Source organism: Pituophis catenifer, unplaced genomic scaffold (genome assembly GCF_029215685.1).
Source record: "Pituophis catenifer annectens isolate HBS135680 unplaced genomic scaffold, rPitCat1.0.hap2 SCAF_2, whole genome shotgun sequence".
Classification (NCBI taxonomy): Eukaryota; Metazoa; Chordata; class Lepidosauria; order Squamata; family Colubridae; genus Pituophis; species Pituophis catenifer.
Window position 1 is genome coordinate 82,791,427 of NW_027256882.1, and position 105,990 is coordinate 82,897,416.

Genomic DNA, 105,990 nt, shown 5'->3' on the forward strand with positions numbered 1-105,990 from the left:
AAATGTCATTGCATGACTGACATTCCATGACTTGCCAATTCAGCAAGACCTGAAGAAGAAAAAGTTTTCTTCAATGTACCTTAAAAGCTTGTCAGCTGTGCACTTAGAATTGTACAGGTAGGATTTACAGGTGGTGCCCCACCTGATTTCTAACAATGGGTTAAATGGGAAAAGCGTCTTCCCCAAGAGGCACATTCTCTTAATTCCAAATCAAACAAGTCTGGGGACTTCTGCCTTAAAGGATAACTCATTTTTGAACGTCATGTCACAAATTCCATCCATGAAAAGAAGAGATATCTCTGCCCCTTCTTGTTTCTCATCTGGCCTGTTAATTTCTCTGCCAAAGGATTCTGGGCCTAATGCCAGATTCTTCCAGCAAACTTCTACAACTTAAGTGAGCTGGCACATGCAATATTAAGAGCACAAGTCCAGAGCAGGAAATCTCCTGAGGACTTTGCTAAGCTCTGTGTTCACTGAATGGCCTGATCTGATGCTAAGCTGTTCTTTCCGCTTTAGCCTCCCATTTGGAGAATGAAAACAGTCATCAAGCCAGCTGCTTACAAAGGTGCAACATAAGAAAAAAACGGAAAGATTGGCTAATTATATTGTTAGGAAAAATACAGTACAGTAGGGCATTTTTGATATGAAGTATATACAATACCAGTGGGGCAAAAAAAAAAAAAATCAACTAGGAACTAGGTAACTGCTAGACACATTAAGTTCAAGATGCTGCTAATGAATGTCAGGTCTGCCTGTAACAAAGCTAACTTGTCCAATCAGGGATAAGAGGACAGACTTTGCATTATTACTGATCTTAGCTTGGAGGAAGAAAGGGTGATCCCTCTCATGGAGATCTTCCCAGTTGGGTTTCATGTTTTGCTCTCCATTGGGGGAGGTGGGGTTAGGGGAGATGGTGTGGCAATTGCATATCAAGAGACCAGTGGTGAAATCCAATTTTTTTTACTACCGGTTCTGTAGACATGGCTTGGTGGGAATGGTGTGGCTTGGTGGCGTGGCTTCGTGGGCGTGGCTTCGTGAGTGTGGCAGGGGAAGGATATTCCAAAATCTCCATTCCCACCCCACTCTGGGGCCAGCCAGAGATGGTATTTGCCAGTTCTCTGAACTGCTCAAAATTTCCGCTACCAGTTCTCCAGAACCTGTCAGAACCTGCTGGATTTCACCCCTGCAAGAGACTTTAGTTGCAAGGATCATTGATTCACAGATAGCCAGATGTGGAATCTTGGTTAGTTATGTGCATGTAAGTACTGCTGTTATCCCATCTTCCCAGCTGCACAGCAGCATTCCTCACTGAGCTCTTGATCTTGTTATAAAGGTGCTTGTAGATTTGTCCAGGTTCTTAGTACTGGGTGTTCAACCACCTTTCCCTGGGATCAGGGAACCTAAGAGGTCCTGTCTACCATGACAACCATGCATTTGTCCCAGGTAATCACTGACCTGACTCACATCGCTGGCCATATTTTAAATCTGGTATTCACCTCAGAGCATATGTATGATGATCTGGTTCTGGAGGGTTTTCCTTTGGTCCATTGTCATGGACTGATTACTTCCTTGAGACAATGGAGACACTAAACTCTGCAAAATGTCACACCGATATCTAATGGATCCAGCAAGTTTCTCAACTGATTTGAGTTTGGAAAATTTCTAAATAGACTGGAAGGTTCTCTTCAGTTCCTTGTTGACCCCTGGAACAGAGAAACAATTAATAGGATCTCCCCTGAACAGTCTTTCTTTGCCCTTCAAATCCTGTGAAGGTCTTTTTGTCAGAGTTTGTTGCAAAATTTAATCCAGGAATAAATGTACAATACCAACAGCAGATTCTTCCAATGTGGTAGCAGTTACAGGCGAAACACAAGCAGAGTACAGCAGACTAGTTTCAGTTTCAATTGTAAGCAGACAGACTCAGAAGTTAAGCCACGCCCAGACTCCAAACTGTTTCAACTCCCATTGGCTGATCTGTTGCTATGCCTATTCATTGGTTGACCTTGTTACCATGCCTCTATTTCAGTTCATGAATATTCTGACACTTTTGTGTACCAAGGAACTTGGGGATATAAAAAGTGAACAGTTTCTGGTGAAAATTTATTATTTTATGTTTCTGGTGAAAAATGTAAATGCAACCAGAATGAGTAAAATCCAAGGGACGAACAATAAAGGCAATAAAGGGTGGCAAAGCTCAATTACCTCTCCACCTTTTACTGTATCTAAAGAATACTGGCCACTGCCCTTTAGGAAGAGGTGAGTCAGTAGATTAATATAATTTGTGTTTCCCTAGCTGAGTTGGACTTCTAACTTTGAGTTGGAAACCAGATGAACAAATCTACTGTACAGATAATAGATAGTCTTATGGTGCTATCTTTGAAGCTTTTGAATCTATAGAAACCAAGGGAGTGGATAATGACCTCTTTGATCTTATGTCTGCCCCTTAGAAATTGCACCCCTGCCTTACATTGCTAATTAAAATGGCCAGGAGAGGATTGAGAGTTGGATCTAAGCTGTAGTCAACAACAGTTTGAGGCAGGAAAGATGCCAGGGGTTCTTAAAAAGGCACAGGTGTAGCAATTTATTGGATGCATCAAAACTACACAGATCAGCTTACTATGATATTGAAAGAACGAGGGGACACAGACTATTATATATCTTGGAGTCAATGGTATAATTGGATGTCAAACCGAGCTGCAAACTGATGTATATGATAAACATGTCACTTGGTATACGTAATAGATTTTTCTTGGCTATCCTATATATGTAATGGGACAATTTTACTTCCTTCTCACGCTGTGATGTAGACTGCTATAGATTTAATGTTTGTTTGATGTATAAGACAAAAAAAAACCCCAAAACTACACAGTTATCAACCTATCTTTAAGATGTTTTTTTTATAATGGTTATTAAGAAAGTGGAGCTAAATTTGTACAGGGCTCTGGAGGATATAAACTATCTGGACCCTTGGATTCAGATTTGGGCATGAGATACAAACCACATTAGTTGCTCCCATGGATGACCTACGGTATGTATCTAGAGGTTCAGTTGTCCTTTTTTGCTTTTTGTGTTTATTTTGTTAGTTATTTATATTGGTGTTTCTGTTCACTACCCAGAGTCACCTTAGTAAAATAAATAGCCATTTAAATGGAATTAAATAAAAATATTTCAGCAGATTTCAATAATGTCAACCACATTGTCCTTCTGGTGTGAGTTGGAAGCATAATCTTATGTTGGTTTTACTTCTATCTAAACAGGTAGATCCAGTGAGAAGAGGTGAGGTTGGAGACATGGACATTTTTATTACAGAATGTTTTCTTTCCCCTATTCAGTCTATGTCAAATTGCTAGGAGAGGATGTCTGCTGGTCTGGTCTGAAGTTATCATTATGAAGATGGTACCTAGTAATAATCTGAATTCTGTACCTATTGCGAAACGGATTAGAAGTCATTATCCAGTTCTGGTAGTTATCAGGATATGAATGGTGGGGAGTGGGGAAGACACAGACATAGACCAAGCAAAGTGGAGTGGCTGTTGATTCAGGATAACTGATTCCGTAACTACCATCTATGGCTCTTGATGGGGATTTTCTCCTCTGGAAAGAACAGTTTCACAGTCTGAGACCCTCTTAAATGTACTGTATGGTTCCCATTTGAAGAACAGAAGAGAGAATGTCCAGTAGGGCTTTTGCAGAGTGTTGGATGGTGTGATTGCCATGTCCTGGCCTGGAACAGGATGTACTGAAGATGTTCCCTCATATCCTTGATGTAGCTGAATCAGATTACTGTAATTGATGTTATAGGGGAAACTGCCCCAAAGTTTCATCTGACCTATTATGCAGTGGCATGTGTATGAAGTGTTTGTAATAGCATTGCCATGTTACACCTGTGTAGGCTTCCAAGTGCAATTTCAGGTGCAATTATTACCTGTAAAGTCCTATATGTTCAGGGCTAAGGTATCCTATGTACCTCCTTTCCCTAATAGTTTCTGCCTATCCTATCCAGACAATGAGGGATCATTTGCTGAAGTCCCTCATTGGCCTAATGGTGGGTATTCTCAGTAGCAACTCTATTCCTCTAGAATGGCTTGTTGCCCAAAATGTGGATGGCCTTAATATTTATGGCCTCCAGAAAGCAGATGACTTTTCCAGTAGGAAAAGTCCAGTAGCACCATTTCCTACAATGTAGCCTGTTAGTCCAATTGCTATTTTAAGTAATTTTATTTCAGTTTTGTACTCTATTCTATCATGTAAATACTATAGGCCACCTGAAGCCTGGCTGATTTTGGGTGGTACACAAATTTCATAAACAAATAATAAGAAAATAATAAAACCAGAAGGCAAATCTTAAGTTATTTTTTCATAGCATCTCTTGAATGCATTGCTGTGTCTATGTCTAGAAGTACTGTACTCTAGAAGTTGAACTGCATCATCTGAGCCTCAGGAATTAGTATAATTTTGAAGTTGATAGAAATCAACGTTTTTGAATTACCATTTTCTTTCTAAATAGTTGAATGGAGAGGAGAATAATGGATGTCTTTCAGCAGTACACATTTGTCCATCTGACTTTCTTTCATACATTGGTCATACTTCCCTTCACTCAGTATCACTCCCCTAAAGTTACCTTTGAGCTGCATTTAATGCCTGGACTTGTCTGTGTACCTTCCTAAGGTATTGAATTTACACGGAGAACTGCTGAAAAGCTGTTGGGCATTTTTTCCCCAGTTGAGTCACAGGAAGAAGGACATAATATCACTTCTGTAATCAGCCACTGTTTATATCATCATAACTCAATATGTCTAAACCTATCAGATGTAATGAGGTTTCATTAAGAAATGATCTCATGCTAAATTGTCTAGGCTCGGAAAGAACTGTCCCGAGTATTAAGTCTAAGTACTTTTTTCTATCAACCACCAGGTGTGCATCTCCATTGTTACCCCATGTAAATGATGAATTTAGAGCTCAAAAAATTCCACAGTTTTTCTGTCTCACCTTGTTTAACTTCTCAGTCTCCTTAAAGAGATTGATTAGTATTAGATCCATTATTCATAGTTTAGATTCTAAATATTGTAAAAGCAAGAGAAACAGATCTTCCTATTTGTCCTCTCTATTATAAAATATGAGAAATTGTTTTTTTATAGTATGCCTTCATTTCCTTTCCTGTTCATTCTGCTGCTTTTTCTGATCTTCCTGTTAAATTTATGATCCCTTAGTCATCTTCCAGTTTCCATCATTCCTAATTGTTCTTTTTCTTCTGCTGCAACATTTTTTTCCTTTCTCCTTTCAGTGCTTCCCCCATTTCACCCAACAGCATTCAAAACCCTTGGAAGAGAATGCAATTGGTGCCACTGTTTTTTACTGGTTGAGGGCTGCATGAATGAGTATATCCAACAGTGAGACCAATGTAAGGTTGATCTAAAAAAATTGTCCAGATGGGATGACAAAAAACCTCCAGAGCCCTGGGCTCTTGTCCCAACCTCAATCCAGCTGTTTAAGTATAAGGTGACTAAAGAAACACCTGGATCCCCAGCTTCAAACTACTTCCCCTGGGATGTAAGCAAAGAGTGAATCCAGTAGAAGGCCCTCTCTGGTGAAGGCAGAACTTATCCCCAGAGTTTGCCACCCAAGAAGGAGGCTGGGGTATTTTTCAAAGTTTCAATCTAAAGTTTTGCATTTCTTTTTGTCTTGCAATAACCAGGATCGTTTGTGAATTGTAAGACTAATCTTGCCTTTATGGAATGCTACAATTTTCCAGCTCCCTAATGTACTTTTTGAAGATCAGGTTCTGATAAAATCTACTATTTTCTTTTCTTTTACTATTATCTTAGTGGATGTATGTAATTGTTCCCCTTTGGGCTGATTGATTTAAGTAGTGTTTTTAAACAAAATCAACATATCAGCTATGCCCTACTATTGGTGCTTATGGTTTGGGTTGTTTTTACTTGTACAGTAGTAAATCCAGTACATCCAGACTGACTAGATAGCTAATTTATAAAGGATATATATCAGGTTAACACAGCAAACACATGCAGGGGGGAAAAATTCATGGACCAGCTTCTAAATCCATCCTGTTTGTTGTTCTTTGCAAGAACCCTAGCTGTAAGTACATTTCCACTTGAAATGTATCTAGGTATTCATTCATGTTGATTTAAACAATGCCCAACTCTAGAGGACTCTGGCACTTTATATAATAAAAAGCTAGAATAGAGAAACATGTGTGCGGAAAACATGGATGGCTGAATAGATTCACGGATGACTTGCTGCTGTATGAGGATATATTTCTTACATGGCTGGTTGAGGGGGGGGTCGCTCTGAAACCTTAAAGGACTGAACCATCAAATGGACAGATGCTTTTTTTTTTTTAAACAAAGCTACTGCTAGATTTAGGGGAGAATGCAAACAAACAGGTGGTTAGCATCTCTTGTCTAATTTATTAGAGATTCCAGCTGTCACTAAAGTGTGTGTGGACTTAATAGTTGGTGGAAACTCAGCCAAAGACTTTGGTACTGTTAACAACTACAGCATGCATTATGACTACTTTTTTTTTTTTTAAGAGAGGGCTAGACATCAATGGATAATGCATTTGGCTGAGAAATCTTCTATCTCCAGGGGAACAGTGCGCTCAACAGAAGTCACCAATGATCGAGGACTGCAATCGCTGAATGTCTGCTCTGTGACCTATGCAGAGTGAGGTTAATGTGATTGCTCAGTTCCTGGTGGAATTGGCTCAAACAAATAAGGAAAGAGGAGCTTGTGATGTCAGGGTAGGAATGGAAAGCAGCATCCAGATTTCTTCACAGTTTTCTACCAGGGACGGTAGCCCCTGGGGGTTTTGGATTCAGAACTTTGTCTCCATATTCTTTCAGAGGCAATGAATACTAAATATAAACACATGGAATTTCTTTTTTAAAAATTCCAAATGGATTGGAATCTCAACAGAGAAAAGACCAATGAGAAAATGACACAACCACAGCAGCAAAGTGAAACACCCCCTCCCCGCCACTTCATAAATAGCATAGGAAGCAGTTCTGAATATTTTCTAACCAGCATTAGCTCCCCCCCCACCCCTTTCTCCATTCACTGATATTACAGTACAGATTAAATTAGCTTGGGGAAAATCTCCGGCAGCAGCCGCAATTAGCAAACAGGCAGACTCCTTCTTGTGCTGCTTTACATGGAAAGAAAAAGAAGGCTTTCAGGGCACTCTCATTCATTGTCATGCCCTTGTCTCCAAGCCCCTTAAGCAACCCCAGGGTGTTCCTGACCCCTGACCCCGCCTCCGACCCAGGGAGGGAGCTTTATGGTACTTTTTATAGCACCCTGCTGGAGGATTGAGGGGCTCTGGGCTGCTCTCAAGTCCAATAAAAGGATGGCTTGCTGGAAAGGTCTATAGTCAAAATGTTGAGTGCTTCTGATGACCCTGGAGTCTTCAGTGTCTGTCAGGAAAACCAGTTTGCAATGGGCGAATCGCCATTCGAGAGCAGGGAGGTTTATTTTAGAAGGAGTGATGGCTGATAATCGATCAGTACAATGCTGATGCCTTATTGACAGTGTCTTCTGTCCTCTTGCAGGATTGCACACCACTCAAGAACGTCACGGTCATCCGGGGTGCTAAAATGGGCTTCAACACAATTGAGGCTCTACCACTCTCTGGGTCATCAAACCTTCTTGTTGCTGCTGCTCCTCTTCCCAGATGGGCCGGCTGCCCTTCCTCTTGCTGCTCATAACTTGAAACCAGCCCTGCCTCCAATTGTAAAAGACAAACCTTTCCTAGTGACTTGGAATGCACCAACGGCTCGCTGTGCTGCTGCCTACGATGTCCCTCTCCCCTTGGACTCCTACGGCATCCTGGTTAATTCCCAGGAAGCCTTTGTGGGTGGGAACATTACCATCTTCTACTATGATCAACTAGGCTTATATCCTTATTACGTGAACACAACGGTGCCACCCACTGCGGTTCACGGTGGCTGCCCTCAGAACGTCAGCTTGAAAGACCACCTGGAGAAGATGACAAGGGACATTGCTGTGGCCATGCCCTCACACTCTTTTGCAGGTCTCGCTGTGATTGACTGGGAGAACTGGAGGCCTCAGTGGATTCGGAACTGGGACAAAAAAAATATCTACCGGGACATGTCCCTCCTCTTGGTCAAGCAAAGAAACCCCCATTTATCTGATTATGAAGCTGAGCTGGAGGCCAAATGGGAGTTTGAGACAGCTGCCCAGAATTTTATGACAGATACTCTCCGCTTAGCCCAATCTCTGCGCCCCAGTGGCTGGTGGGGCTACTACCTCTTTCCCGACTGTTATAACTATGATTACTTGGATGACTTTGAGGGTTTCACGGGGCACTGTCCCCCGGTGGAAGTGCAACGCAACAATGACCTCTCTTGGCTTTGGGAGCACAGCAGGGCCCTCTACCCGTCCATCTACATGGAAGAGATGCTGAGAACTTCCCCACAAGGGAAGAAGTTTGTGAGGGCCAAAGTGGGTGAAGCCTTGAGAGTGGCTGAGTTGCCCTCTGCCCAACACTCCCTCCCTGTTTTTATGTATGCCAGGCCATTCTACACCTACACTCTGAAGGAGCTGAGCCAGGTGAGATTCTTTCACTGTTTTTCCTTTGCTTCCCCATGGACTTTTGTTCTGAGTCCAGCAGAGTTCTTGGGCATCAAGAAATCTGTGCCTGTTTTTTGGGAACTGTGTGATAACTAAACTTGACCTGTGGATGGAATCTTGTAGGACAAAAAGAAATGAATTTGATTCCCAAGTTTCAGGCTTCATTTGGGAATGGGAGAAGAGCTGTCCCATAGGTTTCTCAGCTAGAGATGCCAAACGGCATCCAAATGAGAATCACTTGAGAGATGAAAAGGGTGATGTGAGTGAGCCATTTCACTTGGATTAAAACATACTCTGTACTTAAAAATGGAGGTATTTTAAAAATAATTGTGTAACACTCTTCCTCTTGAATGGGCAGGATACACATAATTGCTTCCAGCCCTCCTTTAAAAAAAATATTATTTTCCCCCCATCTAGTTGTAAGATCACTATTTAACCTAGGCTTTAAATCCTGAGCAACCTGGGGCTAATGCAGAGCCTGTAATACCCGCACTCCACATTTTACATCATGGTATCAGCCATGCTTACCATTTTAAAAACCTTCTTCTGCTGATACAGAAAATTTTCAATTATCTCGGGAACAGTTCTGTATTTGTTCATTGTACAGCATTATTATGTATCACATTGCCTTTCGTAGCAGTGTGCAGTTCATTCAGCCTTTGGAAGGGGGTTGCATTTGTGCAGGGCTGAAGGATGACTGTTGGTAGCTGTTGGCCTTTACTCCCGGGTGGTGGCGTTGCAGTCCCCTTCCCAAAGAGCAGCAACACCCCTTCCTGGCTGGTGGAGCTTTTCCTTCCCTTCAAGCTGAACTGGGGCAAGGTGCTATTTCTAAGTGAAAGCAGCTTTGCTCTTCTCATCTGGCTTCTTTGATGCCTCTCCGTCTCTTTGGTAGTTTTTGAGTCAAGGCACCACATTGTATCAAATTGCTCCTTTGATCTAACTTAAGGGAGCTCTGTAAAGCCAAAAAGGGCTTTGTTCCTGGCTCTACTTTAAAAAAAAAAATTAACAGAAGAGGAACATTTTTTAAAAAGTGGATGTATATTTTAACTCAAGTGGGATGGCAGTCCAATTATGGAGGCTATAACCCCGATGATAGGTAGATGAGTGGATAGATAGAGGAGAAGCACTTAAAGAATGTCACAGTCCTATGTGCGCCAAGGATCGAAGCAGGAAACTTGTGTAAACAGGGAGATCAGCACGCTGGAAATGATCCATGGGGGCCTCTTGTTGAAAGTAGACCAGGAAGAGCTGGCAGAGAAGGTGAACCTCCAGTTATTGGGGAGGAATGGAGCAAAAGAAAGGGTCCTTTGTGATCCACCACCCACCCCCACCAAGATGGATTGACAGAAGAGGAAATGCCTTGCATAGGATTATTGTCATAGATTCATGTGGAAAAAAAACTAGAGGAGGATGATCTCACTGTGCTAGGAATAACCCTTTTTCCCAACCCTTGCTTCAACATGGCAAACCCACACAAGTTTTGTTTTCGTGCATACCTTGATTGAGAGAATGGTGTAGGGCAGGGGTGTAAAACTCACGTCATCACGGCGGCATCACGTGGTGTATTGTGACATTCCCCCCCCTTGGCTAAACCACGTGTGGGCGTGGCCAGCACATGGCGCATCCAGCCCGCGGGCCACAAGTTTGACAACCCTGGTTTAGAGAATCATGCAATTGGGAGGGGCTATTTAGGCCAAGTTCAGTGCAGGAGTCAAACTTAAAGCATCCTTGACAGATAAGTACCCAGTCTCTGACTGAATATATCCCATAAAGTGATAATTGACTTTATTACTTGTAGGGTTAGGAAATTTCCCCCAAGCATCTATTGAAGCAGAACATGCTTTCTGACAACTCGCATCCATTTTTTTGTGTTCTGTACACTGGAGCAAGAATTTTAACGGAGAGATTTTATTTCTCATGGAAGAGGTTACCGTAAGTGTCCTAAGGATTCAGAAATAAGATTAGTTTAAAAAAAAAAAACCCAGACAGAAAAATAGGAATTTTTAAAACTTCCAGTATCATGGAATCATCAGCATCAAGTATTGTGATTTGTTACATTTTTTAAAGAAATCTGATCACATCACTAGGGAACAATTCTAGAAGCAAGTTTTCACAAAGTAAATGGCAAGAGGTTGTAGGAAGCCCCCCCTCCCCCAGAAGAACGAAATATTTTGGGAAATATTAAAAAGGCAGGATAAAATAAAGGAGGAGAAATAAAAGAAAATCTTAAGGAGGGCAAAAACCAGCCCCAGTTTCCCTGCCCCAAGCAGAAACTGAGGAGGCCAGTGTTTAGAAATGCAGATTTGGTAATCCATTCAGAAAGATTGGGTCAAGACAGAAACAAAAGGTTGACAAAATTAGCTCAGACAAACACCTAGAATTTGCATTTTCTCTTTTGCCTATAGAGCCAGCTATGACCCCTACATAACCTCTACATGACCCACATAGGAATCCAGAAGGTATAAAAACTTACCCACTCTAAACTCCATTTTGTAAGCTGTCCCTGAATCGCATGTGGTTGGTGGTTCTGCTTCATCAATAAAGGGAACCTTTCTTTCCAATCAGCCTCCAGCCTCCATTTTATTTCCAGTGCCTTTCTCCCGGCTTGGAATTGGACCTGGATATTTCTTCCAACAAGGTTCACCAGAAAAGTCTCGACCTCTTCCTTGTTTATTAAATACCGTATTTTTCAGAGTATAAGATGTACCTTTTTCCCCCAAAAAAGAGGGTGAAAATCTAAGTGCGTCTTATACTCCGAATGTAGCCCCACACAGCTTCTCAAAGGGAGGTTTCAGAGGCTGAAAAAAGCATCAGAAATGAAGCTTCAGAAAAGAAGCGTCCAAACAGAGCTTCAGAGGCTTTTTTTCTGAAGTTCTGTTTCGGAAGCTTTCAGAGGCAGAAAAAAAAGCAAAAAAAAGCAAGGCACAGAGCTCATAACCAACGAACCTGTTGCTAAAATTCACCACTGGGAACAGCTGATTGGGGGTATTCCGGGAGGCCGATCCACCTGCCAATCAACTTTTTTCTTATTTTCCTCCCCAAAAACTAAGGTGCGTCTTATACTCCGATGCGTCTTATACTCCGAAAAATATGGGTATTTATTTTTTTCACATTTTTGAACTGTTCCTTCTTCCTCAGAGAGGGACTCTGGACAGTAGACAATAAAATGTTAAAATATAGAAACAGCATGCAAAAATCTAAAATTTAGAAGGGGGCAAGGAGGATTAAATCCTGTTGCTGCTAATTTCTTTGTGATGGTTTCTCTTGCTGTTCTAGACAGACCTGGAGTACACCATAGGGCAGGCTGCAGCCATGGGTGCTCATGGCCTTGTGCTCTGGGGAGACGCAGAATATTCTCGGAACCGGGTAACGTAGTTCCATAACTCTCCATCCTCTTGTCTTATTCTTTCTTTTTCAATTCAATTTTGCTCATTACTTGCCACAGAGTTGAGGGTAGATCTGAGGCTGTCTGTATCTCTTATTATCTGGTAATTTTTAGATCAGCTTGCATACAGTGCAATTTATTTCTGTAATAAATAAAGGGGTCATCAGAGATTTAAAATCCAGTGTTAATGAGAAATTGGGGGAAAAAAAATCAATATTTTTGACCTGGTCTAGAGATAGGCAAGGTGTCACATTTCAGATGTGGCTGAATTACATCTTCCAGCAGCCCCTATCAGGCTGGCTAATGGTGAAGGAATCTGGTAATTGTAGTTCAGCAACATTTGGTTATGCACCTTTGGACTTATCCTTCGCTTTGAAGTGACATCCTGCATCTGGGTTATACTATTTCAAGCGTTCGTGGCAAGTCTTGCATCGTTAGTAGCTATTCTGTAACAAATTAAACATCCATCATAGATAGAAAGATACTGCGAGGAATAATTATGGTCTGTCTGTTCTTCGGTTTCTTGACAAAGAAATATGGAAGAGCTGTTTTATTTAGAGAGGTATTCCATTATGTGAGTTCTGACAACTGTTTCAAATGGTACAGCCAAGACCCATTATTCCCCTTGGTGAGAATGCCGCATGGGGCAGGCTTGCCTTGAATTTGGCCTTTAAAGAAAGATTGAAGTGTTAGGCTGACCATCTCTTATTACAGGTTCCATACTGTATTAGTGCAGTTTAGTGCATTAATGCATGAATAAAACACACAAGAGAAACAATATCCTTTCTGAGATTTCTCATTGGTATAACAAGGGAAGTGTTCTAAGACTGGCAATTTCTCTAAACGGCTCAGAGTCATTTTTGGGCAGTGCAGAAATGTAATAAATAAAAAAATATGTTTCCAAATAGTCTGTCAGTGGATCGTGATCTCAATTTGGACTTTCTAAAACTGTTATCCTATGGATTTCCTCAATCTGTAGCCCCCCAAGAAAGGTATTCTAGGGATCACATCATTTTTTTAGATTTCTTACCCCAAAATTAGAGAACTAGCGCTACTTCAGAGAGAAAAAAATCAGATACTGAAAACACTTTCTCCTTAGGCACTTGGTAGAATGCTGTACGTCTAAAATGGATTCAGCCTTAGCCAGGCAGATTTTTCTCCGGATTTATATCAATTATGGTAATTGCTGTGTTTCTTAATGTATATCTTCCCCTCTCTTACAGACCAATTGCTTAAAGGTTCACAAGTATCTGACAAGCACTTTAGGCCCATATATTGTCAACGTGACCAGGGCAACTGAGCTCTGCAGCCGTCATATCTGCAATAACCATGGCCGCTGCATTCGCCGGAGAATGGACTCTGACGCTTATTTACACCTTGGTCCTAATCCTATGGAGGGCATCTCCACTCTTGAGTTGGCAAACAGGACTTTAAGCCAACAGCAGAAGGTCAAGATGGAACAGGAGTTCGCCTGTCATTGCTACAAGGGATGGAGTGGCAAAAGATGCCTTTTCAAGGGGCACAGCGTGCGATTGTGGGCAGACAGTTGGTGCATTTACAGCACAGTTTTGTCTGTACTTTGGATAAGGTATTTATGAGCCATTTGGACTAGTTGCTATAAATATGAATATTGTGAAGCCAATACTGTAAAGTGAATCCTATATCTTTCCATGTGAGAAAGGTACAGGCATGGTGTTGGGTAATAAGAGGCATTGTCAAGTTGCTGTAACTCTCCCTGACTTCCCAGGATGTCCTTCTCTTGTGGTGTTTCACTGGGAAAGTTGGCACGTGTGGATTAGTCCTATCTATGCAGGACTTCCCATACACCAAGGATGGGCTGCTTGGGCTCTCCAGAGGTTGCTCGCATATATCTCTCAGTCATCGATGAAGGATTGTTGGAGCTGAAGCTTAGCCCTTGGGGAAGAACACAGATTTTCTACCCAGAAGTTTTTTGGGGGGATTTCAAAAAAGTCGAGAAGGTGGTTGCAACTGCATGATCACAACAACTATTTGGATTTGTTTTTTGTTTTTGCTTTTTTTTACTTCTCCAGCAGAACTTCATTCCTACCCCAGCAATACACAACAAATAACATACTTTTTAGTCTCTAAACCTCTCACCAGCATACAAGCATCCTTAATATTTGAGGTGCACGTTTTCCTAAACTGTGACAAAGACCGTAATTTCCTCTTTCTTTTGGTTGAATCAAAACTGATCTAAGCACATTATTTATATACAGAGCAAACCTTTCCTACTTGAACCAACTAGGTGTCCTCCAAAATGTGATTGGTGCTGTTTTAATTGAAATATGTATGTAGGTAAATATGTGTACTTGTCAGGCTACCTCTCTTATCAAGGAATGGGGGAGAGAAAACTTAATTTTTTTAAATTAAATATTTTTCATGTGACCCTCAGTGCCTTGGTGCTTCATTCTTTTATAATGCTATGTACTAGAAGCCAGAAATATATTTCATCTTGATTAGCCATGAACATTTTTTATTTATATGAGTTGGCTCTCATGGCTGTTTGTCTCCTGAAAACTCTCAAATCTTTAATGTCTTCCTCCTCTCTTTGTACTGTATACTGATGCTGTTGCTACATCCAGGGCCATTGCTCTAAAAGCATTGGAATACTTTAGACCAGGGCTGGATGTGTCATGCACTGGCCAGGGCCATGCTCGGTTTAGCGAAGGGGAAAAAAGTCACGATACATCATGTGATGCTGCCGTGACGATGCGAGTTTGACACCCCTGCTTTAGACACTCCTTCAGCTCAACCTACCTCACAGAGTAAGTTTAAAATTTGAAATTGGAGGGAGTGGGTTGACATACTACATCTAGAGGAAAAGCAGGCTAGAAAACTCTAGGTTGAAGTCTAGCAGGTGCAGCCTTCACCTTTAACAGCATCCCTGCCCAAGGAAAAACTGGCCTTGTTTCCAATCAGCTTGACACATATGTGGGTCCTCAAGGAAAAGATTGCTGCTTTAAAAGCAACCCATTGTTGCTCTAAGGAGCCACATTCAGACAATACAGACAAATGCTGGTAGAGTGGCTTTGCAGGGTGATGAGAAATTCAATGCGCATTCAGACTGCAAGAGTTTGGATCATGCCGGAGCCCTGCAATGTGCAATGCATTATGCAGTTACTCTGTACCAATGGATGAGTCATAGAATGATTTCACCAACGTCCTAGCACAACTTACAGAGGGGAGGGCTGTTCACTCTCCGATGCTGCTCCGTATGATCAGGGCAGTATTTGTTTGCAAAGCCCTTATGCAAAGGAGGCTTTTGCAAGTAGAATAAGGCCCTCCGCTGCATGCCAGCCAATTTCTGCAACTCGGTAGAACCCAACCACACCTCTCTTTGTCTCCTGTAAAGGTGATGGGATTAATGCTTACACGTTCCTGCTAAAATGGGAATCATGAAGGCAGCATTTAACTTTGGTTGCCAACCATTTCTTTTTTCTGGGGGTGGTGCTTGTTTCTTTGGTCTGACTTCCTTCTCACACATTCCTGATGGAAAAGGTGTATTTGTGTTAGCAAGCTGGTTATGGCCGCTTCAAGAGAGTAGTTATGTCAACACAATGACCTTTACCTAGACGTTTTGTTGGTGTTGATTCAGATTTCATATATCCTATATCAGGGGTGTCAAACTCATGATGTCACGTGACATTTTTCTCCTTTGCTAAACCAGGCGTGACTAGCGCCTGACGCATCCGGCTCCTGGGCCAGGAGTTTGACAGCCCTGTCCTATATCAAAGGCCCCTAATCTTTTGGGCACCAGGGATCTGTTCTGTGGAGAGAAGTTTTTCTGCAGACCAGGCGTAATTTCGTGTGCTGCCTTCATCCCGTGTATGGGGCTTCGCTTGTTTGCATGCGGTTTCTGGCATGCGAGAGAACAGTGCTGGTCCATGGACTGTGGGTTGGGGAACCCTGTCCTATATAACTGCTGTCATACATATCAGCATTTGCGATCTAAACATCATAAAGTGTATTGGTGGTTGTTTGTTCTCTGAGCTTGCTATTTGGCTTCCAAATATTTTGTCACTAGGCTAGGTAACATCATCAGCAGAACTTTGGTTGAAGCATCTTGATTTAACAGCAAGCTCAGAGAACAAACCAGCAACAACATCTGCCACCCGAGCTACAAATATTTTCCCTCATCTCTAAAGTGTAGTGGATTGCTAACCCACATACCCATGGCTTGGGACAATTGTAACCCTCCTACTATACGACCATTCTGTGCTTTAAGAGACCTGGAGGCAGATGCTGTGACAAACATTACTAAAGTATAAAATGTAAGTTGAAATAACAAGGAAATGAAAAAGTGTGCAGAAAAGCATATCCATAGGGTGGAGAACAGGAATGCTGTTTTTATCAGAGACAGATTCGGGGGGACGGGTATTGTTATGTATCCATGGAAGAAAACAAGCCACTGGCTGAAAATTCTTGGTTATCAGATGCACACGTGCTCATGTGCTGGGATGTCTATAACAGCCTGAACAGCCCTTGTGTGCAATGCTACAGCAATGGAAATTAGCTTAATGCTAATCTGGTGTCCACAGAACATGAACTGAACTGCAATATTAGCAAAGAAGTAGAGTTGCAGTTGTGTCATGGGAGCACAATGCTACTTATTGCACACTCCCCAAACTGTAAATTTAATCCAGGTCTAGGTTCATTTAGTGCCCGTTCAAAGTTATATCACTGAAAAAAAAAAGTGACTTATGACCATTTTTCAATTATAACCTTTGTAGCATCCCCATGATCATGTGATCAAAATTCAGATGCTTGATAACTAGTTCATACTTATGACCGTTGCTTTGTCCCAAAGTCATGTGATCCCCTTTTGCAACCTTTTGACAAAGTCAATGAGGAAGCCAGATTCACTTAACAACCATGTTGCTAACTTAACAACCGGAGTGAGTCACTTAACACCTGTGGCAAGAAAGGTTGTAAAATAGGGCAACACTCACTGAACAAATGTCTCATTTAACAACGGGAATTCTGGGCTCCAATGTGGTCATAGGTTGAGGACTACTTGTACCACCTTTTCCTTATTTATTTATTTATTTATTTATTTATTTATTTATTTGATTGATTGATTGATTGATTGATTGATTGATTGATTGATTGATTTATATGCCGCCCTTCTCTGGAGACTCAGGGTGGCTTACAATGCATTAAGCAATAGCCTTCATACTTTTGTATATAACTGCTTAGTAGGGCTTTTTGCCCCCCCCCAAGCGGTGTTCTATTTTATACAAAGTCAGCTTATTGCCCCCACAAACCGGGTCCTCATTTTACCTATCTCGAAAGGATGGAAGGCTGAATCAACCTTGAGCCTGGTGAGAATTGAACTCACAGTAATTGCAGGCAGCTGGCAGCTAAGTCTACTTTAACAGCAGTTTAGTCCGCTGCGCCACCAAGGCGCGTAGATAGCTGTGGTCCACGTAGATTTATGCCTAAAATAAGAAAGCCCTACCTAATTAATTGGCTGTTTTTGCTCAGAGCAGGAATTCTGAAATGGACAGCTTGTACACGAACTAGAATTGATTCCAGCCTCTTCTCTTGGAGAATGACAGCTCTTGGCTTACTATTAAACCTGGATGTTAAATAAAGATGGATTGTTTATAGCAGATCATGTTTATCTAGGCTCATCATCTGATGGCAGAGATGCCTACTGAGTAAGCTGCTTACTTGCACCTCTTTGTGTGAGGATCTATCCGATGTATTAAGTACTTAACTTCAATCCTGGGCAAGGGAATTATGCCACGTGGCCTACTAATTTGGAGGCATAATACTCAGTTTTAGCTATGGCACAATGACATTCCTTTGCTTTTAAATTACAAATTGACCAGCTTATTATGAAATGCATGGTGCCTACCCACCACACAGAAGTTCTAGCTTTAATATATCCCAGACAGAAAATTCAGGCTATGTTCACCAAGTACATTCTCTAGAATATTTTTTCCTGTCCATTACTAAGTATGTAAAAATCTAACTTCTCTCAAATGTCTCTCGCCTAATAATGCCCCCAAATGCACTGAGCATCTGTGCCAAAAACCAGCTCATGAATACAGTTCTCACAGGGTATTTTTGTGATTCTTTTGGGGAGTTATAGCTGAGGTTCTTCTTGCACCAAAACGTGTGAGCTGTGAACACTGAATTGAATCAATAATGGAATTTTTTTTTTAATTTGATTTATATGCTGCCCTTCTCTGGAGACTCAGGGCGGCTTACAATGCGCTAAGCAATAGCCTTCATCCTTTTGTATATTTTATACAAAGTCAGCTTATTGCCCCCACAAACTGGGTCCTCAATTTACCTACCTTAGAAAGGATGGAAGGCTGAGTCAACCTTGAGCCTTGGCGAGATTCGAACCTGCAGTAATTGCAGGCATCTGGTCTTAATAACCAGCTTAATAACAGGGTGCCTTAGACCACTGTACTACCAAGGCTCTGTGATGGCATTGTGATGGCATTTGATACACAGAAAGAAGAAACGAATGGATCTCAATGCTTCTTTGGTATTTAGGACCAGATAGTGCCATGCTTTAAAAGGGCAACCTACAAAGCTTTGGAATTCAGCATAAATATACCATGTTTTCTTCGCTATGCTTCAGCTGCAGTTTAGACATCTTTCTTGGCACACAAGACATTTTTAAACCTGTACTTGAAATGTAATTGTCAGTAAGTCATAATCAAATGAAATTAACTGAACATGTTATTAACACCTCAAAGGGATAGTATCAAGATCATGAGAAGTGTTACTATCGCTTTGTACTGTCTTGGTAAGATCACATTTGGAATACTGTATCCAGCTTTGGTCACAATACAAAAAAATATTTGCAATCTAGAAAAAGTGCGGAGAAGAACAACTATTATAATTAGAGGAGTAGAGGCTAAAACATGATGAACGATTGCGGGAACTAGGTATAGCTGGAATACCAAAGAGAAGGACTAAGGGTATCATGATAGCAGTCTTCCAATATTTGTCACAGAGAATTCAGCATCAATCTATTCTCCAAGCACCTGAGGGAAACACCACAAGAAGCAAACTATCAAGTAGAGATCCAACAAAGAATGAAGAAGAAAATTCCTGACAATGAAAACAATTAAGTCAGTGAAATGGTTTGCCTCCAAAAATTGTGGGTGCTCCCTCACTGTAAGTTTTTAAGAAGAGAGCCATTTATCCAGAATGGTATAGGCCAGGGGCTCCTGCTTAAGCAGGGGGTTGGACTAGCAAACATCCAAGGTCCCTTCCAAGTCTGTTATTCTGTATAAGTTTTGCCTTTAAACTGTGTAGGCTAAGAATGCCAGCAATAAAGCTCTCCCTGCTGGATATTTAAGAATCAACATTATGTTTACAGATTTGATTTCAGTATTTTGGCAAAAACAAAGGAACAATGTTGGAGGGGCTCCTCTATCAACACCTGGAGAATAAAACTGATCTTGGTATCCTTAATAACCAAACCAAGATAGGGCCTTGAATAGATGTGAACACACCAACGCAGGTTATATATATGTAGTGTACAAAATGGGGTGGCGGGGGGAATCCATGGTTTATTGCAGATCTGCAAACATGATCTCTTTTGCAATTACATGATGAACATCACACCATCCGGCCTCACAAGGTAAATTCAACCACCTTGTAGCACTAGTTTCCATGAATTCCTGAGACATAAAATTTACCATAGCTGTTTATTAAGGGAATGGCCAATTGTATCAACAGATATATCAGTCTACTAAATAAATATTCAAAACAGGTTGCTTTAAAAATACTTTAATTTTTAGAAAATACAGCATTCAAAACAGTATGCCCTGCCTTCCCCATAATTTCCAAATTTACATCATCGTATAGCCCAGTCAGGAATGTGCATCTCCCAAACTCCAAACCTTGATTCTTATGGAAGATTTGATAAATTACTAGCATGGATAAAGAAACAATCACTCCTAGATTGCTTTTCATCTGCAGCGAGTTAAGCGCAATGGCCAATGAAAACTACTTACAGTGTTAACCATGTAGTCAATTAGACATTCTTTTAGTGTGCTAGAGATGTCAGTGTAAAACTACTATCATTTCAATTGTGCACACAGGAAGGAATATAGTTGTTAAGAGTATTAGCAAGGTCTTACTGTAAACATATAATTCTTGAAAAATTATTTTGGGACTCCTACAAAACTTTATTTCTATAATGAGATGTATGTTCTTGCAATCACTCAACGTTTTGTAGTATTGGTCAGATCTAATAAATGTTTTGATTAAGTGTTCATCCTGGATATAAATAGCAAGATACATTCTGATCCAAGCTAACTGGTTCAGAGACTATTCCAGGATGGGGAGTCCTTTCTACATTTTTGTGGAACTTTTTTGCTACTTGGCAATTGTGTTGATGGTAAGTTTGTAAGATCACATAACTGCAAGGAAAACAGAGTTCTGGAGTCTAGCTGACTCCAAATAGTCTCCATTTGTTAGCTTGGATCAGAAAACAGGGTGAGGGTAGGGATGAAGAGTCGGTTTTGATAGAGTAGACATATCACTATGATTTGCACACTGCACCGCTGATTTTATTGGTCTTCCTGTCAACAAATAAGAAAAGGGATTCACCAGCCACGAACACAATATGAATATGCATAATGTGGCAGCAGCTACTAAGATCAGATAGACAGCTGAGAAGCAGCTCTTTGCAAGGCTGAGTGGCTCTTCGTGTTTCATTGTGAAGGGGAAAGGGTGGGTTGTGGAGGGTCAGCTTGAGAAGCAGGCTGTTTGCCTTTTTCCCTTCATTGAAGTTCTGATCGGTCCTCATTTACCACTCGGCATGCATTTGAGAGTACTGATTGATCTACCATCATTGCATGGTGATATTTGGCAATAATACCACAAAGGAATCGTTTCAGACTAATTTGGTGGAGTAAGATATGAAACAAAGGCAATGCTTGCTTACTTGCTTTTCTGCCCCATTTGTTGGAATCACGTGGATTAATTAATGCAATTAGTGAAAACAAGGAAAATGCCAACAGTAGTCATCCAAGTATGCTTAATATCTCATCGTGAACCCAAGGAAATGTGAGTTCAGGATCAGAGTAATAGCTGTTATCAGTTTTGGAATGGCAAATATTTGTTCTTCTGCATCAAAATATAATAGGGACCAATATAATTTTTGCCTAGGGGGAAAAGGACAAAACAATAAATCATATTATTACAAGAGTGTAGCGCTCTCAACAAAAACATAGAATGAAAGTAACAAAGCTATCTCTGCATATATGATGCAGAAAATGCAGAGGTCCAAATCCAAATATTATTGAATAATATCATAATCTCTAGATTTAGCTGAACTGATTGAGATTTGGTCACAGTAAAAATAAAGTAGTTAAAGAAATCATTGTGCCAAAGATCAGCAATGTAGAGCCTTCAAAATGTCCAAAGAACCACCTATTTAAAAAAAACAAAAAATAAAATTGAAACGTTGTGCATTGACCAGTGTTATGCTGAAATTTTGTATTTCAGTTGCTGATCCCTGCATTATGCCTATTTAAAGCAGAATTTTGCTGTCTGAACATGTTTTAAGACAAACTTTGAATTTAATTATTGTCTTAGAATTATATGCTGGATGCAAGATCTGTTTATTTCTAAACACTACAGAGACCTCAATTATAAAGATATCTGTCCCAAGGACTCCCAATAAACCTAAGGTGCAAAAGATGAACAGTTAAAAACAAAATCAAGAAAAATTAACATTTACACTTTTCCCCATCCATGAAATGATGGTGCATATCAAGACTTCCATCCCAGACATTCTCATCTGGATTCTTGTAGTGAGTAGGGGATTGGATCTGAATGTCTAAATTTTGTCCTATTTTGAGAATCTGTGATTCTATTGGGGTTATTTTTAGAATTGTGATTCTATATTTTTCCCCCCATACAGAATACTTGGAATTTGGCAAAGCCTACTGTTTTTTTTCTTAAATTGCAGATCAGCCCTACGGGGGAAAGAGTGAGCTAGAGCACATCCAGCCTTGCTCTTATACAAACACCACTCCACTCAAGGCCACCATACATTGTAATACCATACAACTGGCTCTGTAAAAAAAAAAAGGCTTTTAATTTCATACGGAATTGTTTGCTTGAATGAGATATAAAAGCAGACCAATAAATTGCTCCTTGGGGACATAGGAGTTTTCATTATGTATAACAAATTTACCTGCTCTAATGATTTTTCAGGAGCTCCCAATCCCAAAGTCACAATTGTGGCTTTTTGTGATTAGGTCATGGTCTGCTTCTCCTTTAGACTTTCAAAGCTGATCATCAAGACTCTTCCCAAACTCCTTGACAGTTAAAAAGCCTGTCCATCATGTACATGGGTAACAATTTCATGCCATGGGCTATCCTTTCCTTCCACCTGGTTTTCATGGATCTAAAACAATTAGTCTTGGCAGACAGTATCTAACACATGGCATGAACAGTCCTCTGGGCAAAGTACATTCTGTGAAAAACAGAGCCCATCAGCATTCTGCGACCAATGAAAATGCTAATGTTCCTTTGGCCTGGCAAAGCTCTTATCACATAACTAAAGATCTATGACGAGGGGATGCATTGGTTGGGTGTCATGATCTAGGATGAGGACAAACAATTGAGTAAATATAAGATGACCAAGGACCAAGCGACTTTACCTTAGATGCCCAGTGTGGATGGGCAAAAACACAGATCAGGAAGGAATCTACTTTCTCAGTTAAGTCAGAAGATAATCTCAGTTAAATCAATGCTGCGTTAGGCTGCAAGCTAGCACATGTGGAAAGTGTGACCTGGGAAAGCATATGAGAGCTACCCGTGAGGTGATTCTTGCCATCTTGATGTAGTTAAGTGGAAATGATGCCAATAAGGGCAGGATAACAATTATGCTCCCAGTTCCTAACCATCTATGTGTCTATCCTAGGCTGTAACATCACACAATGAGCCATCAAGACATAAGGCAGGGAAGAAAGAAAGGCAGTGTAAATAGCTTTCTGCAAATCAGAAAGGAAGCAGAAGATCTTTTAAGAGAAATCCAACCCATCCCTGGATTTGTGATGGATATTTCCCCCCACAAACATTAAGGCCTAGAAGGGAATTATCAGGACTCTTGAACAAAATGAGAGTTTTACTTCTTCAGTAGCTTGGGAAACAAACAGTTTCTTAAAACCCAAATGACGCACCTCTATTTTGGAGGAAATCTGACTGGTCTTTTTAGCACTACCCTCATCCCCTCAACTCCACCCTACCTCAAAAACAATCCGTGGGACCTACTGCTCTTTGCCTTAACCAATAGGCAACTGACCACTGCATCAAATACTAAGGACACAGACTCCCTTGATAAGGGAATGGTGTTGACAGGATGGAGTGCCACTAAGTTATTGTTACCATACAAACGGTGCCTCTCTTTGATGGGGGTCACAGCACCCAAGGTAGAAGTTTAGAACTCTCTCAGATGAGAGGCAAACAAAACTCTTTGAGTGGTGCAGATTCCAAGTAAAACAGGCCACAAGATGAAGCAATAACAGGAGCATCTATTGTAAGAAATATTTAAAAAAAACAAAGGACAAAAAGCTCTAGGGAACCCCTTCTCCCTAGATTTATATCACCATAGAGCAAAAGGAAAGAAAAAAAGAGCATGCCGTCTTCTTCCTCTTCCTCTCTGTCCCCCGATTCCACCCCTCCCACCCTATTAATGAAACCGATGGACATGACTCTGAGAAAAGAAGTAGGGAAAAGGCTCTGGAGTTCAGTGGACAGGCTCAAATGCAGAGAAGTGGATTTCCTTGGAGCTGCAATGCTGGAGGCTGACCCTTCCTCTGGGTTTAACTGTCTTCTCCATTCTCGCCTGGTCCTTTGATAAGTCGCTTCTGTCCCCTTTTGCCCACAGGACCCTTTGGCTTGGCAAAAGCCTGCTTGAAGGCATGCTGCTTGGGGTGGACCTCATCATACAGGAACTCGGCCGTCAGCTCAGCTCCATCATCGATTTCAATCTGATACAAAAGAGAAAGGAAGAGTAGTCTTAGATCTGGCCACTGAGAACCTGAAACCCAACTGAGATTGGGAATTTCTTCTCAGTAATGGTATTCCACAAAATCACAAATGAGGTGATAAGCCGCCTGGGAAAGCGAAGGGAAATCATCAAAGCCATTAAAAAGCGAAAGTTAGAATATTTCGGGCATGTGATGCAACACCCAGAAAAATATGGCATCCTTAATCCTCCAGGGAAAGATTGAAGGCAAACAAGGTCCACGCAGAAGAACATCATGGCTTCAAAACCTAAGAGGGACTGGTTTGAACAAAACTCAGCAGCACTTTTTCATGTGGCTGTTGACAAAAACAGGATTTCCAACATGATTGCCAATGTCCGATGACAGATATGGCACAAGAAGAAGAAGAATGGTATTTCATTATATTTTTCTTCCCCCATAGCTTTCCAGCTTCCACTCCGCTCCTACTTCACAGGGCCATTTTAAACTTGTTTTGGTTTTATTTTCAGGACTTGAACATCTCTTCTTCTCATTAGAGATGAGTTCACTAAAGTCTTATCTTACTTTTCATGTTGTCCATGCTGTTAGGACACCTGTTTCTAGCATGTCCTTCCAACAACCTCTGGTTGTTTCAATCTTCAGATCCCCACATCAGCCTCTTCTATACTGGTTAAAACTCTAAAAGCCTAGTTAGAATGGAAGAGAATTTGTCTTTCTTCCAGATGCTTATGAACTTACCTTCTTTGCAATTTCTAGGCAGAAATCTTGCTCTATGGAGTCAAGCAATCGGCTCTTGCAGCTAGAATACAGCATACGCTCTTTGATGCTACATTTGTAACCAGGCATGGAGTAGATAAACACTAGGAGAAAGAAAAAAGCAGATCAGGCATTCTTAGGTCCCCATAAAATTAATTCCACTAATCTATGTTGAAATAATGGCCATTGCATGCCATAATAGCATGTGACAAAACAAATAAATACAGTTGTATTTGTATACTGTTTATATATTGCACAGATGAAATGATACCAATTCTTATTATATCTGAAATCTATCGCACACGAATTGGGCATTGATTTTAGAAACAAATTAAAACTTTCCCCATATGCTGGGCTGTGAATTCAAGTCTCTCTTTTTTTGTTTTAGGACTGGCATGAAGTTGTTTAAATATCTATGGAGATTCTCAGTCATCCAAGTTATGGTTGTCTCAAAGGTGGGTTTTTTTTTCAGAAGACAACTGGACTATATGTTTTTTTCCTAGACTTTGAAACCTCTTCTTCCTCAAGGAAAAAACCTCATAGTCCACTTGTCTTTTGAAAAGAGCACCTTTGAGATGAAGTTGTTTAGTTTTGCACTGCATTTCTGGGCTATGTGTAGGAATATTTTTACTCCTTCTTTAGAGTTTTTCAGCGCTAGGCAGAAGAGATCAGTTTTAGGTAGAGAGCAGTGGTGAAATCCAATTTTTTTTTGCTACCGGTTCTGTGGGTGTGGCTTGGTGGGCGTGGCAGGGGAAGGATACTGCAAAATCTCCATTCCCTCCCCACTCCTGGGCGAAGGATATTGCAAAATCTCCATTCCCACCCCACTCGGGCCAGCCAGAGGTGGTATTTGCCGGTTCTCCGAACGACTCAAAATTTCCGCTACTGGTTCTCCAGAACCTATCAGAACCTGCTGGATTTCACCCCTGGTAGAGAGGCAAAAGAACTTCCCAGCCAGCCGGACTAGGGATGCCGGGAGATTCACCTATTCTAATTACTGAGAGTGCTTGGATAAGGAATCCACCAGAGAGGTTTTAAACTCTCTCCCCAGATGGCAGCACCATTCTAGGGGGTAGCAAAAATACCCACTCCGTGTCCAAAGGGAGGAGTGAAACCTTTCCTCAGCTGTAGATTTGGTTACAGCTTACCTACTGACTCCAGATAATCTCCCTCATGAGAATGTTTATACAGAAAGAAGTGATAGCGAGCAGAATCCTGAGGAATTCTTCTAGGCAGATCAGCAATTTCTGTAGCCTTTGTGTGGACCAGTTCTATGGTCTCCTGCTCCAGGTTCAGCTTCTGTTGAAACAAAGGCAAGAGGAAACAAAAATAACAATGAGGTGGAAACTCCAACAGTGCAACTTGTGCAAGCAGAGCATGCATAGAAATGAGCAAAACCTGGGACAATTAAACTGAAAGCACCCCTACCCTCACTCCCACCCCTACCCAAGAATCCCTTACCAGCTGGATGTAATTTATTTTCTTCTGCTTTAGTAGCTGAATGGCTTGTTGTGCATCTGGCTGCAAAGGGAAGGCCAGGCCTTGGAGAGTCTGGTGTTTGCTTTCGACGCTGATTTCAGTTTTGATCTGGCAACAGGAGTGCAAAAAAAAAAAAACAGACTGAAGTGAAACCCTGCATGTATTTCCTTTTATATCGTTGCATTTATTTTACACTTTTGTCCATTGAAGGATGGACCAAAAAAAGTATAGAGGTACAAGAAAGATAGAGATGTAACAGGCAAATCATGCTACTAGCATCCAGAAGTGTAGGGATCCTTTCAGAAAGAGCCATTGTAATGCTCTGCCTTTCCTTCCCCTTCCCTGTAGGACTAGAGAGTTTAAACCAGGAGTCTCCAACCTTGACAACTTTAAGACTTGTGGACTTCAACTCCCAGAGTTCCTCAGCCAGGCTGAGTTGAAGTCCACAAGTCTTAAAGTTGTCAAGGTTGGAGACCCCTGGTTTAAAGGATGTCTCTCTCTTTCTCTCTCTGTGTTTGTGCGCGGATTACAAAAATCTGTAAAAGAGAGAGGTGGAATGGATTGAGGTGGACATTGAGAACTCTCCACTCAAGTCCGAATAGAACTAAGTTCATTGGGTTGAATGGGGTCCAGGGAAGTGCGTTTATGATTCCAGCCTTAGGAAGAAGGGAGAATACACAAAGGCAGCAAATGGCCAGAACAAATGAGGCTTGTGGCTGGATGCAAAAAGGAAGGTCTCTTGTGCTTTTATTAGTTGTGAAGAAAAAAAGAAATCCATCAAGTGTAGTTTGCATAACCTGCTGAAATTCCATTCTCTACTCAACTGTTAAAGCCACCCTGCCCTCTTTTGTCTTTGTCCAAGCAAGAATGAACAGAAAAGCTGGATAGGAGATGCACTATACACCAATAGGCATTTACACCAATGTAAATCCCAGAGTTAAATGGGGTTACATCCACATTTACATGCCTTTGATTGTATGGCGTACAGAATTTCTTGGGCAAGCGACTTATCCTTTGACCACCCACATCGTCCATGGAAGTTTCTCAGATTTCTAAAAAGGCAGCCCATGTCAGACTGCCCTTTCTAGGCCAATGCAATGTGATGCCTATAGAAGAAGAAGGCTTCATATTTTGGAAGCGAGCAGAAGAGTAGATCTCAGATATAACTGGCTTTATAAACAATCTGGAGATGATACTGACAAAAACAAGGTCTGGTGGGCACGACAAAGGGGAAAAATATCTTTTCCTTTTGAATGGCAGCTTGTAAGGAAAATAGGAAATGAATTTTTCATCATAAGCTACAGTAACAATTAACCAATTTTGTAAAGCTAAAGAGGTTAATACCGAGTATGACACATACTTTTTAAAAGCTACCTCTTTGGGTCACTTCTGGCAAAAATCGATTCGTTAGGTGAGAAAGAATGACATTTTAAAAGCAACATCAGCATAATTTTTTCTTCTTAAAATAATTAACAGTACAAAAGCAGCTTTATAGTTCCACACAGAATCAACAGAGGGAAAATCATTAGATTTTAGTTTCATGCTTCATAGAGGAGAAAAACTAGGTCACATGCTTCATTGAGTAGCAAACAAAATATCACTTGTAAAATAGAACTGGCTAGGTCTACTTTTCATCAAGTGCTGGAAGTGACACTTTCAGATATATGAAACATTTGCATTTTTTATTTCTAGGCTCTAGAATAGTCTAGTCTCTTACCTCTAATCTCAGTTATCACGTAATTTTTATTTTATTTACAGATTCTTACTCTCAAAAGTTCTAAAGCAGTTTAGACTGGGTTTTTCTGAAAACTTGTAGATAAATTTGTACCCAATTATAAATTTCTTTATTTTTTAAAGATGATGCCATATTCATACGGAGAGCCTTGGTGGTGCAGTGGTTAGAATGCAGAAATGCAGGCTACTTCTGGCTAACAGTCACGGTTGACTCAGCCTTCCATCCTTCCAAGGTGGGTAAAATGAGGAGCCAGATTATTGGAGGCAATAAACTGACTCTGTTACCAGCTTAGAGAGGGCTCTAGAGCACTGTGAAGCAGTATATAAGTCTAAGTGCTATTGCTATATATTATTGAGGAGTCCTTGATGCACTCTAAGCTTGTTTGTTTTCTTGCAGATATTTCATTACCCAAATTAGGTAACATAAAAAAATGCTAGAACCCTGAGTCACAAATATTCTCCTTTATTGGTATCCTATATTATTAAATATATAATTTGCACCTCTATAGAATAGCAAGTATTGCTCAGAAAGCATGGCATAGGTTCTACAAGTGAAAGCCCTGGGCGTCAAATTTTGAGCGCCTGTGCTTTCAACAACCATGATAGTCAGGTAACCTGGTAAATACCAATTATCCTGAGTTTATGAATCTTTGAAAAAAACCACCAACAGAAAACAAGAGGTAGGAGCTCTCAGAATGAAAGAAATGAAATTAAAACAACATATTACCAAAGGTTCTGTATTGATATAATGCTTTTTGACCATTTCAAGCACTATTTATAGTTCTGAAAGAGCGGTAAGTGATTAAACTGAAAGATGTCACTGAATAACCTCAGTTGCTACCTTTGACCAAAGGACAGGGAATACTTTTATGGGCATGGTCTGCAATAGGTGAATGATTGATGATCTCAGGTAGTAACGCTCAAATGAGTCACAATAGTTCTAGGGTGTTTCTAACCAAGATAACTAAGTTTTTCAACCAGGATGATGAAATTTAATGCAAGTAAGTATAAAGATCAGAATTCTGACCTTTTCATAGACAGAACACAGTGAAAGTTGAACTTTATGGAGGCATTATACATTATATGTTTAAAGGTCAATGGGTGGTTAGCCCTCTTTCCTTCTAAATTCACTGGGCTGAATTCCTGTCCATGCTGAGTCTTCCTCATAACAAATTGGGGGATGAGCTAGTTTAACACTTGGGGCTCTGGAGCAGAGTTTAATTGACATGGCCTAATCGATGTAATTTTCTTTAGTAACAACGTGAACGTGGGTTGACAATGCATTTTTCCAGGGTGTTTTTTTGTTTTTTTTTTAAACTTCACAGTCTAACCTTCAGACGGGGTCTGCCCTGGATCTCTCCCATTTAAGTACTAGTTAGGCATGACGTTGCTTAGTTTTGTTTGAAACTGTATTCCCACCTGAACCTTATGCTACAGAGATATTTCTCTTCCCGCTCTAAAAAAAACAAAACCTTGGATTGATCATAAAAAGAATGTAAATGTAAGAGAATTCTACAGACTATAATGCGGGAGGCATATGAAGCGACAGAAATCTGATCTTCATTTTTGTGTGGTATTTTTCTTCATTTTCTAAATAACACTAATAGGATCACAATGATGAGTGGGGTGGGTTGTACCTCAGGCTTTGCCCATGATACAATCATAATCAAAAATTCCCAGCACTCTGCTCTTCGTGTCAGAGCGAAGACCCCCTTTGTTTGCCAATACAAACTTCTAAGAACAGTATTTTCCTTGGGAGGGAAAAACATAATGTCAACCCTTCCTCTTTATATTTTGTGGTCTGAATCCTAATATTAAAGGAAAAAATAATCTGCCATTCTAATCTAGCATTGGCTCTAATTTCTAATCAGTGCAACCTTTTGACAGGTTTGTATCAAGCAGCCATAATCAGATGGAGGGGTGTAATAATACAAGTGGAAGCTAAAAGAGATGCAAATCCAGACTCACCTACTTGAACCAAAATTTAGAGAAATGGAGCCCTTCCTAGCGTCACGTACGGACATATTTACTACACAGTGTAATTAACCAGGAGCTCCCAAGAGGTTTACTAAACTTATCAGTGTGAGATAGAAATCAATATACGTTTTGATTCTTTGTTTGAATTTTGACAAATTCTCTAATATTCTTCAAATTAAAATACATTTGTTGAGATAAACTGAATTTTTAAAATTCTTGTAACAATCAAAAAATAAAAAGAAATGATAGTAAATTAACTAGTAATATATATTAGTATATAATATATATTTGGCAATATATAATACATATTTGGCAAACTAGTATGTAATATATATTTGGCAATATATATTTGCCAAATTTATCAACACAATAAAAGCAGTGGAATTGTTTGAAAGAAATTCAAGACCAAAAAAAAAAAAAAATCTCGATAATAGCACATTGCCAATCTTGTCTGAGTTTCAAACCTAAGCTGGGTCAGACAAGAATAGCACTTAGATGAGAGATCACAAAGGAATTCCAGGTCTCTAGACAATTGCAGGAAGTTAAAAAATATTAAATGAAGGTAAAGGCAAACCACTTGTATATTATTGCCAGGAAAATTTCATGGGTGTATCCACGAACTCACTTGACCACTTAAGGCTTAACATTGAGGTTCTCAAGGCTTCGTTTAGCTTTTACAAAATCAAGCTATGAAAAGTGTGTGTGGGGGGGGAGGGAGACGGAGACTATCACTGAATATTTTTAAAAACCAACCTATATGTGCAGTTTACTCTAAAAGAAATGCAGGGAATCCAATTTTTTTTTCCATTAGAAATTCATATTGTCCTTTAAGTAATTTATCTTTTATACCGTATTTCTCTCAAAGCAGTTTAGAGAAAAAAGTTTGCAAACATAAAACCATATAATAAAGTAAGCTCTCTCAGGAATTCTGGGAGTTGAAGTCCACAGGTTGTAAAAGGGCCACATTTGCCCACCCCTGGATTATGTTTAAGAACCCAGGATAGTAGTTAGGCTAGAAACTGGGAGATTGCAAATTGTAGTCCTGCCTTAGGCACAGAAGCAGCTGGATGACCTTGGGCCAGGTACTAGGGTGGAAGCAATGGCAAAATACTTCTGAAATCTTGCCAAGAAAGCTGCAGGGATTTGTCCAGGCAGACATCAGCAGTCCAGAAGGACTTGAGGGCACCCTGTCATCATCATCAGCAGCAGCAGCAGCAGCTGCTTATGGGGACATGAAGCCACATCAATTCTTTCAATAACAGAATACTGAAGAAACAAGAGTGGTCGTAAAGTTTCTCAGTACTTTATGGCTCCTGTATATTGGTATCTTTTCAGGAATGCTAGAAACACCTATAGTCTTTTCTTGGGATAAACGATTCAGATCCATTCATAATATTTAATAGCCATTAGATATACCATAAGAGCTCAACAAATTCAAGACTTAGATTTACATATACTTTATTTTGAATCCAGCCACCTGAGAAACGTATCTAAGAAGGCTCCTTAGATAATCTTTAGATGCACTGAGTCAGATGATTCCAGATCTAAAATGGGGAAGTTTGCGAACTTGATTAACAGAAAGTGAACGTGGAATATCGTGGAGCAAATATATAAAGGAGAATGTGATGAAACAAATAAGGGAAGGGAAAGAACTCTGCAAAACGTAACAGAAGACAGAATGCAGGCAACATGGCCTACCTCCTCAGGATGAGGGTATTCTACCACAAATGGGCAGCAGCAGCAGCCCAAAACCATCTGCCAGTAGGAAGTAAGAAAATGACATCATATTATAAGAGAAATAAAAGAAATGCTGCCCAACTTCCATCTATCCTGGAATGTACTAATAATACTCAACAACAATCTATGGAGATTCTCAGTCATCCAAGTCATAGTTGTCTCAAAGGTGCTTCCTGAGAGCTGAAGAAGCTTCTTGGATGAGAAGCAAAATGTCTTCCAAGAAAAACAAGAAAGCCCAGTTGCCTCTTGAAAAAGCACCTTTGGGACACTCAACAACAATCCTTAATAGAAGACAACTGGTCTGAAACCTTGGTTGTAGGTTATCATTCAATAAACCACACAGTCTGTTTAGCAGAGCATCCAACTGCCTGCGATGACTTCCAAACATTCAGCTTTACCTGGATTCAAATATGATGGCTTTTAATGCCTATGCTGCAACATGTACAACTAGAATTGGACCAAGCTGGACATGTAACTGCTGACAAAAATGTTTATATCTTGAAGCAGAGTTTTTCTTTATATAAACCAGCCTACTAGCCAAATGCTGGAAAAACAGTATCACTAAATACTTTTCATTTGGAAAAGTACCTTGAGACAGTGCTGCATGCCACTTTGATTATTATGTATGACTGTAGTACATAGATCTACATTTACAGGTTCTGCAAATGACCACTACTGAAATCTTTCTGCAATCCACACACACATTCTTACAGTGCTTCTGGCTCAGGGGAAGGTAGAAACAGATACCACAGGGCTGATATTCGGCTGATATCTGGCTGATATTGTTTAAAATGCAAGGAGGAAAACCAAAAAAAGATTTGTATTGATTGACTGAAAATATTTGTAGGCTGTTCTTACGGCCCAAGAGCTACTCAAGAAAACTTACGATATTAAAGTACCAAATGATAAAGCAGAACAATATAAGCACAATAAGAAAACATTGATAAAGGAATTTCATACCACCATTTATAACATTCTACATAGTAATAAAACCAGATATAGCTAAATTAATAGCCCACAACAGAGTAATAATATTGATTCAGGAGATACATGAAAAAAAAAATCAGATTTAAGAACTTTCATAAATATTAACAGTGATGGAATCTGAAGCAAGATATTTTTGACTTTAAATGTTCTGTTAGTGAAGTGGGCGGCCTCTAGGTTTGATAAATAAGCTAACAAACTTTCCTGGTACAAGTAAAAATAGTCCTTTACACTGTTATATTTTTCTTTCTTTCTTTGTTAGATATAAATGATAATATATCCCACTTATTGTTCAAAAGCTCATGAGAATCTCCCTTCATTTATTCTCGTGAAAGTAGCCTTTGCAAGATAGTTGGGCTAAGAGGGAGTGGCTGACACAAACTCTCAGCTTCTAGGGCTAAAGGTGGACTTGGACCTCATTATCCCTAGTACAAGTCCATTATCTTCACCATTACACCATATTGGTATTAGGAAAGAGACTTGGAAATGAACCCGTAACCAGTATTACTGTGAAAAACAGATGACTCAGGTTAGGTTCTACACACCTAATTATCTATCAATATAGGTAGTCCTCGACAATTGAGCCAAAAATTTTCATTGCTAAGTAAGACAGATGTTAAGTGAATTTTGTCCCATCTTATGATTTTTCTTGCCACATTTAAGTGAATCACTGCAGTTATTAAATTAATAACACGATTGTCAAGAGACTATGGCTTCCTCATTGACTTTGCTTGTCAGAAGATCGCAAAAGGCGATCACCCTGGGACACTGCAACCATCATAAATGAAGGTAGTTGTCAAGTGTCCAAATGTTTATCATGTGATCATGGGTTCCCCCCCACCCCCAGTGCCACTGTAATTTCCAATGATCAGTCAATGAATGGTTGTATAAGTTGAGGACTACCTGTGGTGAAATGCCCACTTTCTATACCAGCTGAAGTTTTTCAATGCCTCAGACAGAATATTTTATATTATGCCAGTCTAGACGTCTCTGGGGCATGAATAATTGAGCAAACATCTAGCTAATATGACCATATAATAGTGATAAAAGCCACTCTTGATCTCCATATCACTTGAACGTCTCCAATTAACCTTGAATCTAGTATGATTCCCAAAATATATCCTTAGAATTAAAAAACAAAAACAAAAACCAGGCACTTACAGTTAAGACCATTTATAATCTTATTATTAAGAATATTTGGTTTCCCCACGAATTCCGCCTGTATCTTATTTTGCTTATGTCTTAGTTTGGTCAATCTCACATATACCCAAGCAGCTCCTAAACATTGTTTCAGGAGCTCCCAAGTCTTTTTCTGGACGAGCTGAACCAATCCAGCAGTGGATTGGTTCAACAAATCAAGGGGTAATTAATCCTATTCTTTTAGATAAAACACTTGTTCCATATATATAGCTTACAAACTCATTCAACATATATTTCTTTGCAGAGGCATCTATAAATTGTTAGGGTTACAGCTTCACTGGTAGAGAAAGGAAGGAATTATTTCTTTTTAAAGCAAATGCTTCAAGGTTGGAGGGTAGAAGGTTTAGGATTAAAACATGCAAGAAAAGATAAGCTCCAAGGAAGAGCTATAATTCTGAGAAGAAATGCGTAACATCAAGCCTACCATCTCACTGTAGGACTCCTGGGAATCTGAATCCTGAGGGCAGGTGAAGAGAAGACACAAGAGTTCAAAACCCACCAAGAATGATTTAATAAAATAATTTCTCCTGATCAAGTGGCAGGCAATAGATCATGTTATGCATAAAAAAGCTAGCCACAGGGATTTAATACTTACTGTATATTAATATACTACACCACTTATTCCCCCCAAAATACATCCCAAGTAACTTGGGAGGAAGCCCCCTTCATCACTGCTGGAGAGCTGCGACTGAAAATCCTTGGAGTACACGCAAACAAATATAACCACAGACTTCCTCCAGAAGTACCCACAATATATAGAGAGCCAAAATCCTCTGATATACCACGGTGTGTGTGTGTGTGTGTGTGTGTGTGTGTCTGGGTGCCATAGTCACATGCAGCTCTTGAATTTTGTTTTTGTATTCCCAGAACCTTTCAGTTCTTTTTACTGAAACAAAACAGCAAAACTGCTAGAAACAAAGGGATAGTTTTCCACTACTTTTACATTAACAAACAGGTTAAAGGAGTTATGTCAAACCTATTACAGCTTAGCACATCTATTTCATTTTTTTAAAAAACCTCAGACACAAAACAATGACCAAATAGAAGGCCCCCACATTATGGAAAGCCTCCCACAATTCTTGACTACTCAAACAGACAAACAATGTAATTGAGCCATACAAAGGTTAACCAACCCAGTGAAAATAAAGACCTGGGATTTTGAGCTATCTAAATGGTTCAGAAAACTGTATTTCTGCCATAATTGTAACATAGTTTCTTGCTTTAGTTGTGGCCTTCTAAAAAAAAAAAAAATCATTTAATAACATGAAGATTAGGTGAGATTTGCATAAGTATTCAAGTGATTGCAATGCATTTTATTTTCCTTTCAAAGGCAAGTAGCCAGTGAACAGGGTTCCAGATGGGATGTTTTAAACTTGGATTAGCAAACTTCCATAGGAGTAAATTCCTCTTTGTTCCTTCTTTCACATGACTCAGAAATAAACGATGACATCTTTAACTTTCAAAAAACACGCTACAACTCTAGTCGTTTAAGAGGCTGACTTTTCCTAAGACAACAACTATAGTTTCCAGATCGGACAAAATGAAAAACCGTATGTTGGGAGAAATGTCCATCTGGGTTCAATTCCAAGTGGGAAGAAAGACACTGGAAACATGGAGACTGCTTGGAAAGATGGATTAATGGTGGAAGGACCACATGGTTTGAGGTCCTGGGCAAAAAGAGCACATGGGTGAGAGAGGGAGAGAGATTTATACCCTCTCTTGGGCTCTGCCTTGGAGCTTCCTGTTCCTATGTAAGGAATGTACTCTGATTGGTTGTCAGACTCCCAGGCCTGGTTGAATCTTGCTGGGTGATGATGTAATAAATGGGCTTTTGGGCAATTCCTATTATGGCTTAATGGCTTTGTCCTGGTTTGGATCTTGATTGAGGGCTAATCCTATCATGTCCTGAGGGCCATGTTTTTTGTGTTGTAGATAAGCTGGCCCAGCCTTTGTCGTGTAGATAGGTTGGCACCAAAATACCTGCCGGGGGAGAGGGGGGGCAGGGAGCTGAGGCTCTGAGTTTGTCTTTAGAAACATGTTTCTCCTTTAGGGAAAATATAATATTCTGTCTTTTTAATATTTCCTAGAATATTTCATTTTCCTAGGAGAGGGGTGGGTGCTAACTTCCTACACATAGATATAAGGCTTCAGTGCTATATCCAGGTGTGCTGTGAAAGGAGAAATAAAACATATAAAAGGTCATGTTTCATGACTGATTGCCCACCAGGATTGCTATAGCTGATTGAAGAGCAAAGATGATATAGGGCCAAAGGTATAAAATATTATTTCAATCAACACTCTACTGCCAAGGTGCTTATAAAACTAATAGCACTTTACCAAACCAATAAGAAATGAAGAACTCTATATGAAAATGAAGATTTCTATATCTAGTGCAATTCATTTTAATGTAATTCATTCGCATGCTTCTCTTCAGCAATGCTGTCAGAACAGTTTAAAGAACAAGATGCAATGCAACAAGATGCGAGCACACACACAGATACATAAATAACACAATTACAATATCGGATAATCTAAATGGAAAATGCCTCCTGCCCTTTTTGGAGCTGACTTAATGGCAACTCCAAGTGAGCAGCTCTGCTTTGAGAGCAGGAGTGGGCAACTTCTCCAGGATCGGTGCATTTGCAGCAGGGACCACATTCCTAAAGCAGACAGGATCAGGTCCTAATGATATTTCTTTTGTGGGCTGGAAATGCACTGCCAGATTTTAAAATTTTCTGATATAGCAGTAATTTATTATAAGTGTATATGCTCAAACTGTTTTCAAATATGTTGTTATTTGAAAATATTTATTCTGAGATGACCTATTGTGCACTTTATCCCTATTTCTAAAAAATGATCTAGAAAGATCATTCATTTAAAAAAAAAAAACTGTTCCGAGGAAGTGACAAAAACTATTGAAGCACAATATGGCATTTCAGGTTTTCATATAGGCAGCACACAATAACCACATGCAACTCAATCTTACACCAATTGATCATTTTCTGCAGTGGAGCCAATGGTATTTAGGCTGCAATCCTATACGTGTTTATCTGAGAAAAAAACCCACTGAACTAAGTACGCTGCTTGGAAAGAAAAGCAGGGCCTTTCATTCTTAACTTTGTCCTGGAAAATCTGCAGATGTGAACAAACAATATTGCAAACAAAACAAAAAACAAAAAACAACCTTCTCAGTTCTCTTTGGGTTGAAAGATGCTCTTTATAAAAGACCCACTCAAACAATCCTCCAATGTAATGCAGTTATCCCATTGACTTGCATGTATTTGAAACAAGCTCTCTTACAGAAATTCACAGTTTGATAAATGGATTTGGGATTAAGTTTGAGATTTTGTCTACAAAGCCCAATTTATTACCAACAGGTCAGGCTTCCAGGAAAAGTATGGTTCAAGGCTAGGAGATTATCATTTGCATCTGCTAATGTTCCTTATTTAAGTGTAAAAGTCAGGATATTTTACCTGATCAATCCAGCTGGCATTCCTAACATGCCAATGGAGTGCACACCAAGGGCCTCAGCCATTTATCTAAAGAACCCTTTAGATCAGCTCCTTGAATTTTCCAGGCAATTGTAAACATTCAATGGCCCAGCAATTCAGCTTCAAGGACTTCCTGAAATCTTCTGGGCATTTATTTGCATACCCAGAAAAAAAAAATTCTCCATCAGGGCTTCTGGCAAAGCAAATTCTATTGCCCAGATGCAATCTACAATTTAAGTAGAGGAAAGGAAGAGGAAAGGAAGAGATTAAACTGTGAAACAATGATATCCCATTCTCTGGTTACCAATGATAGTCCATAAGGGTATTGCAAGTGATCTGCGGGGAATGGGAAGAAATAATGTAGCCCTAGCTGAATCATTTTTCACATTAGGTAAATGTTCTCTCTTTCCCAAAGGCAACTTACTGCAGATAAATGAACTGTAATGAGTGCAATATGCTTACAGTTGAGAGTAATAAATCACTAGGATTTTATAAGGTTTATTCCCAATTTATGTGATTGTCTTGAAAAAGTTTTAAATTGATGGAATAGTCGCTATTTTAAAAAAAAGGTTAGAAACTGCTCCTTACATTGTTCTGTGAAATCAGAAAACCTGGCAAATTTTTTAAACGTAATGCTACCATGCCTGGACAGCTCAGCTAAGCCTGAGTTTAGCACTAGTATTTGAGGCTACCGTGTTTTCCCCGAAAATAAGACCCTGTCTTATATTTTTTTGAACCCCGAAATAAGAGCTTGGCCTTATTTTTGGGGAGGTCTTCTTATTTTGGGGTGCTTAGAGCAAGATGGGGCTCCTCTTGCCGTCTTACCTGATTTCCAGCTCTGTGTTTAAATATTTTCGGGGAGGACTTATTTTTGGGGGGAGGCTTATTTTAGTGCATGCGCTCAAAAGCCCAATTGGGCTTATTATCAGAGGATGTCTTATTTTTGGGGAAACGGTATAATAAACATGTGAATAAAAGATACCTAGAAGGTCTCTAGTGATTGAGATATATAAGATAGATAGATAGATAGATAGATAGATAGATAGATAGATAGATAGGTAGATAGATAGGTAGGTAGATAGGTGGAAGGAAGGAAGGAAGGAAGGAAGGAAGGAAGGAAGGAAGGAAGGAAGGAAGGAAGGAAGGAAGGAAGGAAGGAAACCTCTAAAGCCCTTGGAGAGGTTTGAAAGCCTGATGAAGCTAGCACCTATTAAATCAGTGGCAAAAGCGACACATTCCACAAGCATAACATAATTTAAACACTGTACTTCCCTCAAGGAAATAGAAGAGCAAGAAATGACAGAAAGCATACCATAGAAACACATAGAAACCCTGTTTTATCTCACAAGGCAGAGGCAGAAATCCATTTCAATCAAACCAAAATTAAAACAAGTTTCAGGTGATGAGTTTATCAGCAGAGTGGTCTCAAGTGAGTTTGGACCTTGCTTTTTGTCATACTGGAGGAGCAGCAGAAAGTTTCAAGAGGACCTGTCAGTTGAGATGGACCCACCACTCCCTCGTGCATACTCATTTTCCAGAAGCGGCAACATGTCCCTTGGGCTGGCTGAACAGCTGCTCTCTAAGCAACAATCCAAGGGGGTTCTCAGAGCAAGGCATCGTGGTTGGGAAAGCAAACAGCATAGCCATCTTACAGTTTGCCCCTTGAAAAATGCATCTAGAGTAACCAGCACAATGTAGTTGAGGCTCTGGGTGTAATCCTAACTGGCCATCTAATCTGGAGTGAGATTTATGAGAAATGGCTGCTCTGACCTGGTTAAAAGTAGGATTAGTCCAGAAAACAGAATGGAGCAAAGCAAGAGTTTCTGGTGCAAACTCTGGAACAGGGGTCTCCAACCTTGGCAACCTTAAGCCTGGAGGACTTCAACTCCCTGGCTGGGGAATTCTGGGAGTTGAAGTCCTCCAGGCTTAAGGTTGCCAAGATTGGAGACCCCTGCTCTAGAAGATTGGGCCTAGTTCTCAGGCTAGCAAAAAAATCTTTCCTGATGGCTTAAGAAACCTGCGGGCAGCACTAAGCTAAACTGCCAGAGCCTGTTTTAGGCAACCCTTAATTATTTCAGAGTAGCGCCCTAACAAGGAGAAATGGAAGTTGGCTGCCCCAAACTGGCCTTAACTATGACTTCTTCACATCCATAAGTATACAACGGTACTACACTACAGTCCATAGTTTACACCCAACCATGCCTGGGTCCACAGGCCCAAATCAGAGAAAGCAGATGATCACTTTAACGTGGTGTGTGAATTCATACTGATCTAATTGAGGCCAATTCCTACACATCAAAAGTGAGGACAGAATGCAAAAACTCGGGCTGTCTATTCAGGCTTCATGCAAGATAATCAATTTTCTGAGCATCCTCTAAAATAAAACGGATGTCTGTCTCATCTGCCGCCAGTGACACTGGATCACAAGCAGGGTGACCCAGAAATGGAGCCATAAACCGAAAGGGATTCTCTTCGCAACCTGTCAGAATCGCTCAGCCATGCAGAAGTGGCGGTGGGAAGCTAAGCTCCAGGCCTGTCATATTTAAAGAAAGCTGCAGAATGGGAGGGAGGGGAGGCAGGGCTGGAGTGCCGCACACTCAGTTGGGGGCCCAAATAGGCTATTTGGCTGCACCTGATGTGTGCAGGTCTGATGGAAGGCTGATCTCTCTATAAAGACGCTTTGTTCTCCCTCGCTAGTAATATTTAGGTTGACAGTTGGTACAGGCTAGTTCAACAGATTCAGATTACGGAAACACGTGAAAGAGATATGCTTTTAGGCCCAGTGCCCAAAAAGGATTTGCACCCCCCTCCCCAAAGAGAAGTAGGCACACTGCTCTCTAAGCTAGTATCTTTCCCAATGAATAACTCTTAGCTTTCCACCTGATCTCCAATGTGAATTCGTGCAAATATTCCGAGTTCAGGGTTTGGCAAGTAACCCACAAGGACGAGGCAAGAGTGAATTATTTGGGAGAATTCAGAAATAATAATGCCCACATCCATCCCTGGCCTACTCCAGCTCCAGTCGACGTGGCACCCCCAGAACTTTTAAGTCCTTTTCAGTCTTGTTACAGGTAGGACAAGACTTATGTTGCTTTCACTGCTATATCTCAATTTAAGAGATTTTGCTTTGGGTAATTTGGTCAATATGCTGTTTCTTGACTTGAAAGAAACAGTAATATTTCCTGATTAGAAACATTACTATTTTACCTCAGTCACTTTCAGTCTCTATCTTTTGTACTTCAGTCATCAAGCCTTTCTTCCATTTCCATATCCTTCACTTTCTCTCAAAGACAGCATAGCCATGGTGGCTTTAAAATCTTATTCCTATGGTTTGCATATGGGGGGACTCGTGTCTCACCTCTGTCCATATCCCTCAGTCAAAACCTTGAGTCTCCTGGCGGCTCACAGGCTCCGCCAATTTTATGGCAATATGATCAGCATCTCCTGGAAAGGGCTGGGTCACATATCACGTATAATGGAGGCAAGAATGCTACACCACAACGGGATCGTGGGGAAGAGGTGGGATATAAAGCTCATACATAACATCAGTCAATTGTTACCACAGTTATAAATTTACCGCACAAGCAACTGAGAGAAATTTCTTTCTGCTCGCTTTCAGGGTTCTTAATCATCCGCTTCGGTAGGAGATGAAAACCTCACAGAGAGCTTGGGCCAATAAATGCAAATGGAAACACACAAGCAGCAATCTCACCCCGGCTGCTAAATCATCTTCTGACTTGATAATCATGTGCCAGAGGGAGATGAAAGTCCTACAGTTAAGACCTGGCAGGTTAAACATTATTCAACTCAATGTACAAATCGCATTAAGGGAACAAATAAAACTCAATACTTCAAAAACTAATTCAGGAAATGACAGGAAAAAACACTATATGAGGTCTCCGATATTGTGCAATACTGGAAAAATGCTATCAGGTGTGCCTTGCAAATACAGAATCTTCAAATCTGTATGAACTACGGATAGTCCTTGGTTAACAATGGTAATTGAACCTGAACTTCCATCACTAAGTATGTGGTCGTAAAGCACAACATCATGTAACCGCAACACTAAGCAATGGCAATCCCCGCACTTGAGGTTGTTGTCGTTAAGTGAGGATTGCAGGCAGCTTGCAAGCGAACTGGAAGGCCAGGCACAGTGCGAGGTGCGATACAAGTGCAATGGGACTGGGTATGGCTGCTGCATGAACAGCCCATGAGGCATTGCATCATCCATTATCCCACAATCACATGATTCCCATTTGCAACCTTCCCTGCCAGCTTTCCAAAAACAAAGTCAATGGAGAAGTTGCAAGTTGCTCCAGTAAGTAAGTTACTCTCTACCAACCGGCACAAGTACAACGGGACAGGACAGGTTGCAAATGGCAATCATGTAACAGTGGAACAATGCCAGAATTGTAAGTGCGAATCAGGTGCCAGGCACCCATATTATGATCATGTGACAATGAGGATGCTGCGGTGGCTGGATGTTTGAGGACTGTTCGTAAGTATCACTCATTTGTTAACTCTAAACAGTCACTGAATGAATGGTCATTAAATGAGGACTAGCTGTAATACTGTGCTATCCTTTTACCATGAATGTTTTGGTTCAGATTTCATACAGCTGTATTAGCTGCAACTTTCTACTCTTAATGTGTGATTACAACCTCCAAACCAATTCAAAACTATTATATGATTAGGGCCAGATTTAAGTGAAGGCTTTAGGAATTAACTTGTGTTCTTGGAAGAAACGTGGCATTTAGATCTAACAAATAAATAACCACATAAACAGCTGAATGTTCAATAGCGTGCAACCTATGCCGCCCAACTAAAAACAGGAAATCGGTTTATGAGTATTGTCTCTCCTTTATGGTAGGCAGATCAAATATTATTCCTCCAGCCATTATTTCTGGAGGAAACCCGAGTTTCTCCAGGATTCAAGATAGTGGTACTTTGTAACTGGGAAGACAGGCGTTACCTACTCCTAACCACCAGAGTCATTTGAATTGGGCGATATACTTGAAACCAATCAATCAATGAAAGCATGATTATTAAGAAAAACATGGCTGCTGAAGTATTGCAGGTCACTTACAGGATAGCTACTGCCTTGGAAATGATAGCTGCAAGCCTTGGTATTTGCCCCCATACAACTATGCTCTGAATTGATCAAGGGTGGAAAAGCAAAGAAACAATTCCCCCCCCCCCCAAGAATCAATCAAACACCGAAGGAAAAGTGATGAGAAAAGAGATGGGCAGCATCAACCAGCATATTCCTCTACTTCAGAAGCCTTTCTCTCCCTTTTAAGCACCTTGAACTTCCCATTTTCCTAGCTGCAGCACAGCTCTTCCTTCCAAATGGAAAACGCGAACACTACTATGGCTATCTGACAGCTTCCAAAAACAAACTTTTATTCCTAATTGCACCTGAATAAAAATGCATGGCTTTTAAATGACACCGTAACAGTTTTACACACAAAGCATCAAGGGAAAATTGTAACATTGGAAAGAAAGAACTGTAGCATAATCAACAGCTCAGCAAACTTTCTTCTTACCTCATTGATGCGGATCTGCTGAAGCTCTTGTTCGGCTGCGGTCAGAGGAGCTGGAGCAGAGGAAGAAGACACATGCTTCTGGTAGCCACTGAGCGAGATGTCCTCCTATGGTCCAACAGAAAAGCAACCGCACAAAAAGCATGAAACTGGTTCAAAGTAGAACACAGGGTACATTCATAAAATGGCTGCCTTAATTGGTTGGGTTAGCCATAAAAGTGCGAACAATGCAAACTGACAAAGTTGTTCTTTACAACCTACTCTAGCCTTGCAAAATGTTGTCTATTACAGGAGTGTCAAACTCGCGTTGTCATGGCGGCATCACATGACGAATCGCGACTCCCTCCCCCCCTTTCGCTAATCCAGGCATAGGCATGGCCAGTGTGTGACGCATCCAGCCCGTGCGTTTGACATCCCTGGTCTATTATCTCAGCTTTTCTTTTTGTTTAAGGGGTGCAGGGAAGAGCTCCAAAAAAAAGGACTGAGCTGGAGCTCTATAATTTTTACTTTGTAAGAAAATACTTGGGAGCTCTATGAGGACCAGGAGGCCTTCTCTGAAGGACAAATTATGCTTGAGATTGGTGTTCTGTAACACATTAGTTTTCCCATTCATTTTTAAAAATTAAGATATTTTTAAATATTTTTAAAAAATCAGATGGAAGTAGGGAGGCTGGGGAATACTGAAGGAAAGCCATTGTAAGTCATGGGTACCACTTAGACTTGCATTATATAATGGTCAATGTGCCATGACACATTTCTCAATGGATCTTCTTAAATGAATCTCCACTTGCTGAGATCATCTGAGGTGATTGCCTACAGCTGCCTCAAGATTGCCTTTATCCACTCAGGGTTGGGCCTTGAAGCCGTCCAGACTAGAAGCTTTGGATGATCCAAAATTGGGAGGCCAAGTTGATTATGAGAAAAATGTGAAGAAATCATATCACAGTTGTGTTTATTGCACTGCACTGGTGTTAACTCGTTTCTGGACTAAATACAAATTGCTGGTCATTACTTTAAAATTCTCCATGGCAATAGAGATCTGAAAAAATACCACTTTCAAACTATTCCTCCATACTTCTTGAGACTACCTGAGGTTCGCCTTCAGCATCCAGGGACTTGACTGATGGTGACACTAACATTTTAATGATGAATTTTAAGGCCCTTCTCTATTGCTGCTCTACATCGTTAAAATGCATTCCCCTTGGAGTTGAGCAGTCCAACACATTTATTAGCTTTTCAAAAAATCCTCAAAATGCATCTTTATGTCTTTTAACTGTTGATTAAATGTTCAGTTTATTAATTTTACTGGTTTTAGTAGGCTTTGATTTTACATTTGTTTTACACAGTACTGTAAGCCACCAAGAGACTTCACTGATCAAGAGTAGGGGTCACAAACCTTTCGGACCTGAGGGACCACCAAATTCATAATTTCATAACCAATATGAATTTTTTAAAATGATAAATAGTATTTAGTGCAATATAAAAAAATGCAAATAATTTTTCTGTGGACCACCAAAATTTTCTCAAGGACCACCAGTGGTCTGAGGACCACCAGTTGGTGACTGCTGATCCAGAGGCCTATTAACTGTTGTAACATGCTCAGGAGCTAAGCGCAGGCATGAGAGAATCATGCTGTACCGCGTATGCAAAAAACTAGATAAAGGTTGCAACAACTCATAGATAAGGGCTGCAACAATTCACTAGAAGCTAGAATTGTAGATCTTCCCAAATTTGGGCATTGCTTCCATGTATTACTTGTACTTACGTATGCATTACATGAGACATGCTGTAATATATTATTGGCTTATGCTAACAAACCCCTCCTGCCTTTGTTTGTGTACAATAAAAGAGGCTCCCGGAGTCAGATCTGGGTCGTCTCATCCCGAGAAAACTCGTGTCCATGTCTTTTCTCAATATTGACCTCATGGGCGGCCCGCGGAAAACTCACATCTGGTGACCCCGACGTGATATCCGTGTCGCCCACCCATCTCACCCCCGGCTGGGAATAGCCTCGCATCCAGGGACGGCCGTTGGTGAACGGAGCACCCTCCCACATCGTGAGTATGGGATCGGGCTTCTCGAAGGAACAGGCAGTTCATCTCAATGAACTTCGAGATATCTGCAAATTATCTAGTGTAATTCCAGGCGGCGGGTAAGCCGCTTCCCATTCCCCCGAAAAAACATACTAAAATACATTTGGCAACATTATCCGGCTTATCCGGAAAAGGGCTCTTTAAAAGTGAAAGTGTGGAAGCATATAGGAACATGCCTCCACGAACCTCCCCGAGCCCTGGAAAAATTCTGGCACTCTGGAGATTGGCTATAGAGTGTTTAATTATGCATGAAAAAAAAAAGAGCCTTCAGGACACTGAAAATGGTTCCTTTTTAGATTAATGTCATCAAGGAATAGAAAATATAGCTCTGATGCCTTGGAAGAGCAACAATTAATTACAAGTCCTCCACCTGATTATAAAGTTAAAATTGTCACCTCAAAACCATCTTTAATTGAATCATAAGTTCCTTCTGAAGGAGCTGGTAACACCCCCACTAAGCAGAATTCAAAGAAACAGTTAGACAAAAAAAGGGGGGTGGAATATAGAAGAAATTCCTACCGGCTGCAACTTTGCAAGTTTCTTCTGAATGTGCTTATCAAACCTTCAGAAAAATGCCTGTTTTTGGCAAGCGTCAACAAGCCTTCTCTAACATAAGGAAAAAAGCTACAAAGAACGCCACTTCTGAATGCCTAGGAGCAATTGTTGGGCTGGGAAAAGATCTTGATTTGGCAGATATGGTTCAAGTGTGTCAGGATATAGAAACATTGTATAAAACCAATTTGTTAGCACTGCCTTATCATCAGGCAGCAAAACCTCAAGGAAAAGTGTAAAAATCCAAAAAGTGGGGGCATGTCTGTAACATCTTGCCCTCAAAATCCTGGTTATCATCGTATAGATGACATTTTAATTGGAGCACAAAAAATACAACCTAATTGGCTTTTTGAAATACAAAATGATTTGTGTAAATGAATTGCACATTGCCCCAGAAAAAATACAGCTGTACACTCCTTATCTGTATGTGCAATTTCTTTCTGTTCCGGCTTTCCCTTGTATAAAGTTACCAAAAGTTATTTCCTTAGTAAATTTGCAACAATTACTGGGTACTATTAATTCGGTCCGCTCATATTTCTCTTTACCTATGCATTTACCATTATTTGAGTTATTGACTAAAGGAAAAAAGCCAGGAGATTTAATTATAGTTCCATCTCTAGTTGTTTGCTACAGTTGAGAAAATTAATAACATCTTGAGTATTCAGTTTGTGGATTGGATCCCTCATAGAAATTGTCAGTTAATATTTCCTACTAGTAAGCTACCCACAGGAGTATTGGCTGCTTTAGAATAGCAAAAAGTATATTGCATTGAATGGCTTTATTTGTCTCATTACCATCTAAAAATGTTTTACCCTTTATTTAAGCTATTGCTGAAATTATAACCTTGGGGCGTAATCCAGACTGTCGAAGAAATGGAACTGATTTAATAAATATTGTTCTTTCTATCTCAAAATCTGACTTTCACTTCTGCAGCTATCTCAGCTTTCCACACCTTTTCTCAACAACCTTCCTCAACAATCTGATCTCTGACTCTCAGTATGTTTGTAAACTGTTTATTGTTCTTCCCACCCGGGGTTTAGCAGGTAATAAAATTAAAACCTGTCTAAATGGGAAGACTCAGATAATTTGAACTGATCAACTTGAAGTGATTTCTGTTAAAAATATTTTGTTGATGTGCATCTATAATGATAGTGTGTGGAATTGTATGTGGTTGAATTAATTATGATATGCTTGGCTGGCCAGCAAATTGACTGGGCTTGAACTTAAGGCTGTGGAAAAACAGGCAATGGTTATGGGCCCAATATCACCTTTTGTGATTAAAACTGCTGCCTGAAATTTTTTCCAGTTTTGGGAATAAGCTACTTCATTGAAATAATTTTAATGACTGATTTGCATGGAGGACGTATTATACAAAAGGTCTGATTGCAGTACAGATGTGAATGGGTGTGTATGTAGACATTTATTGGATTGCATGAAATGTAATTTTGTGTATAAGCATTTTTTTTTTCCTTTCTCTTCCTGTCCTCCCAGGAGGAGGGAGGCTTGTCCGTTTTAAAAAGTTTTTTCCTTTCTCTCACCCCCTCCTTTTTTTCCCTGGGAGGTGAGAGGCACAAGAGGGGGGCTATGAGTCTTTGTTCTCTTCACCATTTTTTTCTCTCAGAGAACCAGCTAGAGAAAGGCGGGAGTGAAAGGGTGATATCTGATACCTGCCTTTGCAGAGCACTGAACGGCTCAGAATGCAATTTTGATTTTTTTCCTTCTGAACATTTTTGACATTTTAAATACTTTCATACCCAATTCTATTTCAGAGCATTGACTCAAAATACTCCTTAATGTTTTTATGTCTACGTGCATTTTGCATACTTAACAGATGGCATGTTTGTTCTTTGTTTGTCTGTTGTTTGTTTATTTGTTTTTTTGTTTGTCAGCAGCAAAAACTGCTGCCATTTTTAGGAATTATCACAGAGATGAGTTAGAAATTACAATATGTAGACAGAGAGATAAAATACATAGGACATTTAATTAATGAAAGAAGATAACACCTGAAGAGTTGAGGAAATTTCTAGGATTGACTGGATATTGTAGGCTGTGAATAGATAATTGTGCTATTTGTATGAAGACTGGTATGCAAAGAACCCAGTGTTACAGGGAATGTAGGGGTATGGCTTTGAGGGTTTTAACCCAGAAGTGGGGAGGGAAGAGAGAGTTAGTGAAGGAAAACAGAAAGTTGACTTTTGGAAGTGCATGTAAGAAAAGACATTTAGGTAAGTTGGTTTGCACAGACTTGGGCTGGCTTGGAAGCCAGAATGGCAGTGGGAAAAGGATTTGAATGTATAGTGTTATAAGGAGATTTGTTTATTGGAAGGTTATAGATATTGTGGGTGGCGGAGACAGAGATTTCCATCAAAATAAAAAAGCATTAGCGAAGCAATTTGGTCTCACGGCAGCCGAAGCGACTGCCATCATACAACAATGTCCTACCTGTAGTCAACAAGCTCATTCTATCCCTATGGGTGTAAACCCTAGAGGTCTCAAAGCTTGTGAAATTTGGCAAATGGACGTCACAAGGTACGACTCCTTTAAACCATGGAACTACCTGCATGTGACCATTGATACCTATTCTGGATTTATCATGGCATCCCCACAAAGGGGAAAAGCAACCAAACATGTAATAAATCATTGTATTCGGACTTCTGCATCGATGGGACGCCCAATTGAACTTAAAACTGACAATGGACCTGCATACACCAGTACTGCCTTTGCAGACTTTTGTAACAAGTGATCCATCACACACAAATTTGGCTTATAAATTGAAAGAGGAAAAATGCCTCGGCCTCCCAGCCATGCAAAACAAACTCAATCCTTGCTTATATACTTTGAACTTTCTTAACCTGACTGGACAGCCTCCCACATCGGCTGCGACCCGTCATTTTTCTGCTTCTCCATCAGCTACCCCAAAACCGAAGGTCTCTTTCCGCCAACTACCTGATCCTGCATGGAGAGGGCCCGCTGACCTTATTACCTGGGGCCTGCTGTCCAGTACAAAGATCGCATCATTTGGATCCCCAGAAGACACGTAAGACCATTTCATTTACAACAAAAAGAAGGAGAAACCCCTCGTGCTGAGATTTAAGAAGAAAACACCTTGTTGAGTCCTACCGGCAACAGACTCTCAACGCACAGCGGAAGATTCATCAGGAGGAAACTACCTTCACATTGTAGATATACATTTTATTAGCTTTAATATAACACTTTCTTACACATACTAATGTTAGTAGAAGTTTGGGAGTGGGTATTGTGGGTAATTGTTTTTCTAATTTTGCTAGTAATTTTGTTTCATACGTATAAGTGACTATGATTTGTTTATGGCCTTGGACATTGTTAGCTTTGGGACTCTCAAGTGACCATGTAAGGAACATAAAATCCCCACATACATACACTTCAAGTCAAGTACGCTTCCGCCACAAACGCATTGTCTATGCACAAGGTCCTTACTTTCTACCTAAGTCTACTCCACCACCTAAGGTTCCCATATTGACATTTCCAGCTGAAGGGGGAGTGAATAAGGACAATGGGCCTCTGCAACAATTGCATAAAGGAGACTATATATCACGGATTCTGGAATTAAGTCACGATCTTGCATCTGTTGCCCCTACATCTCATGATCCTTCATGTCAGCAGCCTCTACATTCAATCATGATGGGACAGTAATAAAAGACATTCAAATAGCTGCTAATCGGACAAACTCCACTACTCCTATTTCCCAAACCACACCCACCGCTGACACCAGGTGGCTCATTAAAAACTCAGATATCCAGAGGCATCTTGCCCAATCTCGGGTGGCAATGAACTATCGGGATCTTCATTTATTAAATATCTGGACAGTACATACGTTCAACGAGACTATCAAGGTGCTGAAGCTGATGAACAAAGAACTGGCTGAAATCAGGGAGGTGGTCTTACAAAACCGATATGCCTTAGATATTATGCCTTAGCTAAAGGAGGCATTTGTGCCCTCATACACTCACATTGTTGTACCTATGTATCTGATTATCAGTATAACATCACTCACACCATAGAACATATGGAAAACTTGATCAAAAACAATCCCTTATCATCCAATTGATCTGGTGCCATTGACATCTGGGCTGCTCTTTGGTCATGGCTCCCGGATGGTTCTTGGTTGAAATCAATTATGCCAACTATTGTATCTATAATTGTACTGCTTGTTTTGCTTTGTTGCTGTATCCAGTGTCTCCCCTCCCTTCTGCAAATGTGCAAAGGTTTTATTCCCTCCAATAGGAAGGACGTCCTGATAAGTGAAACCACAGCCCTTCTGGAACTGGAGGAACAAATCAGGTGTGGTCAGAGAAGGTGCTTGGGACTTACAGGATAGGGCTTCCAGAATAACTCAGAGGTTACAAACTCCTGACGTGGTTTTCTTGGGTGCCTGGATCCGGATGGATTTACAATTTGTGCGAGCGATTTGTGGAAATGTATAACTGGAATACAACTCAGAAACTTGATGGCCTACCTCGCATGACATCTCCTGGCCACTTTTCCACTAACTTTGTTCACCGTAATAAAAGGATGGGTGAGCTACAAACATTTGCAGAAACCGGATGGCTGAAGAACATATTGTCTACTGTACTCATGATCATTGCTTTGCTTATTTCTGTATGTTGTAGTATCCAATGTATTCCTGCTTTGTTTGCTATGATGACAAACATATTTGCCAAACCAGAGAAAAACATATTAACATAGCCCAAACAGACATTAACGACATACTACAGCAAAAGGCATTGCTATCTGTCCTCTCTGATGAGGAAGATGATCGTGTTTAAAAAATTAAAACAAAAAGTAGGAGATGTTGTAACATGCTCAGGAGCTAAGCGCAGGCATGAGAGAATCATGCTGTACCGCGTATGCAAAAAACTAGATAAAGGTTGCAACAACTCATAGATAAGGGCTGCAACAATTCACTAGAAGCTAGAATTGTAGATCTTCCCAAATTTGGGCATTGCTTCCATGTATTACTTGTACTTACGTATGCATTACATGAGACATGCTGTAATATATTATTGGCTTATGCTAACAAACCCCTCCTGCCTTTGTTTGTGTACAATAAAAGAGGCTCCCGGAGTCAGATCTGGGTCGTCTCATCCCGAGAAAACTCGTGTCCATGTCTTTTCTCAATATTGACCTCATGGGCGGCCCGCGGAAAACTCACAATTAACTTCAGTAAATAGGCAATATAAAAAGAACTCTACTAGATGGTGGATCTAGGATAGCTGCTTGAGGATTTCACAAATCATATTGAATAACAGAGCTTTGCAGAGACATGAGAACATTTCACTGTATAATTTAATGTACTATCATTTGATGGACAACACTGCCCCCTTCTGGCACTTTCAAAAATGTTCCAGGTCTGTAAGCATTTTTGCTGGGTTTTCTGGACAATATGTAAAATGAGTTTAGCTAGTCAAATTTTATATTGGACAAAATACAAAGCATTTAGATAATCATTAACTCAATAGCCAGACTTGTGCCAATCCACAATATGAAACTCTCCCTTTCTTTTTATCATGTTATGACTGTATCATAACATGATACAGTCATAACATGTATCATACCTGACGAGGAGATGGGAGCAAGTCTTGAAGGCAACATCTGGGTTGACTTTGACCCTGTAACCATAGATGAAGTGGACAGGATTGTGAGTAGATTGGGGGCCTCCACATCTTTGTTGGACCCATGTCCCTCCTGGTTGTTGCAGCAACCAGAGAGGTGACCGGAGACTGGATCCAGGCGATTGTCAACGCTTCATTGAGGGATGGGGTCTTCCCCGCCGCACTTAAGGAGGCGGTGGTTCGACCCCCTTCTCAAGAAGCCTACCCTGGATCCAGCCACCCTGAATAACTTTTGTCCCGTCTCCAATCTTCGCTTTATAGCGAAGGTTGTTGAGTCTGTGGTGGCACACCAACTTCCACAATTCCTGGAGGAAACGGATTATCTAGACCCGTACCAATCGGGTTTCAGGCGTGGACACAGCACGGAAATGGCATTGGTCGCCCTGGTGAATGATCTCTGGCAGGCCCAGGATGAGGGTTATTCCTCTATCCTGGTCCTACTTGACCTCTCAGCGGCTTTTGATACCATCGACCATGGTATCCTACTGCGATGACTTGGGGGCCTGGGGGTGGGGGGCACTGTTCTACAGTAGTTCTCCTCCTACCTCTCGGGCCGTACGCAGTTTGTTTGGGCGGGGGGTCAGAGATCCTCCCCGAGGCCCCTCAGCTGTGGGGTGCCACAGGGATCGGTTCTCTCCCCCTTGCTCTTTAACATCTACATGAAGCCGCTGGGTAGATCATTCGCAGTTTCAGGGCGAGATATCATCAGTATGCTGATGATACCCAGCTCTACATCTCCACCCTGGATCAATCCAGGGATGCCCTTTCTGTGATGTCTAAGTGCCTGGAGGCGGTGCGGGTCTCGATGGGTAGGAACAGGCTCAGACTCAACCCAAGATTGAGTGGCTGTGGATACCGGCATCTCATGGTCTAGTACCCCCATCACTCCAGATGTGGGGGGGAATTGCTTACTCCCTCTGAAAAGGTTCGCAATCTTGGCGTCCTCCTAGATTCGCGGCTGTCCTTCATGGACCATCTGATGGCTGTGACAAGGGGGGCTTTTGCACAGGTTCGCCTGGTGCGCCAGTTGCGCCCTTTCCTAGACAGGGATGCCCTCCGTACAGTCACTCATGCTCTCGTTATCCTGCGTTTGGATTACTGCAATGCCCTCTACATGGGGCTGCCCTTGTGGTGCACCCTGAGGCTCCAGCTGGTCCAGAATGCGGCCGCGCGGGTTGTTACGGGGCTTCCCGCTACTCCCGTGTTACACCACTCCTGCGCAAGCTGCACTGGTTACCGGTGGTCCTTCAGATCCGCTTCAAGGTGCTGGTACTTACCTATAAAGCCCTCCATGGCACGGGCACGGGGTACTTGCAGGATCACCTCCTACTGGCCTCCCACCGCCCAGTGTGTTCACATAGGACTGCCCTCCTCCGGGTGCCTTCGGCCAGACAATGTCGGCTGATGGTGCCTAGGATGAGGGCATTCTCTGTGGGCGCACTGACCCTCTCGAATGGGTTACCCACAGGGCTCTGGATGGCCCCCGACCTCCACTCTTTCCGCGGTGACCTGAAGACATGGCTTTTCCAACAAATTGCCTGATCTGATGGGAGTCTTAGTTTTAACTTCTTGGGGATTTTAATTGGATTATTTTAGTATTAATTTTATTGTTCCGTTGTTTTATCTTTGTGAGCCGCCCCGAGTTCTTCGGGAGAAGGGCGGCATGTAAGTATGAATAAACTAAACTAAACTAAACTGTCTATGAATTTGGAGGAAAGAGACTAGAGCAGGGAAGGGCTTAATGCAATGCATGCATTCCAATTTCTACCTTCCAATTTAGTGAATTAGTATAGTCAGCAAAGCAGTCTAAACTACTTCAGGACCAGGCTTCCTCTGAACTGAATGTTATAAACAAACAAAATAACAGAAAGGACAAAAGAAAAGCAGGCGAGAGACAAGCAATCTTCCACAGGATATAAGTGCTCACCTCTGCTCTTATGGCACAAACAGATCATCTTGTGCACATCTTTATCTATTTTACGTCAATGTCTCATGTACTCTAGTCCCTGCACTCATTTTATCAGGGTTCAAACTCAGCATATTCTGCAACGGTAAATATGGCAAAACAGAAGACACAGCTCAAGTTCTTTTTTTTTTTTTTTTTTGCAGTCAGAATCCTTGCAATCTTAAAGCAAGCATTTCAAAATGAGTAGATGATAAATTCTAGTCTGGCTTTTAGAAGCAGGACTCCAAACTTCAACAGTTATGACTCTGATTGTTCTGATCTCAATGGATATGACCAACTGCCATACCTTTAGTGTCCCAAAGAGTTCATCCTTAATGTGTCCTCCTCCAAACTCTTTCTTTACCGTCGCTCGGGTTGCTGCGTAGAGCATCTTGAGTCTAACCTTGTTGCACAGAGAGAAAGAGAAGAGAATATGAACTATAGGAAGACATTCATGGCTGCTAACCATCAGAAATCCAGTTCACAGTAGCTAAAAAGAAAAGAGTTGCAGGATTATTTACGGTTCTGAAACCCATCAGAAAGGACCTTTCATATTTGGAATTAGAGAGACTTTTAAAACCAATATTTATATCAAAATGAATTTGTTAGCTCCATCTTCCCCAGAAGCACCTTCTGAATGCGTTGTGCAACTCCCAGAATTCCCCAAATAGCACGGCCATGCTGAAAATTCTAAGAGCTGAAATTCACACAACTAGGTCTTTTCCCCAAGACTGACAAAAGCTATAATCACAGATTGCTTAATTCATTATAACAAAACTAAACATTAACAACTCTTTGTGTCAAGGTTTGTCGTGCTCAATTTTGTCACATACATCTTTAAGACTCAATACTAATATAAATGGAAGGGAAGTATTTTTTCTTTCACTCTGGACTTCATTAAATAAATAGGCATTCAAGTCAGCTCCTGATGACTTCATGGAAGATCCATGTAGTTTTCTTGGCAGTTTAACTTGTAACCTTGGGATTTTCTGGTGATCTCTCTCCAAGTACTAATGAGGCCTGATCATCCTTGATTCAGAGATTAGAGAAACCTGATTACATGCTGCAACATACCTGGGCAAACTTCATTATTTCTTATATAGAAGTAATCCAATCTGTTGGATGGACGGCATCATATTGTAGGCTTGTGAAACATGGGGCTGCATCAGTGGTGGGTTGCCCCCGGTTCGCACCGGTTCTATAGAACCGGTAGTAAAACCGGCAGGAGGCTCCGCCCACCAATCCCAACGTCATCAAAATGCTTCTGCGCATGCGCAGAAGAGTGCGTGAGCGCGAGCGAAGCAAGCATGCGCGGCCCCATTGCGAACCGGTAGTAACCACTCAGAAATTACTGCTGATCCAGAATGTAGAATGACAATAATGGAAATATAGGACCCCTGCTATGTAAGCTGCACTGGTTACCAGCTGCCTTCAGATGCAATTCAAGCATAAAGCCTAGGTACCGATATTGAGGAAACAACTGTGTCCTGAAAAATTTGCTTTCCCTGTGCTCTCCAGTGGACTTGGCTTGCTTCAGGTCCCATCAATGTCACCTAGTGGGCCTTTTCTGTCACTGCACTTGCCTTTTGTAAAAATTATCTCCCGAAGATTTGCATGGCCTCCCACTTGCTCATCTTCAACTGTTCTCTAAAAACTGGCTCTTCTCCCAAGCCTTCAGTTAAGATGACTGCAATTGCCCCTTTACCCCAGATCTAGAAGAGTTGTTTGAAAAGTTATTGTTTTATGGATATTGTTTTTGTGGAGTTCTTTTAATTTTGTGGAGCCACCCATAGTTATTAGAAATTCGGTGCCCTTGAAATCTAATAAACAAATAATGTAGTCTTTACCAATTTAGTGACTTCTAGGTATTGTATGTTGGACTTTAATTTTCATAATCAGCTAGTAAGATTGGGTAAAACAGCTCACATTTGAATTGTTTCAAATTCAGAATGCCCTGTTTCAAAGTAGAAAACAGCCGTATCACATCAGAAACAATCTGCTTCAATCATCTGGGGGAAGTTCTGAGTTCCCAATGATCTGTTGAGCACCAAACTCTTCCATTTTGAAGGAGTCTGCATTGAATGAGAAATACCTGTTCCACATTTAAACCAAGCAGCTTTGCACACATGATTACCATGATCAAACTCTATGCTGAGTAGAGATTATGGGAATCATGGACATCTGGGAAGTTCCTGGCTGGCAGTGAAGGAGCCATAGATTAAACAGATATAAGGCACCTGCAACCACCAACCATTAGTGGTTTTGGAGTGGAAAAGGGAAGTAGAGCAACCTCAATGCTTTTGAAGAGCACTTTGCATACCTTTTATTCTTCAGTTTACCACCTAAATTAACTAGCAGGAACCGGATGTTATTAACCTGTATTCTGTGAATAGGAATAAGTTGAAAGCTTACAGGAGAGTTGTCAGGTGACCAGGAGATGAAAAGCCACTCATAGCCCTGTGCGTTTTGGGTATCCAGGCGATAAAGGATGTAGCATGGCTGCAGTTCATCTAGCAGAGGAAGCACAAAGGAATCGTAGTCCTTATCCCAGTGTCGAGATAGTTCCTTGGAGGCTCCAAGCACCAACTGCTCTGGAAGTCAAGATAGGGTGAGAGGAGAAAGAATGAGTAAGCATAGGAGACATTGCATTTGACATATCACTACCCTATTTCCTCTAAAATAAAACCAATCTGGTTTTTGAGCACATGGCAATAAGGCCAAGCGCTTATTTCAGTGTTTAAAAAAAATATAAGACAGGGTCTTATTTTTGGGGAAACACGGTATGCATCTGATCTTTATTTAGAATTAGGATGGGGAACCTAAAGCCATCCTCCCATCTGCCATAGACAATTTATTTAGTGGTGAAGGATGATGGGAGTCAACAATATTTATAGGGTAATAGATCTTCTCTCTTTATTCTGAGTAAAGGCTGGAGCACTACAGACCCCAAGACAATGGGGAATAGTTCTTGTTTCTTGTTAGGGCTGTGAAAATCTGGGGTTTCCTTCCTTGTAGTAGCCCCCCAAATTTTGAAACACGTTTCCAGTAGAGAAATGTTAAACCCACTTTTCCTGCATTTCACAAGATAACCAGACTGAGTATTTATCTTGTGTATGCATGGATCAAAACAATCCAATCTTTTATGATGATCATAGGCAGCACTGTGTATGTTATTTTTTTACTGTTAGTGTTCTGATTAAGTTTTGATTCTTGCTTTGATGTTATTGCTCAAAGGCTTGACTGGTTGGGAACAGAGCAGGGCTTGTTAGTCAAACTTACTGCCAGTTTTCTTGGCATGAAACTTTAATGTGCATGTTAATGAAAAAAGAACGAGGTCGGCCAAGAGTACACCAGTTCAATGTACTTAACGAGATAGACGTTAAGGGAATGAATATAAAACAATCTGTCACTGCTCTGCCAACAGCTTTAGCCCCAGAGTTCTGAGACTTCAATATTCAGATTGCGATCTCATGAAAATATGGACTTCTCCCTATAGCTGCTAAGTCAACATGATGATACAATGCGTGGCTTTTGCCTTAGAATAGATTCTGCCTCCGCTCTTGATAGAATCCAGCGGCTCTCCTTCTTAGTTGGTTCTTATATGTGTGATGAACAGTCTAAAAGACAAGAATGTCTATGGAGATTCTCAGTCATCCAGGTCTTGGGTTGTCCCAAAGGTGCTTTTTTTTTTTTTTTTCAAGAGGCAACTGGACTTTCTGGTTTTTTTCTTTGAAGACGTTTTGCTTCTCATCCAAGAAGCTTCTTCAGCTCAGAGCTGAAGAAGCTTCTTGAATGAGAAGCGAAACGTCTTCAAAGAAAAAATCAGAAAATCCAGTTGCCTCTTGAAAAAAAAAAAAACACCTTTGGGATAAAGGATTAGAACTTGTGTCCTCCTCCTTCCCCAAATTGTATGACTGGAAGACTTGAGGGTTTCAAAATAAAGCCAACCCCCACCTCATCATTGTTTTGCTTTTCGGAGAACACTTATGCTTATTAGAGTTGTAGTGCTTCAAGAAGTACTTTGGACCATTAAAAAAAAAAGATGCAGCTCCTTTACGAGCAGATTCTAAGGAGCAGAACCATCCTTGTTTTGCATGAAAGATCAAAAAAAAAAAACTATTTAAGGAAGAAAAAAATTGTCATAATCTGGTAATCCCAATAGGCTACAAAAAAGTTTATCATTCTGGGTCACATTTTAGCAAGAGAGCACACACAAAGGGATCACCACTAGAATGAACATTCATTTATTTATTTAATATGGCTACTCATCTCACAAAAGTTACTCTGTGTAGCATATATGAATTAAAACAATAGTTATAAACAATGACTCATGATGCCCAAGATAAAGAGTACATTTCAATCAGAAAAAAACTATATCAACAGCAGAGTTTGCCTGACCTTCTGGCTCAAAGAGCTACCATTAAAGCACAGAGCAGGGAGTTTCTGTGCTGGGACCTTGAAGGACCAGTTTTACCCAAGGATTGATTTTGTCCAGCAGAATTATTTAATATAAGTAGGTTTAATATTATGTTTGAAGGGAAGGAGGGTATACCTGTTTCTACATTTCTATAGGAAGTATAGATACACCCAGCTGGGGTGTCCCATGGGATTATTCTGAAATAAAAACACTAGCTCTTAGTTTGAATATTTTAGCCATAATTCTGCCAGGAACCACTTGGCAACCGTTTTATGTGACTGAACAATATTTGTCTGTTGCATCATCTGTTTACAGTATTGCAGAGTTTTCTAAGATGACAAGATTGAGCAACATGCTTTAGGAAGCACCGGATCTTATCATAACTCATTTTCCTATTTCTTCCTAATATACAGAAAATGAAAACAAAGTCCAGAAGGTCAAAGAGCTTTCCAGAATAACTCCAACAGCAGTTTTTTTTACTTGACTCGTGATGTATGGATGACTACTAGCCATTCTCAGGAATCTTGGTTCACCTTGGCCCTTTGACTCCTTTATTTATAGTAAAGCCTCTTGTTCCTTTTCTAAGCATTTCTAACCTCCCAGAGTTTCACAAAATGGAAAAATTGGGCATTACTGTGAGAACTTTTCCTCACTTTCATTTAACTGTGGTGCCAGTGGTGTGGTGGGTTGCTACCGGTTCGCACTGGATCGGGTGAACCTGTAGCGGCGGCAGGAAGCTCCACCCACCCACTACTACGCATGCGAACCGGTAGCGGCAGGATTTGGAACCTTCCCCTGGGTACCACCAGGACCTGATAACTTCATTTTCTGCCTCCCTCTGACTTCCAGTCCAAACCTGAGGTTGCTTTAAATCAGTGTTTCTCCAACTTGGCAACTTTAAGATGTACAGACCATTCATTTTAAAAGTTGTTTAAAGTTAAAACACATTTTAAAGCATCCTTAGCGTTAATATAGAGCAGGGCTGTGAAACAAACTCAAGGCCCGGGGGCTGGATTCGGCCCCCGGGGTGCTTAGATCGAGCCCACGGGGCCACCCTGGAAATAGCGAAGGACCGGCCCACGGTGCTTCTGCCAGTGAAAACAGATCTCAGGAGGGCCGGGTGCAGCTCGCCCGAGCTCCGTTTTCACTGGCAGAGGGTTGCAGGAGGCCATCCCAGCCAAAAATGGAGCTCGGGAGCCTGCTTTCGTTGGCAGAGCACTTGGGCCACCACAGCCCCCCCTGACATGAGTGACATCATGCTGGCCATGCCCACCCTGGCTCCCCAAGATCAAACACAACCCTGTTGCAGCCCTCAATGAAATCCAGTTTGACATCCCTGGTATAGAGCTTTCCCTGCCTATTCCATTTCTCCCTCGTGGATTCAGTCTGACATGCTCCACTGACCATTTTGCTGGGATGCTGACAGGTGAGCCCTGGCAGTGGGATCTTCAGAGGGACTAGTGGGGTGCTAGTGAAAGCATGCCCCCTCCGTGTTCCTGGGCACCTTCTTCCAGGGCCATTCTAGTTAGGCACTGGGGGAGATGCACTAGCTCAAACCAGGCTCTCTCTCTCTGTACCTGCTAGGTCAGGCTGAACAGCAGCTGAACAGCGGTGGCAACAACGTTTGCTCAACTCCATAAAGCTGTTCATTGCGTCACAGCGATCAAACATATATCCCTACAATATGAAAAGGATAAATCCAGGAAAGTTGCACCACATATCCAGAATGGAAAGGCTTGGTTTCAAGTCTCATCTGACAGTCACATTAGGAGCAACTTCATTGCGCTGTAGTGCAGGAATTCAAAAACAAATACCACCCTTGTTACTAAACAACCCAAAGAACGTAATGACCCGGGGCAAACAAAAACAAAGCCATGATAATTCTATCTGCATACTTCATTTTTTTTCTCTTCCAACTAAGGCTATGAAGAGTTCAACTGGCAGTAAAAGTGCTTTAATCGAAACAGGGGGGAAAAAACATGTTACACTTACAATGCTTCTAAAAACTATATTTAAGCTTTTCTCAAGGCTGCGTTAGAGATTTTTTCCCCTTCCATTTAAACATGTCCAATTGTTGGAGGGTGCCTGGACAAATCTCTCCAGTTTTCTTGGTAAGGTATTTTGGAAATGGTTTGCTGTTGCCAACTTTCTAGGTTGAGAGAAAGTGACTAGCCCAAGGCTACCCAGCTGGTTTTGTGCTTAAAGCAGAACTAGAATTCACTGTCTCCCAGTTTCTAGCCTGATGCCTTAAACACTACACCAAACTGGCTTTCTGTGGTAGAGAGATATAAACCTTTTTCGTGCACATCTGTGGAAATCAGTTTTCCACATGAATGTATTACCATGAATCTATAGCATATTGCTTCCCAGTCTAATTTCTGCCAATTCACCTAATTAGACCTCTGTGACCCTTTTTGTATAGAATAGAATAATAGAATAACAGAGTTGGAAGGTACCTTGCAGGTCATCTAGTCCAACCCCCTGCTCAAGCAGGAGACCCCATACCATTTCTGACAGATGGTTGTCCAGTGATGAAGCTCCCACAACTTCTGAAGGCAAGCTGTTCCATGGGTTGATTGTTCTCAGCGTTAGAAAATTTCTCCTTATTTCTAGTTTGAATGTCTCCTTGATCAGTTTCCATCCATTATTCCTTTTCTGATCTTCAGGTGATTTGGAAAATAGGTTGACCCACCTCCTCTGTGACAGCCCCCCAAATACTGGAACACTGCTATCATGTTACCTCTGGTCTTTTTCTTCATTAGACTAGCCATGCCCAGTTCCAGCAACCGTTCTTTATAAGTTTTAGCCTCCAGTCCCCTAATCAACTTCGTTGCACTTCTCTGCACTCTATTGTCTCAACATCTTTATAGATTCTAGATTCTATTTCCCACAAAGTATATTTCCAAATGTACAGATCTGGATCGGCATCAAACATTCAGAAAAATGCAAACAATAATTCAGCAAAAAGCAATTTCAGATATATAGTTTTCAAGTGAGGACTCGTCACCTAGGTTAATACATCATGTAAGACATCATTACTTTTACCCATGTTTAAAATAAGCCATAAAAATGTTAACTCCTAAATCATGACTTACAAAGTGTAATAACATCTCACTAAATCACCTAAGAAATTATTGATGGCTTGAAATCCTCTCATCCTGAAAAATAGCATTTGTTCTATAATGTTACTGTTTATTTGAGCTTATTAACTCCTTATTAGCCAATCCAATCAAGGTAGGATCTCTCCTTCCCTCCCTCCCCTCACACACACACACACACAGACACACCCCTCTTATACATATTGTATATAAGCCCTATATCAATACCTATACTACTTAGCTTGCACACCTACATTGGGTATGCCATGGGAGTTTGGGATGGAAATAGCTTTATTATAAAAACTGGGTTTCCTATTAAGTGAACAGTGAAGTGCTTAGTCATTTATTCACTTTCATTATGGATTCTTCTTCCTTCATTATCTGGCAGCAATATTCAATAATCCCTGGTGTAGCCTAACTTTAGCTCACCTCCTTAGCCTAGCAACTTGTTATATTCTTTACCTATGCCTTTTCTATCTTAGATGAGCAAGATAAAGATAAAACCACCTCTCTTTCCCTCTACTGCTTTTCTGTTATTTACGTCCATCTCCCAAACCTATTGTAACAACCTCTTTTGAAGGGATTCTTTGCCATCTTTTTCTTGGTAGTATCTTGGTAGCTGCTCCAGACATAATTCTCTCTATGATCTCTGCTGTTTTGGATCCCAGCTAAGAGCCTAATGGGAAAACTACTGTTTGATTGACACCCAACGGCAGTCATGGTTATTTTTACAATCTTTGCTTCTCCTATTATATTTGCTTTTTATTTGCTTCTTCTCTTGCCCTTTTCCTTCAGCCCCTCCTTTTCCTTTGTTCCTTTTTCTACCCAGCCATCCTTTGAATCTCAAGTGCTGACAAGTTTCTTCTTCAAGGTAGCCTCAGGTGCCTGCTTTAAAGGGTCTCTTCCCACACCTATATGCAAATCACGTCAGGTAATTTTTCTGTCTGAGGCCAGCTGGCCTCCCTTCCGGGAGTGGCAAAGACATGGAAGGAAGGAAGGAATAAATATGGAAAACACTAGGTGTACTGAACCACCCATATTAGAATATGAAGCAGGTGCCCTCTGAAGAGCCAGACATAGAACCCTAAGGGCATCTAGACTGCTTTACAATTGTGACATCTTGCTTTTCTGTTTTGCTAGCACACCTTTGGGGCAAATCCATAGATGTCATTATCCTACCTTTGATGTGCAACTATTAATTATTAGACCTGAAGGAAACTGAATAATCACAGGAAGGCATCTAGGTAAGCTGCACTTCTTAGGTCTGAGCCCAACTAAATTCTCAGGGAGCCAGATTCCCACATTCAGATTCTCTTATAATCTCTCTCCTTCGAGTCTTTCCAGCAAAGAGTTAGTTATGTGGTCACACAACTCACAGAAAGAGCACAATCTAAGGTGATCACAGAAATGTTTGAAACTATTCTTCACTAGAGTGCATTATTTACTGATGATACGTTAGCTGTCACTTATGCCAGTTTAGGACTGGAAATCAGCAAGTAACATGTATTCCCAAACAAATAAAAGAATTACACTGTAACACTGACAATGAAGTGTAAACTTTCTATGTAAGCTATTATGACTTTTTTTCCTAAGCAACTGAGTCTTAACTTTCTGGCCTATTTCCATTAGCATTAAAGTAACAGCGGAGTGAGTCAACAAAAGAAAACTATTTTATTTATCCAATTTCTACACCGCCTATCTTACTAAGTGACTCTGGGCAGTTTACAAATATGGAGAAATCTCAAAACGATCAGTAGAAGAACAACTGCGCTCCAACACTAAAGGTCTGCAAATATAAGGTTTGTGCTTCTAAATCCAAATAGTTGTTTTCCAATCTTGCTGCTCAATGCAGCAAAATTTCAGAATGCACATGCATAGCAAATGTGCAGGGAAGACGGTGTGTCAAGATGAGGCATTATGTGATATTGGATCCTTTGTGGTCTTCATCTCTTTTAGAAAAACCTGGTTTAAGAAATTGCAAAAATAAGATTTTCTCTTATTTTGTTATTTGCACATATTTATTCTACTCTACTTGATCAATTCTGTGCCTTTTTTAATAAATGCTGCATTTGAACAGAGTTCTAATAAATATGTATGTATGTATGTATGTATGTATGTATGTATGTATGTATGTATGTAGTCCCGAGAAAATAAATATAACTAAGAGGCAAAACCTTAAAACAACAATGCTCAACATACTGCAACTACCCTGTAAAAATGTTAAAGCAGGGGAAACGGCACATTCTTTGATAATCCACTGCCAATGTCAACATATGAAAAGAGTTTGTGGGAGAATAGCAGTTCAAATATCTTCTTAGTGAGTCAAGAGTTTGCAATTTTTTTGGCAACAATTCAATCAAAAAGTCATTTTGTCTCCATTTAGTCTTCTTTCTACTGGGATATTATAGCCACAGAAACAAAATAAACACCTAGGTTCCAGCCACTAATACTGTTCCTAATATAAGCTATCATTTATTAGCTTCTATTTATTGACCACTAATTGCTACTTGGTACCACTGTAAGCGCAGTTGGGTCTGTCCCAAGTCCTCCTCCTGACTTTATAGAACAGTCCATAAAGTTTCTTTGGCAGCTACATGGAAGTGGTTTGCCAGTGTCTTCCTTCCCCTTAAAGGTTTTCTTAGCTTATCCTGTAGGTCTGCAACTCCAAAGAGCTTCCCATCCAATCGGGCTCAACCTTGCTTAGCTTTCAATTTCAAAACTCAAATTGCTCTTATCATTATCAGTTGAGAGAGGTGGTTGAGACCTGTGAAAAGCAGCAGCACAGACAAAAAAGTACTATAATTTAACATTGTTGCTTGCCCTTTTGATTTTAGTGTTATAATATAGCTTGCATGTGGGGAGGAAGTATGCTGCATTTATAACTTGTAAATCAGTTCTATATACAAATGGTCCTTGTTTAGTGACTGCCTTGCTAAGCCACTGTTTGCAATTAGGAAAGGCATGGAAAAAATAATTTTGTAACCAGTCCTCACATTTGTAATTTCATAGGTTCCTAAAACAAAGGAAGCTGAAGTAAAATAATAAAATCAGGAAGTTTCATTTAGTGACTGCTTAACTTAATAACCAAGTTGCCAGTCTGAATTGTGTTTGCCAAACGAGGACTACCTGTAACTTAGTCTTGATTTAGCTCTACAAATGTTACCTTTTGGCATATGAATTAAGTAAATCCCCTGAAGAGGCATTGCCTGTGTTTCCTTACAGCTTCTCTCCAACTGACAAGGATGTGGTATGTTCAGCCCTCGTATCATTATATAAAATTTAAAAGAGATGCTCATTCCATCCAGGTAAATGTGACCCATCAGGGAATGACCTTAATCAGCAGAATGGTCTTATTTCCTATACATCAGAGAGACTTCTCAAATCACAGGACAGATACTAGACAAAATCTCTAGTTTGTACACAGACTGTCCTGGGCTAGTAAAGTTTCTTTGATGTACAGTTCAGCCACTGATGATGTACCTATATGGAACCTGTTTGTTCTTCCTGTTTCTGGGATGTATCTTTGATTTCTTCAACTTGTTTATAGCCTTTTCCCTAAAGGTCTATAATCCATTTATTAACAGGGGTGACCATGCTTAGCTTCCTTATGGGAACCAAGTAAAAGCAATTCATAAAGGCAAGAAAATCCTTCCCCTAAGGAATTTGCAGAGTCTCCTTCCTTACCTGGGAAGTCCTTCCTTATCCTCTGGAAGTCCACATCTAACTTGCGATTGTTCCAGCTCCAGAGCGATGTGCTAAACTAAGGTTTATTGTTAAATGTAAACTGAGTAAAGCGAGCCTATAGGGCAGATTTCAGAATCTCACAGGTCATATATAGAACTGTACAATGGAATACATTACTCTGACATATAACCAAACCAAAGCATTTATTCTCATTTTCAGATTTATCTGACCTCGCATTTTTGCTTTGGCCACACAACACAAGCTGTCACAGGTTCTTTAATGTATACCGAGGCACTGGTGAAATCCAATTTTTTTTACTACCGGTTCTTTGGGCGTGGCTTGGTGGGCATGGTGTGGCTTGGTGGGCATGGTTTGGTGGGCATGGCAGGGGAAGGATACTGCAAAATCTCCATTCCCACCCCATTCCAGGAGAAGGATACTGCAAAATTCCCATTCCCTCCCCACTCCTGGGGGAAGGATATTGCAAAATCTCCATTCCCACCCCACTCTGGGGCCAGCCAGAGGTGGTATTTGCTGGTTCTCTGAACTACTCAAAATTTCTGCTACTGGTTCTCCGAACTGCTCAAAATTTCCACTACTGGTTCTCCAAAACCTGTCAGAACCTGCTGGATTTCACCCCTGTACCCAGGTTAGTGGGCTTCAAAACCCCACAAAGACAACACAACCCTCCCTGGCTTCCAGGCAATACATCCACAAGTACTCAAAGGCTAGTATTCACTATTTACTATACCACTCTTTCCCAATTCTATTACAACTCCTGTTCCTCCACTCCTGTTCTCTACTGGAGAACAATATTTTTTCTATTTGCTTCAGGCTGTTCTAGTTTTCCACACAAACCACTTTCCCTCCCACACCAACACTCACAGCTACCTCTCTGCTCAACGTTTACAGCCACAGTTGTTGGGTTGGCTAGGGAGAAGTCTTAAAGGGTCAGGGCACCCTTAGTCCAGGTGTACTCTGTTCACAAAAGCCAAGAAATCAGCTGAAGCCATGTGTGTCACTAGTCAAGCATATCTGGTAGAATGCTGTCTTACATGAACAATGCTGTTCAGCCGCCATTTTTCCAAGAGGAAAAATACTTAGCTTTGAATGTAAATGAACTCTTCCTTCCTGCATAGAAGAGAGCATTCAAACCCTCTTCAAAATGAAAAAAAGAGAACTGTTCAGAAAGCCTCATGTGCTGAACTTATAGGCCAGTAAGAGGTTAAGTAAATGAAGGCTAGATCCAAACTTGCTCCCTTCAACCAGACCAGATGAACAACAATAGTTGAATTAAAAAGAATCAGGAAACAGGACTGTTCAGCTAGGGAAGAAGTTCTTTCCACAGAGTTTGGAGTCTCTCTTTTATTATCACTCTAGATAACTTCTAGGGTCCTTATCTAGAGGGATTATATTTGTTACATGGTTTTATAGCTCCTTTCAGAACCAGCACAACTCTCTCCTGACACTATTGTCACCACAAGATAGCCCTATAGCCCTAAGTACTGCCATTTCCCACTCCTTTCTCCTTTCAAACCCCTCCCCCCATTTCTCACCGTTCAAGCATTCTGAGGAATGGAGAGCAGCCAACTCCATCTAAGTCCTGAGCCAAGTCCTTGAAATCAATGATGACTCTGGTGACTCATTACAGGCTACAGATTACAGTTACTTCTTGCTTAATTTGGTAGAAGTCTTTGCAATCTTTTGAGCCATAGATAAACTTTGTTTCTGTACCCGTAGACACACCTTAACCTTGAGGCTTAGAGAAGAGGAAATATATTTTTTTTCAAAACAGAGGTAAAAAACTAATATTATTGAAATCATGGAGGGGAAAAAAAGAAACTTCAAACGATCCAATTATATATTGCAATGATGAAGGGACTCTGATATAACTGCCAACATCAGTTTTTCAAACTATATCACAGATATTCTATACCGGGATGCAAAATTAAGTCCAATTTCAGTAATGTGGTTCTTCTCCCTTCCAGTCAGCTCCACATACCCCCTCCCCCACCAAAAAGCTAAATGTTTTTCTAACACCTACACTACAATATACTGGCTATCAAGTGAACCAACAGAGTGGGATTAATTGTGGAACAAATGTCCAGAGGTTTTAGTTTATCTTACATTTTCTATCTGTGATGATGGTCAAGCATTAAGTAACTACAAATGAAATATCCATATTTCGGCTACTTATGGATTATTCTTAGAGATGTCCAGGCATTCATTATTTAGCTTCCCTGTAAGAACAAAATGGGACTCTATTAAGAAATAATAGAGCACCCACCTTCCACAAACATTAGATCTGGGACAACTATTCCTATAAAACCATTTAGCTTCTATGATTGTGAGAAAATGTTAGAGGCTGTATAAAGCTTTGGAAGAGAGTGCACTGGCCCTCAGGATAAACCTATCGTCTCCCTGCAGATTCCAGTTAATATGTCTCAACATTTAGAGAAAGCTTGTTTTATTGCTTGGCTGATCATGTCTGGGAACCCTGAAAATTTGCAAGCTCCCCCCTTTTCAACAAAGGCACCTACAGATGGTGCTCCTTGCAGGCAATATTATTTTAATCCCAATTATTTAGATGCATCTGATATTTGACCTTTTCCAATTTCTATGTTTTTTTTTAATTCAATTTTACTGTACTTTCCTTTTTAAAAATCTGAAAATTTTCTTCAGAAGCAAGTAATTATAACTTGAGGACAAGAATCTCTCTAAAACAAAAGAAAATACTTTGGACAAATGACAACTTTAATTAAACTTTAAAAAAATAAAAAAGGAAACCGTTTATGTAACATAGCTTTGTCTTGCCAATTTTTGCTCTTGTTTAGAAGAGATGCTTCTGAGGGCACGTTTACCCAATTAACAATCTGCTGTCAGAAGAAGATACATATAACCTGTTTCTTTACTCAGAACTCTGCAATATACTGTATGTCTTGTCTTATGGAATTCAGCGCAGAATAGGCTAGAATATGCATAGGCAGTTGAATGGGATACTCTGTTCTAGCTGGCAGAGTGCTGCAGGAGGCTGTCCAGTTCAAAAACAGAGTGCGGGGGGGCCACAAGCCCCCCTCCCCCCCCCCCCCCGTTTTGGCTACCAGATGCACTACTGGTTGATCCTTTGCTACTTCCAGGCCGGTCCCACGGGCCAGATTTAAGCACCTCACAGGCCAGATCTGGCCCACAGGCCTTGAGTTTGACATCCCTGATCTAGTGGATAAACAGTATACAAATGCTGTTAACCAAGGCACTTCAGCTCTTTACTTAGCATTTGGCACTTGGTGCTCACTGTATTTCTGTGGTAAAAGATAGCAATGAACTATAGCCCTATATCTCTGGAAGACTGTCAGAAAAAGATACTAACAGGAGAACCACTGCATTCTCACTGAATACAATCTCACTGAACTGTGATTGCATTTAACTTTTTTTCTGACAATTTCCCTTGCTGAAAATATTGTTTTGAAGATTCCTCTCACAATTGGTATTTCCTTGAGGAAATGGTATGTTATACATCATCAGATGCAATGAATGAAAGTGAACAAGTTAGCATATTTTTTTAAAAAAAACAAAGGGATAGACAGACTTTGAAGACAATACTGGAAGATCTACCTCTCTTATCAAGACAAGACATTTAAGGCAAGGGTTCTGTCTCTCCCTCTCTTCCTCACAAACACTGTTTTAAAAACCCAATTTAGCCAACTGGAAGCTGGGAAAATATTATAACCCAGCTACCCCTTAATAGCTACTAAAAGTACATTCCACAGAAATAATTTTCCTGGAGCAGTTCTCGTTACTGATACAATTGCCAGGAACTGCTGAAATGGCTCTGAATTCCTTGAACGCTCTCTGTGAGTCAAGGATAGGAAATCACTTTGAACCTGTTGCTGTGCTGTACAGGAGTCAGCTGTCCTATTTTTAATGCCCGTCAGATGGATTTTTGATGTTTCTCAGAGCCAGGAGTTGTTCTTTTCTGTAGAATTTTTTCTACCCAATCAAAAAAACAACCAAAGCAGAGACTGAGAAACATTTAAATTCTTAAGTGGCTTAGTGATGATTTGGAAATGGGTAGTAAACTGATGATGGCAAAGAGAAAGCTTCTGATATGTCATGGCTTTGATTAAAACAAAGGCAAAATTGAAAACTTTTCTATCCTTATAAGTATGCTATAAAAATAAATGCCCATTGGATGGGATGTACTGTAGCTTTGCACTAAAAGATGGCAGTTTTCATCAACAGCAAAGGATGAAAGAGTATCTCCCAAATATCAAAATTACACATAGGGAAGTGAAGGGGTGCTCTGGGTCAGGGATCTCCAACCTTGGTAACTTTAAGCCTGGAGGACTTCAACTCCCAGAATACTGGGAGTTGAAGTCCACCAGGCTTAAAGTTACCAAGGTTGGAGACCCCTGCTCTGGGTAATCCCTGCCTCTGTTACCAGGTTCTCCCCACAAGTGAGAGACCCCCCCCATCCTTTTATTTCAGTACATGCACGAACCCTCCTCTCACAGCAGCCAAACACACACAAGACATGGAATCATACGCACAAGTCACACTGATAGATCATCACACAATTAACTTGGAACCTACGTTCATTCCACATGGGAAAAGTTGTTTGAAACTCCTCTTCTCCTTTGAAAGTTAGCATGATGCAAAAAATCAGCCCCAGAGAACATGATAATTGCTGCATATATTTTCAAGGCAACTACAAAGTTAAGAGATACTTTTCTTAAAGCCATTAAAATAATTCATGTTAAAAGTAGCATTTGTCTTATAATAGCAACAGCAGATTCCTTAAACTATTCCCAGTCTGTTCAATTATAACAACCAGGCAACTTTCTTAAACAACTTTTTTAGTCACCTTCCTTCCATATTATTAAGAATCTCTAAAACAGAGTTCTTGATTTATGTGTCTGTCCTCTTTAAAAACGGTAAAGATCCCCCTCAAGTCAAAATTGACTTTTGGTGATATAAGTTTTCTTGGTATTGCCGTTTGACATTGCCTTCTTCTGGATTTTTTTCAACATCCTAATCTCACCTAAGGATTTCCAGGCAGTTGTTATATAAATTCTAACCCAGGTTAGCTTCTGAGGTCACCCTAAATTGGCTATGGCTAGGACTTCCTGAGGCCTGTCCTCTCTTCCATTATCTCAGTATTTGTCCTCTATCTCCGTTGACCCTTATACTATCTGTTCGCCAAATATAGATATTAGAAAGAGTCATGATTTAAATTCCTTTTACGTCAGTACCCCTCAAGTTTTAGACTGGCACATCACAGAGATATAAATACCACATCCACTGATGATTAAGAAAGCTTCCTTGGTTGCATTCATAGAATGCATCTACTCATTCTAAATAGCTAACAACCACATCAGCGACATAAAACGGAAGGGAAGGTCATGTTCCACCTGAGCTTCAGATAAGATCTAAACCTTCCAAAGAGTATGCAACTGAAGAACTGCCTAGATTGTCCCTATTTAGTAGTGGATGAAAGTTCTCCTGTACTCTTTGAAAAATCGGGTTCCATGAAGGAATGTGAGACTTTGCCTATTTTTTAGAGGGCTGGTAAACTAAGTGGAGAAAGATCTAAAACACTTCCACTTTGAATAAACTGCCAAATTGCCATCATTCCTAAGCCAATGGGGAAACTCAAAGAGGTTTACAGTTAAGGGTGGAAAAGAAACTGGGGACTGATTTAATCTGTCTTTCTTGAATACATAATTACCTTTTGATATCATGCCTTAAAATATGGTATTAGGGAAGGGTATACAAACACTAAGGATATTAATTAAAACAAAATACAAAAATACATATTAAAGTAACTTACAATAGTATATTGCAGTTCTATAGGTAGAACTGCATACAATGACATGTATATTGGAAATAACCTAAAAAATATAAGGATTTGTCTCCCAATAAACTGCCAAATAGTGTGTAAATGTAACATAATTTAATTTAAAAATGGGGCGGGGGGGGAGGGAGAAGCATGAATCCAATGGATGTGTCTGTGTATATAGAGGGACAAATCAAAAGGATAAATATAGAGTACAGGTAATCTTTTGACTTACAACCATTTGTTTAGCGACCATTCAAAATTACAACGGTGCCGTATGAAGGGTCTTACAACCTTTACCTTAAGTTAGAACTGTTGCACTGCTCCTCTGGTTACATAAATAACGTTCGGGTGCTTGGTGTGGGACCAGTGAAGCAGGTACCTCAGGGGGTGGAGGCGGCCCTGGGAGACCCAGGCAGCTCTTGTGTAAGCTAGGGAAGTGTTGCAGTACAGCCTGCACTAGGCCTCCCAACTCCAAGCACCCTGTGCTCTGCTTAATGGGGAGAGCCAGGATGGTGATCATTAAATGAGGCAATAACCTGGGCACCTTGCTTAATGATCACCATGACTTACAACCATAATTCTGGGTTTAATTGTTGTCATAAGTCAAGGACTACCTATAGTGAAATTTACATAGAAATCTAATGAGAGTGGCGTAATGTCCAAGCAATTTAAATAATAAGAGTTCTAGACTTCTACTTGAAAAAATATTAGGGTCGCCTATAGTCATGAATAAATGTTTATCTTCCTGACTCATTATCTATCCACTGCAACAGAATAAACACATCAGGGCAGAGTGGAAGGTGAACATTTGAAAGATGATATGGGGATGGCATTCCGTCAGGATGTAACTGATCTCCAGTAAACAAGAATATAAACAATTTGGAAAAACAAGAGTCTAGTTCTCATGGGAAAAAAATTATGTTTGGATTTTTGAAATTGGGAGGAGCTGTAACATGAATAGAGGTATAACATTTTTCCAAAACTTAAAATGAACAAGTGTTTTTCAGCCGTAGCAACTTAAGAGTTTGGCTCCCTAGCATGCTGGCTAGGGAAATCTGGGAACTGTAGTCCATCCCCCTTAAAGTTGCCAAGGTTGAGAATCACAGCCCTTACTTTTCTCCCCTACACATCTGGTTTGATAACCCAATATTAAAGATCCAACATTCAAAGCATAATAGCTATTACTGAATAATCATTTTAGACAGATCAGTGGTTTTTCCACACTATATGGGTTCTCTTTGTTCAGTGGGGCCCAGCTCAGAGATGGGCCATTTTCTTTCCATTTTAACTTTGAGCCCAAGACAGGAGATACAGGTGACATAACCAGTAACTTCAGAAGATTACCAGAGTAAGCAGGGCCTAGTTCTGGGGTTATGAGGAACTGAAATGAGTTTTAAGGAGTGAAAGGTGTGTTATCACCTTTGCAGAATTATGATCTCAACTAGGGGAAACCCTAAACATTCAGAATTTGAAGATTTTTTTAAAAAAATTATTTTTATTGATTTTAGAACAACACAACATACAAAACACAAATACGTTTCTTTTTACATATCAGTTTCGTTCCTCTTTCTACTATATACATTCCCCATTTTTCCTATCCCTTTATTATCATTATCTTTATCATCCCTTTATTTTTAATTTTCTTCATTTACAATATTTTACACATTTGTCATCTTCTTCTCTCCATCATTTATTCACATTTACTTTCCCTAATCTTGAGCCAATCATACCACTTATTCCATACTTGATAATATTCTGTATCTTCCTTTTCTTTTATTTCTTTCATTAATTTATCCATCTCCGCACAGTCCAAGATTTTCTTAATTATTTCTTCCTCTGTTGGGATCTTTTTACTTTTCCAGGACTGTGCGTAAACTATCTTTGCCGTTGTAATTATATGCAGAATCAAATATCTAATTTCTTTACTGTAAGCAGAACTTGAAGATTTTTAAAGTGCGATGTGAATGTCTTGGTGCCTACCAGGCCACACATAGCAATTCTGCCCCTTAAAACATAGTACCATTCCACCCCAAACATCAATCCTCAAATGTAGGCTTTGTCCACTCCTCTACTAAAAGGGTATTGAAGGCTGAATGTAATCCACGGGTTTTTGCTAGAAGGAGTTAACAGGAAAAAAAATTCTAAACAGATAAAAACAAACAAAATCATTTCATAAGCCAGGACATTCCTATATCTGCTAATCTGGTTAAAGCATACTGAATTGAACGGGATCCATTCTTGGACAATATTACAACTAAGGCAATGCTGACACACCCGTGCTGGGAGTTCTTATTGAATTTTGCACCAAAAGACATACACTTTGAAGGTAATTTAAAAACTGACATCTGGGACAGAACTGCTTTATTGAGAAACCATCACATTAGAAAACAACTGTTCATGTCTTGTCCAGACAACAACCCCTTTATTCTAGCTATTGAGTTTCTGTTTATTTTTCCCAGGATGCTCATGAGAATAATTATTGAAAACATGAATGCACTATGTACATCAAAGAGAATTGTCGGAAAAGAAGCCAAGGGGAGGAACAACTAATAACATTATTTGCTTCTTTAAATGTACAGCTGTGTTGATTCCACACTTGTCGCCTGAAGTCACAGTTGTTGGTCCTGACTCCTGAGTAATTATATTATAGCAGCTTCCACCAGAATTGCTCACTGATAGGTTGAATGCACAACACCCACCACTGTACTCTGTAAAAATTGATGCTGGGAAGGCGCAAAGCGGGTTAAACAAACAGGTTGAAAATGTCAAGGAAATGAAAACTTACCATCCTCAATTACGATTTTGATAAGACGGATTGAACCATTCCGAGCCTTTGCAAAAAAGTCCTTTAATTCCGTAGTGGCTAAAAGAATCAGAAACATGCTGATCAGAATTTGAATCCCAAAGTTATTCCACTTATTTCCAATAAAGGATATGGCAAAGAAAAAAAAAGGGGGGGGGGGAAACTGAGAGAAATCTGAAGGTAAAAGACTAGTACAATGAAAAAAAGGAGCAGATTTCCTTAGTTCTGATCGAGGCTGTCTGGGGAAGTATGCATTTCACTTTCACAGAGGTTCCAGAGTTAAATACCAGCTGGAAGCACATGTGATCCAGAGAACTTGATACTTGGCTGGGGCAAACATAATATCCCAAATTTAGCAGTCCGTTGGCTTCCAAAAGCAAGGTGGGCTCAAGTGACAAGTTTATTAAATGTACAGCATATCCCGCTGTGCAGACCACGCAGGCTGAGAGGAAAATGGGATGACGATGGGCAGGAAAAACCCTTCTGATTTTAACTCCTGTGACAGATATGTTTTGCCTTTGACTTCCCTCCACCCCAATTTGGGCAGGTTGCTAAGGAAAAACATTTACATAGGAATCAGAAGTGGAGCTGCTCTGGTATTTTGTCCCCTGCCTTTCTGATGTGGATTCTTCAAGGATAGTTTTTTTTTTAATAAAATAATTTTTTATTAAACATTTTCAACATTAAAAAAACAAAACACAAATTTTCACTCATTATAGCATTTCCATATCGTTATCAATATCATCCATAACATTCATATTTACATAGGTTCTATTTTTATAGTTCACTATCCTATATTATACAATCGTTTGCATTATAATATTTACATACAAATACGATATAATCATAATGTCATCAATATTATATCATTCTTATACAATAATTTTATTCCTATTCTCTAGCCACGTATACCATCTACTCCAAACTTGATAGTACTTCAATTCTTCTTTCTCTTTCAATTCCATAGTCAACCTATCCATCTCTGCACACTCAAGTACCTCAAGGATAGTTTTTATGACCCTGAAAGTATGGTAGCTGGTAAGGTTTCCATTGCTACCAAATTTAAACAACAAGAAAGCATCCTTTCCCACAAAACCAATAACTAGCGGTACAGTTACTGAAGACAGCAGATAGCATTTCTCTTCATACAAAAAATAAACACATATGGATTTGATCACTTTGGCTGTGGATGATGTAATTCCTCCAAATGTTCTGAATACATTTCACCAAAGATTGGCATGTCCAGATGAGACTGAACTTGACACGCATTAATCTCATTTCATTGAGAGCACAAATGCCGTAATAGGAAAAGTACAATGTTACCAATATCACTGGTTTCACTGTGTAATTAAAATAACTACAGTAATAAACACACTGATTTGTGGATCACCTGTCAGAAATTATTTTCACCTTTCCACTACTTTCAGTATAATCCTTCTTCCCAAAATACTACAACACTACTGTGCAGAAAATCATTATTTAAAACATCTGTTCTATAGCCATACACTGGAATAAAGATCTCAAATTATATGGGTAGTCCTCAACTTACAACCAGAATTGAGCCCAAAATTAATGTTGCTAAGTGAAATATTTGTTAAGTGAGTTTTGCTCATTTTACAACTTTTCTTGCCACAGTTGTTAAGTAAATCATTGCAGTTAAGTTAATGACGTGGCTTATTTATTTATTTATTAGTCATATTTCTATGCCGCCCACTCTCTGAGGACTCTGGGCGGCTTATACCAAAGACAGTATACTAAATAGCATATTGCCCCCTAACAATCTGGGTCCTCATTTTACCCACCTCGGAAGGATGGAAGGCTGAGTCAACCTTGAGCTGGTGAGATTTGATCCGCTGATCTGCTGAACTAGCAGTCAGCTGAAGTAGCTGCAGTACTGCACTCTAACCACTGCGCCACCTCAGCTCCCCATTGAATTTGCTTGTCAGAAGGTTGCAAAAGGGGATCACATGAGCCTGGGACACTGCAACTGTCATAAATATGAACCATTTGTCAAGCATCTGAATTTGGATCACATGACCATGGGGATGCTGCAATGGTCGTAAGTATGAAAAACGGTCCTAAGTCACTTTTTTCACTGCTGTTGTAACTTTGAACGATCATTAAATGAACTGTTGTAAGTCAAGGATTACCTGTAATTGGAGGGATTAAATAACAAACTTCCCATGGATACATTTCAGAGATGTATAAAATTGGCAACCATTTGTAAGAAAGTCATGGTTAATGTACAAAATTTAACAATAGTTATCTGAATCTTTAAGTTTTCCAAAATGAATCTCATCAATATTGACTGTTACAATCTGGCATGTTTAATCAGTTTTAATAACTGAGACCCCTTGCAGGAAAGACCTAAGGCCCACATTGCCATTTGCAAAATGGAAAATAAATGCCCCAGTAAATGCCCAGTTGCTCTACTTTAGAAAAGGAAGCAATAACAGTGTCGCCTGTTAGCGAACAGCTGCTCTGAAGGGTTGCTGGGGCAATCACTAAGCACATCTCAGGATCTATCAACACCAAAGCAGTATCTGTTCCACTGCATTCCCTCCCATTGACATCCAAGAGGACATCAAATGCATGTGCTACGGCACAGATGTGCTACAAGGAAAATTATTTCATATCAAGACTCATCTTTACGATGCTTCCGTATAACCTGAGTCCTACATTGGAGAAGGGCGGTATAGAAATTTAAACAAATAAATAAATAAATAAATAACCAGGAAACTGCAAACACAGCCATCCAAAAATGTCATCATGCTTCAGTCTGGCTTTCAGCAGGCATACAAACACACATTTATATGGGTTAAAACATGAGGAGAAGTGACCTCAGAACCATCACGTTCACCTAGCTTCATGAAGGCCGAAAGTACAGGTAGTCCTCAACGTATGACCACAACCGAGCCCAAAATTTATTCTCATTGTGAAATGAGAAATTTGTTGAGTTTTGCCCCATTTCACAACTTTTCTTGCCACAGCTGTTAAGTGAATCACTGAAATTGTTAAATTAATAACATGGTTGTTGAGTAACTCTGGCTTCCCCCATTGACTTTGCTCGTCAGAAGGTCGCAAAAGGACTCTGGGACCCTGCAGCCGTCATAAATATGAACCGCTTGCCAAGCATCCAAATGCAAATCATGTGACCATGGGGATGCCGCAACGGTCCTAAGTGTGAAAAATGGTCACAAGTCACTTTTTTCAGTGCCGTTGTAACTTCTAACGGTCACTAAACGAATTGTTGTAAGTCGAGGACTAGCTGTACTTCATGTATTTGCTCTTTGAATGTACCGGCAGCTTTTCAAGTCCCAATCCATCAGCGCTGAGGTATGCTACTTAATAAATAAATCGATACATTTGTATTGTTAATGAAAGCCAATATTCCCAAGATGCCAATCTCTGGATCGGTGCATTTCTGTATAAATCCTAGAGGAAGATGCAGCTCTCCGAAGAAGGCTCTAATGTTGGGAAAAGTAGAAGGAAAGAGGACGATCAGCAGCAAGGTAGGTGAACTAAGTTTCAGTGGTGATGAATGCACTGTTGGAAGACCTGAAAGTCCAGGTTAGAGACAGACTGTCATGGAGAAAATCTATCCATGTGGTTGCTAGGAATAAAAATATGACTTGATGGCACAAAATCAATCAAAGGAAAATTCAAGGCAAAAGAGGAATTCAAAAGACAGCTGTTAAAAAGAAATGGATTGTTGATCTTGGGGCCAATTGCAGGTTTAGTAGAACAGTTACTCCCCACTTCAAGCCCTCATTTGCGCTCCTTCCCCCTATGCCCTCTGCTCTTGCATAGAGATCAAGGGTGATGAAGAGAGTTAGAACAAGTAATCCTCAACTTACAACAATTCATTTAGTGACCGTTCAAAGTTACAACGGCACTGAAAAAAGTGACTTAGGACTGTTTTTCACAGTTACGACCTTTGCAGCATCCCCATGGTCATGTGATCAAAATTCAGTTGCTTGGCAACTGGTTCATACTTATGACCGTTACTGGGTCCCAAGGTTTTGTGATCACCTTTTCTGACAAGCAAAAGTCGATGGGGAAGCCAGATTCACTTAACAATCAGGTTAACCAATTTATCATCTGCAAGTGATTCACTTAATAACTGTGGCAAGAAACGTTGTAAAACTCACTTAAATATCTGAAATGTCTCAGTTAACAACACAAATTTTGGGCTCCATTGTGGTTTTAAGTCAAGAACTACCTATAGTTTTTCCAGTTTGTTGTCGTAATCCAGGGGTCAGCAACCCGTGGCTCTGGAGCCGCATGTGGCTGTTTCATCCCTCTGCTATGGCTCCCTGTTGCTGGTCAGCTCCACAAATGATAGGGCTTTCGGTTAGGATAGGTAGAGGAAAATGGATGCCGTGTTAGGAGGAGACTCTATGGTGGGGGAACTGGACTTCCGGCCAGCAGAGGAAAAAGGACGCTACACTAGGAGGAATCTCTATGGTGGGGGAACTGGACTTCTGGTCGGCTCCAGAATTGAACGGGGGCTTCCAGTTAGGACCTTTGTGGCTCTTTGAGTGTTTAAGTTTGCCAACCCGTGTCATTTGCTGAAAGGGAGGTTTTATTTATTTATTACTTCTTACACAACTTCACAAACACCATCAACAACACTAAGACAATAAGACATATAAATAAGGCACCCTGATATCCACCGGTATTCACTGATAGGCACTAGGATAAGGGCAATCAAGAACACTTCCTCACTGCTTCTGGTCTCAAACGAAAGAAAACACAGACCTGAGGCCAACTGTGCATGACAGGAGACTTTGGGGAAGGTAGAGAATTTAGGGCAAGCTCTAAAGAAGCAGCTACATAATGCATTAAAGCCCTTGTTGGTAGATCCCTGTCAAACAGCAACTACCAACGTTAAACCGATGGCTTGCTCAGCCTAGAATCCTTCCAGCAAAACAGCCCAAATAAGGAGAGAGAGAGAGAGAGAGAACATTTGTGTCCCATCCCCTTTCACATCCTGCAATTGCTAGAGCAATCTGTTTTCTTCTTGTTTCAAACTTCGGTATACAAAGACCACAGGTCCTTTTTAACTTTTTGTTGTTGTTGTTGACACTGAACAAACAGCAGGGACTAAAGGAGTGCCTTGGTCCACATTCTTCCAAAATGAGAAAGAAAATCCAGGAGTTGTGCATGTGTGCGGAATGAAGGCTATGAGATTCATTTCACCCTAGTGCTCAGGACAAACTTGTAGCTCAGAAATCTTGCCGCATGACTGAGTGGGTAAAAGGCTAAGCAGAGTAATTGTTTGCTTGATTAAATAAACCACAAATGTATGTTATGCTAAAACCAAGTTTATTATAAAGACAGGCAATCTCAGGCACCCCCTTTAGTCATTGCTGTTGGTATGGTGTTAAATGTTTAAACTATTCTCTCTCAGGTTCCCTCACCACAAGCCATGTTTCCTAGGGATGCTGGGATTTATAGCTCAGCAATATCAGGGTTACCATAGATACCCTTGCTTTTGCACAATACTTATATGAGTCTTCAGTTAGTAAATCCTGGTAAAATTTTCCAGCCATGATATTTCTATCAGATATAGAGTGCAGCATGGAACTTGCAGTTCCTCACTGATCAGGAAACCAATTTATCTGCAGAGCTGCAAGCTATGGCTTCTTCCTTCCTCTCTAAAAGCGGCAGCAATGTTCTTAGTATTTACAAGGGTGTTTTCACATATTAATAAAATGAGGTTCCTTAGAAATATTAAAAGGTTCGTTGTTGTTATATGGCTGCATTGCGTTTTTGAAAGAAATTCTGAAGAACTATCTATTTATCCTACCAGTTATACATTGAGAATTGGCACTCTTGGCACTAAGACAAATGAATAGGAAGCGATTGTTTTGCGGCATTATGTAAAACACAGCATTTCCTCTCTGAAATGAGAAAGAGACAGAAAGGTTCAGAAGTTTTTGCTTTGTTGCTTAGTAAAAGTCAAGGAAATCAGTATTATTTATATAATAATGCACCACACACCACAAAACTCATGGTGGTTTACAGCTAAACCGGATTATCAAAACAATACTGTAACCATAGCAAAATCCATATAGGTAGTCCTTAACCTATAACCACAATTGTAACTAGAACTTCTGTTGTTAAACAAGGTGATTGTAAGTAAGTCATGTCCAATTTTATGACTTTTTTTTTGCTGCAGAAGCAAATCCAGCTTCCTCGTTGAGTTTGTTGGAAGCTTCCTGGGAAGGTCACAAATGATGAACATCTGACCCAGGGACAAAGCAACCATCATAAATACATACCAGCTGCCAAGTGCCTGAATCACAATCATGTGGAATGGTCCATGATTCATGGGGAAGCTGCAACAGCCATAATTACAAGGAGTGGTTGTAAATCACTGTTTTCAGTACTGGCATAACTTTGAGCAGTTGTTAAATGAATGGTCATAAATTGAAGGCTTCTTGCATACCGTAAGAAATGCATTAATAATACAAAATCATCAAAATTTAAACTCATATTCCAAACATCATTATAGTTGCCTTCATTATCTGATCTTAACTCCTGAACCTGTCTGAACTACTCCTTTTTAACTAACTTTCTAAAAAAAATCAGGTGTGAAGGCACTATTCAAGTTCCCATGGAAGGCTATTCCAAAAGATTGGTGTTACAATGAAAAATCCCATGTTTTTTCATCTTTCCTGAATTTTGCACAGGGGGAGGAACCTTCCACATTCCAACCTAGGACTTACATACTGGACAAGAAGAACAACTTTGAAAGAGACAGTCCTGCATCTGCAAACAAAAAAGCTGAAAACATGAATAGATAAATGGAATGAAAAGTGAATGCGTGAATGGAAAAAGAAAAAAAAACAACCATCATCATTTGTTATTAGTACAAAGTCCCACCCTCTCTTTTTTGTTTATTTAATGACTGGATCTCAGCAATGTGAAAATACAGATGAAGGCATGCAGATAATTATACTTGGTGAAATCTTTGATGGCAGACAACTTCAATATATATCTAAATGGGGAGGCTGAAAATTTCCTTGCTTATAGAAGAAAAGAGTAAGTGACAGGCAAAATGTTCTCAAGCAAATGGTTTTGCTTAATATCTTTGCAGAAATTCAGAAGGTACCAACAGAAATCTATCCCTCATTTCTAAGGAGATGGGGTAAATGATTTAAAGGTTTGGATTAATGCAGGGGTGATATCTACTTACCTTCCCCACCGGTTCGGAAGTGCATGTGCTGCATGTGTGTGTCAGATGCATGTGCAGACCCTCTGCACATGCGCAAATCCTTCTGCGCATGCGCAGAGGGTAAAAAACTGAACGGGCGGATGGGCGGAGCCTTGCGCTGCCATCGCTACTGGTTCTCCCAACCACCTACTGCCATCGCTACCGGTTCAACTGAACCGGTCCGAATCCGTAGCATTTCACCCCTGGATTAATGCCATTGTTTGTATAAAGGCTCTATTTAACAACAAAACATTAAGTCTCCATTGTTAGAACTTTAAAGGTCCATCACTTTACTTAAAGCTTAGTAGGGAAATTTCCCAACATCAAAATGGGAACTTTAAATTGAACTTTAAATTAACTGGATTTTAAACAAGAATATGTTAATGTTAATTAATGTTAATTAATTAATTAATGTTAAAATATGTTTTGTCCTCCACAATAAAACCCTCTGCTTTTAACTAAGTGTGTTTATCCAAAGAGCCAGTTTGGTGCAGTGTTTAAGGCATCAAGCTAGAAACTGGAAGACTGTGAGTTCCACTCCTGCCTTGGACATGAAGCCAACTGGGTGACCTTGGGCCAGTCACTTTCTCTCAGATCAAAGAAAAAGGCAATGGCAAACCACTTCTTAAAAACCTTGCCAAGAAAACTGTGGGGACTTATTCAGGCAGTCTCCAAGAATCTGATATGATTGAACTGACAAAAAAAAAATATCCAAGCACTTTGATATAGTTTGAACTGAAAATATTTCCATATAGTTTGCTTGTCCTAGCATCTTCAAAACCTGTGGCAGTGATATTGATTCATTAATCACAAGTGTAAGTGCATACTCTTTTCACAGATAAACAGTATCATACTGGGAGAGAATAGGCCTAGTTTTTCACTGAGCATCTCTTGCTCTGTCTATCAGCGGTAACCAACCACTTCTGATTCAATAATACATGAACTCTGAAATGGATGCTTTCCTGATTCAAATCATTCAGTCCTCCTGACAGGACACTTGAGCCTCTGTCTATCAATCTTTAATCCACTGGATGTGATGACTGTTAAAAAGACTTCAAATAGCTGCGTTCATTTCCAATTCATGGTTTGAAAAAGTAGGTAGTACATTTCATGCTATTATTCCAAGGTCCTACTTATGATGGATTTCTGAAACACTGAATTTCTAGTTCCCTATGACAAGCTTTGCTTCATGGATTCCTGTTTTGAACTTACTTCAATGGGCTCTTCTTCTTTTCCGATTTCCTCCAGTTGTTACATCTTTTAAATGCATCTCTGCTGTTAGCAGGACTGTCCAAAAACTACCATGGAAGTCACAGAACATTTGTGCCTTTGCTTCATAATGGAAGACATAAGTGCCTATCAAATCTTCGGTTTTTTTCCACACAAGGCATATCTGAAGACTGGACTACATGTTATACTCACCATTCTAGAGCTATGGCATGTCAGATACTCTATGCAGATTTGGAAAGAACTGAATATTTGGACTAGAACAATATTGTGAAAACTTTTGCTTGATACAACCAACTTGCAGAAAAAATAGCTAACAACGGTATCAATAATTTCTACCATATCAACCTCCATGTTACAAGAGTTTAATACTGAAATCGATTGTTTCAAGGCAATATTTGTCTGCTGGTGCATTGTGTTTATTATACCTGAGGGTAAAGTTAGTCAGCATCTTTATTGTAATGGTCACAAGGGGCAAAATTACTGTTAGCATCTGACTGAGGCAAACAACTGACTTGGATATTTACTTGCTCCTGAATCACTAGTGTCTCTGAAGAATTATAAGCCCCAAGTGTAGGTTTATAAGACAATGAAGTTTAGATGCAGTTAAATCCAAAGGAGTAACTGAGGATCTTGAATCACAGTCTTGCAGAACACTATGTTCTAATTTCTCTTTTATATACAACTCTAGGAGAGGAAGGATAATATCTCAGATCCATCTGATTTGCTTATAATGCTACTTCCAAATAGCTTACATTTCAGTGCCAATGTGTCATTGAGAAGGTCAATATTTCAAGGTCAGTTTATCACTGCTAACAGAGAAATTAAGAAGAGGAAGGAAGAGAATTGCCCTAAAATGGAGCCCAATCCTGGCCGAGAGGGATATCATTGTCAATGGTACTGAAAATTGCTGAGAGATCAAGCAGCGCAAAAAGAGATGCACCATTCTGTTATCGGTCATCTAAAGCAGGGGTCCTCAATCCCTGGGCCAGTCAGTGGCCTGTTAGAAACCGGGCCGCATGCTGGAGGTGAGCAAAGGGCAATCAAGTGAAAATGAAACCATCCCCTGGGATACTAATGTATGCGTGCAGAAATAGGTCATGGCACAGTCTTTGTGGCATGCGCTACTTTAAAATACAGTAAGACACTGCTTGTCTAAAAAGGTTTTTTCTGCACATAGAAAGCTAATACTGTTAAAGATGACTACAGTGAAGTAACAGTCAACAGTTAATGACACAAAGGCAAGAGCCAGGGGAGAAGTCCTGATGCTTTAAAAATGGAAGGCAACAAAAAAGAGGCCAGTAAAAGGAAATCTTTTTTATAATCCCTGATGTAGTATAATCACTGATGACATAAGCATAAGATTACAAGAACTCAGAGAAGTAATTACTGTCAAGAAAAAAGATTTAAGTCCAGCTTTCCTTATTGCCCTGATACCAAAAACTGTACCTGGAAGAAGTACCAAAATGTTAACTCCATCATGTAGAATATATGGCCTGTGGCCTTCAGTTGGTTTCCAAATAATATAGGACTCATCATTTCTGCATATTTAAATGGGTGCTGGGCAGAAGAGAGCTAAGTTCTTTTTACTCTTTTTCGTGTTAGAATTTTATGAATCCCTTCATGATGCATCATCAGTCATCACCATGACTTTGCAACTTCAGTCCCAATTAGTACAGGCTGGACAATCAGCCTAAAGTAAGCCAGTGAAAAGGCAAATTTATTAAAAGATATTTTGAAGCATTACTGTGCAGGTCATTCAACCTGTTGGATTACTTTAGCTCAATCTGTCTAGTAAACAGTTTTAAAAACACGCTTCCTTAAAACATCGCACAGTGCTGTGCTCAGATGATTCACTACTTCAAATATGCAAATGTACAGATATCCCAGAAAACTAATTTCTGAGCATTTCACAGCTATAGAAAAAGAAGTAAAAAGGGAACAAATCAGTATGCTTCACTTCTGTTTTCCTTCAGACTTGTTTGCATAATAATATTTGAACAGGATTTGACTCGTGGCTTTTATCCAAAAGGCTTCACTAGGGCAATTTGCCAGTATAAGCACAAAACTATCAAACAGGGTATGAACAGCAGAAACACTTTTGCTTGGGATCAAAACTAATTATTTCCTACATGAAACAGCAGGTTGAGTTAACGTATTTGAATAAGAAACACATTCACACAAATGTTCTGATTTACCCATAATTTTGCCCAGATTAGAACTATGTGCATAAGCAGCAACTTGAACTGGGCTAGTATGTTCTCCATGCCTGCTCTCTCAGAGAGATTCCACTGAGTTTAATTTCATTTTCCACAAATCTGGTTAATGCAAAAAAAAATACAGGGAATCCTGTTCCAACAAATTGATCTGCTTCTAATCAAGCCAACTGCAAATAACAAATTATGAGACAGGCATGAAGCAAACTGTAATTTCTGGTCCATACGTAAGAACTAACGAGGATTAGTAGAAAGAAAAATCAAATGTTAGCAGCATAATTTTTCTCCTGGCTGTAGAGGAGGAAGAGATGGCAAATGAGTTAATTCTTTGGATTAACTCAGATTCATTCCAGTTTTCACATCAGCATTACTCCATTTGATTCTTGCTGATTTACCTTCTCTATTTAGTCACGCAAGTAAGAGAACTATCTATAGTCACAACCTAATCTAACTTCTATTTATTCGATTTATCTATTTATAATGTCATGCTAAATTGCAATAATTTTTGTATGATTTGCCATATGTAAAGATAAATGTTAGGTGTAAACTCTGGGTTAAGATTCGTATTAAAAATTTCTCTACTCGTCCACAGTGGAATACTTGTTATATTATAGTTTGGTAATATCAGTGGAGTACTAATCCATGAGAACAAACCCAATAGATTATAATTACAATTTAGTACAGAAGGCAAAGTTTTGAGAAGATCTCCACAAGCATGTAATAAAAAGTAAAAATAAAAGGCTACACGGTGCTCCAATATAATGTAATGATAGCCTTGCACATAAATATATGTATTAAGAATTAAACTCTCTGGCTATACAGTAATTATTTTTAGAACTCACCCTACAGCAAAGAATGTTTCTTCCAATCAAGGCAATTAGTTGAAGAAGCAGAATAAGATTCTTGGTTTACAGAGCGATCCAAAGCCACCTCAGGGAGTTCCCCTGCCTCACACACCAATCAAGTTACCTTGGATAGCCTGAAGGAGCAGAACTCTATTTGGGAAAGCAAACCCAGGGATCTCCTAAAAAGTAGCAGCGATAGTGAAAAAAAGCTGGCCATCAAACCCGTGTCACTCTCCAAGCGCAAGCCGAGGCCCAACCAAAAAGGCGCTCACTTGGCAGACGATTCCTCACTGAAAATGATGCCGGGGGGGGGGGGGGGCTGAGAGGAACTCTCCCCTGGCCAACTGAGAGGTTGGCAGAGCAGCAAGTGGCCCCCCGACAGCTAGCTGAGGAGCCTGTAGAGCTGCCAGAGCCCCCTGCCAATGGCCCCACACCAGAGGCGATAATCGACACGGGCTGCACCCGCTGTTTGATCAACCTACCCACCGTCCTAAAACTGGAGATCCGGATGAGAAAGTTGAACTATGGATTTCATTGTTGAGCTCCCTGAGAGTGGGGGAAGTATGGTCATTTGGACTGTTGTAGACTTGTTCTCCAAACAGGCCCACTTTGTAGCTTGGCCAAGGCTCCCGTCAGCACGGAAGCTGGCTAACCTGTTTATCAAGCATATTTATAGGTTGCATGGAGTCCCCCGCAGGATCATCTCCAATTGGGGGGTCCAATTCACTGCTAAGTTCTGGAGGGAGTTCATGAGGGCCATTGGGTCCTCGTAAGGGCTTAGTTCAGTGTTCCATCCAAGGACAAATGGGGCCACAGAACGGACTAATGCCATGGTGGAGCAATACTTAAGGTGTTACATCAACTATCAGCAATCGGACTGGACAGAGTTACTGCCGTTTGCTGAAGTAGCATACAACAATGTTCTGCACAGTAGCACCGACCTAACCCCTTTCCAAATGACCAGTGGCGTAGAGTTTGTCCCCAAGCTGGAGCTCCCCAGAGAGTCACCTTCTTCTATGTTGCAAGCTGAGTGAATGGAATCGCTGAAGAAAGCATGGGAGAATACAAAGCGATGCAGCGAAGGCTTATAAAAAACAGGCCAACAAGCACTGGTCTTCCCAACTGGAGTTTAAGGTGTGGGGGGTAGGATTTACTTGTCCAAGAAATATATGAGATTAAAACTAGCCTCAAAAAAGCTTGGTCCTAAATTCGTAGGGCTGTTCCCTATAGTGAAAGTGATCAACCCAGTCACGGTACAACTTCAACTTCCCTGGTTGCTGGGGAAGGTACATCTGGTGGTCCACAGTAGTCTGTTGAAACCGACAGAGAGTTCACAAGTCCGACCAGTAGATTGGGCACCCCCTAAACCCATGGTGATCGAGGGTCAGACTCATTATGAGATAAACAGAATATTGGATTCGAGAGTGCAGAGGAGTCAATTGGAATACTTAATATATTGGAAGGGATACCCGCTTTCTGAGCCCACCTGGGAAGAGTTGGAAGGTGAGTGCAGATAGGTTGGTAAAGCATTTCATGACAAGTACCCCCAGAAACCAAAGGGGCCTCCCAGGGGAGGGAGGGGGAGCTAATGGTATTGACTAACCCTACTGTGCTTTGTCTCTTGCAGAGATGTTCCTTCATTTGAGGGGATTGGGCAGCCAGTCAAACCTGAATTTTACTGGGTTGTGGGATTATTTGTATCCTGGATTATTCTCTCATGAATTCAGTTTGACACAGTTTGGAGCTGAAGTGGGGAGACCTGGGGTGGATGGAATCTTCAGCCAAAACAACATAGCTAGCTGATAAGTCAGAGACATTCCAACGGCTGATTGGCCAGAGGAGGAGGAGAGAAGTTGCCAAGTAACCAACTGTCAACCACACTGTTGGACAGTGTGACCTATTGTTTTGAAAAATTGAGAAATGTTTACTTATAGTGGGTGGAAAGCCTGGGAGTTTTTAATACTGGCTTTTTACCAGTTAGTGCCAAGATGGTGTATCTAAATAAATTTGTTCTTTGAGAAAACGGAATGCCTCGGAGTTCGGTTTGTGATGGGTGCATTACTTGGAACCTGACATTTGCTTGATTAATTTAGCTAGAATGAAACTAGTATCATTCTGTGTATTTCTCTTAAGAGACCCAAGAGCCAGGTGGAATAACATGAAAAGAGGATTAAAAAACAAATATTTAGAAGATGGAACAATCACTGCATCCATCCTTTGATTTTACATTTATCTGTAGAGCTGCGTCTGGACTGCAACCCGGAAGAGGAGCTGCCCAGGGCGCATGCACACGCCCAAAAATGAATTTCCGGTTTCAGCCAGCTACTCTTTCAGGTTTCTGGTGCGCATGTGCATGCGACAATCAGCTGGCCGGCATGCATGCTCACGCAGGAAAACCGAAGACCAGCTCTTCTAGTTTCCGGCACTGCCACATGCAAAAAGACTAGCTAATCGCCACATGCGTATGTGTACCAGAAACCCGGAAGAGGAACGGGTGACGCCACACGCGCCACTCCCCATAGTAACTATGGAGAGGCTATGGTCACAAAAGCAAAGGGGGTTCAGAAGGGGGCCATGAGCAAAAGAAGGCGGACAATTCCTGCTCTAAATGATTGTGCCATAGAACAATTGTCTCAGAAGCAATCTCCTCTCAAGAGAGGAGAGGCAAATACAGGTAGCTCTTATGACTACTATTGAGCTCAACATTTCCCTTGATGATCAAGGCAGTTGTTAAGTGAGTTGTGTTTCATTTTATGACCTTTTGCTACTGTTAACTTGAGTTGTTAAGTGCATCATGCAATCATTAAGCGAATCTGGCTATTCCTGTTGACTTTGCTTGTCGAAGCCAGCTGAGAAATAGTTATAACATGTCCCCAGGACAGTGCAACTATTGCCAAGTGCCCAAATTTTGATCACACGACCATGGGGATACTGCAATGGTCGTAAGTGAAAACTGGTCATAAGACACTTTTTTCAGGGCTGATATAACTTCAAACAGTTACTGAAGAAATGGTTGTAAATTGAGGACTATCTGTAACTAGATTTAATCCAAGGCAGTGATCATGATGAACTAAAAGAATGAGTACTACAGAAAGCTATCATATTTTGCATGCATGCAAGTGGCAAACTCTCTCCCAACACTTAATCTTAACAGAGGCACAACTGACCACAGAAAGATTTGTGAAAAAAAGGGTGAAAAGAGATTCCCTTTTCCTAATGAGAACATAGTATAAACTCTGACAGAAAATAGTATAAGGTGATACGTTGTGTGTGCATACTTTCAAGTCATGGTTGACTTCAGGAGACTGTCTGGGCAAGTCCCTGCAATTTTCTTGGCAAGATTTTGGAAGTGGTTTGCTATTGCTCATTCCTAGGGCTGAGACACAGTGACTGGCCTAAAGTCAACTAGCTGGCTTTGTGTTTAAGGCAGGAGTACAATTCAGTCTCCAGGCTACTAGCCTGGTGCCTACTAGTTTCCCATTACGCCAAACTGGTTCTAGAGATGATAAGGATTTTTTTAAAAAATGGGAAAACCTTTAAGAGAAATAGCAAGAACTTATTTCAGTTTTAGGAGAAAATCAGTCAGAAAAGCAGCTAGCTCTTTCAATTGCTTGATTACATGACATCAAGTTGATATTAAGTCTTCGTCCCTATTATTATTATATCAGAAGGCTGTTTGAGGCTTGTGGCAAAGGAGAGGACTTGTAATTTAGCTGCTCCTGGGGCTGAAAGGCAACACCAGATTATTAGAAGGTCCATAGGTATCATTTGATGTTTTGCTATTATTATTATTCTGTGTTATATTATTGATTAAAGTATGATGCTATTGCTTACCATTTTAGAATTTTCATCCTAGTTATTAGAACTGAAAACTGAGCTGATTAAAAGACTGAAATGACATAAAAACCGAAGTAAATAATTAATGAACGGCAGATCAGGGATGAGCAAGCCCAGCCCAAGCAACACAGCTGTAAATCGTTTTCAGGACAAAAACCACATACTAACATGCCACGGTTCTTCCTAACATACATAGCAACAACACATATACCTCTCTTGTGATACAATACTGTAAAATAAGCTGCAAAGATACTATATACATAAACTTTAATATTAATACAGGTAGTCCTCAATTTTTAACTGTTCATTTAGTGACGGTTCAAAGTTACAGCAGCACTGAAAAAAGTGACTTGGTCATGTGATCAAAATTTGGATGCTTGGCAACTGGCTCATACTTATGATAGTTGCAATGTCTTGGAGTCATGTGGTCACCTTTTGCAGCCTTCTGACAAGCAAATGTTCCTGTGCACATTTAATAACCATAATGAAGTGGCACAATGAATGTTTCTGAACTAGAAATAGAGTTGTGGGTTCAAATTCATATCTCAACTTAGCCACAAAACTTACTAGGTAAGTATAGATCACCCACTGCTTTTTAGTCAAACCTACCCTAGAAGGTTGATATGTGGATAACATAATAGGAGACAAAAACATGAATAGATGAGATCCTTGGAAGAAAGTTGGAATAAAATCATTATTTAAATGTGTATATTGTATTGTGATGAAAGCAGTTGCATATTTCCGTGTTTGCCTGCTAGTTTATGAATAGACCTTAAATTGTTATTAATGCAATCTTGCCAAATCTACCCTAACTGAAAGGAGATTGTTTAAAATAGCTGAACTTTATCAAATCCAAGAAGCCTAGAAAATTGTAACAAGCATAATTATTGCTAATGAAGCTTAAACTATCAGTATCCATGAGATTGTTCTTTCTTTCAGAGAAAATGCAGATGTGCAATTCACCCAGCCATTCAGTCAATCCAGTATGTAACTTACTGTAGTTTAAGCACTGCCCAGCAATACTGCTACTTTTACAAGTTCTGAGCCCTACCACTCACTCACAAGATATTTTCTTGGTTTTCAAACACAGTTCTTGCAAGTCAGCTTCATCCTGTTACATCAAATTGCACTTTTGCTGCTCTGCTATCAGTCTCTCACTCTTTTGGGTTATAGCCATTTATGCAGATTGTGCTGTTTGAATGTAATGCACTTAAAATTAGCAGCATGCAACACTTCCAACTACTGAAAAAGTGCTGTCTAAATCTAGAGACTGAATTATGAACAGCTAGACTAGGCCTCATATGTATTCCCGTAGACTGACACTGTAAACTGAAAATTCACAGAGTTAAAGCAAGATAAAGATGTGCCATTGGGGGGGTGGAGGTGGGGGCTGGAGAGGGGTTCAGGACAGGCCAATTATAATCACCCCTATTTGATTTGTGCAGCTGATACATGTATAATTTACTGTAGACATTATGATTTTCAAAGCCAACCAAGTGAACTAGATAAAATTTTAAAAGGCACAGATGAGAAAATAATATCTAAAATTTATGGATATTTAATAAGGTATAAATTAGAGGAGGAAACAGTGAAAGAAAACATGGTAAGCTGGGCAAGAAATATAGGTCACAATATAGAGTTGGATAGATGGGACAAGCTATGGGCAGAAAATTATAAGATGACACTGTCGATTCCATACAAAGAAAATTTATACAAGATATTTTATAGATGGCACCTTCCTCCGGCACGTTTGGCTAAAATGTTTCCAAACACATCACCAATGTGTTGGAAGTGCAAGACACAAATGGGGACATATTACCATCTCTGGTGGTCTTGCAGGAAGGCACAACACTACTGGCAAGAGATTAAGAGAATAATCAAAGAAACAACGAGGCAAAGTGTAGAAATGAAACCAGAATTCTTTCTATTTGGAATGACTACACCACAGTGTACCAAGGAGATAAAATATCTTACCATCCACATATTGACAGCGGCACGTATAGTGTACGCTCAGAATTGGAAATCCGAGATAATACCAACAGAAGAAAAAATAATAACAAAAATAAATGAATGCGCAGAGATGGATAGGCTCACAAAAGAGCTCCAAGATAAAGAGAACACTGACTTTTATTTAGTTTGGCAAAAATGGTACACATGGTTAGAAAGAAGGATAGGGCCAACAACATAGGACATTAGGAGAACATAACTCAAGAATTGTAGAAATAGATACATGAGATGAGCCGTAGGATTGTATAAATAAATGGTTAATATGTTTGTAGAAAGATACTGCTGAACTTCAATGAATATATTAAGGTATAAGCAAGTGAATTTGTAAATAGTATGATTAAGGAAAATTGGTTAAATGGACATTAATCACCGATGCGAAGGTTTTCTAGAAGTTAGTCGATTGACTCTTTGTTAATGTATAAGTGTTTACATGTATTTGTGTTTTATGTTTGTTTATGTTAATAAAATTTAAAAATATATATATATAATCACCCCTATTTGATTTGTGCAGCTGATACATGTATAATTTACTGTAGTGATACAATCCCATTCTGACAGCTTTCCAACTCAAATCTTTAATTATAGTTACTTCTTGTAGCACAGTTATTCTGTGGTGCATTTCAACAAAACCCAAGCATGCAGAAAGACACCGATTAAGAGTTAGCCTCTGGATGCTAAAGATACAAGGAAGCAGAGACGTACTGTAAAACCATAGAGCTGCTTCCATGTGGTGAAGGAAATGGCTCCGGCAATTATGATTCACACTGCAGAGCCAACATGTTAGGTGATTTATACAGCAGCAACCAGAACAGGCTGCCACATCTCAGATCCGTTGTAGAGTAGAGAAATGCCATGAGTACCCACATTCCCACATTAGCAACTGCACCCAAAGGCATGAAATAAAAGAAGGAACCTTCTGTTCAGATCTGAAATGTACACTTAAAAGAGATAATAAATATGTATGTATGTATGTGTATATGTATGTATATATGAATGTATGCATATATGTAGAATGACAAGCTAGGAAGGATCACTGAACATCCGGATGAGCAAGGGCTAAGGAGATGATGCCTTTTACCTTCAAATAAATGGTGTAGACAACCCCTTGAATAAACGGATACTTGCTGGTGACTATGATGTAAGAAAAAAATATGGGGCGCTGTGGGGTATCCTTGGCAATCACGGCCACCCACACAGCATCGAGCGAGATTTCTAGGAATTACTTTTCATTGTAAAGGTGCCCCCACTGCTTCGAAAAGCCTCCCATCCCCACCGCACAGGCAGATGGGTCACAACTCCAGGCGGGGAAGACCAAGGGGATCAACCCGGGAGGAAGAGTCGTCTGAACGATCGAGGCCGAGCTGCGTGTCAAGAGCCCCTTTTCTCCGACCCCAAATCGGGAACGGAGCCGGAGGGCAGAAGAATGGAGGTTTGCACGAGAGGGACGCCCAGCCGCCAAGGCAAAGCCGGGGGAACCGGTATGAATGGGCAGCAGCGGCATTGGGCGGCCCGCTTGGCGACAGGCTTCGGAGCGCAGCGCTCCGGGGCGGCACAAAAGGTGGCAGCAGCACCACCACCACCACCCCATCCCCTCCCAGGGCTCCCCGTTTTCCTACCGTGGATGCCGGTCTGGTGAGTCATGGCTCCGCAGCTGCTCCGCTTTACCAGATCGCAGCTCAGCCCCGTCTCCGACTCTGGCGCAGGAAACGGCTTGGTTGCAGCACCGCCTGCTTCCGGGTTCCTGCTGACTGGAGCTGGCGGGGCTGGGCGAGAGCCGCCCGAGGCAAGGCCGAGCGTGTCGCCAAGCGAGCCGCTCTCCGAGATGAGGGGCGGCGCTGCAGCGAGGCCTCCATTCATTGCTGTCGCCCTCGGATCTGGAACGAGAGCTCCGCCGTGTGGGAAACGCGCTTCAGCGTGGGACGCATCTTGGCCTTTAGGGAAGAGGAAGAGTAGCATCCGCCCGAGAAGTCTGGCGCCTGAAATAATGTGGCAGGGAATGGCTTGGCCCTTCTGAGCGGTTCTGAGAAGAACCGTTTGCTGGACCGTTTCATTCAGAGAAAAAAGAAGGAAGAGGAACAGTTTGGAAAAGGCAGGCAGGAGAAACCCAGATTGAGGTGCTTCTACATCTCAAAGTGGGTTCCTATTAGGGCTGCCCTGTGCTGAGAATTTCATAACGTTCAATTTTTTTTAAATATATCTTTGTATTCTGCTTGATGAAGAGAGTCAGTTTGGTGTAGCAGCAGGTTAGAAACTGGAAGACCCTGAATCTTATGCACAAAGCCAGCTGAATAACATTGGGCTTACTTTTAGCCCTGGCCCAGGGGTCAGCAACCTGCGGCTCTGGAGCAGCATGTGGCTCTTTTGCTCCTCTGCTGTGGCTCCATCACTCAAAATATGTGTCAGAACCGCCAATGTGTGACACCCGCCGACACATGATTTATTGAGCTTTTCAACCCCCGGTAGGCCAACCATGGATAAATCCAAGAAAAGAAAAGTTCAGAAGAAAATAAGAACGTTTAATTCAACTACATATGCTAGTTTTATGGCCGCTCAAGAAATAGTCAGGCACGGGTAGGGTTTTGTGGCTCCCGATGTTTTCTTTTCTGTAAAAAATGGATCCAAATGGCTCTTTGAGTGTTTAAGGTTGCAGACCCCTGATCTAGCCCTAGGAAGGTGGAAATAGCAAGCCACTTCTCAAATATGCCAAAGAAAGCTGCAGGGACTTGTCCAGGCAGTCACCAGAAGCCAGAATTGAAGGTGTATACCCACCCACACATTGCCTGCCTGCCTTTCAAAAGAATCACACATTTCATTGAATTTCTCATGTATGACTGTGGAGTTGCAGATTTACTTGGGAGGGAGGGATCATATAGTGAGTAACTAATTAACCACTCACATCTTAGTGTAGTTGGTTGTGGGAATCAAGGTTAGTTTAAGAAATACTGTTCCCTTTGAATCTAGACATGGGATTGAAGAAGTGGTTAAATTAACAATGGCCTGTTGTGCAAACAGCCTGTATGTGAAGTTGCAGAATGTAACAGCCCAAGGCATTCAGAAATAAACTCCAGAGCCAGTTAGAGCTAATGGTTAAGGCACTAGGCTAAAAACAGGGAGAGCATGAGTTCTAGTTCTGCCTTAGCTATGAAAGCCAGCTGGGTAATTTTAAGTCAGTTTTTCTCTCTTAGCCTAACCCACTTCACAGGGTGGTGGTTGTGGGGAAAATAGGAGCAGAAGAGTGTACTGGATATGTTTGCCGTATTGATTTGTAAAAATAATAAAGGTGGGATGAAGAAGCTTCTTTGGTTCTGACTGAATGGTGGAGGATATCCTCCAGTCAGAACCGAAGAAGCTTCTTAGATAAGAAGCAAAACATCTTCAAGGAAAAACAAAGTCTAGTTGCCTTTTGAAAAAGCAACTTTGAGACAATAAAGGTGGGATGTAAAAAATAAAAAAAAATATGTAGGAAAACAGAAGCCTTTTTTTCAGATTTAACGGTTTGGATGAAATTGGAAGATCAGTTGGGATATGCTCTTCCATTAAAAGTTTAGTAGATTGTGTGTTTGAAAAACAGCTGCTTTGCTTATAGTGCTGCAATATTGCCTTGCAATGCATACATGTAGGCTGTGGGATATAAAACATAGTTTAAGATGCCCAATTTGGAAAATAAGGTAATAAGGCACCTACCATAGCAATATGTGCTGGCAAAGATTTTCCTATGGTCTCTATATTTCTCCTACCCACCCACCCACCCACCCACTGTTGTTCCCCATCTTCCAAAGACTCCCAATGTCTGCTTCTCACTGGCTTTGATGTTTTTCTCCTGATTACTTTCTTCCAAAGCATCACAGTGACAACTAGCAAGGCAGCCAACCCATGTTACCTTCTCAGGTAAACTCACTGTTAATTGCAGCTGTGTTGCAAAGGGAGAGTAACAAGCATTGGGGAGAGTGGGCTGCAAAGACAGGATAATATTTGCAGTAGCTGCCAGTTTTTTGTTTTCAGATTCTCTGTTGTAGTCACTGATAGTGGTACATAATATATGTTCATGACGGTAGTTTTTGGAAGAAAGATGTCTAAAACAGTGAGTTAGGTAAAGGTTTATTTAAGAAATGTTTTTCAAGGCGCACTTAAAAACTCTGTAACTCTGCTAGCCTTATTTTCTCACCCTCCCACAATATATAGTAACAACTATTATTGGAATGGTATTGCTGTAATAATCAGTGGCTAGCCATGCTTCATATGTATGTGTCTATGTGTGTTTATAGTTTGAGAGTCTGGGTAACTCAAAAAGAAACACACATTGGGATTACAGGTTGGAAGATTACAGAACAGTAGAATAAAATTACATGGAATAAAAATAGAATATACTTTGGGTGGATTGTAAATTTCCAGACAGCCCAATTTTATATGGTTTTTCTTTTCAGCAATAGTGCTTCAGAACTCATACCTTATGCTTTATATCTCTCAGTAGTTTGATATCTCATGTTTTTTTTCCAGAAGAGGCATTTACTCAACAGAAAAAAGGCATATAGTTACTCTAAAGCAGTGGTTCTCAACCTGTGGGTCGGGACCCCTTTGGGGGTCGAACTACTCTTTCACAGGGGTCTCCTAAGACCATCAGAAAACACATATTTTCAATGGTTTTAGGAATAATTTTATGGTTGGGGGTCACCACAACATAAGGAACTGTATTAAAGGGTCGTGGCATTAGGAAGGTTGAGAACCACTGCTCTAAAGTTAGGAGTATAAGTTTTATAAGGAGGTATTCCAGAGGTTGGCGAAAGAAAATAAAAATAAACCTCATGTAAGAAATACACAGTGATAAGTAATAAGTGATAAGAGGTCTATTTAAATCTCTATAGCTAAGAGCCTGTCAGGTGCTCTTTAGCAAGGAAAGAGTTCCCCTCAAGTGACTGCTGGAACTGCAGAGTCCATCCAAAAGGAAAAAGGAGATGAGCTGAAAGAAGAGACAAGTGATGAAAGCCCTGAGAGCATCAGTTTAATCAATAGAAGCCATGTTACAAAGATCTGCAATTTAAGTCCTTTGGACAAAGAAAGGATACAGAAGCCCATTCCTTTTACTAATGCTTTGGGTGTTTATTGCCTCTAATTGGCAGGAGATTATAGATGCAGAAAGCCAGGGCATGCAAAGCTGAATTAAAAATAATGGCTCCATCTTGCAAAGGGGTTTCACTGAGAATTCAGTAGCTTTTCCATGGGAATCGTTTGGCTGTCAGTTTCTTCTGTATGAATAATCTCCTAGGGGAAGAATCTATGTTTTGTTCTGGTAACAGATAATTGGATTGCTTCTTCCTAGCTTGAAAAATGCTTTAATAGTTCTTCTGTTTCTTTAATTAGGAAATTTTGCAAAAATGATGGCATGTTCAGTGTTTAGATGCTACTAACTAAATTAAGGGATATATAAGAGTTATTTTCCTGTTCTCCAGTCTCTGAAGGTCTAGTTCAGTATCTTGCTGATTGATAGTCTTATTTTCATTCTATCAGTGTAATTTGATCCTCAACACCCTTTTTTAGATTTTCTAAATTCTGGTTTATTATTAAGTCGTAACATGATTTAGGTGAGTTTTCATAGAATCAGAATTAGAAATGATTCTAGCGGTCATCTTGTCCAATCCCCAAAGAGCTTTAATTTATGTGGGATCTCTCCAGCCGTCCATCCATCCTGTTGAATCAGAGTTGACTCCTGACAAGATCATTTCAAGATTTCCAAAGCAATTTGCAAGTGCCTGCTTGAAGTGCCTACTCATGTTCTTCAAGTTTCTAACCTGATGCCTTAAAACCAGTACACTAAATGGGCTCTCCTATCTATATTTATTGTAGTGGAAGTTAAAATTGAGAAATACTTGAGAACTGCTGCACTAAAACATCTCTGATAATGATCTGTTCAGCCTCTCTGAAAAGACCAGCTTCTGTATAAAGACCACTAGAACATTGTATGAATCCAGTAATAGCAGTTAGTTCACTAAATCAAGCTTAAAATATTTAGGTATTATAGGAGCCAAACTGAATATATTGGAAAGTATACTGAAAACAAATGCTAAGTGTAAATAATATGAATGAGATTTGTTATATTTTATTAAAAAAAACAGGCTCACATAGACGATTTGATGATACCAAATCTATTCAAAGGCATTTTCTGATATATATTTTTTTCCACACTACCTAAAGTTTTCCTTTAGTGTTCTATTGCCATCTAGTGGATTTTCAGATTTGGCTTTTTTTAAAAAATTGCAACAGATAGAAGCTACCTCCTTTTTGCAGAAGGGTGGAAATGAAATAAGGTCTGATGAAATTCCAAAATTCAAAGTTGGCAAGATTCCATCTGACTTCAAAATTTGAGACTTATAAAAGCAACAGGTCTTGCTTATGTCTTGGCAATAGGCTAGAGAGACAAGGTGTGGAAGGACCATGTATCACTATTGTATACAGATATGGCACAACTACCATCATCAATATGCAAAGATCAACAAAGTGATTCAATTTCATTGAAACTATTCTCACAAAGTCTAGAAGTAATTGTGTCAATTGTCTGAAGTGATCCAAAGAAATAGGATTAACAATAAATAATCTTAACCACCTATGTTTTGTCATCTTTAGTATGATCTTAAAAGACAAATAACAGAATTAACATAAGTAAATTATCAGGCTTGAAAATGAACTTGAAGAAGAAACAAGTCATGTATAGCAATTATTCCAAATCTTTTGTCAATAAAAAATTGATATGAATTGGGAAGGTCAAAAGCTGGATCTACTGATTATATGCCATTTAAAGTCAGTTTTTATTAGATGGATGGACAAATGATGTAACTCAGTTCCAAAGGTATTTAACTGGAAAGGTTAAAGCAACTGAAGAGATCATGAATTGTAATCAGTTGGTTTGGCATGATAATGTTGATGCATGCAGATCTACTTTGGAATAAGCCTCATCAAATTATGTGAAATAAACATAAATTGGAATAAACCACTTTATGGCTTAGATTGATATGTGAATCCAATCAATACCTGGTGGAACTGTATGCATCAGAGCACTACTCTGGGAAAGTAGGAGGTCCTTTTCCCTTGGGTCTGTTCAGACCTTTCCAGTCCTATTTTTACAAGTAGACATTAGGACTGTATCCGGATGGTTTGGCATTAGAAAACTATAAGAACATTTCAGCATTGTAGGGCACATTGCTATCAACCTCGGATTCAACATCCTTCGGGAAAAGCACAACTTCAGAAGAGTCTAGAGTGCATAAAGTGTTTAAGGTTACTTTGCCTCATCTGTTATAGTTCAAAACAATGCTCCAAAATGGGATTAAAATAATAGAAGGTAGTATTGCAAAAGTTGAAAACTTACGCAAATGTGAGTCATTTTTCATCTCCCTGTTACCCGGGAACAATTCCAGGATGCTGCAGAAGGATGGATCCCCCAGTTATGAACCTTGTATGAGGTTGAGATGGGAACTCAATCTGGATTATTCCCTCCTTCCCTTGCAGAAAAATAAGGTAAGCAAACCCACCTTCCAATCCATCTTCATTCAAGGTACTTCCATCCTCACAGATACTGTACACAAACAATGTGTAGCATTGTTTGCCATTACCACCTTTTGGAATTTTATTTAGTCAGCAACCAGGGGCACATTAAGCAAATAGCTGTTGCTAAGACATTCTTCTCATTTTGCATTCCATTCCCCATTATGTGCTTGCTTTGTAATCTCTTCAATACAAGTAAATGTAAACATTAATTTTCTCATACTAATAATCCCAAAAGCTGGGTGAAGTTTACAAAGAGCACAGGAGTGAGGAAAAAAGGAGTTATAAGATTTACCTTTTTTTTTTCTCCATCTTCCTTGAGAAAATATGAACCTTCCTTGCCATTAGGGCTCACCTGACTTTGGAGTCAGGTGAATCTTCCTGACCTTTAATTATTTAGGGGCAATTTCTTAATAAACTCTTTCCAAGATTTTTGACTATAGAGGCATCTCTCTTGGTGTTTTCCTCCTTTGGTATCTCTCCTGCAACTTCTAAACTAAGTGTCAATATATAGATTAACAAGGGGCCTGGTGGCTCAGCAGACTAAAAGCATTGTGATTAACACCAGCTGTCTGCAATTACTGTAAATTCGAATCCTACCAGGCTCAAGGTTGACTCAGCCTTCCATCCTTTCTAAGGTAGGTAAAATGAGGACCCAGTTTGTGGGGGCAATAAGATGACTTTGTATAAAATATACAAAAGTATGAAGGCTATTGCTTAACGCACTGTAAGCCGCCCTGAGTCTCCGGAGAAGGGCGGCATATAAATCAAATTAAAAAAAACAACAATGCCATATTTTATAAGATGCAAAAAGGTTTGAATTTTAAATGTTTCAAGCTTAAAAGAGGTTCCAGCTTTTCCAGAAATATTTTTTAAACATCCTGAATATCTTTAGTCTAATTTTATATCTTGTTTTTTCCTATCAAAGTTTCAGGTAATGCACCAGTAATCCTCACTTACCTTGACAATAGAGATTGGGACCATAATTTCCATCACTAAGCAATGCAGTCAGAAAGCATAACATCCCTGTAGCTTAGTATGGAAATTCTATCACTTCTGGCTGGCACTATTAAGCCAGGAATCAGGAGGTTACCATTTGTAACCACCTGCCAGTTTCCTCATTTCTTGCTTGTAGGAGGCTGGAAAAGGCTACAAATCATGTGACTGCAGGGACTCTGTGATGGTTGTAAGAATGAGGACTGTTCCACTTGTTCAGTGCCATCATACGGTCTCAACAGTTACTAAACAAGTGGTCTTTAAGCGAGGAACACCTGTACATGAATAATAATAACTTTATTGTCATGTACCAGTGGTGAAATGTAAAATTTGTTACTAATGGTTCTGTGGGTGTGGTTTGATGGTGGTGGGGGGTAATGTGACGATGGGTGTGGCCAACTTGTTCTTTTTAACTTTTAAAAGCATTTTTTCTACAACCTCTTCGGTTGAAGAGGTTGCAGGAAAAAATGTTTTTAAAAGCCTCTGACGATCAGGCAACTCAGCTGGGATCCTCAGAGGCTTTTAAAAGTATTTTTAAAATGCTTTTAAAAGTAAAAAAAACAGCCTCTGATGATCTCGCGGCTCAGCTGGGCATTGGAGGGGGGGCTCAGGGATTTTTACTACGGGTTCTCCGAACCACCCGCCATCATCGCTTCCAGATCAGACGATCTGGTCCGAACCGGGAGCATTTCACCCCTGCATTGTACGTGTATACACAGTATACCCATACAACGAAATTCACTTAACACCCAAAGACCAGGTCCAACACACATAACAATCCCCAAACACACTCCCACCTACCACAATTCCCCACCTCTAAATGACCCAAACATCCACACAACAGACCAAGTAATACTGTCCAACAGCTCACTGATGGTGGCCCTTTAGTTCATTGTTGAGTGCAATTATAGCTCTAGGATAAAAACTATTTAGAAATCGTGTGGTCTGAGTTTTAATTGTTCTGTATCTTCTGCCAGAAGGCAACAGTCCCAAAAGATTGTAAGCAGGATGGGAAGAGTCTCTGAGAATGTTATGCAAGTTTCTCAAACAGCGAGATTCGAAGATGTCGTCTAGGGCTGGTAGCTAGAGTCCGATGATATTCTGGGCAGTTTTAATGATTCTCTGTAGAGCTTTTTTGTCCGCTACAGAGCTGCTCCCATACCATGCAAGAATACCATATGTCAGGACACTCTCAATGGTGCTGCGATAGTAGGACAGAATTAGATGCTCAGATAGATTTATCTTCCTGAGCATTCTTAGGAAGTACAGCTTCTTCTGTGCCTTCTTCAGAAGCATGTTAGCATTCATAGTCTATGAGAGGCCCTTTGAGATATAAATGCCTAGAAATTTAAAACTACCAACCCTCTCCACCTCCTCACCATTTATGTACAATGGTAAATGTACATGTCTCTTCCTCCTGAAGTCAATTATAAGTTCTTTTTTTTTTTTTTGGTGTTAAGTGTGAGATTATTTTGTTTACACCACAATGTCAGCCCTTGTACTTCCTTCCTGTAAACAGACTCATTGTTCTTATTAATGAGCCCTACCACTGTTGTGTCATCCGCAAATTTAATAATTGAAGGCTGTCTCTCATTTTATCCTCAGTCATGAAAACCTGTGAAATGATCATTCATGTATATATGATTTGATTTTGTCTTTATACGTACTGGAAAGGCAGGTTTTGTTGTTTGTAAATCATGCATTCTGGCTAGGGTGAACAAATGCTGGTGGCTCATGTATCCATGTCATCCTTGTCTCCCTATTTGCCTCCTTTTCTGCCTCTCCGACTCATTGCGGGAAACTGAATTTCCTGCCATTTCAGGATGGAAAACGGATAAAGACAATCCTGAAAATATGCATATTACAATTACAAAATAAAGGACAGCTACACAACTTTTCCCCTTAAGCTGTATCTTACCCAATAAAATGTGGCCTCATTCACTATTCAACCTTCAGACTATTCAAAATATTAAATGCAGCCTTTACCAACTTAAAAGAATATTGATTCTGATCTGAGGGTAGGATGCTAAACCCAAGTAATTGAAGTTACAGATAGCCTTGAATTATGACAATTGGGACCAATATTTCTGTTGCTAAGCAAGGCGGTTATTAAGTGAATCATGCACAATTTTACTATCTCTTTTGCTGCAATGGGTAAGCAAATTGCTGCACTTGATAAGTGAATCATGCAGTCGTTAAGCAAATCAGGCATCCTCACTGAATTTGCTTGTTGGAAGCTGGTTGGGAAGGTTGCAAATGGCGATCATCCCAGGATGCTGCAAATTCTGTAAATACATGCTGGTTGCCAAGCACCTGAGTTTTATTACATGAATGAATGCTATGGTTGTCGTAAGTGCAAGGACCAGTCGTAACTCACTTTTTAGTGCTGTCTTAACTTCAAATGGTTGCTAAATGATGGGTTGTAATTTGAGGACTACTTGTATTCAATAAACCATGTTTAAACAAGCCACAGTTTAGCTTGGGATATAACCACTAACTCAAGTGCATTATGTGAACCCCAGCCAAGATCCTACCATTCTCTCCCCACCCCACCTCACCCCACGAAAGCATTGGGTTGGGTTGTTAGATGCATCCATCTCAGGAGGTTATATCTTTGATGGCTGGAATGTATCTTTTTATCTCTGAACTATTGATTAAAATTTTTTATTTCACATTAGCTACCCAGAGTTGCTTTTCAACTTGTATTTCAATTAATACATTTAATTAATTGATGCTAAATTCATCAAATATGAGAGATTGTGGGAAGGGTAGGAAAGGAATGGAAGAATCGGTCCTTTCAGGCAGGCCAGATGAAAAAAGAGACACTGGCAAGGATTACTAGAACAACATATCAAGCAAAATCAAGGTGGGGTGTCTTGAATTTTTGCCTCATTTCTTTTATGTACACTGAGAGTGTATGCACCAAGACAAATTCCTTGTGTGTGCAATCACACTTGGCCAATAAAAAATTCTATTCTATTCTATTCTATTCTATTCTATTCTATTCTATTCTATTCTATTCTATTCTATTCTATTCTATTCATCCCTTTTTCTGTCCTAGGTCTATGTTGACACCTTTTATATGAAGAGATCATAGGCAAGTAATCCAGAGTAAAGTGAATGGCAGATTATCTCATAAAGAATAAGTTAGTTAGGTTGAAGAGCTATCTAAAGCACTGAGACAAACTCTGCCTTAATTAACTTACTATAAACAAACGTGGGAAATCCCTATAAAAATTTCCAAGATTTTGTGTTTATTCCAGACTAGTATTAAAGATCATGTGTGGGTCGTGACATTGAATGAGCTCTATGACTTAGCAGAACCCTGTTTTTCATTACTTCAAACAAACAGTGATATCATGAAACCTTTGGTAAGTGTTGTACAAGGCTAAGTATCGGAAAGAAATTGGAACGGAAATATAGAGGCTTCAAAATGTTGCTAATGTTGAAATCTATTCGGATGTTGCTCGATTATGAAACTAGTGGCGGCACTGGCATTGATGTCATCTGAAATGAGTCAGGATGAGCAACACAGAAGAAAGGTGTGAATTCCATTATTTATGTCTGTTTCTAGCAACTCTCTGTATGGCGATACGCGATACACGAACATTATTTAAAATGAAAACGAACCATGACAAAGTCATGAAGAGCTATGGAAGCCAGTACTAATGAGCAACCAAGCAGCAGAACGAATTAGCTGTCCTTCTTGGTTTTCCATGTGCCTACCCCGCAAGACATGAGTGCAGCGATGAAGATATTCTTGAGTTACAACTGCTGGAATTTTGTGTTCTTGACTGGTGACCGGGATTCCCCAAAGTTGTAATTCTGATGGGAAGCACCCAGCCTTGCAGGGAGAAGAGATCAAACATGGAGCTAGCTTGGAGTCACTGTGCAACTGCAAAAGGGCTAGGGTAGACCCCACCCCCCATATTCCTTGCAGTCTTATCTAATTATTCCCAGGTGTAGGTTGCCAGACTGGTGAAATTCCTGTGTTATAGGCAGAGCACAATAAAGGAGTCAGCTTGAACTCTGCAAGTGTGGGTCGAGTTGATTGCACCTGATAAATTCAGCAATACAGGGTAGACCTTCTGCTCTCCATACACTAGGGACTGAGTAAGTGGGCACTCAATTCTGTACGAACAAGCATAGCCTGTACTATTCTTGGTTGTTGCATGGTATCCCTTTCATATTTTATTTGAGAGGTAGCTTATTTTCAGATAATTGAAATATATCTAAACATTAGATATAGATCAAAAATGAAGTATCAGTGGAGAAATTCTGAAGGAAGGGTTCATGTTTAGAAAATTCTAGTAGTTTTTTACTGCTGTATCGCTTATTTGCTTTTTTTGTACTGATTTTTTTAACTTTATTGTTTCTTTAGAAACTAAGCTACTTAATCCTTGTTTTGATTAGAATCATTTATTACTAACTGTATTTTTGTTATATCCGTCTAGGACAGGGGTCAGCAACCTGCGGCTCTCCCTTAGGTGCATTTGTGCCTCCAGTGTGTCTTACTGGCAGCAGGGTGGGGAGCAAGGTCCCACCAGGGCTTTTTACCTGGTCTGACACCCAGTGATTTCAGCGTGCCTCCAGTGTGACTTACTGGTGGGTGGGGGTGAGGACTAATTCTGCTGGGTGTCTTACCCAGCCTATCACCCAGTGACTCCAGTCTCTTGGTTAGCAGCAGCTCTCTCCCCTGCAGCATCCCATCCTCATTGCCACTATTCTGTAGTGGGCTTCAGTATAATGTGAATGATGTAGGAATAGTATAGGATCAGCTATATGAACACTGAAGGACCCTCTTTATTCACATTATTATAAAGAAAGAAATGTGCTTGTTTAGAAATTACACTAGGTCAGCTAAATTCCATTCTTGGTAATATATATCTTCTGAGGGGCCTATCTGTCAAGGATGCAGAGACATCCATCTGAAACAAAAAGTTAATCATTATCCAAAAGCAGTCATGAATCTACGCATCAGCAAACACAGAATTGAGGAAGGTTGTTTAGCTAAAATAATCTCATGAACTAGAAAATAATGAAAGAATTTAGTAATTAGAAAGTGTCAATTATAACAAATGTAACAAATGTATGTTAACCATATATGGAAAACTGCTGTGCTTGCAAAATCCTTTGTCTTGGAGATGTATAAAAGCAGTTGTATCAGAGCTCTTCTTGGTTCAGAATTGCAGATACAAATCTGGTTCTGAAACTGCGCAATAAAACTGTCTCTGGCTGACCCAGAAATGTTGTTTGGTCCCATCATTCCATAACAAGTAGGCAAGTACCAGACCAGCAGAGCTGCAACAGCATTTATTGACTCAAAAATGGAACTGAGGAACTGCAGGCAAATGCCTATTATTTATACTCTAGGCCCACAGGGCCCTAACCAGTCATAGAACTAGAAAAAGCCCACCCAAATATAAATGTTCTAAATTTTCCTCCAAAACAGTTGGGGTCATCTAAAGGTTAGTTTCACTTTAACACAACTATATACATTCAATACATAACAAAAACTATCAAGTTCAAATGGAAAGATTCATGATAAGCTTTATCCCCATAAGAGCCAATATAGTGGTTAAGGCAACAGGCCAAAAATCAGGAGCTCCTGAGTCTAGTTCTGCTTAAACACAAAAGCCTAATTGGCTGCCTTTGGACCAGTCCCTCTCTCTCAGCCCAATGCAACTCACAGGGTTGTTGTGGAGAAAATAGGAAGGGGAAGGAATGCTGGATACGTTCACTGCCTTACATTGTTTATAAAAACAGTAAACAGGATACTGTATAAATAATATATCAATAAACCAACACTTGTTTTGAACCCAAAGCAAAAATTAAGAGGTACATCTGAAGGGGCATTTTAACAACTGTTTGAAAGCATCGAAGCATTGCTTCGAAGCTAAACCAAAGCTTCCTAACAGGACAATTAACCACTGGAACAGCTTGCCTTCATAAATCGTGGATGCTGCATCACTGGAGGTTTTTAAGAAGAGACTGGACAGCCACTTGTCTGAAATGGTATAGGGCAGTGATGGCTAACCTTTTTGCCGTCGCGTGCCAAAAGCGGGGGGAGCGCGGGGGAGCGTGTGTGCATTCCCACACCCATAATTCAATGCCCCCCGCATGTGCACGTGACTCTCCCCGCGCTCCCCCTGCTTTTGGCACGCAACAGCATAAAGGTTACCGGTTGGTCCAATAGGCCCGTTTTTCGCCCTCCCCAGGCTCCAGAGGCTTTCTAGGAGCCTGGGGAGGGCGAAAACAGCCTTCCCCACTCCCCGGAGGCCAGAAATGGCTTATTTCCTGACTTCCGGTGGTCCCGGAAGGCCCAAAAATCAGCTGGCTGCTGCATGCATGTGCGCTGGAGTTGAGCTAGGGCAATGCTCGTGTGCCTACAGACACGGTTCCACGTGCCACCTGTGGCACGCGTGCCATAGGTTCGCCATTACGGGTATAGGGTCTCCTGCCAAAGCAGAGGGTTGGACTAGAAGACCCCCAAGGTTCCTTCCAGCTCTATTCTATTCTATTTGCCTACCTCCTTTCTTTTGAAAGGGGGGGAGAGGACATTTTATTTCTGGAAACCCACCCCCTTCAAACGTTTGCTCGATTCCCTGGCCTTTCATTGAGTCCTCGCCGCTCAGAAACTTTCTATAATGGCCACTCCCTCCCTCCCTCCACACACACACCTGTTTCTCCATCAGCTTCTTCCTTCAGCACCTGGAATCCAAGTATGCTGGTGGGGGAGAGAGGGAGGGAAGTGGTCCTGCAAGCCCAGGTGAGTCCCACTCCCTGGCAGGCCACCTCCTCAGAACAAACAGTTGACCAGACCAGGTGCGCTGGGTTGCTGCCATCATCTGATCCACTCCCCATACCTATCCCCGCCTTTCCTCCTCTTTCCTGAGCGGCTGATTGATGATGGAGGCGACGGTGCTGGAAATTTACCAGGTGGAGGGTTGCTGGTGGGGCTATGGCTGGAAGGAGAGGACCAGACTCTGGAGACCGAGGGCAACGTAGAGTCTAAGGGCTGCTTGTTCCACTTCCCGTCCCCATCATCTGATTGCGGGCAGCTCCGAGTTGCCACTCACCTCTTTCATGGTCCTGCAGCTGGGCTCATTGGCCACGTGTCCCAACCACTGGCC

At 40.4% G+C, this 105,990-nt stretch overlaps 2 protein-coding genes across 2 annotated transcripts; one reads left to right on the forward strand and one right to left on the reverse strand.

Moving 5' to 3' along the window:
* Window positions 1–6,574: 6,574 nt before the first annotated feature.
* Window positions 6,575–13,593, forward strand: LOC139310210 (hyaluronidase-4-like). The gene is made up of 4 exons (XM_070934370.1): window positions 6,575–6,684; window positions 7,569–8,589; window positions 11,887–11,976; window positions 13,219–13,593. Exons 1-4 carry the CDS (start codon window positions 6,575–6,577, stop codon window positions 13,591–13,593), a joined length of 1,596 nt encoding a protein of 531 aa, XP_070790471.1.
* Window positions 13,594–19,748: 6,155 nt separating this feature from the next.
* TWF2 (twinfilin actin binding protein 2) lies at window positions 19,749–92,281 on the reverse strand. Its single transcript, XM_070937054.1, has 9 exons — window positions 91,942–92,281; window positions 72,954–73,031; window positions 55,546–55,724; window positions 53,441–53,536; window positions 42,896–43,000; window positions 26,209–26,334; window positions 25,896–26,046; window positions 24,730–24,851; window positions 19,749–23,994 (listed from the first exon to the last, which is right to left on the reverse strand). The coding sequence occupies exons 1-9, from the start codon at window positions 92,279–92,281 to the stop codon at window positions 23,827–23,829; spliced, it is 1,365 nt and encodes a 454-aa protein (XP_070793155.1). The 3' UTR covers window positions 19,749–23,826.
* Window positions 92,282–105,990: the final 13,709 nt, after the last annotated feature.

What these genes read in the sequence shown, in the direction of transcription:
- TWF2 (XM_070937054.1), bottom strand. Translation starts at nt 92,281, where the DNA reads ATGCTACTCTTCCTCTTCCCTAAAGGCCAAGATGCGTCCCACGCTGAA. An exon ending in AGCAGATCCGCATCAATGAG is followed by an intron (nt 26,335 to 42,895) that starts GTAAGAAGAAAG and finishes TCCTGTTGCCAG; the next exon opens with ATCAAAACTGAAATCAGCGT. An exon ending in AGATTATCTGGAGTCAGTAG is followed by an intron (nt 24,852 to 25,895) that starts GTAAGCTGTAAC and finishes TCTTTCTCCTAG; the next exon opens with TGTTTATCTACTCCATGCCT.
- LOC139310210 (XM_070934370.1), top strand. Translation starts at nt 6,575, where the DNA reads ATGCATTTGGCTGAGAAATCTTCTATCTCCAGGGGAACAGTGCGCTCA. An exon ending in TGCTCTGTGACCTATGCAGA is followed by an intron (nt 6,685 to 7,568) that starts GTGAGGTTAATG and finishes GTCCTCTTGCAG; the next exon opens with GATTGCACACCACTCAAGAA. An exon ending in CAGAATATTCTCGGAACCGG is followed by an intron (nt 11,977 to 13,218) that starts GTAACGTAGTTC and finishes CCTCTCTTACAG; the next exon opens with ACCAATTGCTTAAAGGTTCA.